We start from the raw sequence: 121,896 nt of genomic DNA, 5'->3' as shown, positions 1-121,896 counted from the left end.
CATCAAAATTATTTGATGATGATGTGTTTACAGGGGGTGGGGGAACTCATCTGAGAGAATATATTATAAAGTTTCTCATTCTCCTTTATACTCACATGCACACACACAAACAAACAAACAAAGTCTATTGAATTTGATTAAGGTTGTGAAATTTATGCAGGCTAATAACTGTAGTACCTTTCCCACGTGTTGTTGTCTCACAGGATCACCGGTTTGATCTCCAGATGTGAGAGGGCAGTTTGGGTGCTTCACATAGTCTGCGGGGAGTTTCCAAATTACTCTGCCTGCTCAGCTGCATCTTTCTGCGGTTATGATTCTCCCGAGAGCCTGCCTCCTCCCAACTTAAAAGTTTCTGGTCACAAACCAATAAAAGTTTGAGTGTGTCCAAACTACACAAATTCAATGCAGAATTTCAATGAATCAATCTAAATCTCTGAGTTACAAAGCAGTCTAAGTTGCACAGGAACAGTCTAACAGCTAGCATATAGATGAATAAACAAAGAAAACATTTCTACAGAGTAGTGTCAATGCCCTACTACCTCCATTTCCCATGGTAACAGTGAAGAAAGCTCAAGCCCCGCCCACAAGCAAAGTGAAAGTTAGAATGGACTCGGTCAAAATGGAATATAATATTCATAAGTATGTTTTAAGAATCGTGTTTTTGTTATCTTAGAATGGTTTTTATTGATGACTGAGACTCTTTCTGGGCAGACCTGCTTTATGAGAGATGGACTTCACCCAAATCATAATGGAACAGCACTCTTGGCAAAGATTATAGTAGACCGTCTGTTATGACAAGGTGACCATGCAATGTCAAATCAGTGGAGAAATTTTAGTTTAGTGGGACCCTCACTGCTGGGGGGGGTCTCGCAAATGGTCATGTAATGTCAATGCACTGAGATGAAGCCGCTAATGGAGTGCCTAATGTCCCTGGCGCTGTGTCTGTTGCCCTCGTTTGTAATCGTGCCTTTAATATTGAAACTGTTGTCTCCGTCAGAGATGTTATAGCTACAAGGTGGCAGAGGAGAGGGCCAGTTCTGGTTCCTCTTCCTCTCGTAGACTGCAGGCCAACACATACGCTGGCACAAGATAAAAGGTAAACATGGCTCTGTTTAACGTCTGTGCTCTCACTAATTAGACACTTTTTTATAAATGATCTTATTAGTGAAAACAAACTTGATTTTATTTTTCTCATGGAAACGTGGTTACAGTCAGATGGAGCATGCCTATTAATTGAAACATCACCTCCAAATTATAACTTTATTCACTCGACACTTGAAGGGAAGCAAGGAGGAGGGCAGGCTGCTATCTTCTCATATACTTTTAAATGTAAACACCTGAGCTTTGGTGATTTTTCTTCTTTTGAATATCAGGTCATTATATTTGAAAGTCAAACTCCGGTACTCCTGGTCACAATCTATCGACCACCAAAGTATTCAACCTCTTTTCTACCTGAAATCTTGGATCTACTCTCAGTCTGTGTTACAAACTATGACAGCATTCTCCTAACTGGTGACCTGAACTTGCTTATTGATAATACCCTTGCCTGCAGGGCTATGGATTTTATACAAGTTTTACATTCTTTACACACTTTAGATCTAGTGATTTCCAGATGGTTGAATACTGTGGTCGATAGGATTGTTGACTTAGCTGCGTCAGACTACTACTGTTTGTTTTTTAATGTTATTATCTCAGGGTTAGAAAGGAATGATAACAAGTGTCTTATTAAAACATGCTTTTTTGGTCCCTCCTCAGCCGCTATGTTCTCAAACCATTTTATTTTCAACCATTGACAGTCTCCTAAAACCCACCCACTTTAACAAGCATGTCCATCATCCCTCACAGTCAAAGTATGAGGAGTTTGCCTTGTTCTTTGAAAATAAGATTGTCAGCATCAGGACCAGTATCATGAACACTACTAATCAGAAATATGCCAGCCCTACTCAAGGAAATCTAAATTATTTTAGGATAATCAGTGAAGGGGAACTCTCGAATATCATCTCACCTGCTGAAATCCTCCACCTGCTCACTCAATGCCATCCCCACCTCCTTTTTTAAAGAGGTCTTAGATAGGTTTATTCTTGATGTCCTAGATATTGTAAACTGTTCCTTAAAGTCAGGTATCTTCCTGGATCCACTTAAAACTGCTGTAGTTAGGCCTCTGCTCAAGAAACACACACTGGATTCCTCTGTTCTGATTTACTACAGGCCCTTATCCAACCTGCCCTTTCTAGGTAAAATACTGGAAAGGGCAGTGTTGATACAGCAAGAGACTTTTTTACATGACAATGATATTTATGAAACATTTTAGTCTGGTTTCAGAGGTAGACATAGCAATGAGACTGCACTCACTAAAGTCATAAATGATCTTAGAATAAGCACAGAAAAGAAGAAAGTTTCTGTCCTTGTTCTTCTCAATTTGAGTGCTGCATTTGATACCATTGATCATGAGATACTTCTGAACAGACTTGAAAGCTGGATTGGTCTCTCAGGAACCACACTGAGCTGGTTTAATACATACCTCACAGACAGAAATTACTTTGTGAGTCTTGGTGACTATGTTTCCGAGAAGCAAAGCATTCTCTATGGTGTTCCTCGAGGTTCGATCCTTGGTCTGTTATTGTTTTCCCTGTAATGATCCTGCTTGGAGAAATTATCCGTGACCACGGGATTCATTTTCACTGTTATGTTGATGACACCCAGCTGTATTTATCTGTAGCACCTGACAATAAGGATGTCCTACGTCCTCTGCTAAACTGCTTCTCCAGTATTGTGCAGTGGGTGAATGGCAATTTTCTCAAATGAAACAAAGACAAAACTGAAGTCCTTATCATTGGCACAGATGCTCAAAGAGATGAACTAATAAATAGACTCGGAAATCTGGTTCCTACAGGTAAAACCAAAAGTGAAAAACCATTCTTAATCCTGACCTCAACTTTGAGAATCATATCAGCAACGTTACTAAAATAGCCTTTTATCATATGAGAAACATTGCAAGAGCCAGACCCTACCTCTCCCTAGAGGATGCTAAGAAACTGACTCATGCCTTTGTACTCTCACGCTTAGATTATTGCAACACACTGTATACTGGTTTGCTTAACTATCGATCGGCTGCAACTCATCCAAAACTCAGCAGCAAGAATTCTAACAAAAACCAGAAAAAGATGTCACAGTACTCCGTATTAGTGTCTTTGTACTGACTCCCAGTAATGTTTAGGATAGATTTTAAAATACTTTTACTTGTTTTTAAAGCTCTGAATGAGCTAGCACCTTCCTCCCTGTCAGATTGCCTGTTGGAGTATGTTCCAAATTGCTCCCTCAGATGGCATGGTACCAATCTGTTGAGGGTGCCACCGACAAATAGCAAGAGGTATGGCGATGCTGCCTTTAGTAGTTATGCACCGAGGATTTGGAACATGCTCCCTCCTGATATTAGACAAGCAACCTCAGTTTACAGTTTTAAGAGGCAGCTCAAAACCTACTTCTATGACTTTGCCTTTGATTGATTTTGTTTTACCTCTATGACTTTATCCCTTCTCCAGGATTTCACTGTCTTTTACTCTTTTATTATGTCTTAATTGGTATTTATCCCCTGTTTTTAATTATTTTTTTTAAATATTTCTTTTGTAAAACACTTTGAGATGCATTTTATGTCATGAAAGGTGCTCTATAAATAAAGTTTATTATTATTTGTTATTATATCTACATAGGGAGCTTCTTCATGGATGTATTATAAGAGCTGGATACCGGACTAAAAATGACACCCATTTAGTCCAGTAAGAATTGCTCGGCCGGTGCATACGCCAAAAAAAGCTTCTAGCCTCTGGGTTGCTTCCACATTGTGTGGCCCACTGCAGTAGTGTTTCTCCCACTGGCCCCGCTCGGCCCTTAAACTTTACATTGTGATGACGTTGCAGATTTTTAAATTGCTTTTCTCAGCTCAAGGAAAATTTTACAAATATAAAACCTCCATGGGTCAAAAAATCATAAAAAAAAGAGTCATAATTGACATGGTTTGCAGTTAGTGGTGTCCTGTCAACAGTTTTACAGATGTCTCTTTTACCATGATGGTCTATGGGGAAAATGCTTTTTAGGCCACAGTGATATTTTTTGCAGCAATACTACAAGTGACCACTGGGAAAAAATGGCTGCAAGGCTGAGTGGTGGAGCCCCATCCAGCTCTTATAATACATTCATGGTCCTCTTCGACGGAGCCCGCCATGTTGCACCACCATGTTTTTACAGTAGCCTAGAATGGGCAAACCAAACACTGGCTCTGGAGAGGGTGTTTTGTGTTTTTCTTGGCCACCGTAGGTTCTCCTACACGCTTGGAAGGGGAGGGGGAGCGAAAGGGGTATTGAATTGGTTGCAATCTGCAACTTCACTGCGAGATGCCACTAAATCTTACACACTGGTCCTTTAAAAGACAGATTCATAATTTTTCAAGTCTGTCTGAAAGTAGGGAAAAACAAGGTAAGCATCTGATTTGTATCAATTTTTGTTATATTATTTACTTTAAGGGATGATAAGTTTCCCTCTGCATATTCTTTTCATTTTTATCTCAAATTTCTATTACTGGAGGCATTGTCCAAGCTGTCACTAAAGCAAAATACATCATGATGCATTATAAAAAATAATTTTGACTACAATTGGCTTTAGATAAACTAAGCAAAAGATAATCAAAAATGTAATCAAGTTGACACTCACATATTTGAGAAAAACTGATGCAATTCAAAATAATTTGCTCCAAAAAAGATAATAATATATTATATATTATATACAATATAAAAATATATTCCTCCAAATATCATCTTCAAAGCTCACAACTTTGACAAATTACATCTTCACCTCAGCCTCCCAAGCTACTTTTAAAGTCTAGCATGAACACCTTTAGTGCGCCGTGACCATATGTGCCTTCAATGTGAACAGGATGGAAGTCTCTGATGATGGTTGTAACAGAGGAACCAATTTTTCAGGCGACTCCAGCAGCAGCAGAGAATCCCAATTTAACCTCTCACAGCGTAACCTACAGACAGAATCTGTGGGTGAGGCATCACACAAAGTGTCAGAAACATCTGCTCAATCTGTTTTGTGCTCCAATGGACAGTATGCCAAGATCTCAGGGCACATGGCTCTAAAAATGAAACACTGACAAGTCTGTCACACTTGATAAAAGAGGGAACAATAATAATCCTGTTGAAACTGCAGAGCAAAAGAAAAATGTAGTGGAAGGGAGCTTTGTACACTCAATACACACACATGCCACTGAAACGTTTCAGATAACACAAAAAAGAACATTTTGAGTCCTTCTCAGCCTCTAGCAGAGGTATTTCATGCTCCAAACAAATCACTGCCACTGTGTGTCCTTTGAGGGGTGAAACAGGGGGAAGAGAGTATCACTGGCTCATGACAAGACTGAGGAGGCCAGTCACCGCTGACAGAATAGAGTTCACTGAGATGTGAGAAGAACAGTCTTCAGGCAACAGATGCAACAGTTCAAACACAAACCAGCCTTAGCCAAGTGCTCGCTATTTGCCATCACGCCCTTAAAAGTTATAAATACGACTAATTAGTCTGCCGCCTTCTTCAGGCCAGCGAGAGGTAACAGCCTCCCTCAACGCCCATCACCCCATGCCTACACACCCTTCTCATGGGATCGGCATGAGTGCTTAATAAGTGCTAAAACAGACAGGAACACTATATAAAGCCCCTCAGAGATATCTCCATCTCACCACACTTAGCTTTGGTCAATCTTTCTTTTATCATTCCCTCACTCATTAAATAGATTTTAATTGCTGAGATTTCACAGAGTCAACCCCAAGAGTCCAAAAGTTATTCGCTGACTGTCATCAAAAGAGGGCTGCCATTTTTTAATCTGTGTAATTTTATTTCTGGAAGCATGAGCGAACAGGCCAAAACAGAGTCGTCATGTGGGGAGTACGGCAGGGGTGCCCCCTGGTACCCCCTGAGAAAATGGTGGCAGTCCAGCCGGCTTTTCAATCAGGATGTTGGCCTGCCGCCTTTCCTGGAGTCAGGGGACCCTCGGTGGATGGATGTGGACCGGCTCCAGAGGAGTCTGGCAGTCTGCTCCTGGCCAGGGTACATACCCACTCCCCTGTTTGTGCCCTACATCTCTCGGTCGATGCATCATACCAGCCAGGAGATTAGCAAGGAGGAGTACAAGTGGAGGGTCAGTCTGGATGTGGCTCACTTCACCCCCTCAGAGATTTCTCTCAGCGTCAAAGACGGATTCCTGGAGGTTGGAGGTACAGAACATTTGCATACAGCTCTGTTAATTAAACAGCTCCAAAGTTAAACTAATTACTTTTACACACAGGATAGTTTCTACTCTTGATAAAGTATTAATAATCTAATCTATCTAATATTATTATCTCAGAGTTATCTAAATAGAGTTCTCTCACAGTCCACTGAATAAAACCCTTAAAACTAAACACTGATGAGAAGGAAGCTGAATGTAACAAAATTAGAGCGCTGCTTAAATAATGTGCTTGGGGAAATTAAAATCACAGCTCTGTGGCAGAAATTAATTTCTGTGTTGAGTGGTTTCTCTGTGTTGCCTGATTCCTCTGTGTGTCCTCACATTCTTCCCCATAAATGGTAATCCATCCCCAGGGAAACACGAGGAGAGGCCAGACGAGCATGGATTTATTGCCAGATGTTTTACACGGAAATACAGGTATGTAAAGTAAACACTGATATTATTCTGCAGACGATGAAATATCCACAGTTTAAGCTATTCTAAACATCAGTCAACAGTCAGAGTGTCTCACTGAGGGTGTGTTTTTGATAGTATCCAATCTCTAAAATGCTCACTGGGCTGAGAAATTAGATATTATGTACATGAGTTTCAGTATCTGCAACATTGGCACACTGTATGTAGTGATACTCTAAACACGGCTGTGTCTTTTTCAGGCTCCCAGCTGAGATCGATGCTACTAAAATTGTATCCACGCTTTCTGTGGATGGTATCCTGACTGTGGAAGCTCCAGTTCCTGAAACCTCCGTTCCTGCTGCCATCACCATACCTATAAAGGTAATTACAACCGGGAAGTTTATTGACATTTAAACTGGAGATTTTCAAGAAAAGCTTTAAACAATATCCCCCAACTGTATCCAATTCATTATTTCTCTTGAGCTTCCACTTCCACTGAAAGGGCCTGGTGTAGAAATTCAGTACTGAGGTGGGCTGTGGAAGCTGAGTCAGCTGACCTTTAATCAAAACCACTCACTAAATTTCACTGCTGACATTTTCTACATATTTATCCACAAATGCAGATGGAGATGGAGGTTACTGAAGAGCGGGAAGAAATCACCCTTGATACAAACCCAGAGATTCCGTCTGCACATGAGGATCATGGGGAAGAGTCTCCACTAGAGGTCCATGGTGATCAAGCCCACCCTGGCAGCTCCACAGCTGGGCTTCAGGAGCATGACGAGAGGAGGGAACAGGAGGAGGAGACCCATGAAGAGCCAGCTGGTGAGTCCCTCCCTTCAGCGCCTGCAGATGGCGAAGGCACAGAGAGTCTTCCCGATTCTTCTAAGCACCATGAAGCCCTGGAAAGCCAAGAAAGCCCAGACACAGACATGTCCCAACAGCCGGAGCACAAAGAACCAGCCGTGGATGTAGAGATCCAGGTAATGGCAGGCTCAGAAGCCCTGGAAAGCCAAGAAAGCCCAGACAAAGACATGTCCCAACAGCCAGAGCATGAAGAACCAGCCGTGGATGTAGAGATCCAGGTAATGGCAGGCTCAGAGGAGGCTGCTGAGGAGATCACCCAGCCTGAGGTGCCAGAGCTGGGCCAAAGTCCAATGAGTGAGGTCCCAAGCCAGGAGCTGGAGGCTCCTGAACAACAACACACCAAGTAGACGGACACACAGATATCGCCAAAATGTTGTTCACACCACATGTAATGCATCAGCCTGCATATGCTTGCCTTGCATCAGTTCAACAGATGAATTTTAGTCGATACCTTTATAATAGCCATATAACCATGCTGTGTTTTGAGCTCCAATAAAGCAATAGCATGTGAAAATGTTAATTATTGTACTGGCGTTACTCATCATGTCTACATGTTTTTACATCCTCTCAATCTTAACCTGAATAGTGCTGTCTTTGTCTGAATTTGCAACTGTTTATGAATATGTGATCACATTCATGAGCATCATGCTCACAGCTAACTCCAAAAATACGTGAGTGCAAAATTTAAAAAGTGATTAATCATCATGCGGTTTCAGCTAAGAGGTTTTGACATTAATCAGATACTATACATTTGCACAGCTGTGCATTAGTCACTTCTACATGAGTAACTTGCTCAAGGAGAAACTGGCATGGTTCCAGTTATGCTGTTGCCATGGCAGCACAAGTCCACACATATCATCCGATACCAATAAATATAACGGTTTATGTGAGCTGCACATCACAGAAAGCAGTGCTTTTGTACAGCCAAAACTGTGGGGGCCTTTTGTTTTTTTGTTGTTTCCACAATGTGACTCCAGTTTGAAAACTTTAAAAATTCAAACTGATCATCCCTCTTGAGTCCAACATACAGAGAAGATTATATTATTTTGCATCACACAACATGCAATGGAATTGCCCCAATTTTTGCACTCACATTCAAAAGCTCTGGCATTGCTGCCTCCATGAGTTCGGCCCATTCTGCAACACACAGCGGTGCCAATCTCACCCAGCACTAAGCCCTCTGCAAATCTGCTGCCCAATTCCTTCTGTTATCCAACAATAACACCACAGGCTCCCTGGATCCCTGGAACCAGGCTGGTGAGTGGCACGGTTCTCAATAAAAGACACAGATGTTAAGACACACTGGGAGACTGGCTGGACATTTTTATTGCATCAGCCAATACAAAGACATCAACAGAAAAGAAGGCAGGAAACAAACGTCTTTGGCAAAGAAGTCAGTCTGTCCGCACCAAAATCATGCAGCCATCTTCCTGAATGCTCAAATAGAAAAGAAAATGCAAACCATATTGCAAAACCTGGAACACTTCAGATCAACGTTTATAATGAATTGTCACATATTAAAGTATATTTACAATACACTTTGGTAGAATACAGTATTAATGCACACAGTTCACCCTCTAGTGAAGCCACAGGAGGTGACTTACTTGCGTTTCTTGTCAGTTTAAGTGACATTCATTAACTTAAAAGATAACAGTCGAACTGAAGGAAGACACTCAAGTAAATAAAGGCACATTTGTCAAAATTGCTAAAATACTTATTTTTTTAACCAAAGAAATCATATACAATAGATTTTATGCAACTGTACCACAAAATTAGATGTTAATATAAATACAAACATAAATGTGATTCTTGAAAAGTTCACATATGGTGTCATCTTAACTTACTGGTTGGTTGAAAATGCTATGACTTATAATGCATTAGTGGCCCAACAGCTCTAGCATAACCTCAGGATACATCCACATGTAATATTAAAGCTGCACTAGGCAAGTTCACACACTGAGGGCTCCGTGAGCTGTTTGGGTAACACTTTTTTTTATTTTAGGTAACACTTTCACAACTTTTGCATTCAAATAGAGGTAAATAATCAATCAATAAATTATTTATTAAACATTTAAACACACTATAATGTAGTTATATTAAGATTTAAGGACTTTTTAGCAACTATAGTATAACTCCTTCAAAGCATTGGTTATTGTGTAACAGTTAACGAATACTTGGTATCATAATGTAACACACATTAATTGCAATCTTATATATTGATATGTCTTCATTAATAAAACATTTTATAACACACTGTGAGGATTTGTTTGTGTGTTATCATTCATCATTATATATTATTACATCTATGTGATACTAATGTAAATGTAATTAACGGTGTATAAACAAGTTATGGATGCTTCACAAAAGGATTTATAATTGTTGATGCAATAATTATAGAGTCCTGCCTCCTCTGGACATGTGTCATTTGTTTTTCAGGTTAAAATGAGAGAGAAGTGAACAAGAATTTCATTAAGGCAAACTATTGCAGCTTGTAAAAAGGTGTATTTTTAGATAAAAAACCTTGCCTGGTGTAGCTTTAATATGGACGTCAAAGAAGATCTCCCTACCATATTTTACACATTTTAATTCTAGATGTTTAACAACATGAAGCTGAAGGCCACACATTTCATATCAAACTTCAAATCAACTGTGCTGTTTGAACTGTTATGTCAGTGGGAAGGTTGGGGGTTTAGACCATGGTGGCCTCCTGGGGCTTGGGGACCTCTGCCTCCTGAATGTTGCCACCCTGCGAGCCATCGTTGCTGAAGAGGTAATACGGAGGCGTCTGCCGGGCTTCGATGATGAGGACGCCCTCGGGGGACAAGGAGGCGAAGACTGTCAGAGGGTCCACATCTATCGGGATCCTGGTGAAACGGAAGAGAAGAGGGGATGTAATTCAGGTGTTTTTTTATGCAAGGATACAAGTTTAGATGTAAGAGTAGCAGAAGTTTACTTGGTTGAGACTCTGTAAGCTGCTGTGTGCGTTCGGCATGTTTAACCCTCATCATGCCTACAAGTTTAACATACAAGGACTACCAACTGGGGTCCTTGGAGACCCCAAGAATAAACTACTGTAAGAAACAAGCATCATAGCAAAATGTTAACTTATTTCTTCTCAAAACATTATGAGTTATGTAATTAATGTAATCTGAAAAAAACAAGATTATTATTATTTTAGGAAAGTCACAGTTAGTTTAGTCAAAATTGCAGCTTTTATCCAAAGTACAATCTTTCCACAAAGCCTTCAAAATGACTGACAGAGTGCCCCCCCCCCCCCGATAGTGTGTGATACTTAAATTAGGACCCATGAAAAACATGAATTCAATAAATAGCTCCATCTATTAAAATTGCATGGGCATAATTGGGTCCTTTAGACGGGGGTCCCCCAGGACCCAAATACATTGGTATTTTTAAAAAGCAATGATTAAAACAGAAACAGAAAACAATGATGTGAAGTCATTAGGAACAGATTGATTGACAAAGTAATGAAAAATTGGAATGATAGAATAAAGCACCCGTGAGATATGACAAAAAGTATACCACTGGGGTCTGCTAGTACCCCAGTCGGTAGGATTAAGGTTAAAGGCACAAGTGAGGGGAACAAAATAAGGAGAGCGGTGAGGAAAAACAGTCTAGAGAAACAGTAGTTAGTTCCTGCTAGAGGTCATGCAAAACTATGTGACATTTTCCGCTATAGGAGCCGCTGTGCTAACATTGTTAAATGCATGGATTTTTTATTAACACTTTGTCAATACCCGTAAACAGCTTCCAGTCGGATGAGTTTACCACTATATGTCCAGGGGGGGAAAAAAAATGACTTGGCTCAGGATTGTGGCTGTTATTAAAAATGTTCACCCTGTCCTCCTCGGCTAGCACTCATTCTACACTCACAAAAACTATCTCACACCAAGGAGATGAAGTGAAAGCCATCCTCAGTTTTCATTATAAAAAATCCTCCTGCTCTGCGACAAAGACGAGGGAGAGAAAACACACAGTTGACCCAGGTGTGAGGTTTGCAAAAATGAAGCCTGAATCCAATTAAAGCGAGTATCTGCTTGCAGAAGTTTAACACTTATAAATTTCCATCGATGTATACTTTCCTAATCGGCTGCTCTCATCTGTCATATAGGCAACTGCTAATTTGTGTCAAGTATATAAATTTTTTTTCCCTGTTTGCTTCATTTTTTGACACTTCTCATGGTGAAATATTATAGTATTTATTTCCAGAGCAGAGCAGGATAATTGGCTTCCAAAACTTGCAGCAAGATCGGCCAGAGCTGCAGCATGTGACAGCTTCATGTTATACAAATGTATAGAGACTTTAGGAACAATGATATCTTGTCATCTTTAAATGTCAAGCTGATAAGTATTTAGTTCCAGCTCTTCGAAATAACGCATATATCACTTAATAGAAGCCCTCCAAAGTCTACTGTAGTGGTGCTAAAGTTCAACACATCCAGGCAAACTCTGCTCGTTGTCAGACAGCATAGCCAAATATGGGTATTCTAGGTTTTCTGTGCGAGCAGCCAAGTGTCTTTGGGAGTTAATATAAACATCAGGCTCTGTTGTTAAGAGGAGACTGTAGGTCTGCCCTCCATTTAATTAGAGAAGTCTCTCCACTGGCTTCCCACTCCACTGAGAAATACAAGTCAGAGGGGACAGAGGAGTGAAGACAGAAAGAAAAGGACCTCACCTCACAGAGGCAGACAGACATAGAGGTCGAGTATAGCAACAGTACGTCAAGCCTATTTGTGTAACCAAATACCACATATAATGTCTCATTGAGCTTTACAGGTTAACTTTAATAACAAGTTCCATACGTAGTCCAAGATCTCTAAAGGGACAAGACAAGGAAAAACTCCCTACAAAAAAATGAAGGAACACAAGGAGGAAACTAAAATTAGATTAAACAAAAAAAAGACCATGGTGACAGGACAACAGGCTGTAATAGGAGCTGTAGGTGGGGGAAAAGCAATTACAAAAAATAAAAAGAAAGGTGTGACAAAAATAGAAATACAGATTACAAAAATAGTCATGACGCAATTATTAGACGAGTTAAAATTTTGACTTGATGATGGCCCTAGATGAAAAGTCAAGGGATCATATAAGTTGTTAAAATTCATTCCTAGGGGCGCCCCGGTGGCTTAATGGTTAAGACGCATAACACATAACCAGAATGTTCATGGCTTGACTCCTGGCTGGATGACCCTTGTCGCATGTCATACCCCTCTCTCTCTATATATCCTGAAGTTTCCAGTCAATTCCCAACAATGTCTGTCAAATAAAGGCATAAATAGCCAGAAAAAATAACCATTCTGAGAGGAACATCAATGTCTATGCCAAGTTTCAAAGCAATTTATGAGACATTTCAATCAAAATCATAATGTCAATCTCATGATGACGCTAGAAGAAATGTCAGCAGGTCACTTAAGTCAGCAGGCTTCATCCTCCAGGGACCATGACTGTTGGTACTAAATTTCATGGCAATCCATCCAACAGTTGTTCGACAACAATCCGACGTTGTCGTCCCTGGATTCATGCTGCTAAGTCCCCCTGTTTAACACTTATAAGTATAATATAAACAATTAATAAATGGTTTATAACACACTACAATATAGTTATAAGCAGAAATAAGGACATTTTAAGTGTTTATTAGTACTTCCTCTATGAAGGCATATTTTATATTATCACAATTGTGATTTATTATATTGTCATCATTATCTGTTTATCATTATCTGTTTATACACCAGCTTTCAGTTATGGGTGCCCACAGGAAGAGCTATACTGCAGTTGTTAACAAATATATAAAAAAAATACTTATATCTGCTTATAGTGTCTCATAAATGATTTATTAAATGTTTATGTACTGCTTACAAGTGCAAAATAGGGGGACTCAAAGTAAAGTGTTACCAAAGCCAGTATTTAAAGTTTGTGGAAGCCAGTATTAATATTGAATATTTTTTATCAGTTCCCTGCTCCAGCCACAAACACACATAAACACACAAACACATACTGTACCTACACATGTTTCAGTATCTATCTCCCTCCACCTTCCTTCAAGGAGCCAATTGCTGTGAAGCAAAGTTGCCCCTTCTGACAAAGTCAAATCACTCAGTCGGCCCATTACTTGGGACTCCGGCAGAAACCTTATCTGTGCAGCTCGGTGAGTTTATTTACCTCTGGCAAGCGCACATTTTATCTCAGACATTGATTTTGTACAACTGCCAAAAAATTGTCCAATATACTTTCCCCCTGCACAGATGCTGAGACAGAGACAGACAAGACAGTGAGACCTGACAGGGTGTGTGTGTGTGTGTGTGTTAAACATATAACCCATATGTTCTTTCCAACTGATACAGTGCACATATGGACTAAGTACTATAATGTGTCTCATGAGGATAGATACAGAGGAAGAACAAACAGAGATTCCTGAATAACAAGCTGATCTCACTGCAGACTTTCACATACAGTACAAAACATATAGGGGTTACTGTGTTGCTGCTGGGCCACATGACCTCAAGTTTCAATGCTACCTTTGCTCTCAGAACTGATTTTACAACAACATATTTGGTTAATAACTGACATATTTCTCACTCGTTTGGAAAAACAGAAAAATTAACCCTTGGTCTCTGTTGTACCCTTAAACTTATACTTTTGATCAATTGCATAACAAGGGTTATCGCCTTCAAACTGTTTGTTTTGTCTGACCAATAGTCCAAAAAACAAAGATATTCAGTTTATTATCACATAAGATGAAGAACTGCCATAAAAATGCTATATTTCTGATAGATTAAAGGTTTTTACATTTTGCTGTCTTTATCTTGTTTTTACATGTGGCAGGTAATTGATAAATGTGATAATTTGTATAAATCTTTAAGGGATAATGCTGGTGATTTTCCATATTTCTCTTGTTGTCAACAAGCCAACAAGGGAACCATGCGTCACTGCACAAACGTGGGAACGTGGTTCCGTTTACTTCGCTTGTTTACTTAGCTTGTTGTGCTGCATATCACAACCTCTTGACTTTGTACTACGTTGCACATTGTTAAGATGATTAAAGTCAACAGGTTGTGATATATAGAACAACAAGTTAATGAAGCTCTATAAACTGAAAAGTGTTCTGGTGTATGCACAATGGTGTCTGCCTTACACAAAACTACTCTCCAGAGACTGAAAATGTGATTGCTTTTATTACTCTTTTGAGTTTTCTTTAAAGAAACTACCATCATCATAATCTTCATGAAGAAACATGTCACCCAGTGCAACAGTGTGGTTCATTGACATGTTTTTAATAGTTTTTTGGACAACAACAGAGCTGTGTATTCAAAGTCTGATATATATTATTCCTGAGAGCTCTAGGGCTCTTAGGAATAACATATATCAGACTAACATACATCAGACTTTGGATACACACACAATACTTGTAAATAGATTAATTCATTGTCAAATTTGTTGACTATAAGAAAAGTATAGAAAATCACCAGCCATATCCTAAATATTTTGCCTTTTTAAAAACTGTAGTACAAATAAAGTTTATTGATATTATTATAATTTAATCCAGAATAAAAAAACATAGTTGTGCTTCAATTAAAAGTACATTCACAGTCATACAAACTATCCGAAGGAATAACATGTCTGCCCTATGCTCTCTCTTTCTCTCTGTCTCTCATATAACCAGCGTATTTGTGTATCGAGGGCAGTTATTTATATGTGTGCCCTATCCCCCCTCCACCACCACCACCACCACCACCACCCCACCACCCTTGCTCTATATATTCTATGTCATTCACTTTAGGTTTTGCCCAGCGGAAGAGCACAGGCCTGATCTCAGAGCTTTCCAATTAAAAGGATTGTGATATGAACAGTGCAGGGCTAGCACAACTGCTTACTAATTAGCCAACAGGAAATTAACAGAACTGGAGTGACGCGCCAGTGAGACGGCGATTCGCACCAGCGATTAGCACTGCTGTTTGAAGTCTTCCCGCTGCCCAATTAAATAGGCAGAGGCGGAGAGCCAGGCAGGTTGTGGAAACTTCTGTGGCCTGTTTGGCTTGGATGACTTACAATATGAAAAGTCTCCTCCTCCTCCTTCTGCTCTACAATACTTATTACAATACTTATCCATGTAGTGGATGCTTTAATATTCTAGTGTTAGTAAAGGTTGTTTTTTATCAGTGACAGCTATTTGGAGTTGACAAGTTTTGATTGGAGAGTTGCGTGTCCACTCGGAGCTGATATGACTCTGGAGCAGCTGTTCGAAACTATTTTAAGTGAGAGGGGTGGAATGACATAGTATTGACTTTTACACACTTACGAGATAAATAAACATCAATGATACTAGAGCTTCAACGATCAGTCGATAAAACGATTAATCGACAGAGAATTAATCTGCAACTATTTTGATAATTAAATAATCGTTTTAGACATTTTCGAAGTGAAAATGCAAAATATTCACGTGTTGCAGCGTCTCAAATGTGATGATTTGAAGCTTTTCTGTGTCATACTTGGTATCAAACTGAGTATCTTTGTATTTAGGACTGTTAATTGAACAAAGCAAGACATTAGAAGACATCACCTTGGGCTGTAAGAAATTATAAGGTGCAATTTTGACTATTTTCTGACATTTTATGGACAAACAATTAATCAATTAACTGACAAAATAATCAAGAAATTACTCGATAATGAAGATAATCATTAGTTGCAGCCCTAATAAACACTCAGTGGTTTGCTTTAAGCAATAAATTGAGATTTCTGATTTTTGAGTCATCTCTAAAATGTAATACGTTGCATTCAGAGATTGTTAGCAGAAAGTAGTGTACATGATATGGACACTACTTCAAAATGCCACCACTTCTTTTATTCCATTGTGGGAATTTATGAGGGCACTATAAAGAGAATAAATTTTACAGAGTACTCTGACACCCGGATTAAATAGTGAACAATAAATATAGTGCACTATGTAATAAATAGGGAGTGATTTAAGACACACAGTCTTGCCCCACTTCCAGCTTCTGATACATATATATATAGTTGGATATAACTTTTAGCTCTCAGTGTATCATCTGTTTTTTGTCTGTATTCTAAAGTAAACTGGTATCTATCACTGTAGTGGACAGTTTATTTTGAACACATTGTTGTGTATGTACATTTTTGTATTCAGAAAGGAAGCAAACTTTATATGCGTAGTTACAAACAGTATACAAAGTGATTTGCAGAGGGCAGAAAAAAAGAGGGACTGAAAGAGGCAAAGAAAACAGTATGTATAAGAATATAAAAAATATAAAGTTTGAAATATTATGTGATAAAGTCCAGAAAAAATGACTACAGCTTCCATGAGCCTTTGCCACAGGTACGATATTAAAACCTTATTGGATGTCATTTGTTGGATGCTAACAAAACAATTTTGTTTAAAGTCAGTATGTGCAAATTTTTATGTGATTATAACATATTTAAGATACTTCTGATAGCAACAGTTTCTGATTAACAACCGCAGTGAAGATTGATACAATCTATGTGTTGCTTTCAGCTCGTTTATCTTTGAATCCCCTGGTTAGAATCATGAATGGAGGCTGGATGTTTGTGTCTTTTTTCATACAACAAACTACTGAGACACATCACTGTGAAACATGTTTAAATCCTACATATGGTGGCTTTAAACTAAAGGTGTGCTCACATTTTACTGTCAAGTTTTGTAGTACATTTATCTTAGCACATGGACAGTATAATGTTTCAGCTTTTTAGAAAGATGAAGATGAAAGAGGCTCTTGATGGGAAAACACACTGTCTGGCTAAAACCATTAAAACAGATGTCAGCAGGAAAATTTGGGCTCACTGTGGCAGTGGTTCCCAATCTTTTTCTTCTTTTGGCTCATTAATATGAAGCCATATCTGCTTGTAGAGAGTCATGTAATCGAAAAATGATTTTCCTCTCAACAGACCATTTTATTTAATAATTTTAGAGGTTTGAAAATATAAAACTGCTCAATATGTAATCAGGCAAAAGGCTGAGCAGCCTTTTCTCAGCAGCAGATTCTAGCAGAGTTTTGTTTCTTATTACTTTTTCTTGGTAATCATGTCTCGGCCCTTTTCAGGCGCCCCAACCATCAACCACAGCTCTGTAGCATTCGTATTGTATGTGCAATGGCTTAAGCAAACAAGATTTAAGTATATAATGGTAGATATGTAATTTAATTACACGGTAAACGGTCAGTTTAATTTAACACTGCCACCATAAAAATCAAAATGTTGGTAATATTTCTATCAGTCTTCAGCCATTAGGGATAATTTAACGGTTTTCATGGCTCTGAGAAGCCACTTCACGGTCCTATCAGCTCAATGTGTGGACAAACAACTCTCCATTAAACACTTCTATGTTCCATAATGATAAATTATTAGCTCTTGAATATGCGGCATGCGTCATAAATATGATGAAAACTGAAGCTGTTTGTGTCCATAATGAGCAGAAAGCCAGTGAGGAAAACAAGAAGGAGGAGTGAAATTACTCACTGTATCTTCTTTGTGAAATTCTTTGTCACTATGCCTCCTTCTTCTTGCTTCTCTTCATGTTTCCCTGTTTGGAAAAAAAACAATGAGTGAGCCATGCAACCTTAAATAACTTCAGGGATGAGCGTTACACAATAGTTTAGCAAGGTCATGGATCATAAATGGATGTCCTCATCACCAGTTCAATAGGACACTAATCATAAATACCTGTCATGACTCTTACAAACTTTAAATTTATCCGTGGTATTGGAAAGAAATTAAAAAGGTGATGATGACACTAGAATAAAAACAGATTTCATTTGGTGCACAAAGTTTCCATTGCTCAATCCAAATGTGTTTTTGTAATGTGACATTGGGTGGAGTGCAATGAACATGTTGAAATGATGAAACACCCTTTCATTCTCTCAGACATGTTGAACTTGGGGGAGAACAGCTCAGCCTGGAAAGCCCCCTCCTAAACCCCCCCTTCCTTCCAGAGCAACAAGCCTGGTCTCTTCCCCGCACTGTTTATGGCCGTTCTATCTCTCGGGCCTGCTAGCAGCTGCTCTGGGGCTGCTAAATGTCAACGCCGCCGCCAGCAGTGTGGCCTGCCCCACCCCTCAACCCCCATCCAGCTCGACTATGCGCTACCCTATACCCCCCCAGTGACGTCTCTGCCTGCCGAAAGTACTGGACTCCACCAGAGATCCAGACTGGAATATGTAAAGCTCCAGAGAGGACTGAGCTACAATCACCGGTGAAGTCATGGGATTATTATATAAACCTCACCATGACTTAAGAAGTCAAACTGCTCCCCTGATTATCTCTATAAGATTTTTCATGAATAACGGAGGTTTGGGCAGAGAGTATCCTCTCCTTGTTTTCAAGGCTTTTTATGACAGAGATACCAAATTCCAGATGCTCTGTGTAATATGTTCTGGGAGGAGTGATGACAGACAGTGTGTTATCGTAACGGATAACGCACTAAAAAGGTTTTCTGCCTGTACAAATATCAAGGACAGGGCTGTAGCTTTCACATTTGCAGACGCAGGATGATGCTTTTTGATACAACTTTTGTTGCGGGGAAAGAAGGAGGTTTATGTGTTTCCTTCTGTCTATTTTGCAAGACTTGGATAGAGGTAGAAATCAAGGATAGAACATGCTTCTGAAGGCTACATATGCTGCAACTAACAATTGATTATTCTGCCAATTATTTTCTTGATTTGTCTATAAAACACCAGAAAACAGTGTACAATGTCTATCACAATATCCTCAAATGTTAAAATGCCAAAAATATTCAATTAATTATAATGTAAAACCAAGAAAAGCAGTAAATTCTCAAATTTAAGAACCTTGAACCATCAAATATTTGGCATTTTTGTTTAAAAAAATGACTTAAATGATTATTTGATAATCAAAATCCTTGTCAATTAATTGTATTTGTTAATTTGTAATTGTTAATTGTAATTATTCAATTGATGGTTGTATCTCTCATGCGAATGTATATTTCTTTTCCATTTAAAACTCGACTCATGACACTAAATTTAACCAATCAGTCACACAAGTTGTTGTTTGGGATTAAGCCTGTTTGACTAACCCATGAGGTCCTTTCCTGCGTAGATCCACAGAAACATTTACACAACCTCCAGCCTTATGAGTCACTTTGCTGACTGGAATTGTTCGATTTAACTCAAAGATTTGTAGTCACTTAAGTAGACTTTGACCTGATGTTTGAATACATAGTATAAGGACAGCTGTCCAATCAAAGGTTTACTTCAGTGATTTAGTACTGTTGGGGGACTTACAAGAGTAAGATTAACAAAACAATGACGAACATTGAGGCAGGAGAGGACGAGGTATGCTGATGTTTAGTCTCCGGTATGGGTCACTTGATCCTACATTTCCTATAATGCAACTTGATGCTCTTTCAAGACCCACATCTCCAGTTTTAACACAGACTTTCTGTTATGAATTTTGTTTAGGGCTGCAACTAAAGATTATCTCCATTATTGATTAATCTGTTGATTATTTTCTTGATTAATTGATTAGTTGTTTGGTCTACAAGATGTCAGAAAATGGTAAAAATGGTTAAAAAATGGTTGATCGTTGTTTCCCAAAGCCTAAGGCAACGTCCTCAAATGTCTTGTTTTTTCTGACCAACAGTCCACAACCCAAAGATATTCAGTTTAATGTCCTGGAAGACTAAAGAAACCAAAAAATATTCACAACTGAGAAGCTAGAATCAAAGACTTCTGGCATCTTAAAAAATGTGATCACAGTGATTATCAAAATAGTTGCTGAATAGTTTTCTGTCAATCGACTAATCGTTGCAGCTCTAATTTTGAGTCTAAAGCCCAAGCCAATATAACTCTGATGATATCATTAGTGTTATTCTCTTCTTACTTTGGAAAGCTTCATCCAGAGCCACAGAGGAAATCAAAAAATCAATTTTTGTGACATGTAAACTGAACATAAGTAAGTATAATTGGTGGATGGTCCTTCTAAGAGCCTAAAATTAAAGATTGCCAAGAAGATTCTTAAAAATCGAGAAGTTGTATCACTCTTGATGATGTTTATGTTGGTTGGTTATTGGTTTGAACTTTAGGGTCTTTCAATTGGAACTTTTGGCCATGCTGAGCCAAATCATGCCACATTGATTTGCGTTTCCATTACCAGTTTGTTGCCAAGTTGTGCCGAGTCACGCCAGAGATGGACTATCTCTGGAGTCGGGCCAAGTTGAATTCAGTACAAAACCTCTAAAAGTGCTGATTAAAAGCTCAGCAACCACCATTATGAAACCAGATTTTTACGTTAAAAGTTTGTTAATTTACCCATTAATAAAGATGGAATTATGGTATTTATTAATGGGGGTTTTGGGTGGATGCATTGAAATAAATTAAGGTATTTTTAATGGATTAATTTATACCTTAAAATGCCTTAATTTTCTAATTAAGGTGAGTAATTGGTGGTATTTTAAGGGATTCTTGTTCCATCGTGCGCCTACTGTATGTGCAACAGAGTTTCCACATCATGACTGTTTTCTGTGATTTATCAGTGCAAGTCACTACGCAAAAAAAGCAACTGATTTGGTCAGTGACAACAATCAGCTGGACGGTTCCGTGTTAGGAAATTGTTGGTTCACGTAGTGAGCACCGCTAGCCTCAAACATTCATGTATCACACTCCCCAGTCACACGTTTAAAACGGGGTCGAGTCACCATGGCAGGCAGGCCCAACATGGCGCTGATTGAATGACCCAACTGGCATACCAACAATGTGTTTATAAAAAACTCAGAGTTAGGGGGCCTGCTCTCCTCTGTGCTCCCTTCAGTGCGGGGTATCCCTGGAATTTGTCTGTCTTTTGAAGCACGGACATGAGGAAGCAAATTTCTACAAGATTTAGTGACCAAGCTTGAACGTGATACCAGCGGAGACAGAAGCTGCACAAGGCCTTCTGGGTAAAAGTCTGGTCCTATTTCCAGAACATTCTCTCCCGTGTTTAATGGCAGCGAGTGGCTTGTCTTATTGTAAACAGAGACTGTTGTCACGGGCCTTGCCTTAAATCTAAATCGAGCTCATGTGTGACTGCGGGAGTGATTCTCCAGGAATCTGAAACAGGTGTCTAAGCTTGAGGATCTGCCTGCCAGCGTGCAAGTCCCAGTCCCCAAAATCTGTCCAGCTCACTCCATATCAAGACTCATTAACGATGAGACCATGTTACACTGCCGAGGCTTTCATTGTGCTGCTTCGAATCTGCTGCCAAACTAAAAGAGATGATCTTTCTTGGCCAGATTTGAACGAGAATCCTCAGAGATGCTCAGTAAGATGTTGTTTATGCTTTGTTTCAATAAAATCTGCTTGGCTCTGGCACTTTGATTTGGCTGCACTCCTGTTATTTAAACAATTAATTTTAGACTTCAATAGAGCTGCGAAGATTAGTCAATTGATTGGTTGTTTGACAGAAAATGAATTGTCAACTATTTTCATAATTGATTAATCTTTTAGGGGCACTTTTCATGAAAAAAATGCCTTAAATGTGTATATTTTCTGGTTTTATTACTTCTGTGATAGTAAACTGAACATCTTTGGGTTGTGGACTGACAAGTCGAGATATTTTAGGTTGCATCTTGTTCTTTGAGAAACAGTGATCCACATTTTTCACCATTTTCTGACATTTTATAGACCAAACGATTAATCAAGAAAATAATCAACAGATTAATTGATAATGAAAATAATCGTTAGTTGCAACCCTCAGACTATTTTGTGATTTTAAATGTATTTTACTTGTACATGTGGACGTCTGTCTTGTATGTTTAAGACGTTTTGTCTAAATGTGACTAACTGGTGAACGTTAACTACAAATAAAAATACATTAAACAAGATTGTTGTTGAGACTTTTGAAATATCGAGGTCAGAAGTCTGAACTCCCTCTGCATAATCCCACCCCCTTAGGTCGGTTTTGACTTGCCACCCAAAACAATCTTGTAAGATTTCCTAATTCTTTATTATTTTAAATATGCCGTAACTGTTTAATTATATTTTCTGTCAATTTATAATCACTTTAAACTGCTTTTCCACTTATTTGTGGTGGAAAAATAAGAAATGATTTTGCCTTAAAATGTGTAATTTCTATGTAATTATATAAAGTAAATCCCCCAAATTATGCTGGGTATATACTGAGGGCATGACCTCCATGTCCTCAATGGCAGCTACAGTCCAGCAGATAATGTTTTTCACAACACAATGCAGGCCTATCTGTGTACCTGTCCTGTTTATAATCTATTTAAAGCGGTTTCTGTGCAACTTTTCAATGTAATTTTTCATTCTGATTATTTAATTGTTGTCTGTAAAAGCACTTTGGACAGTATGTGTTGTTTTTAGATGCACACTATAAATAAAACTCATTCGTATTCTGCACTGATGTTTGTCACAGTGGCAAGTTGTCTTGAGGCTCACTTTGACCTCGAGTCACAGCAGTCAAAATTGCCTTTTCTTCCATTTATCCATACAGGTTTACCCATCAAAACAACCTCACAACTCACCTGACACTTCTACAAATCCATCTCTCGTTTTGACGTTTAATTCCTCTGGTTTAAAGCTGTGGACGTTCACACAAACTTTCCAGGGCTCGCCCCCGGTGGTGATGGGGGAGCTCCGGGAGGAGGGCTCGTTGTACCTGCTGGTGTACAGCGTGGGGCCTCCCTGGGACTGGCGCGGGGGGAAACCTGTGCGTAAACTGCTGCTGAAGGGCGAAGAACTGAGGCGTGTGCCTAACCGGCCCGGCCGAGCCCAGCCCGGCCAGTCCATTGCGAGATCATCGGGGAAAGGTGGCATCCCAAACTCATCTTCCATAAACCGAGGTCCGAGCTGATCCCTGAATGGAGACTGCTCTCTGAACGGCGATTCTCCAAACGGATCCCTGGGAAACCTCTGTCGGTTTCCCATCGTGTAGAAGTCTCCCTCTGCCATGTCCAGCTGAGGTCTAAACCTGAGAAAGTTCAGCTGTTTACGCGAAAACAACCCTAACACAAAATCTTTTCCTTTTTCAAACAGGACCACCCAAATCTATGTGTAGCAAAACTTTTATCTCTTTCGGATTACGTGCATCACCGTTACGCAATCGGTCACCTGTTGATCCAACAACAAACACTTAAGAGGACTCACTTTCTAACGCCTTCAAAGGAACTGATCTAATTCCTTCTGGCTGTGGGTTTTATACTGGGTAGCGATTTCCCAGACGATGAGTCGGCACAGGGCAAGTGTCTGGAAAGTGCTGGGAGGATCTGGAGATCATGCACACTGCAAAAAAAATACCAATTTGCGAAGTAATATCGTAACTTAAACACTTAAAAGTCCTTAAAACAAGAGGAAACTGTTCCTGTTATGATTCACATCAGCGTTTTCAGCTGTTTATTAGAGTCAAATTACATGTCAAGACTTTAATAAGGATTACATGACTTGCTACGGTGGATATTTTTTGCAGTGCATGCGCAACAGCTGACCAAAAGACCAGCCTTCCTTTTACCAAATTAAGTCGCTCTCCACATGTCACTCACACAGAGTTGGAGCTCCCTCCTCTTTGTGACTCACTGGCTTTTTAATAGAAAATAACGCAGAGCTTCAGGTCAAACACACTGATGTCACTGTACGGATAAAACAAAACCACTAAGAAGTCAACTTTGTGAGGTTAAATCATCTGTTTGTTTGAACACAAGAGAAAACTGCGATTGCGTTTTTTTTATTCAGAACATGATTTTATATACTAGCTTATTCTGAACACGCAGTGAAAGGGAAGGGAAAGTTGATTTCATGGAGGTTTATGGCGGGGACAATTCAATTTCCAGGTGACACATTATTACAACGCGAGTTCACACTGACACAAGAATAAATGTGACAGTATGAAAAACATGTGTTTTTGCAATATGCTGGTCCATATGGGAAACGGGAGAGTAGCCTATGCATAATTTTAACACCAAAACACTGGATCACTATTGCTATATGAGCTTCTTATTGGAATTTTTCAAGATAACAAAAGACATGATCAGAGGGATCTTCAGCACAAAGACATCTAGAGTCCATTGATTGATGCGTAACTGGCATCTTTTCCTCTTCCACATCAACACCATTTTAACACATCCAAGGCCCAAATATCACATTCTGTAAATGAAATCATCACATCCTTTGAATAATTTATACAATGCAGATGCATATTTACACCACAGTAATTACATATTCGACATTATTTTGCACAAGAACTAATGTAAACTTTACATTGTTAGATGGGGAGAGGTGCCCATCCATAAAGTTTATCAACATGACTGCACAAATCTTCCGCTAGCACATAGTCAACACTGGTTGAACTCATCATCCTCTTATACTTTATGACTTTATGACTTTTGTGCCAGGTTCCTTCCTATTCCAGCGTTATATTTCCCTCATTCGTTCATTTTACTTGACATTCAGGGAAATAAGCTGCAAGTATTGAGTGCATAGAGAGCAGTCTGTCAGGCTTGGAGCAGTTACACAGACAGGATGACGGATACAAAATCAGAGAAATATGACTCTTAATTATGTGGAAAGGCAGTTTCAGACTTCTGCAGATTCAAACTCTGCAGTCAAAGCAGCCGCAAAATTAACTTTAAAGGAATAGTTGGAGATTTGGGGTAATAATCACTTTCTTGCTGAGAGTTAGCTGAAAAAATTGATACCGCTTTCATGTTTGTTTCATAATATGAAGTTATCATCATTAGCTGCTTGGCTTAGCTTATTAAAAAGACCGGAAACAGAGGGAAACAGCTAATTTGGCTCAGTCCGCATGTAAGAAAATCAACCTACCTCTAAAACTATCTTTTTTTTGTTTAATTTGTACAAAAACCAAAGTGTATAGAACAAGTTATGGTTTTACAAAACATCATGTGTTAGACTGTCTGCTAGCACATAACACAACTGCACTTGAAAAATGAGGAAAACTTTCTACAAAGCAAAGAATACAAAGCAGCAACCTTCTGCCTTTCTTTATTCTTTGACCTCTATTGAGTTTTAACAAATATTTAAAAAAAAAAAATCCCAAAAACTTGGATTGCCAGAGAAATAGTCTTGTAGCAAGCTAACCTCCCTACAAAATAGGACCTTATATCCATTATGATTAAACAAACATGAGTCTTGAAGTTCTGTTACGGCAGAATCTTCTCTCAAATTCTTGTCGCCGGGCTAAACATTTTCAGCTCTGTTCAGAATATCTAGAGAAATATCAGATGATGAAGAGGACGCAGCTCAGTGCCGTTAATGTATTAGACAACAAACGTAATATTAAACAACCAGTTTTCAGATTAAACCTTACAAAACAACATTGTCAAACCCACAGCCAACAGTAAACCTGCCAGTAGATTAGCTCAAGAGTCTCTCATTTCCATCTTTATGCTAAGTTTAGTGAACCGGCTCCTGGCTGTTGCTTCATATTTAGCAGACGACTATAAGAGTGGTGCTATTCTTATCTACCTCTCTGCAAGAAAGCAAATGCACATATTTTCCAAAATGTCAAACTATTCCTTTTTCTGTTGTTGTGTTTTTTTTTAAGCACCCAAAACAAAAGGTCAGACAGGAAGGAGCTTTTCTGCAATTCCAGTTTGTGCTCCTTCTTTATTTGAAAACACTGCCTTCTAATTTGAGGTTTATGTGTGAGTCAGGTGGCAAAACCAAAAGGAATTATTTACAACATACCAAAAATAAATTACAGCAGTGTCATAACTATAAATTGACAGTGTTGCATAGAAAGATTGACCACTACTGATAGGGACAACAAACCAATAAATATTAAATAAGTAATAAATATGTATGCTTCTGCACAATTCAAAACTTGACCTTCTGTGTTCATGTAACACTGGAAAAAAAAAAAAAAATCAGTGGCTATATGTGTTTGGTTCTAGTCTTGTAGCAGGAAAACATTACTCAAGTATATTAAGATTCAATGTTATTCATAAGTTCTGACTTATTTTCAGTTTGTTGCAACCAAGTGAGGTGCAGTTTTTTCTTCCTGTGCTCGCTTTTTAATCTAATGTATCAAATAAACAAAACTCTGAGACTAACACATGCAGTATAATAACTACAGACAATCTAAGATGAAAAATTAAGCATTGAAGTCGATAAAAATGTCTATTACTTTTATCTTTAAAGTATCTTTTTTGCAATTGTTTTCATTTTGAGATGTCAAGGAAATACCTCTGCAGACACTGAGGATTTTGTCAGAACAAATCCTCCTCCCTGTCCCTGCGCAATATTTCAATCGCTCTCTGTTGTATTACATGGACTGACATTTCAATTGTTTTCCACTTGATCAGAGGATAAATTAATTTGACATTTGAGCTGACAGGCTGTTTGCTCGCTGTCAGGCCACCCTCACCGTTTCATTTTTCAGAGAAAACACGTCTGTTCCCCACCTTGTGAAATGCTGAGATCAGAGCAATAAACCGTTTCCTTATTCCTGATAACGATCCCTCTGAAGCCATTTGTAAACACTCGGATCAAATGGCCGAAATGTTACCTCGATTCTTCACTTCATGGTGCAAAACCTAGAACATGCTGTCCTGTGAAACTCTGCCTTTCAAGAGTTCAGTGTTCACCCAGTGCATCTGCACCTGCATATGGCCAAAACATATATTGCAAGATAAAACAATTATGGGAATTAAGTAGTTTCAACCCATTTAAAAATAAATATTAAATTTACAGTTTTAAAGCATTTAAAGTAATAATTTAATGGGAAGTGCACAGGCATAAAAATAAGGATCTTAGTTGACCAAATACAATAAATGTGTTTCCCTCTATGTGATATTGTAAATATCTAAGAGATGAACAGTCTCAGGCCATTGTGAGTGCTGATGCAAGAGGATGCTGTACATGAACAAAACAAACAAAGACATTCGGTCTCCAGTAGTCTCTGTGGGCAGAGTGAACAAGACTGCCTCAATGAAAGACATGGTTGGACCCCTGCTGGGACATTTCCACTCAAGCGTCAAAGACGAGCACGGAGACGCACACAGTCGATTGTTCCAACATCCGCCGTCCTCGCTCTCAACTGGAAACACGGCAGATGTTTCTGTCCCGTAATGTTCTCTGGGAAACCTAATGCCTGGTTTTGTTGCGTTTGTTCAGCGAACTGCGGCTCCGGCTGCGACTGCGGGTCCCAAAGATTGAGTTCCAGGATGAACTACGACTGTAGCTCCTGTAGGAGGAGTAACTGTGGCTCCGGCTCCTGCTCCGGCTCATGCTGTGGATCGGGCTGCGACTGCGGCTACGCGTGAAGAGGCTGCTCCAGGATGACACGCTGGTCGATCGGCTGCTGGAAGAAGGACTGGGTCTGAAGTATGGGATGGGGCGCTTCCTGGCACTGTGAGGAGCCACATAGATATAGATTTTTATATATGAACAATGGGTCGAATGACTATGTTTAATGTGAAAGAACCCACAAAGAATTTTCCACCCAACTGCAATTCACTTCAGCTCTATGGAGCGTTTTAGTGTCTTTCAGCTCATTGGTCTGAGTTTACAGACCGCAACATTACTGTTTTGGCTCACTCTCACTCCCCTCATTGTCATTTTCAGTCGCAGCAGGCAACTGTTTCAGTGAAAAAGTTCTTAAAAACCACTGTACTTTACCTGCTCAGCACCCAACAGCAAACAGACACAGTTAGAGACTAGCTGGTGAACATAACGTGACATTTAGCATCTAAAGAGACAGATACTTTCCTCAGGAGGCAAAAACAGCTAAAAAGAGAGTGAATATGAGATTTACAGTTGTCAGGTGGACATAAACATGACTCCAAATGAATAATAATATTGCTGCGTATCTAACGGATAGGTAAGTAAGCAACTGTTTGCCATATCAACTTAGAAGGTGATAAAAAGTCAGGGTGTCGTGGCCAAGTGGCCAAAAGAATCAATTAATGGAGGTTTAAAGCTAATAGATTTTTTTGGTCACTCACAAATTTTATAGCATTATAAAGATGTTATAGCTCATTTTTTACCAAAAAAGTGCCTATTTACACATCCAGCAGATGACATTTTGGACATTTGTAAAAAAGACTTTTGCTTTAAGAAATACTGGCTGGGATAGATAAATAAGCTTATCGAGTTGTTCTACTATGTCCAGTGGACTTAAAGGAGACCATGGCCCTGTCTGGAGCTGCGCCGGAGAGGAAATGTCGAAAGCGGTGCGACAGGATCCGGAAACAGGGTAAGCGTGGAGGAGAGCAAGCTAGGCTAACTGCTAACCCCTACAAACTGGCAGTTCCAACAATCATGCTGGTTAATGTTCATTCTCTGGACAGCAAAATGGATTATATAACCCCCCTATCAGTGCTGGTCACTCGTTGACATGCATGACATGCCAGTTTTCTTTTTCTCTTGGGATTTATAGGTTTGTTATTATTTTTAAGGGAATCTTTAGATATATATCTTTTCTGTTGTTGCACTGTTGTGGGCCAGGAGGAACAGCATTTTGTTTTTTGTGTATGCAAATACACAAGAAATTGACAATAAACTGGAACTTGCATCTTGAATCTTGAATTAACATGTCATGCTTCTGGCCACCTGATGAATGTAAGTCCAGCATTCACTCCTCTTCCAGCTCAGTTTTGTTCTCCACATAACCAGGAAAATATCTGTCTTTTTAACGTACTGGATACTCCACTGTGTTCGCTAGCCAACATACACAAACTAATATAAGCTAAATTTATCTGTCTGCCATATAATGCTGGGCAGGTAGCGGTTGATGGGGATGATGGGAAAAGTTGTAGGCTGTAAAACCAAAAAAATGTAGCTGAGTTTGTCACTACAAATGACCAATTTGATCCATGTTTTTTTTTATTAAATTAATTTTTAAAGTATTGATTAGAAGAGTTTTAAAATAGAATTACAAGTACACAGCTCATCAACATGAGGGAAAGATTTCAGGTTGGGGACTTGTCCAACTGAGGGGGCGGAGGGTGGGACCAGCAGTATGTTTTCGCTGCTTTTGTGCATAAAAATGTATGTTGTGGCTATAAAAAAACCACAATAGAGAAGCTGTACCTCGTGATTCTGCGTGCTTCCAGATGGCTTGGTGAGTCTCTCCTCCTCTTCTTCATGGGAGAGTAGGATTTGCGTCTTCGTCTCTTCCTGCTAACCTTATGCTTCGCATCCGTCCCTCTGGAGCTAGGTGTTCTCTTTCTGTCCCGTAGTCTGAGAAGCAGACATAATAATGTGAAAATTTCAGCACCAACAATGTAAATACAGTATGTATTTGTTGTACGTCACTAATGAAGAGTCGTTAGCGGCTGAAACATTTAGTAAAATTCACCTGTCAGCGCTGTATCTCGAGTAGCTTCCTCTGGAGCTCATGCTAGCCACGCTGCCTCGTCGCCTCAGATCAGCTGAATAACTTGGTGAGCGTGAGTACGAGCTGCAACCAGAAAATGACCATTAACCCCTCGAATCGAGCAAAGCACCAGTAGTTATGTCTCTATAGAATATTACACAAATTTTCATGCAAATTTCTGAAATTTCAGCAAAATAAAATGAGGAAGTCACTGCCCCCTGCCAAGAAATAGGCACTATATTTTACTGTCCACTACTTTGACAGTGAAATTCATACACAACGAAAAAAGTTGTTTCTACTAATAACCCCACAATGCAATGTGTTGCATTTTATAGATGCAAAGATGACCGTTTTATGACTCTACACCTGTTAGGGATGATGTAAAATGATGATAATACATCATTTATTGCTCCCTACACTGTAGAGTAAACTACTGAGTGGTATACAGGGAGTATGTGGATGAGTAAATGAGGAACATAAGCACATAAGCCCCAGTAGTTTTTACACATTACATTTGTTTTGTACAAATTAAACAAACAAGATATAAAGTGTTAATCAGTGAGCTTTACAGGTGCTGGATGTTCCTCTCTGTTTCCAGTAAACCAACCTGCAGGATGACAGCGACGGGCTTCGAGAGTAGTGTCCGGAGTATCTGGAACTCCCCGATGATCTGCTCCTGCTCCTTCTGCTGGATGAGCGGTGTTTCCGACGCCTTCGAGACGACTCTCTCATCCTCTGCGAACAACTGGAGGTCTTTGGAGATCTCACAACCTCTACCTGACACCCCAAGGTTATCTGCTCTCTGCAAAGCAAACACATAAAGACATTTCAGCGCTTTGACTGATAAAGCTTAAAACATATCCTGGGTTGTTTTTTAAAGAAATGCTCTTCCTCATTGTAGCACATAAGATGAATATTTCAAAAGGCAATGGAGCGTGGGAACAGAAGATAAACAGCTTGAAATTTCCCTGAGAAGAGTTCGCTCAGATGCACTATTTATTTATTACGAACACAACCTTACCTCTTGCCATTTCCACTGAAAAACGTGGCAGACAGGCCGTCCTCCCCGTAAGGTTTGCACAAGGAAGCGTAGCTCGTCACAGAGTTCCCTGAGTCAGAGGCATTGTCTCTGTCAGTGAACTTCAGCTTCTCTGGTGAGGCCAGACGTTGACAGTGTTCCCGCTTGCTGACAGTGACACTCGCCCGAGAAACACCAGTTTTGCTTGACGGCGGCGAGGACGTGTCATTCCCAGAATCGTAATCGTGTGGAGCGTCGGTCTGGCTCAATAAATGGTGAGACCCTTTTCCTTGTAAGAGCTCGCTTCCAGGTTTTGACGACAAAATCTGTAAACAGACAAATAGGCTACAGCTTAAAACCGAGCGTGTGTTGAAATATGGAACCTGCTACCTGTTTTGATGCACTGTGAATACTCTAGCACAAACGCACATATTCCCTTGAAAACACAGAGAAGAGATTTCTTTTTTTTTTTTTTTTTTTTTCTCGGGACAGAAAACTTTGAAAGATAAAGACATCATGCAAATTTGAAGCATGCGATTAACCTCAAAAGAAAGTCTGAACTCAACTAAAGTCAAAGAAGTCAACAAAAAAACAAACTTAGAAGAAGTTAAGTCTAAACTAATACAATTATATGAAAGGAACAACAAAAGAGCAGAGAAGAAAGAAAAAAACTATGCGTTGAAAGATCTACCGGCTCTAACTGGAGTGAAGAGAAAAAGAGTAAACAATAGCCCCCATTGAAAAGCCTCATTTAAAGAACATTGAACAAACATCACAAAAATGGGTATTATGTAAAAATGAAAAGGATTGCAGACAAAGAGAGATCCCATCAGTCTAACTAAGAAAGCCCTCAGAACAGGACAGATGACTGTGCTCTTTCTCCTGTAAGAAGTAAATAATTAGCCTGCACCGACCTACAAGTACATCCCTAAATCTGCGGATAGCATCGACTTACCAATCAAGATTTCCTCCTTAAGTAGGTAAGGTGTAAGAAAAAGGGAAGAGCGGGCAACATAAGTGCATCATTAGAGTCGTAAATTGCAAGAAAAAGACAATAACCCTCTCTTCAAACCCAGAGCCAGATAGACTATTATTGGCATGTTCCTTTTTCTTTCCTTGATGGTGCATTGTTTTAGAGTTTTTTTACCGGAGCGAGAAGTCCTTTACTTTACATGTGTGCTTGTATGTGAGTTCAAGGACTGCACACCGAATTTAGAAATGTTTTTTTTTCTGTTTTTTTTTTTCTGTAAACATCCACAGATGGAAAAAAAGATACTGGCCCTCCAAGGACCACAGTTGACTGATCTTATTAAAAATTATGATCTCTCTTTACTTATTGATTACGAGAAACTCAAACTTTAATCCAGTCTGTCCTCCCGAAGGTTTTCCTATTATCTAGTCTAAAAGTCGACACAACAGACCAGCCCTGAGGGAAATTTAAACAAATCTTTACCAGTCACATCTGCACACAATCTGTGCATACACAGGAGTAAAAGATTTCACTATCAGAAAGACAAATCTTAAACAGACACATTCTTCAATGTCACCTCGAGATATTTTGACAAGGCTGCCTGCTTCAAATAAACATTTCATCATCTTCATGTCTTGGTATTTTTGCAAATGTTTTTTTTTTTTGTGTGTGTGTGTGTGTGTGTGTGTGCTGTCTTTCTGTCTTTTGTTGCCGCATCGATTTTTTATGCTTCCACTACAAAACAAATTCAACAATTCACCACTTCTATGTATACAAGAGGTTGACATATTTTATAATCAACCACATTCATGTAGATTATTCATATTTATGAGGGTTTTTCTGTTCAGTTACTGTATGACATACCTACCTTTCCCTTTATGGATTGCTTTTTTAAGGAAAGAAATATTAAGCAAAGGAAAATACTGCATTACTTTTGAAATTATGTTCTTTTATTAAAATCAAATCAAAGCCCATAAATAAATGCAAACACCAATGAATAACACTGATACAGTAGGTCTACCCCTCAGTAACCAACTGTGAAGTCCTCCTGAAATACTTTGGGATATTGAATGCCAGGCATGATTCAATCTATGGATTAATTTATTGAAATTCAATTAAAACCCTGTGGTGTGTAATTAAAAACACCCGTCTGTGCAATTAGCATAATTTAATGATTGCTGGAGAGAAATTCAATATATTTTATGCTCCAATAAGCATGAGACAATGAGTTTAAGGACATAGCTGCATTTATGAGGCTCTTTGGGGAAAATATGCCTTAAAAAAAAAAAATCAACCTGTAATAAACAGCACAATTTTAAAATTCAAAGTCAGCCTTCTGGAAGTTGCCAATCACACTTTTAAGATGTTTGTTTTCTCTCTTGGTTTCATTTCGGTTTCAAGTCACGTCTGCGATGTGAACAATTGAAACTGTCTGCTGGAAATATAACATAAAACAGATGCAATGACTGGAGGGGACTGAGGAGGGCCAAAGTGAAAAGGCAATTTTTTTTTTTTTTTGTCGCTTCAGTGTCATATGAAGGCTCCAGGCTCCTGGGAGAATGCTAGTATGCAAGTATTTAGAGGTCAGACACAAAAGAAGTTATTTTTAAAAAAAACATACTCTGTATGCACAGCAGGACAAGATATACCTCAGTCTTATTCACTGTTTTAACCACAAAGGTTTCATTAGGTCAGTCTATTAAAGTAAATACAATCAACTTGGCATAAACTAAAATCTTGTCACCTGCTTTTGTGGTTTTGTTTAGGTCCAAAGGGGAATGCAAATGCTAATAATTTCTATTTATAAAATTATTTTATGTGTTAACTGTTCCATCTACGTCTCCTGCTTCAACCCAGACTACGTATTGCTTATGTTGATACTAGACAAGCAAATGATATGCATCCACACTGTTTGCCACAACAGAAAGCAGTTTGCCATTTGTGTAGCATGGCATAAACTAATGGTGTATGTCCCATCTCAGACTGTCTCTAACCTTTAAAGCACTATGTGGTAACTTGGCTCAACTGCAGTCATTAGACAATAAACAAGTATGTGCTGCCTGCTGCTGGCAGATCAAAGTTTAAGAAACAGTTTTTGTAATTTCTGTTCATTATAAACAAAAAATGTTTCACTTCTTGTCGCAGCGCTACAGGTTTGCACCAGTGTATTATCCAGTACAGTAGGAGTCCTACAAAACTAGTAAAACTAACAAAACTAGACTAAAAGACGAAATTTAAAAGTGAAGACGTCTAGTGTGTCAAGTGTTTAACTTGCCTAACAGTTAAGCGTAACTGTCTAATAAACTGCCTTGTCCTGTCAACTAGTGGTGACAACATGTCTTTTCCTCCCCCCTGAACAGCAGTGACATCTGTATGTACTGTGATGTTGAGTGTGGTCAGAGGTTAAAGAGACTTATACCTTACAAACCTATACATGCCAGTACAACTACACTTTACCTCTTTCAGAAATCTAGTTAACTAATCTAAACTAGTAGGATAATTTAACGTACTATACTATAGTTTCTTATTTTGTAGAAATAATTCATTAAAAAACTGCTCATTCATTCACATCATCAGTGAAAATAATCTGGGAATTTAGGGCTGGTATAATGTACTGTACATACAATAAGACAATACACATGGATACTGAGAAATAGTGCTAGGGCTGTTCGAAGTCATTCTAATATTTGCATTTAAATATGACCCGTTATATATCTTGACAAAAGGAAAAATAGGCTGAAAAATCTCTACTGACATTGCTGTAATTTTTTTCAAAATTGTTGTTGTTTGGAGTTCTTTCTACCAAGCATGTTACATACTTAACGTTGTGGGTTTTTAAAACAGAAAAACAAGAACAAAATGAGGAATTACAAAACTGAGCTCAGAGTCAGGCCATGTACAATTTATTTAATATTAAAAAATTCACTCCTTACAGGATAGCTAAGTGGGTTTAGACATAATTTCCAAAAAATATTCAATTTTGGCTGAATGTCAGTTGAGCTGGGATGTGAAACTTGCATCTTAATTATGAGTTGATGAAGAAATTAATAGAAGTCTTCATTGAAAAAAAAAAAATGTCCAAACCCAAGTGCCTCACTGCAGGTATTACTGTATATTTTGATTAATAAAAAGCTGTTTTACATGGCCATAACTGAGAAACCAAACTGAACCTTTGGCAGCATTGTTAGAGTCCCAAAGAGTACTTACGGTGCCAGTTGAGAGGATGGAGCGATATTTTGGAGCCGTTTTACACACTGATTTGGTTGCAGGTCTCCACTGCATGTCCGTGCGGTCCAGCACTCCATTTGTTTCCCCTCTTACAGCTGCCAGGTCTCCTAACGCCTGATGTACCACAGATTTCTGCAGATGGTGTCTGTGGGAAAATTCTGAATTTAGTTTTCATGACACAGCATCGTGACATAAAAGCTTCTGCTCTATTACACGCAACACAGCACTTCAGGGAATAATGCAAAAACTAGTATTCATGCATATTTGATGTCAGTGAGTCATTTGAATTTATATCAGCAACATAGAAAAATTTGTTAAGGGGATGGTTTCAAAGTGAGGTAAATATCACCTCCAATGTCAAAGTTCACTAACTGAGCTGTGACCCTGAATGCCATTCTGTCTCTAAATATAATATTCTGCATTCAATAGTGACTAATGAATGACCAGTGGAAGTGTCTAATTATTCCAATGCTCACAGAAATGCTATCATCCCCGTTCAGTGCAATCCATAAAAACTGTCAAAAACAACATCTTTCATATTATCACTTGGCCAAGATTTTGCAATATGTCATCATAATTTAGTGCATCGATCCGTGGAGTGAATTTGGGGGCATTTCCTGTGAAGCTGTGATAAGAGCTGGTCTTGCCTGAGATCAGGAAGTCACCTCTGCCTTATCAGTCATCGCTGTGATGTGACCAAGAACTCAGCAGACACCTCGGCCTGATAAGATAAACTGAGGATCAGGGGGCGGAGGGGGGATGGATGGGTTCCTACCTGTCCTCTGTGGAAGACTGGCAGGAAGAACTGTCTGACTCTGACCTCCGATAGCGTCGTCTCCGACGTGAGTGAGTCCGGGAACTGGAGGTGATGAGGAGAGCAGAAGAGGAAAACACTCAAGTGGATAAGGAGCCAAAAAGCACCAGTGCCACAACTATAACTTGATTTACAACCAGTCGATTGAGAGAAATTACTTAGGAGCAATTTTTTAAATTAAATATAGCCGCAAGCGGCAATTTGTGAGTTCAGGCCTTTTTCGCGTTTAACAGAAGGAAGCAGCTCAATCAGCCAAAATTAAAGCTGCAAGAAGCAACGAGCAGGTTTCAGGCCTCAAACGGTGAGCAAAGTCACTTCAGCTAGTTTAATTCTGTTTAAAGGAGTGAGACCAATCACATGTGTTTCCATCTGTTATCTGTTTTATTACTGTTGCAAATTGAATACTTTTGGGTTTTGGACTGTTAGTCTGTGAGAAGCATTTTTGACCATTTGTTTGTATTTAACAAATTAAAGGTTTGTTATTTTCATAATGTTGTAAAGTAATTAATGAGATCTGGTAATATGCCGATATTGCTACAACAAAGTTGTTTGGGGTAAGAAACAGTTATATGATCAGACAGGTTGTAAACAAGCCAACAGATTATCTGAAACAACTTTCATTTAATGGTAAAACCGAAAGTGAGCTCAACGATACTGCCTGTAATAAGCCTTCATTGTCCAGGAAAAACTGAGTGTGTACAACTACGGCAAGTATGATAGGTCAAAGTTGAACCAAGAAGTTGGTCTGTTTGCTGTTATGGGAGGATTCCAATGGACAGTTTAGATTATAATTTTACTGTTTACTTTGTTTTCTTCTCCAAATAAGTTTGGCCAACCTGGTGGTTTATTTAAAGCCCCTGGAAAAGCATTTCTCTATAACATTAAGTATCCATGACTAAGTAAGCAACAGCAAAACTCTTTAACAGATAACGGATACATTAATTGAAGATTAAAATAATCGTTAGTTTCAAAAGAGCACATACTGTATGTAATGCTGGTGACATCTCCAAGTACTTGGGTCTTGTTTTCTGATCATTATTCTTATTTGAGCTGAACTGTGTGAACAAGTAAGATTGTGTCTTTCTTTCCACTGTTGCATCTTCACCTCTCTCTGTTAAGGTGTTGCATCAATTATCTACATTTTGGCACTTTTTCCAAATACATTTACACAGATCAGATTACAGATTTGGATCATCTGATGGATATGAACCATGTTTGAACAAGCTTGACCATGTATGAAACACTAGAGGGCTTTTTATTTGAAACGATGGACACAGGAAGTGGCGACACTCGGACGACTGATGAAGCCAACGGAAGCCAAACTTCCTCGGTCAGGGACAGACTTTCTTGTTTATAGGGCTGGCCTGTTGCCGTCCAGCCAAAAATAGGAGAGCACATCAGAGAAGGTGAAAGTACAAAGGAACAGCAAAAACATGAAAGCGCGATGTGATCAGAACAAAGGAAGAGAGAGTTGTGGTGAGCCGGAAAGCAGAGGTTTCTGTTGAAGTAAGCAGCAACTGAACTTGGCTCTGTGATTACACACAACAGCCTGCTCATCCAAAGTCGAATTATAAAACGTTGCAAGATCACAGCATGAAATTGGTTTCTCTTACCCTCTTTCACCTCCTTTTTTTTTTCTCTTTGTGGCTCAAGCTTTCAATCTGCTTTCCTCTTTATGAGGGTTTTTTCACGCTTTGCCAAAAAAAAAAAAAAAAAAAAAAAAGCTGCACATTTGTGTATTCATCCATCGTACCCTACATGAGAGCGTTTTGGAGGATCCTCTTTCTTTCCTCCTCAGCAATGAGTGTTCTGAAAAAGGGTGGATGGGCTTATAGCATGGGGGAGGAAGAAGGGGTACTGTAGGGGGTTAAAAAAAAGTTGTGTAGGATTTGGGATGTACATGATTCTGATGCAACAATCACAGACTGACCTTTTCTTGTGCTTGCGCTCATCCTTCCTCTTATGTTTTAAACTTGAAGAGCTGGTGGGATGAAAGAGAATAGAATCATGAGCGAGGAGTATTAAGACTGACAAAGGCTGCACAGACACCCAGCTCTCTTGCTGATACATAAAGGGCATTGGCTTTTATGGTAGAAATTCAACAATCTTATGGAAAGCAGGCGTTAAATGTTACAGCACATTTATGACAGAAATGCATCCAGGTGAGAACTGTTTGCTTTTGAAGTTGCTTTGAACTTTTAATTAAATATTTGAACCTTTAGAAATTACAGATACACAGTCAGAAAACATGCTGAAATTATGCATGAAGTAATCACATACATACCTGTGTTTTGACTTTTTGGAAGTGTACCTGGAATGAAAAAAAAAAGAAAGTTGTATTTGGTAAATATAAATGTTATTCCATAAACAATGTCTCTATCATGTAAAGTAAGCAAGAACTACCTATGTCGCTTGCTTTTCTTGGAGCTCTTCTTCTTCTTCTTTTTCTTCTTCCTCAGTGGTGAGAGGCTACGGGAAGGAGACCTAAAGCGAGAGGACAAATAAATATGAGCTCTCGAGAGCGCTGAATGTCCTCCTGTACACATGCAAACATCGCCGAAGGTGTCCGGCAATATGCCTCCTCACAAGGAGTCATCTCATTTTGGGAACTGACCTTCTCCTTTTCCTCTTCCGTTCGGACTTTCTCTTCTTCTTCTTCCCCTTGGGCCTAGGAGAGAGTTCCTCATCAAAGGAGGACCTGCAAGCAGAGATAGAGCAGAGGGGACATTTCTGTATTCATTCCAGGGATGGGATGTGAAATGTCAAATCTCAGCAGTGAGGTAATAACATTTTTGGACGTGAGTTATAGTTTCTGACTCCCAATATTTGGACTTTTGGACTTACATATTGAATCTGCTCTTACTTAAAGTGTTACACCCTAGAGTTCATCTGAATATTTTTTTTCTGCCTGCTTACCTTACCTGCAGTGGTCTCTAGACATGTTTTGTTTTATTTGTCCAGGTTTTCAAAAAATCTTTCTAGCGCCATCCCAATACAATGGAAGTTAATGGAATTTCATCTGTTGTGCTCTAAATATTATTTCCCATTTGAACCATTTTATGCTGAAGAAATAGTACCTATGAAACCAGTTTATGGTGTATTATTTTTTAAATGGCTTTTTAATTGCTGTGAGCACCACAAAGGGAATTCTATTCATCTCCATTGTAGATACTTTTATATATGAGACACAATTCAAGTACGAAAATCTTCCAAGTCATTTCAGGTCTTATTTTGTAAGGAACTCAGATTCACTCGTACTCAACCAGACAGTCAACTAATCTTCATCAGATACAGGGGTCCTAACTTATGGAACTACTATTCTCATTTGGTTAAAATTTCCTCCTCCTTACAGTCCTTCAGGGCATTTTTTTTAAAAAAGGCTTTAATCTTGGTTTTATAATCCAGTTTTTAACTGTGTCAATTTGTTTTTCTTCATACATAGCATATATGAGCATACAGTATGTATATTATTGAGGTAGAGGTAATAAATACGCCCATCTGGGCTTTTTTCTTGTCCCTGCACATGAATTTTTAAAATGTTATTTGTGTGTCTTTGTTGGATTTTAACCTGTGCAAATAAACTGAAACTCAATTGGAGTCGAGGAAGATTCTGGAGAAATCAAATCCTGAGCAAATAAAACTTTGAGTTATTTAATGTAATCCCCGGTTCTTTGATAACAGAGTGAAGTGTTTCACTATGGGGAATCACCTGAGCTCAAATGACACCATGTCTGTCCGTGACAGACAGGTTGAAGTGTGCAATATGACCCCCTCATATTGCACAGTTTCAAAATGGTGAGTGAGCACTCCAAATGATCACAGCAGTGCAAAGAACTCCAACAGACTGTATTAATAGCTACATTAATACATTATTCTAATGTGTCAGAACTTGCTCAGAAACACTTATGATATAACGAAACTGTTGCTTACAGTTTTCTCTGTGAATTTCATACCAAGTAAGTGTGAAACTCGCTCTACAAAAGTCTGCACAGCTTGTGAAAATCCACATCAAATATTTGTGGAATTGGTTCCAAAAGTTCAGACATTTACAAGGTCAAACCGAGACAAGTTCAAATGTACAATTATTTTTATAGAACCTAATGGGTTGGAGATCCTACCTGCTCAGAAAGCTACAAAATACTACAAAAAATATATTCTTTGGGAGTTTGCTGTAATTTATTTTACTAAATTCTTTGCAGACAAATACCCCCCAAACAAAATGGGTGGGGTAAAATAATCCTCATGACTCATCATTGGCATCACATAACTGCACATAAATACTTCTTGATTCCCTCTCACAACAATCATAAACAAGATTATCTGCGAGCTGAATGTCCCATATGAGATGATCCCATCACAACAAGATGATGAAATCCTCTCCAGACTGGTATAAAGCAGAAGACTGATCGAATGCCAGTGTGCTTCACTGAAGTCAAGACCGATGGCGACACGGCTGCACTCAGAAGGGGAGATAGATGTTTGTTGCATGCCGTGGACTGTCAGTGCCTATAGCCGACTTCACAGCAGTCTTCTATGTTTGATGGGCCCTTATCCTTTGTTCTCCCTTTCTTACTGTTTCACACTCTAACATACACAACACAGCAGGATACATAGTTTAACATTTCAGCAAAGTAAAGGCTTTCGTATAATGTGATGAACATTAGTTCTTGAACAGCAATGCCTGGTGCCTGATAAATGTGTAATTTAGTTTTTATAGCAGAACTGAATAGACATTTTAAATGAATTTTTTTATTTATGCTCTTGATATTGCAGCATATAACTTATCACCAAGGTACATGTTGGAGAGTAGAATTCTTAATCAAAGTTATTCTTAAAAGTGTACTCCAGTGATGTAGTATCGCATCTTCATAAAGCAAAAGGAGAGACAGTTATCCAGACTTTAAGTACCTGGTATGGGTTAAACTCCCAAAACACTGAATCCTATACTTCCCATAATCCAACTAAATTGCACCTTTCATTATGCTGTGCTCATGTTATGTTGTATACCACAATTACCCATTTGTTAATACCGTTCTTATTAACATCCATGTCATAATCACAACTGGGAAATTCAAAAGCTCTCATATATCCAATTTGGCGGTCTCTCGTCAGCCAAACTCTGTGTTTAAGGTAGTTTGTATATAATGCTATATAACCTGATATATAACAACTCTGACATTGAGTGGTCCAATGACATGATCGCTCAGAAGTCGTAAACATGAAAATCTTTCTGATCTCTACCACCTATCCATTATGTAGTTTAAGTGGCATCAAACCCTCACTGCAATGCAAATGAGTCTTTCAAACATCAGGCAAACAAGTTGCAATGCAGGGTTTCAGTCAAAAATTCCTATTCATGGGGCGCCTCCATGGGTTTGGGACTCTGACCATGAACAGCAATGTCCTCAGTTTGGTTCAGTCCAAAGACATCTCATCATCCCCCCCCCCCCCCAACTGCTTTCACAGTCTGAGAAGTGCTCTTCATGATCAATAAAACTATCAAGGAGTAGTGCTCCCTATGTAGTAACTGGTAAATTGAGTTTCCTCTGGTGCAGTTTAAACAGTTAAAATACATTATCATGATGACACTTGCTTATTCAACAGACCTCCTCCAAATCAAACTCAAAGCCCTTATGGGTTAGGAATGCCAAACCAGCGACTGTAAATAGTTGCAGTCTAGAACTCTGATTTTAAGACTGATCACATCAACTTAGGTGTAGACCTTTGTACCTTCCACCATTTTCTGTCCCCAAGCTGGTACATCTGATTTGTAGTCCTTAGCTTATCTAGTAGAAGCTAATGCTATGGCTGTGAGGGCATCTTAACATAAACACGGGTTTCTTTACTGATTCTACTAGCAAACAATGACAAAAATCTGTTTTATTTAGACTCTACTTGCTCTCAAATAGACCTTTGTGCTCAACAAACACAGCATGTCTGCACACTTTTTCATATGTACTGACACACATACTCATGGCTAGCCTGAAATATTCCTGTATATTCCAACCATTCTTCTCAGAAAGTGTGAATTTGTCATTATAAAAAAAAGGGAAAGTGTCAGATTCCATCTGTTGACCAGCTTGATTGCTGTCCAGAGGTTCACTTCATTTGCTTGCTGAAAATGACTGATGTGGAAATGGAGATGAAGGCCTTTGAAGCACCACAAGCTCATTGAATGTGCCTTTCATGTACAGACCGACTGAAATTCATAAGAAGCAAAGGCAGGAGGGCGTGAGCGTGCATGTAGGGCGATACAGACTAAAGCAGAGATGTGCAAGAAGATGCTGTTGACTACAATTCATTCGGGCAGCTTTACCGTGGCTTTGATAATGATGTGGAAAATAAGCTTTTTTGCAAAAACTGGAAAGTGAAGTGAATTGATGTGAATTTTATGGAGGAGAGATGGAGTATTTACATCATTAATGGCAGGCTAGTAAATAAAGGAGAGGAGTGAGCTGGTATGGAGACATGAGGCACTTTCTTATTACACCAACATGTCCCTTTACTCTTGCACAGACAGAGAAATGTATGGGCACATGCAGACACACTGACCTGTTATATGAATCAACAGATGCAGCTGATGATGACTGATGACTGTTTCTGTCCACATCATATCATTTTCAGTCAACACAAAGGATGTATTTAAAGCAGCTAGGAGTAGTTATCTTGGGGTTTATCATTACAATCAAAGTAAGATGTTACTTATGATATGTAAAGCTATGCTCATTTAAATGTTATTTTTATTTTATTGATGTTGTGCACCCCATACTGCTGTCAAGGCGATCCTCCATCAAGGGAGACACAACTAATCATTGGATCTTCTTTACCCATTTCCCCAAATTTTGGGGGCATTTGGGCTCTGGTACTGTTAGTTGACCTTACTGTACCTACAGAAGCTCCAGTTCAGGGCTGTATCTACCAATTACTGTCATTATCAATTACTCTGATTATTATTTTCTTAATGATTTGATTAATCATTTAGTCTAGAAAAAAACTAGTAAAATCACAAGTTCCTAGAGCCCAAGGTGATGTTGTCATATTTCTTGTTTTATCTGACTAAGAGTCCAAATCTCAAAGACATTCAGTTTACGATCATAGAAAACTAAGACAGTTAGCAAGTATTCACATTTGAGAAGCTGTAACCACTGAATTTGTGGTGTTTTTGCGTATGAATGACCTAAAAAACAACAATCAATTCCACTCTAATTCCAACCATGGAAACAACCATATAAAAGAGCAACACTAGTCTTTGGAGTCGTTGGGCAAAATTTGAGATTCAAAGGTCTGGGGCTACAACAAAGGCACTTTGAAGAGGAATGGATAAAAACAGATAAATCATTTTTGCCATTTGAGATAAAAAATAAAACCAAAAAAGTTTTAGAATAATACAAAACAGTAAGTGAAAGATAATGAATTTTGCACCTTACATGCTTTTGCAGGGCTTTCCATAAGGATATGGAGTAGCCAGCCAATGGGAAAATGTAGCCAGCTAGAGGGTTCTCAGGGCATGCTTCCTTGGAGAAAAATTTTATCCATAAAAACCAAAATTTGGTGGTCTCTGGCACATTGTAATGCCTCTATTCCATCATATAGACTGATCTTACATGTTTTAATGAGTTTGTCTACCTGATTTTAAACATGTGGTGAATTATTGTAAAGGAGAATTAGGCTTCTTGTGTGTTTTAGTGCACATAGTCTGTAAATAGCTATTAACATTTAAAACTATTCATAACTGATCAAAACTTTGACATTAAGAATCATTAGACCTTATTTATTATTTTTTATTTATATATTGACACCTTCACTTTAAGGTTTATCAAGAAATGCTACAATGATGGTTAATGTATTGTTTTACTAGAAACATAAATGCACTCATATTCAATGAAAATAAACAAGGTTATTTTAAGGGGGGACATGTTTTTAATGTTTTATCTAGCCTGTGCATTGGTTTTAAATTAAATTATTTATAAAAATAAACCTATGCCAAAAATAACTCTAAAATAACAAAACATTTGAATCACTGGACTCAAATCATATGAATCTACTGGATAAAATCAACTTCTACTCATCTTTATTTTCATCTTCACTGTCATCCTGAGTGTGAGGCTAAGGCTACATTTTCCTCACATGACACAGGCCTGTTACTTTGACAGTGTTGCCTGTTTTATTGTGTGTTTGCAATGCATCTTAGAGATGGCTCTGCTGTAAAAAGTACAATGTAAATAAAGATAATCCATTCATTTGTCCATTCACTAAGCCCGTAAACGTACAGTGCTTTCAGTGGACTTTTTAATACTTACTGACCAATCGTCAAGTTGCTGCCACCGGTGTTTTCCGAAGCAGCCCGTCTAATGAGGATGTCCCCTGTCTGTGCAATAAATGCGATACTTAATGTGTTTTTTTGTCATCAATTATTTTGCTAATATTTGTCTGAAGGCAACTCTTCGCTCTCTACTCGGCAGGACACAACCTCTCAACTGTGCACAGCTGAGAGGTGGTGGGACTGATACAGACAGTTAGGCACTTTTCTCTATCATCATGCTTGCATTGTTTTGAAGCGGAGGCTAGTGGCCGTAAATGTACATGCATTGAGAATTGCAACTTGTTAATCAAAACTATTTTATTAGAATCAAAACTTAATATAATAAAGTAGCCGGCTGGACTTCGCCTGTTTGGCCGGCAGCCGGTGTTTATGGAAAGTTCTGCTTTTGTCAGCTAATCTTCTGGAAAACATTACCAATATCCAGATTATATTTGAATAGCACAGACTTAAGCTTATTTTAGCTCTGGTTGGAACATATCAAAATATCTACAAGTAGTAGCTGCATAAGACACATTGTTAAACACTTTCATGCTTATTTCAGGGTAATCCTTTCATTTATGCATCAAATTCAATGAAATGTACCTCCATGTTACACAAACAGCAGGTCATGCACATAGGTGAGTGTTCAGGACTCATCCAGACATTGACAAACTGCACTCCTTCTTGATATATGCGACCACAGAGCTCTGGAGACTATGTGCCTGTTTCATTGGATGCAGAAGACTGTCTTGCTATAATAAATGGCCTTGCTTGGTGTAGTCGGCAGTTTGGGAGCATTAGGAACTGAAATGCATTAGGGCTGATTAGACAGACCAAGCCCAAGTACCCTCTCCTGGTAATGAGAACGCTTTGTCACTCATTAACACCTCTACTATTCTGGCTTTGTAGTAAGAGAGCACAAGGCAAGCATTTGCAGGCATTATTTTTTTTTAATTTTTTATTTTTTGACAGAAGAAACAGTTTCTTTTGATGAAGTGGAGAGAATAAAAGGGAGAATGAGAGAGCAGTCAATTGCCAGCTACACTGGGAATGGTGATTGTGCGAAACAATAGTGTATGAAAAAAGGGATTTGGGGACATCTGATGAGAATATGCTCAATGCTGAATGCAGCCTGTTTTCCTGAAGAGCGTTCTGCTTTTTTTCCAGGCTGCAATCATGTATGAATACCATAAATGAATACATGTAACTACATCCTAGATATGTCATTATATTAAAAAATATATATCACTTGCTTGGTGATAAAATTGTCAGGCACTGTATTGTGCTGTATTTCGTTTATATGTATCTATAGGCAGTGTATTGTGTTTAGTACAGTTGTGATCAGGTGGACTTTGTCTGTTTCTAGGTTTTTAGGTTTTCCGATTCAACAGAATTTAATGGAAATGATTTATTTCTGTGCTCTTTATAGACAGAGGCTTTTTCTAGTGAACCAGGTTTGGTTTACTTTCTCAAACTCACTGTCGCTAACTTACTGGTTCTACAGAAAGTCAGCATCAGTGGCTTGTGGTTTCATGTTATAATTAACATTGGTTGCTCTGCTAAATTGGGCTGCCGCTGGCCAATTAGCAAGATAACAATCTGCAGAACAAATGTCTCTCTCAATGGAGGTAACTGTTCTCAGGCAGCAGCTTGCGGTGCAGCCCGTCCTCACAAGAAAAACAACAGTATAGATCTAAAATTCAGCTGACAAAAATGACAAAAATTTAGCGGACATAGTATTTATGACGTGGAGAAGTGACACAGTTCAGATGACGTCAATATAAGGAGACCTGATAAGATGATTTGAAGGAAGCAGGTTGAGTGGGTGGCTAGATGGTTAGATGACAGAAAGTGGATTTTGCTGCAGGAGACCACCGTTTTCCTCCTGTTACCAACCACGAGTTGGGATATTTTTAAAAAAAACGTAATGTTGAGGTGTTTACTTTTGCCATGATGACAAAGGTTGCATAACTTTAAGGAAGTATAAACCACGTTTCAAGTGATCCTTTTAATCATCATCTCTCTAACAGTAAGTGTTTTTGTGCCTAAACCTAACCAGACCTTAACCACAGAGTTGTCACACCATAAAACATCATTATTAACAGTGATTTGTACCAGAGTGCATTACTATGGCTACTAGAATTTGGAAATCAATCTACCTCATTAGCCCTTTTACTTTTATTGTAAAATAGAGACAAATAAACAAAAACTCAATATTTATCAAGCATCTCTTTAATTCTTGGTTGCATTTGTGAACCTGGATATTGCTGGTGTGTCCTCTCAGATCCTCCTCTTCTCTGCTGATGTTGTGGTCAAAGGTAATGACAAACAGGTATCTGGTGGTGATTGTTTCTTATGACTATCAGATACTCAAAGTGTCTTAGACCAACTTCTTCAATGTGATTCTCTTAGTGAATAATATATGAGGGTGGATCCAAAAATTCCCGGAAGTCATTGATAGCACAGGAGTAGGGTGTGGTTATCGGATTTGCTGCTAGTGTATGTCAACAACTTGGTTGAAACTAAAATTGGGACTGAAAGGGAGAAGATTCGCCACTGTGGAATAAATCTAGGAAGAATCGCAGGAGACATGGTGACAAAAGACGACTACGGGGAATGTTTCCAGGAGAAGCACCGAGACAAGTGTATTGCATCTCAAGGAGAGTACTTTGAAGGGGATTAGACAGGTATTACTGAAAAAAACTACTGATTTATAATGACAAGTAACAATATTTAACATTTCCAAGAATTTTGGGACCCCACTCTTAAACCTGTAATTCAGAAAGCCTTCAGTATTTCTCAATATGTAGTCAATGATATTTTATTTTGTCCACTTGGATGGTAGTTTGGATTTATCATTTTTTAGCAATAGTCTGCATAAAATATATAATTTCCTCATTGATTTTAATGAGAACACTGCACTGGCACAGTGGGCTATTTGGTGACAAAGTTGAACCAGTTCAACATTATCCTGGTTGGACAATCGAATTAGTTCAAGGACACATTATTAGTAAATTAATTTCTAGTGTGAACAATGTAATTGTATTGTTTACCACCCAATCACAATCATGGAGATGGCAGACAAAGATTGGTACCATGAAAAGAGCTATAAAGTCCTGTGTCATAGCATTATAAACTGCTGCACAGTGTTTTGGCATCTGTTAGGCCTTCAGACTTATGGATGTATTACCCAAACTGGACATCATGGGTTGCACCTCACTGTCTCATAATTACATGACGCAAAACTTTCCCCCTGTGTCTCTGCCAAAATTAGAAGAGATAAATACACTTTAATGAAAAATAATATTAAACGAGCTGAGTTGCAACATAGTGAAACAGCAAAGCCTGGATATAAATGATTAAGGTGATCATTTAAACTGTCATCTAGTAAATAAATTGATAAAGAGACGTGATACGTTGTCACATTTTGGCATCCTTGCTTAGGAATAAAAGCTGGTAAACATAAGCGCGCTGTGTCCACTTTACTGACGTCAACTCCCGTGACTCCTCAGTACTTGTGTTTTGATAACGACTTTATATATCTATGAGTCATTTGGAGCTACTGAAAAGAGAAGTCCTCTAGTGTAGATTCCACTCGAGGAAAAAGCTCTCAGTTCCAAGGATAAAAAAACACATAAATCTTTCTCACCTTGCTGTTTCTATCAGATGTTTCTTTGCACAAACAAACCCGAAAAATGATTATCACAGGCCTGCATGATTCCTGTGAGCTCGCTGCTGAATTAAAAAAAAACAAAGTGAAGCAGCCGTTGGGTAATGTTCATCCAAAGAGATGTGATTCATGTTTATGATCCTCTCGAACACCTCAGATGTGCCTTCAGTCGTGTTTTACATATCACTGGCTGCTTTCCTGCTGTGTAACTGCAAAAGCTTTGAAGGTGTCAGATTAATTAAGTTTTCTTCAAAAACAACAACAACAAAAAAATCTGCTTGAAATGCTTTTTTTTCCCCACCTCAGAATAAGAAGAAGAAAACATTGTTCTCAGTGTGCGAAGGAGAGTTTTGGCCCAAGGTGTTGGTGAAAGAGAGGATCTGAATGACACAATGTGGAATTCCTTGATTTGATTCTGTAATTCATTCTTTATTTTCATTGTAAATTGTCGTGTTTTTTTATTTTTTTATTTCTGCAACCCTGTTAATGCTGCTGCCTGTCTTGGCCAAGACACTCTTGTAAAAGAGGTTTTTAATCTCAATGAGACTTTTCCTGGTTAAAGAAAGGTTAAATAAAATAAAATAAATCTTTGTATTTCCCCACTGGGTCTGACCTGATAAGACTGTTTACATCCTCTCCAACAGAATATAGAGATTAACTCTCTTTTCTCACTGAGAGTCAAGCCCTGAAGGAGTTTTGGTGTACTGTTAAAAGGCTTTATCATCCGCACAGTAGTCTATAGAAATCACCTCCAAAAACATAACAAAACAAAACAAAAAAAAACCTGATTCATCATCAGAAACGTTTCACTCTCTGATCTACAATCTTAAAGGACGTCGATTTCTTGACTTTCTCTTTGTAAGCTCTCCTTCTTTGAACTCAGAAAATCTGCTTGATGGTTTTCAAGCGTTGCTGCCGGGCATTTGTGAAGTCATAAAGACTCACTCACCTCCTGACCCTGCGATGACTGTGCCGTTTGCGTCCCTTTCCTTTGATGCAACCATTTCTGTCTGCGACGTCCAACCGGGTGTCCGCGTCCACCCCTTTCCTCTCATCAGTCTTGAGCGGCAGGCAGGCTGTTGTCTCTGAGCTGTGAGGAAAGAAAAAAAAAAAGAGAAAAAACAGGATTAAGTTTTTGCTCTTGTGCCTTCTCATGAGAACTTTTCCAAGTGATTTTTCTTGTTGTCCGCACATTTAACGCTTCCATCATACAATAGCGAGGAGGATTTAGCATGCTTGGTTAGCCTTATTCCCTCTGGTCTACTGGGTATGTGTTTTATTCCCCTCCATTTCTCCCTGCCAGCAATTCTCTGGGAAAATTGGAGGTCAGCCATTTACCATTCAAATCGAGGTGTCAATTGAAATGTAGTTATTTACATGCTTCAGTTGCCCTGACATTTTAGGAAATGGAGTTTTCTATCTCGTGCTGGGCACATGCGGCCACAGGAGATGCATGGTCATAAGAATAGTTCTCCTTGAATTCCTGATAAACATACATTTTTCATTATTTGCTGTCAATAAAAGTAAAATAAAAGATACAAAAATGGTCTAGAATACACACACTGAGTCTCATATTTGAGCATATTCCCTGCAGTTTTAAAATTGTGCCAGATTATTTTTGGCTCTCTAATAATGTTGCTATAAGTCAGGTGTTTAGTACTTCATCCACTTCCACCTGAACCTCCCAAAAATCTCCACTGACAGACAAATGCGGCTGCAGAACGAATGACTAAATAAACTGAATGATTAGATGTGAGCACACAGTTCTAGCCCTGCTTATTATCCTCTATTTTAGTCATGGGAGATTTGAGCGTAATTACACATTCTCCTCTTCTTCGAGTGGTTCCCGTCTGATTGTAATGAGAAGATAATCAGAGCCAGAGATTAGGCCGTCAACGCCGCCTCCTCCTCTTCCCCCAGCGACGAGCAGGCAGGAGCCGTCGCTTTCTATCTTCCTCACCTTCGCTTTCCTCTGCTTCTCTACATAAGAGGGATTGCCCCCGGCAGGGACCCAATAAAATTTTTAAAAAAAAAACGGCGTACTGGATGCTCCGACATGACCGAGTATTTGAAAGGTGATAGGAGAGATAAAGTCAGCCACTGGTAGGATGATTAGTCTGATAAAGGAGGCTAGGAAGAGGAACCTTTGAATATCTTGGTGATGTGGCTAATGTTCTCCTACTGTTGTTGGAGATGCAAATGAAACTCTGCTTATAATGTTTGCTGGATTGCTGCATGATATTGAAGATGTTTGACAAAGTGACAAATGAGTCATTTCATTAAATTTAATTAAAGCTGAATTCTGAACAGAAGGACCATCAGTAGTGTTGTGCCTCTATATCGTCTGTCTTCATTTTATATAATTATTGATGGTATTCATTTATGTTGCAGAGTGAAATGTCGCCTAGTCTGGTTGCAGACCTTTGAATCATCGCACAAATCTGTTGTGTTGTCCCATTTGTTCAGTGATTCATATAAGTTTGGTGTGATGCTCATTGACGGCTGTTTTCTCTGGTTGGAGAGACAATCAGAGCTTTGTAGGCGGGATTAAAAACGGGAACGTCATCTTCATCATTCGTCATTTTCATCATTGGTCATATTCATCATTGGTCATATTCATTTGTTGAATAAGTCAGACTAGTCATGTGCACATCTCAGTGGGGTCAGTGCGCAATACAAAAATCTATTAAATTGCAATACAAGGAGTGTCGGCACACTAAATCAAAGCTCCCTTTAATTCTGTTAGCGACATTTCAAACAACTACAGATGACAGGAGTCATCGCTTTCTATCTTCTTCACCTTCATTTACTGGTCTTTCTTCTGTAGTCGGTCGAAACGTCCCTTATAAAATTAAAAGGAGTTTTGATTTAGTGTGTGGGCACTCCTTGTATTGCAAACATTTTCATTTCTTGCCAAGCTTCAAGAGGGTGCATCTTACGTAATATGAGCCTGTCTGAGGGAAGACGCAAGGAGAGATATGGATGTCTGAGAGTGGCTCGCTGCAGATGAATGCACAGAGCAACTCTTTTATTTAGACCGAGATGAACAATGAATGATATCCCTCATCCTTGAAGTATTTTTGATTTTGTTTCTGTCTGTGTCTATTTGTTAACCTAAATGAACTAAAACCAAGGTCAAGCTCAATGCACGGCTGTCCAATCGAGAAGAGGATGAGTGCAACGATGACGGGAAGCTAGCTAGTAATTCAAGTAAGACCTGCATTCTTTTCTTGGTGATTGGCAACCAAGACATTGACTGTATGTAATGGACTGTTAGTAGTTGGTATTACCATAAGTCCTAGTTGTAATGAAATCCCCCTAAACCTAACAACAAACTCATTTACCAGTGTTACCTGTGTTGTGACACTAGCCACATTCATGGAGAAAAAAAAACAGAAACATGGAAATGGAAATGGAAATGGTGACAAGCGTTGCTGAGATTGATTCAGCTTGATGTAGTGCGTTACTTGTTACTGATTTGTTAAGGTGGATTGTCAGGCTATAAATACCACAGACCTACCAAGCAACCTTTTTATTAATTTATTTTCAATACACAAAAATGGACACATAAGAAGTCATCAGGGAGCACACAAGCAATTTAACTCTCTGCACCTCCCCTGTCTCCTCCTGCAATGTATTAGCATTTAGATTTACTGTGATTTTGAATGTTTCTTTCAATATGTGTTCATGTTCAGTACATGTGTACTTCAGGCTCTGACACAAATGTAAAAAAAAAAAAAAACCCAGACAAAATGAAATAAAACAAAATAGTCAAATCAAAAAGGTAACTTGATTGTGAATATATTACGTTTTCTGTCTCTGTCAGACAGGACAAGAGTAATCTGACAACACAAACAAATTAATCAATTAGTCAAATGTATAGTCAGAAGAACAATCTCTATTTTTGTATTATTATTTTGATCATTGAATATTAATTTTAGTCATTTTCCAAGCTTTGTACAAAGACTTGTCTTGTTTTTGTGTTATGTGATGTTTAAATGAAAATATTTGGGTTTGAGACTGCTAGTCAGAAAAAAAACTTGCTTTTATGACATCACATTGGGGTTTAGGAGATTGTGATGGATATTTTTCATCATTACCTGACATATCACTGACCAAATCAATAAATCTAGAAAGTAATTGGAATATTATTCAAATATCAAAATAATTAGTTTCAGCCCTGAAGAACTACGCAGTCAAGTATAACGGGTCTCCGTTTTAAGGGCCATCCCTCTCTTGGACGGACATACTGGAGTTTCATGCCTTTAGTGGATATTATGGATTCCTAAAACACATCACATTACATCCTGATTTGTGCATGCAACAAAAATACTCTTACAAAACTTGTTTCATAAATAATCCAATTTAACACAAGGATTTAGCTAAATCTCAGTCAATTCACACCCACAGTATGAAGCAGGTTTTTCAGCTCATTATATAAAGGACACATTGCACAGTAAAACAGTACAACTATTGTAAGAACTATTTTCTAGTTTGCTGTTGAACCTCCCTGCTTCTAATAGTAATTTATTTAACCTTAATTGTCCATGGAGATCTTTGGCTGCTGAACTCGTTCAGTCTGACAAAAGATATTGATGTTCCAGCCAGTGGTAATACAAGTGTCGTACTTCCTGCAGAGATCTGAACAATATACACAATTTACTCGACACAAGAGAACAAAAAACATTTGTGCCGTTGAACGCTCCGTTCCTGTGTCCCTGAATGAAGCAGGAGTGGAAAGTGGCCCAAAGCTCCTTTTACTGGCCCCCTCTCTGCTTCTTTGTTATTTGCTGTCACTCTAAGAGCTGCGTTTGATGAGTTCTAAATGAAATCGATTTCACCATCACAGATGCACATTCCCTTGATCCGGCCCTGCAATTTATGGCTGAAACTTTCCAAGCTATAAGCACCTGGATTTATCGCTGGCCGTTTGTATCTGTCAAACAACACCCCTCGCTCACTCCACACACACACACACACACACACACACAAACACATACACGCAAACTCTCAAGCATGGACAATCCTTTTTGTAGCTGTAATTCATAACCAGGCAGCGGTTGAAAGTACTTTTAAAGGGACAATTCAAAGTAAACCAAACTGGCAAAAAGCTTTAAATGAATGCAAATACTGAGCGGATTAAGTGAGAGTACTTTGATAATGAAGAATTACGTGGACAGTAATCCTCCAAAATCCTGACTGGATTTGTTTACCATAAAACAGGTAAAATGGAGTCATAGGCTGGGATGAGCTCCATTAAAATCCCCCCCTGGAATATGGTAGGATGGGAACGCCGCTGATTGAAACCATTGCCTGAATATAGCAACGCTGCAGATACAGCCAACATCCCACCTCTTGACTTTTTGACCTCTCCCTTTCATCATGTGTGTCATACTTTACATGTATGCACTTTTATTGCTCCCTTGCTGACAAGTAATGCTGTCATCGGAGGCAGAGAGAAGTGACTGTGCTGTGACTAGCTCCTGTTTCAGTCTTTGTCACAGAGGGAGAGTCTCACTCCTCTCAGCGTGGGGCTTCTCTGCTCATCATACATCGCTGCTGTTCATCGTCACGTGGATGGGTAACAAATACTGACAGATGGTGTAAAAAAAAAAAAAAAAAAACATGCAGCAAACAGGAAGACAAAGCTTTGTTTAAGAGGGTGTGGATGTGATTATCACCGTTATGTGTTTCCAAATTCGGATGGGTGCATTGCAGGCATGTGTGTGTTCCATCCCTTTGTTTTATGCTAATTTTAGCATTAACGATTTTGCCAATCGAGGAAGTGTGGCGGTCTTACAATGCACAAATCATAGGAAGGAGTTTGGGGGTTGATGGTTGGGGGCACTATACATGTGACTTTGACACCAGAGTCCAGCATTTGCACCCTGTGTCCAACATGTTGTTAGCCTTAGACTGCTAAAACACTTGTTTAAAGGAGACGTCTTGTGATATTTCTTTCTTATTGTCTACAAATCCCATGAAAAAGATCACAACAAATACACATAAACATACATACACAAATGGATTTTCTATGCAATTTGTTGACAAATACAAAAAATATAAAATATCATCAGACTTATTATTTAAGGTTAGCAGATAATGGTTTTACTGAAATAGAGGACGCATCCTTTATCATGCATCAAGCCACCTTGGACTTTCCCTGACCTTAACCAAGTGTTTTAGTTTTCTAAACCTAACTGGAGCTTCAACGATTAGTCATTTAATTGATTAGTCATTCGACAGAAAATTAATTGGCAACTATTTTAATAATCAAATAATTGTTTTAGTCATTTTTTTAAGCAAAAATAGCTTCTGAGAGTTTGGGGATTATCTGTCTTGTAGATGATAGTAAACTGAATATCTTTTGATTTTGGACTGATGATCAGAGAAACCAAGACTCTTAAACATTACAACAGGCATTTTTCGAGAGATATTTTAGAGAGAAAACAACTAAATAACAAGAAAATAATCAGCAGATTAATCATTAGTGAGAATAATTATTAGTTGTAGCCCTAAACCTAACCTTAAAAATGGATACTAATGCTTTGGGTGCCACAAGAGAATATTGTTTAGAAAACAAATAAAATACAGGTTTGTTCAGTATGAATATTTAATGTAGTTTGCAGATATGTTCAGTATGGACCCATCTTTGTTATGTTGATAGAAAACAATCTGGGGGCAATTATATTTTTAATGCAAATTAGTTTATGAATGACATTCTCAGGAGATGGTTTGTGCATGTGTATGTAGGATCATAGTTTTCCTATTGGGGCCCTAATGAAAAATGTGTAACATTGTCAACAGAGAAAAGGAAAGGCAAAACATGTCTAACCTTTTCATTTTTTTTTCCTTGCTAACCATCTGCTTGTTTGTTGAACTTCCAGCTCTGTGCGGAGATATTCATGAAACATCATCAACTGCCAAAGCCACAGGAGGATCATCATAGTTTGTGTACAGTTTCATTGTCCACACCCCATTGACGATGTAAAATTGAGATAAAGTGCCACGCTATCTGCCAGGAGCTGCTCAGTAATCTGCCAGCTGCTTTACACAACACCGGCTCGCTGTCGGAGGGCTCAAACTCACAACATCAGCTGACATTGTACAGGTGTGCGAGAGGCATGCAGGCAGCCATTAAACTAACCAGCAAAACAGTGCTACACAGCTACGGTGTTTGCATTAAAAAATGTGTCAAAATCACAACGGCGATTAACACAAATTGCATTCTCAGCTGCCCCAATTACATTTTGCAAGTTATGTTTTCATCTGCTCTCTTCTATTTCAAATCAAGTTTTTACTCGAAGCATGAGAAAAAAAAACACTTGACAGTTTGCTTCAGCAACCCTTCTGGGGTGTTCCAGTATGCTGGATGAGTCTGGGGGATCTACGGGGACACAACAAAACACAAAGCACTCGAATTCGGCCTTTTCCCTCTGACCCCTGTGTCTGTAGAAACCCTGCTGTGACATGAATGAGATCTTACAAGATACAATTAAGAGACACTCAAAGGGCATTTGTACATTTTCCATTCTGTGATCTCATCTATTCTTGAAAGCACAAACAGACAAATGTACTGCCTTATAGTTTTGTTTTGTCAGCATAAATCTGTGTATCCTCACAACCTTTGCTTCTAAAGTCCATTTAGTTCAATTAATTTTCTTTAATTACCCATGTGTTCAGCACCTGCACACACCGCATTATCCTTGTGCTCTTGATGCAAATTTGGGAAAAGTATTCCTCATTTAAAAGTGGTCTTGTAGTATCCCTTGACTATTGAACTGGTTAATGGTTCCACATACAGTACTTATGACCCCACGTTACAGGCTATGGTCTTAGAGTGGACATAAGTTATCATTTCCCTTTTCTGATAGTCTCATCTAAGGGACTTTTAGAGGCCTGAAGAGGTAAAAGTATCCAGTATTTCAAAAGAAGAAGAAGGAAAAGAAAACTATAAAAAATCATTGAAAAGTAAACATGATTTTGTGTAACAGAAATCTTTTTTGTTGTCTTTTTGATCCCTTTAATAATCATTCCAAGCCCAGATTGGGAACCAGTAGAATAGGTGACCTGCTAATTGTAAAGGTTTCGTGTCTCATCATGATCTTAATGGTGTTTTAGTGGCTTTTCCACTGTGCCAAGAACTAATTTCTGATATTTGGCGTGCAGAAGTAGACGCCAGCTTTCAAAAATCCATACCAATCGACCCTCCGTCATTTTGGTTACCATGCCACCCTCATAGTTGCTCTGACCTGCTGAGTTCTGTGAAGATTCACGGCTAATGGAGCAAGTGAATAACCAAGTGTGGCAAACAAGTTAGGGGATGTGCACGGAGGATCAATACAGCTACCCCTAAAGCAAAACAGGAAAACAACATCAGCCGATCGATGTATGACGCGTCACCTGAAGAGGTCCTAACAAGAGGGAGAATTTCAAACTGAAGTAAAATTACCATTCAGTATTTTTCTTTTCCTTCTAGATTAGTGAAGCATGCATACTTTCAGACTCAGTTAAGAAATCATATTGAAGATAAAGGTTGACTTTTACTGCAGAACTCCTACAAGATACATAACTTCCAAATAAATGAAAAAGGAAAAGAAAAAATTCCTGAGCTAAATGCAAAATGTCATTACTGTGCACAATGGAGTGGTCCTCAGTCTAACAATCCAAACATCCTGATTATACAGAGTGGAGGGTTGCCAAATTCTCCAAATTAGCACTTAATTAAGGAGCTCTGTTCTGAGTTACAATCTTGTAAACATGTCGAGCCTATCGGAGCTGATAATGGAGACTGAGGAAGGACTTGCATGGCCTTCATCCTCTCAGGGATCAGGAGAAATTTGTTGAAGTGACAGGAAAGTGTGTGGAAATAGGGATGTTTATATTTTGTCTCCCCAGTCCCACAGATGATTTAAGAGTTCCCCACTCACTCTTGAGGTTCAGAGAGGCTAATAAACTTTTCATTATCCCTGTCAAAACAGCCAGCAACAATTGATTATCATTATTATAGGAGTGATGATAGTTAAGATAATTACCAGGGAAAGAGATGATCTACTACCACAATTAAAACCCAAACAGGGTGGTCCAGAGGCACTTTAATTTACACTGAGAGTGTTTACGCCAGTTTCAGACTCGAGTCAAGAACAACTTTATCATCACCCAAAGGACACAAGCAAGCAATTAAATCCAAGCAAAGTGAATCAAACACATCCCTCACCAGGCGAACTCTTAAGTCTCTTAAAACCTGTTAAAACCTGTTCAAACTTTTCAATGCAAAGTGGACACTTTGGGTGAAGTGTTAATGATTAAATGTTAAGAGATCTTGAGGCAATCATTCAGCTGAAGACCCACATAAAGACGAGCATGTAATCAAGCAGTTTCAATCAATTAGACACATAAGCAAAAGACCCCACCACTTGATCACTAAAGCCGCCTTCAAACGTTGAGATTTCTGCACTAAAAGCTTCAAACGCATGGAGAGACATTCAAAAAAATCAGGAAGTATTTACATTTAAATGAGCTTCTGAATGAGCTGGCATTTATTGTATAAGTATATTCTCAGATATCTGACTATTGAACACATATGCTGCCATGTGATTAATTGCTGCTCTTGTGGAAAGCAGTCTGGGGATTGTCATGTCCCCTGGAACAAGTATATTCATGTGAAAGTGCTGTTTCTTTTCTTACGGGTAAGAAAACCACCTCATGTATTCCCTTCCCGGTGGAGGTAATTTTTCTCAGAACATCCCAAACGTGCGCAGATGGGTAATAGATTTTTGGTGACATTCCTCCTGCCAGAATAAATTGCAAGGACAGATGCAAATCCTTCTGGGTGGCTGAGATCTGCCCCAAATTGGCAGCCTCTTCCTTACAATGCATGACAGGAAGTCAGAATGATAGAAGTGACCATCAAAGATTTAGTTGTTCAGCCCCTGTTAGGAGGCATCAGTTGCTCTGGGCTATTTTCCTTCTTTGCTAGTTTGTTCCATCCAACTCCAGCATTAAGCTCTGACAGAGAATTAGGCTGTAATTATGTAATGATGGGTGTGTGTTTTCTGTTTTCTATTTTAATTGACGGTTCATGATGTATCAATAATTAATTCTTTCAACAATTTTCACTGAGCTTCATTCATTGCCTATTTGTTGAAAACAAAGTGGATTATTTGGTCCTACCCCCGATGTATAGTTGATAATGTGGCTTTGTGATTAAATTTGAACAACAACGGATCCTGATTATTCCTGACTATTCTTATTCTTATTATTAATCAAAGAGACTACATTGTCTTTGAATATGAAATAAACTGAACATCCTCACCTCACTATTCGCCACTCAGCAATAGCGAACCCTTTACCTTTCCAGCGGGTATGTACGCTGCAAGCCAGAGTGACTTTGAAGACAAGTAAGGTTGGTTTATTCAATTATTGTGTCCTGATGATAAAATGGGAGCAACATAATGGCTTGATTAATTTCCTTATCACGGTGAGCACAAAGAGTAATTACAACCAAATCCACCGCTTGGTGAACCACACATCAATCAAATTAAAGCAGTCTCCACTCGGCAGCAATCACTTTCAAACTGAACAAATGAGTCGATTGGTTCAGACCTGCGCCTCCAGCCAGGGAAGTGTTTACCTAAGAACTGTAACTCCAAGCAAAGGTTACTCAGGGTGATTAGAATACTCTGAACATGTCAGAAACCTTAATAGAAATAATGTTTGCACAATTATAATGCCAGTGTGACTGAGGCAGTTCAGTTCAGAATGTATTTGCCTAAAGCAATCATCAAGCTCACGACAATCTTGACGACTGACCGCTTCAAACTAGCAGAATTGTGTAAATGTGAGGCTCCGTTCAAATGTCAATGCATAATAATGCACAAGTAACTCCATGACCTCCAATCTCGTCCACCAAAGAAATACCCAAAATGCTCATTTTCTAAGATATTGGTGTAGTTACACGAGTGTCCAATTGAAGACTTTGCCTTTATAATGTGTGCAGTGGTGGAAGAAGTATTAAGTATTAGTATATAAAAGTACCAATACAGCAATTTAAAAATACTCCATTACAAGTAAGACCAGCATGAAAAATCCTATTTAAGTAAAACTATAGTAAAGTATTAGCAGCAATTAGTACTTAAAAATAGTAGTGTAAAAGTACTAATTTTGTCCCTCTGACTGATATATTATTATAAGTGACATTGTTAGATTGTTAAACATCATTGCATCAGCAGCATTTAACTGTTGTAGCTGCTGGAGGTGGAGCTAGTTTGAATTACTTCATATACAGTTAGCCAGTTTGGTTCCCAACCTAGGGGTCGGTCCCCTCCAAAGGGTCAGCAGATAAATCTGAGGGGTCGTGAGATGATTAATGGGAGAAGAATGGACTTTTTCTCGAATCTTTGCTTTTTGGTGAATTATTGGAGCATTTACTGAAACCATCTGAGAAGTTGAGAGGGAAAAATCACTATTTGATGGAGCTGTTAACAACTCATAGACATCTGAAATGTGACCCTGACTACAAACTGCTTTTTGTAAGACATCAAAAGCCAAAAAGGTTGGAAACCACTGGTTTCATATTTAACAATGTGTTGTATTTTAAAAGCTTGTTATATTATCCATTGTGTCAAATCATCATCTGAAAAGTAACTAAAGCTGTCAAATAAATGAAGTGGAGTAGAAAGTACAATATTTCCCTCTGAAATGTAGTGGAGTGAAATATAAAGTAGCATAAAATGGAAATTCTCAAGTACAGTACGAGTACCTCAAAATTGTTCTTAAGTGCAGTACTTGAGTAAATAGTTGCTTCCCACCACTGAATGTGTGAGGACAGAATTGCTTGGCAGAGACTAAGCGAAGCTGTCTGACAGGTGAAGTTGGAGCGGGATCGATAGAGGAAGAACACTATGACCTCTGACCTCAACACTCGGTCCTAACATGGCTGCTCATTAGGGCAATGGCACAACTCAGCCTCTTTCAGCCTCCAGTGTGTAATTTGTCATAAGCCTTAATGACTTAATGCTCTATACCCAAGTCAAATAAAAACTAAAAAGTAGGATATAAGAAATCACTGCTTGATAATTTTACATGTTATGAAGCTACAGGTGCAAATTTACAAGCCATACATGACTAAAATACTCAAAACAACTTTTGAAGTCACAAAATTACTCTGTACTCATAAGAAAAGGAGAACTCCTGACAGTCCTTTTAAGATACTTGCTCTCAAAAAACAGTGAATATACATGCAATACAGTATAAAATACAGCAAACATACTGTTTTTCAGAAAAACAAAAATTTTACTGCATCAACACTGATATAATCTCCTCACTGCCTGCTCTGGCAGCTAGAAATAAGTTTTTTTTTCTTTCTTGCTACTCTGAAAACAGCCAGAAGGTATTTCTCCAGCTAATTAGCTGTTATGTCTTAAAATACTGCACATTAAAGAATTAATCCACTTTGAGGAAAAAAAATATAACTAATGTTGGTTTGACAAAGTAATAACTTACATATAACGGAGAAAGTAAATATTACCACAAAAATGATCATTGTGTCAGTAAAATCAGGCCACTCTTTCCCCAACACTCGTCTCCGAGCCATAGAACTAAAGTCAGAACATCTCATTAAAATTAAAATATCTCTAGATGTTCCTCTCCAGACAAATGTAAATGAGGAATGTAACATCAACTGGAGAATGAACATTTTTGTGTGCATCGTAGCTTAAAGGCTTCATTTGACTTGGGAAAACCTGCTGGTTTCCATTGGCAGCTCTTTTCTGTTTGCCGTCTCTCTGTAGAGCTAAAATCAAATCAAATCACAGCGCTAACACTCACATTCACAAGAGCTGTTTGTGCTGTGGTTCATTACAGGAGCCACTACAGGCCAAGAGGAGGAGAGAACTTGTAGGAAGGAATGTTGAGGAATGTTAACATTTGAATAACGTCTTCGTACGCTGCTGCTGCTGCTGCTGCACAGATGAGTAGGAAATGTCTTATTGGACAGTGACAAGTCAAATATGGTCACATGTATGCGTCAGTGCATGTAAATATTTTAACAGAGTGAGCTCATGGCTGAGTTCAGGCAGCAGCACTTTCCTGTGAATTAGAGGCTGAAGCTCTGAAGCTCTGAAAAAGATGGCACCATTCCCTGTAGCAACTGCTTTACATTTCATTCCTGTTACAAGCCGCTTTTGGCATGGGAAGCGAAGTTTATTCCAGTGGGGAGCACGGAGCCAAAGGCCAACGGAGTAATCAGCACCAGTTCAGTTCCAATAGGAGAACAAAGGGATTTTAACACAGGCATAAAGACTGTGCCCCCAGCAACAGAAACATGCACAACAAAGCTCGCCTGACTCTTGATTAGCCCACAACCTCATATGAATGCCAACACTGTGGCACTGCCATCATCATCCTGCTGCCGTCATCATCACCGTTGCCATCGTCCTTATGCCCTTTGTGGTCAAAATCCTCGTTATTTTAGAGACAAGACGAATAACTCTGGCGTCACATGTTCCTCTTAGCTCAGACTGTTAACATCTAAACTGGTAGTATTTCTCCTCTTTCACGCATCATAAACCTTGCATGTACATCAATTACTTGTTTCCAAATCGAGTTAGAAGTGATTAGAGGGTTCTTTGTGTGAAGGCGGAGGGAGGGAAGCAGGCATAGTTGGGTTTAATTAGCAGCTTGTGAGGCACACTTCCTCATTGCACTTCTTCCTGTGTGAAGGAGATTACTGAAGAGCCTTCTGCAGATGCTAATGTATGTGGAGTGCAGCGAGCAATAATCATTGTGCACCCTGTGTTTAATTAGCACAACTATGACACCAGAGATGAACAAGGCGCCAGGAGGAAGCTGCTAAGGAAAATAAAAAAGCCTCTGGGTGATTGACAGAAGGTGTTCCTGCAGAGTTTGACCAAAGAAGAAGACAAAGAGTCAAGTCTTTCAAGAAAAGTCAGATCCGGAAATGGGCCTGCCAGTCTATGCCGTGAAAGTAGACTTATTTTTCTAAGTGAGGTCTAATTTCACCACTCAAACAGCAGCTGACAGATGGGTTCAGGATTGGACATTTCAGTTGCTCTGATTCAAATGTGACTTTTGGGCTTTTGAGAAGAAACTATCTTTGTGAGAAACTAAACAACTGTTTTAACTTTTGCAGCACACCTCTCCCATTTAATTGAGAGCATAAATAGGGAATAAAACTGCCATCTGGCTGAAACTTAATCAGCCAATTAAACAAGTATTATTTACCAGCAACTGCAAAGGAAACCGTAAATAACTTTTTCCATGACACTGAAGCTAATTTAAAATCTGCTTGACAGACCATCAGCCATAGCTCTGTGCATTAAGGACCCTGTGAGTTGCCTTTTCCCATTTCTGCCTCCAATTATCCACCATCACGTCTAGTAGTTGCTCTGTGGGAATAATTCCTAGCATTAACTTATGGGTTTCTCCACACACCTGTCTAGATGCACAACCCTCCATGGGCGAACAGATTGGGGCCCTACACTCTGCTATTTCAATCTCCCCTCTGCCTTAATGAGCTGCTCAGGTTCCACACTAATTTGTGTCAGTAAACATATCAGGTTTGCAGCCGGCCATGACAAGCAGAATGAAACTCAATGGGGCAATCGACACCTTGGTGTGGGAGAGAGAGTGAAGGAACTCCTGACAAGATCTAGATCTACGCTGGTAATTAGCGGGTTTAGAATGGACCAACATGTTCCATTAATCTCAACTTTCCATCTCCCTTTCTTTTCCTTCAACCTCATCCTTTGCTGTGACGCCCTTTACAATGCAAAATAGCCCATGTGAATTATTCATGATGGCCCTCTTATGACCACATTTCACAGTTTCTGTTGCCTCATTAGATAAATAATGTCAGTGGAATAGAAAATGTAATATAATTCTGAAGAAAGAGCCCCCCCCCCCCCCCCTTTATTCTGTCCTGTGTATTGATAAGTCCTCATGGAGCAGTGAGCAATCTGGTTTAAAATTATGTCACAAGTAACATCTGGATGCCTGGATAATGGTGTGTTTTCACTCTTCCTTCTCAGGCAGTCAGTCCACACTGTCCCATATAAATGACAAATTAAACATATGTATAGTAAATTACCTCTTAGCCGCAAAGCTGATGATTTGATGCACAAAATTCAATTTATTCTAAATCTAAAACTGCCTGCATAGAGAAAACAGATGTAAAGACTAAGCTTCCTTTTTAAACTACAAAAACCATGTTAAATTTGCAGGACCATGACTGAGATAAGTGCACAGCATAAACATAGACACAAATAGCATCATAAAACTAGCAGGATTATTTTGGGCTCAAAACCATCTTGAATTACCTGACACCTTCACCTGTGCTATTAGTTTTCCCATTATGCATTGTCTTATCATGCTGGTTTTGCTGTGAAGACATGAACATGTGAACTATACTCATGATCCTTCCTTCCTCCTGTTCTCATCACAGCTCCTTCTTCGCCACCTACCAGGTGTGGCGCACAGGCAGATGGAGGCACAGCATCTTAACAGATCCAGCAGACCTAACACCATTTTTGATGCTATAAATGTACCTTAGTGGATGGCATCATTCTCTGTCTCCAGCCAAATAACTCACCCACTTTACTCATATGCTTGTATCAGACCTCCAGGCTTCTTCGTCTTCGTTTCTGTGCTGCTTTAACCTTCTGTCTCTGTCTATTTGAGTCTTGTCTAAGAAGCTGAGTCCCAGTTTTGCAAGTAGTTGCTCTACAGTCCCATAACACCCGCTGTCTGTGGTGTATCAAAGTCAGGACCTCCTCCCACGCCTGCTGCTACACCCTGTGGGCTGTTACACGGGCCACGGGTGTCATATCCTCAGCGTAATCTCTCTCCTTCAACATCTCTGTCTGCTTTTTTCTGCTTTTTTTCTGTTCACTTGGCTGCATTCTTTGTCCCTTGCATTGTCTCCATCTCTGTCATATATCTCTACTCATGTCTCTTTCCAGCATCCTTAGAGAGGCAATTTTAGACATTGTTGCTCTCAGCACTCTTTCTTACACCCACCATGTCTACTACTCACACACAACAGCATTTGAAGGTAGTAGTCCACTGCTGACTGGAATTTGTGGAACCAGTATTATCATGCTACCCTTTATACATACATGTATGTACCGCATATCTACGTAGGAGTGTGTGCAGGCGTCGGTAGAAGTGTGTCTCATAAATGTTGGCTCTTAAAGAGACTTGAATTAGCTATGCTAAAATAATCATCTTAGGGTTGGAGCAGGGCATGCAGTATGCGACGACTACAGAGAGTAATCAAGACACCCGTTGATTTCCCCTTCCTCCACCCATCTTTCCCCCCCGATGCTAATCAGCGTGGCTGCTCCTGGCTGCCTGACGGACATGATCTGATTTTGAGACGGAAATGCTGTTAGCCTGCACAGGATAAGAGGGGAAACCGACACAATATGGTATAATCAGAAGTGGCACGGTGGTCCAGTCATCTAAGTGTCTATGAGGGAGAAACTGAATGCTTATCAGCTGCAAGGGTGCTGTCCTCTGACCCCTCCTTTGGGGTTAAGTACTCATTTTACTTTTCTGTGCTTCAAAGCGCAGAACAGAGTAGTTTTGCCATTGACTGAGTACTTATGCATCTCTTTTGGATTGTTTATCTACAATAAAGTTTTTGTGTATCTGAACTGACTTATAAAGTTCGACTCTTGAATGACCTGCTGGATAGAAACCATGTTCTATTGAAATGTCTTTTAAAATCACATTATTTTAGCCTTAGTCTTGTCTTAAATTGTTTTATAATTTGTGTCTCTTTGTGCTCTCACTTTCAATTTTATCTGCTAATATTTCATTTTATTATTACTTTGTTCTTTTGTTTTTAACTCCTGTATTTGCAGGTTATGGAAATGCATGAAAAGTTGCATTAAATTTATAATGTCTCATAAAACATAATATGAGTGGGGTTTTTTTTTTTCTTTTTCTTGAAGCTGTACCAGCAGACACAGATGGAAGTTTTATTACCTGTCTATCCTTTGAATTAATTGGGAGGTTTATGTTGCAGCCCAACATCATGATTTAGACTGGTAAGACTGGGTTTGCAACAAATTTGTTTAGAGCAGGTTTTGCACGACAAATTGTACATTTGAAATCCCCCCTTTTTACATTTTGGATATGCAGAATGAATAAATAAATAAAATGTTTCCTTATCAACACACACACACACACACACACACACACAGTGTTTCTGTACATTTTATATCCCTCTTCTACACTGCATGCATGTCCATAGGCTCTCTATATTGCAGGCTACAGAGCACAAATGGAAACTTGCTTATTATAAACCGACCGAATGTGAAACCATTAGCATTGAAAAATTATACAGTAGAGAAATGTCTATAATTAAAATCTCGACCTTTTCTTTCTTGCACCACATAGAGATGATATTCAAGAGACTGTACTTTGTGGAATACGCATCTTTAGTTAAAAAGCGTAGAAATAACCCTGATGATGTCACCAGAGTAATCTCAGGTTGGGTTTAGAAACTACAATTTTTTATCAGAAAGTCTGCACTACAAACTGGAGGTGAAGTTCAGGTGAAGTTCAAATATGTGGGTATTTAGTAGACAAGGAGGGTCTAAAGACAGACGCAATCAAGTTGAATTAACGGAAGTGTAGGATCCAGCATTTTCTGGACGTCTGCTGCATCATTTTTGATCATTGTTTTTCTAATCTGCCTTCTGAGAATCTGCTCTTTGTGGAAGTACAGCACTAAATCACTGGATTACCCCTTTAATTGTGCCACATTTGACTTATTTTGGTGAGATACATTTTTACAACTGAACTTTTTGGCAGAAAAGTAACAATTGTTCTATTTGAGTAGAATATTTCTTACCCTCTCCACCCATGCCATCATATCATGTGTGCAATAAATTCTGTACATTTAACGCAGTTGTTCATGAAGACGGATTTCCTCTAATCACCATGAAACCACACAAATTCAGTGACACATGCCAGTTTTGATCTGCGCTAAAACAACAATGTTCCACAACACAGCTTTACATACTTCCTCTCTGGAGGTTTTCTAACCTGTTCCTGGGGATGGCTGGAGGTGACCTCAGCCCATGTTGGTACACATAATTATCATTTCCCTGAGGGGGAACCTGTGATCAATGAGAGAGTGACCTTCCCCTCCATACGCACCTTCCTCAAAGTCGGATAATAAATTGGTTCATCTCACCTCACCTACCGTCCATGTTATTTAGAGGGCTATGTGAGGGAGTCCATTACCTTTTTATGGAAAGGAGGTTCATTCAATTTGCTAGAGATCCAATAAGAAGTTCTGTATGGATGCACGGCGAGGGGCTCAAGGGCAAGTGAATTATTCCATTATCTTTAATGTGTGGGAAGGCAAAAGCCATCAAGGTCCTGAGGGGATTTATTTAGATATGTAACCTGTGTTCCTCAAGAGGGAAATGACGAGAGTAAATAAAAAGGACAAATAGGCTCCTTTATGCTTATTCTGTCAGTTTTAATTGATTTGGAGAAGCAAAGGTAACTTCTCTGCTTATTGTTATTATTATTTATTTCATTTTATATGCTCATCACTTATTTTGTTAATGATGTAACTTTATAGTGCTGAAACAACTAGCTGATTAATCGATTGACAAAAAATTAATTGGCAACTATTTGATAATTGATTTTGTTTTTAGCTTCCTTGTTGCAATGATTTGCTGTTTTTCTTTGTCACACATGGTTGTAAACTCAACATCTTTGGGTTTTAGACTGTTCCTCACCCTAGGCTTAAGGAAATTGTGAGATTTTTCACTATTTCTTGACATTTTGTAAATTAAAAGATGAATTATTTAATTGACAAAATAATCTACAGATTAATTAATAATAAAAAATAATCATTAGCCCTACAGCCGTAGTTTTATAATTTACCTTTAGGTTGATAATGAGTTTAATATTTTTTTTTTTTTTTTAATTTTCTGCTCTTCTACATGTGTATTTGTTGTATTGAACATAAAAATTAAAAACCAGGCCGCATCAGCACCCTGCCTTGATTTTCTCTTCATTCCAGGTTGGATCCTGATGTGACAAACAGGAAACTCTAATGACATTTAATTGAAAAGCATCACAGCCATATGGCTTGAAATGATTGGCTTAATTAAAGAGTCTTCTTAAATTTGGCTTAAACCTTATTAAGGGATAATCCCCCTCAAAGTCAAAGGTGGTGTTTAAAGGATTCACCATGTGGCGTATAGTCAGGCTGCACATACTGTACTGTATTAATGTGGATATAATGAATGGCATACACGGTAAAGCGACATGCACATATGGTGTTGTATTGTTGCTTGTTACTTGTAGTTTGTAGAGAACTTGTTTTGTAGGCATCACAGCTGTCTGGCTATTTTGATTATAGAACAAACTTCACCCACTGTGATAAAGACAGATAGAGAAGGTTTAATAACTGAAAATAAAAATCTATCCTTCCTTGAACACTGTTATGCTGTTTAAACAACTCCTTTTTTTGATGGTGTATTTTTCTTGTTTTCCAGGTTTCCCCCAAATTATTGTGTAGTTGTGGTGGTAAGCCTCCCGGGTCTCAGAGCATCTTGTTTTGTGACCAGTTTAGTAAGTAGATGACAACCTAAATGTAACTTAAACACTCTTTAAATATATGGTACTTGCTGTGTGAAATAACTCCTCTGCACTTTTCTCCCTAAGTTTAATACTTTATTTCATAAAGTATATGATGATGATGATGATTAATGATGCTACTGGAGATTTTTTTCTTTGTTTTCAGGGAATAGCCGAATCCTCCACTATAACACACTGTGGGAAGCCAAGTTTAGATGCAAAATAAGCAGTAGGGGGGTAAAATAGCCTTCAAGATTGTAGATGATGCGTCCTCTCCACTAACAGGAGCTTCTAAGGAGTATTTTGACATTTTGGAAAACGTGTGTACTTGCTTTCTTGCCGTGAGTTGATGAGAAGATTGATAGCATTCTCATATTTGTCGTTTAATTATGAAGCTACATGTAGAGCAACCAGCTGATTAGCTTAGCTTAGCACAAATACTGGAAAAGACTAGCGTGGCTCTGTACAAAGGTAATAAAATCCGGTACCTCTAAAGCACACCAATTAACACGTTGTAGCTATTTTGGTTAATAAGCACAAAAACCAAATTGTGACTTTTTTGGATTATTGTCATCATTACTCCTGGCAAAGAAATAGTCCTTCTCAATGTTTGTTTTGTTGTGTTGTGTGTTTGGGTGTAGTCTCAACCAGGCAACAGTCACAAACTAGTTAGCTCTGTCTAGTTAGCTTTAAGTCTTCACCTGTTGTTTGGGTCATTCTGGGAAATGTAGGAACACTACATACTCTATAAACTGAGCAGAAATATAAAGACGGCCGTTTCCTTGTTTTTTTTGCTTTTATTTGACCAAGTGGTAAAACATCCTGACAACTGAGGTATAATATTTCTCCTTTTCTAATGCAATAAATCTCAAGGTGGAAATATTGTGGATTCCATCAATGCAACAGGACACGCAATGTGTGGGCATACTGAGCATATTGAATTCTGATCTATTTTGAGAGCTCTCTGAAATGCATCATTGCTTCATAACATAGGTAAACAGGCGTAATATTATAAATTCCGTATTTCATATCATTTTCCACATATTGGGAAATAAGATATGTTGAAAAATAATCTCTTAAGGCATGTATGAGGCATTTGGCACACAGCCTGTCAGCTGCTTCAAACATCGTCAGCGTCTTGACAGCATGTTTTTTGTCACCTTGTTGGCAAACGCAGCCGTTCTCTGAGTGAACTGAAGAGCAGCGGTGCCTGAGAAGGATGTAAACTTGAATCTCTTCCCTTTGTCACAGAAATCCTCTAAGCGTATTTTCCAGAGAGGAAATAATTGCCAGGGAAGGGCGAAATAAAAGTGACTCAGGAGTGAAGAGTCCACTTTGTGTTCTCGGGGGAAATGGAGGAGAGTTTAAAAGAAGGTGAGTCTCATCCTGCAGTGTTTCGAGCGGAAGCAGATTATGAAAAAGAGGAGAGGCCTGATGGAAAATGACTTAAGCCTTATTCACATGGGTCCATTACCATACAGTATGTTGGGCACTTCTTGCAATTAATGAATAAACATGATAACCTCTTCATCCCTGACTACAAAAATCTAAATTTATAAGTTGTCACTTTGTAATTTAATGTAGCAAATGTCATAGTTCATTTAAACCCTTATATTTTCTGTTTGCTCACAAGAAATCAGATGTCTGGGAAGGTTACTATAAATGTGCATGTTTACATACAACAGGTCAGTAATCAGATTTCTCTAAGACATTGTTTCCTGATTTTGTTTTGTCTATTTTTTGGCAGAACCTGGCAGCACAGTGAGGACAGTCTCTAATGTCTACAGTCTTTAATGACAGAGCACACACTTCTTCCTTACAATGGGAATGTGAATTTTACAAATAACTGTAGAAAACCGACTTATTTAGACTTCTACAAGACGACATTTTTCAAGTTTTAGTGTCGCTTCCAGTTCGGTGGTGAGACTCGGATAGAATTATTTTGGATAGAAGGATGTGCCGCTCTTAAGATGCTTTCTATCATCCTGCCACACTGCTGCCACAACGATACCTTCCCTGCCTCAAGTCTTTGTCATGCACATGTGCTCTTGAAAACACCCTGTTAGGGAAGCTGGTTATACGTATACATGGCCTAGAAATCGGATTTCTCCAGCAGATATCCTGCTGTGCTAACCAGGTTTCTCTAATTCCTTAACCCGATTACAGAAACCGGGTTTCTCGTTAACATGACATTTAAGATATGATGTATTACAGACAGCTGACAGCTCAAGTACATGCTCAGTAAATAACTGCTTGCACCTCTGTCTCCATTTTTCATGACAGCAGTAATGAAGCAATAGTACATTTAAAAAAGGGAAAAATATTGCAGTTTAATTTAGTTTTATCAGGGGACCTCTGTCTTCATCTAAATCATTTAACAGTTAGAAATTTGCCCTCAAACCTTAACTTAACAAACTGTAGACATAGTAGATTTGCACAGAATTCAAATCACCATCAATCTTTGAAATTATTGCCAAACCATCTCACGTCCCCAAGCAATATTGCTCCTGTGGGAATGGGGAACAGGGCTTTAGGTCAGGATTAGAGCTGATAGCACAGGCGGTCATCCACAATGATGACTTGAGGCTTAGTGTTACGTTGCTAACTGGCTTTTAAACTCGACTCCGCCATTCTGACGTACCCTCACCTTGGCGGCTGTCATTCATTCAGCGAGCCGGTCTGTCAGTCAGGCTGGAGGACTGTCCTCTCGCCTGAGAATTTATGAGAAAAGATAGGGTGTCTGCGAGATTATTCCTCCTTTCCAATACCATATTAGCTCCTAATCTCCTGCCTCTCTCGGCCCATTCTCAACAGGATGAGGTGTCGTTAAGGGCAGCGACAGATGGAGAGAGGGATGGTGGAGGACTTTGCGGAAGACGGAGTAAATATGTCAGTCACTTGAGGCGTTTGAGAGGTTTTCTTGAAGAGGAGAAGCAAAGTCAACAAGCCAAATGCCTTTCTTCCTCCCCCAAGTCTCTACATCCGAAGCATTCAGACATATTACTACACCAGAACACACGTCTCCCGGATAGTTATTATGCAGAACGAGTTTTAGTAAAATGTTTCCTTATCAACACCCACACACACTGTGGTTTTGATTCATGTGCACCACCTGTATTTCAAAAGCGTTGCATTTCAAAAGCATTTTTCATCAGGATGAATAACGAGGCAAATGTGCAGAAAATCAAGGACTCAGATAAGTGGATTAAAAATAGACTCCATTCTGCTCTTTGACTTTGACGTTGATATCTCAGTGCATTAAGTTTGCCCTTTGGCCATCGTGAGAAGGATTATGCCACCAGTCAGGATCTATTTGTTTACGCAAATCATCACTTCCCCCCCACCCCCACCCCGGTTGAATATATCAAACAAGATGAGGGCATCCTAAAGTCAAATTGTAGCCGGCAGCTCAATGTCCATCATATGATATGATGTATTGTGCTGTATTCTACTGCACTAAGTTCTGAAACACTATCTAGATATAGACAACGTAGGTTAATTTGGAAGGTGATTAGATTAAGCAGATGTTTCTGCAACTCCAGTCTATGAGACATCATAATTATTGCAAACTTAGCTTGAATTCTTTCATTATCATAAACCTATAGGATTATTTGCCAAAGGTTCCCTCGGTATAAGTCAAGGAAAGAAAAATCAAAAAGTCAAAAAACTTCTAGCACAGCCTTAATAATTTAGCAGCCTTCTCCAGAACTAGGAACTCATTTAGATGAGGACAAAAGGCACTCGTGCATCGCCCTGGTCGGATCAAAGGCAAATCATTAATTCCAAGGCTCCCTTGTAGTCAGATCTGGTGTTTTATTGCGACTAGATTTCCTTAAACTGTCTTCAGAGTCAAAGAGAGTGCTGAGACAAAGCAATTCTATTTCTCCTACAAGGGCACTGCTGAGCCCAAGTTTAAATTGAATGCCCCAAAATAACCGTTTAATTATGTGGCTATCGGAGAGGCTTTCATGTTTTCCAAATGAATCAGGGTGAGTGCGATAACCAATTCTTTCATTGATGCAAAACTGAGGGGGGAAAAAAAAAAAGTCCTCCCCGCTCCTATCAAAACTGATAGAAAGCCAGTGAAATTAGCTCATATTCCAGAGACATTAATTATATTTCTTATAATTAGGTAGAATATCCCCAGATCACCCCGATCCCTGCCAGATAAATTTAATTAGTGGACAAATTCACCGGCACATGCAGTGTCCGTATCTTTATATGACAGTCCTCCTGAAGTTTGTAGCTGTCTTAGTTTTTCATGTTTTACTATCAAGCTGTGGTCAAAGTCTCATTTCCACCACAGCAGGCAATAAAGCTATATTGTACTGTAGATTCAAGCACAATGTTGTAATAACCAATTCTCTATGAAGGGCTTTTTTTAAACTGAGGCATTTTATCTGAGTCAAAATATGGATCAATAGCATTTCACAGACATGCAAACTCAATAACAAATTCTCAAATATTTTCATTTTGACTTCTACTTCAATTATACTTGTCAGAGCAAATCTGTTATCGAGTGAATAAGCCTGTGATTCATTTCATGAAGGCTGCCTATAGCTAATGAATTACTGGCATTGAATATATAACAGATCACCACTCCAGGGTGAGGAATAAAGCTGAATCTGAAGGCTGAAAAGTTTATTAAAGATGGATTGTGGAGGACTTTAGTGGTGGAAAACTGTTCTTCTATGAATAGGCCAGTAATTGTGCAAAGAAAACATTTACATCTTTAGTAGATAGTTTCTATGGGAATACAGAAGAGGAAACTCAGCAATGTCATATTTTAATCTTCTGTGTGTGATGGGCGAAGGCCGCTGGGCCCTCTGTATTGTGAGAAATATGGAAGATGGCAAGTACAACTGATACACGTTAGAGAAGTCTGAAACACTGTTGTTTTCTGTAGCCGAGTCATGTCTGGATTATTACCAAAGTGTTAAGATCAAGCAAGGTGGGGTTTAGCAAGTAAGCGCCACATTAGGAGGGGTTATGAGAGGTTTATAATTTAATGTTTTATGATTTTTCATTAGGTTCTTTCCCGGGATCAAGGCCTCGGTTTGCTTTGTATTGCTCTTTGTGAAGAGTAAACCTATTCACATTGAACTCTACCGGCTTCCAGTGTATTTCTTTGAGTCTTTCTCTTATAAGTTTTGAGTTTAATACTAAGTTGTGGGTGACCTGAAGATTTATTGGCCCATCTGAAGATTTCCCACGACACTTACCTTGCTATTGACACAAAATTTGATTGATAAATTGATTATTTATGGATTTACAAGACAACATGTTACAGTAAAATGAGTGCACTTATTTCCAACATGGTCTCAAGACGTTGAAAAATCAAGAGGAGAGAAACAGAAAAACATGGGAAAAGGGATCATTTATATCTTTGGAACTCAAATCAACATTTGCCTATCTTAAAAAAAATAAATCCCCATAATACTGAATATAACAATAACAGAAACTATAATAATAATTCATATAACTTTTATTTTACTAATATTCCTGACTGACTAGTTCATCATTAAACCCTTAAAAAAACTCCAACAAAGTCCAACTAAACAAACTGCTCACTGAGTGAATGACTCAGCAATGTGTTCTTAAATTGCATCTGCAATGTCATCTCTGCATTCACAACATCCTTAGCTACCGAATCGCTTAAACCAGCCACGTTTAACATATGTCTAATGACTGAGCAGTTCACAAGGCTGTTACTAAACTTAATTAAGGAAACGAATGAGCCATTTCTAAAGACCACAGCAACAGCAACAACATTCTTATGGTATGCAGTATGCTGATGTCATATAAAAGTGATAACTTTCTGTAATGATTTTCTGCTGTCTGCAAATATGAAATTGCATGGTGGACCTATACTTTACTGAAGTCATTATAATTTGAGAGATAATACTTATCAATGACATAGAAGAAAGAAAGATGTGTTTGTCCTCCGGGGTTAGTTTAAGGATCAGGGTTGATAAGTTGGTGATGACGATAAAAAGAAAAAGTATCAAATAGTGTGAAAGAAGTGATTCAAGTTCGCTAAAAGGATCATATCATCTATTTTCTCTCGGTGTGATTTGGCCTGACAAAACAGGAGATTTCCACTCGACTTCCTAGCATGTCTCTCTCGCTCGGAGAACAGCGACAAACCTGTCAGCTCCATTTGTCCTAATCAGTTCTCAGTGGGACTTGCTGGCTGCTGGAATGTCAGTGGGAATAACACTCACACTGGGAAGTAGCACACACTGGGAAGAGGAGCTTTTGCACAACAAGTCTGCACCCTCTTGCACAGCTCTCTACCTGCCATACTGACACTCTTTGACCTTGAAGTCGACCTTCGCATGGCAACATCTTCCGCTGCTCAGGATCAGCTTGTTGCTCGGCATACCCGATCTATCATCATTTGATGTGGCATTAGCAAGTGAAATTTGACTTGAAGCTCTACAAGGTATACATTTGATTTTGGTGCGATATCGTCCCTTTTTAAATGTTTGCGCGACCGACGCTGCGCAGACCACACCGAAAAGAAACTAAACTCATATTAATTTATTTATTATCGCTCATACTCGAACTTGCTCGCTCACGTTTATCTGAAGGTGAAACAGAAGTGAAACTATCTTCCCATCCTGTCAGGTCATAATCAATTTCCTCTCAGCCCATCACAGTAACTTTCTTCTTTGCCGATGCTGTCCCATCCTGATGTCGTTCTCATTTCATCCCATTTCAATCCCAAGTAATTGAGTATAACAGAGCGTCTACCCATTGAATAACAGGCAAGATTTTAAAGTGATAACGTTGAGGCTCCCTACATTTACCTTTACTAATCCAGTTCAAATTCGTGACAACAGGCTGATGTTTAACAGATTTTCTGATCAGACAGCCAACAGACTGAACCAGGATCATTCACATATCTCTTCTTCTCTTCTCTTCTCTGTGATAGTGCTTAACTGTGAAGGGTGCCTCACAGTCTGTGACACTGTCCTTGTTACATTAAAATCTTCCCTAGAGCGACTATAACTGCACTAATGAGTAGTTGTTATATGCTGGGAGTGTCTTGAATTTGGGAGTCACTGGTATTGATCAACAACCCTGTCAGCCCCTCAGATATAATATAGTTATTTTATTGCTAAAAGGCAATAAAAATTATATTATCGCTTTTAAAAAAGCATGCAGCAAAAATGAAACCTGGCCAGTGGGTATACTTTTATGCTCATATAAAAACGGTAAAGCACGAGGCAACAAAATTGATTCATTATTTATGACTGAATATTGTAAACAGGAATAATAACATAATGAGGCTAAAGTGTTAAGACTAGTTAACTGGGATCATAAGAGGCCTGGTGGCATAAATTGTTAATGTAGACATTTTGTGGGCATTTGAAATGTTCTCTTTCATTGATTGAAAAGAGCCAAAGCAGGTAAAAACAAACATTTCAGACTCTCAACAAAGCGACTGCTCCATGATGCAACTTTCCCAGAAAGTTTCCGCACAGTATGAAATGTAAAGCAATCTTTGTTTTTCACCCGGCATGAACTGTAAATGTGTCATAGCTTTGGAATCGCCTGTCATTGCGTGACATTTCGTGTCAAGGAGCGACGGCAGAGGTGAGAAAGAGGCAGAGGGAAGGAAGTAATGCGGCGGGCTAATTAATTCCTCCGCTCCCATCTCTGATTGCATTTGTGACATCAACACCACCACAGTTTGCACCCTTACCCCTGCGTCAGTTATGCAAATGGTGGCAATTTCACATGAATGGCAGATCGTCTTCCCGAAATGAGGATGGGCAAGAAGCGAAAATGAAAAATGGAGGACGAGGCTGAGATGTGGGAGCCAGTCAGCCTTGAAATGATTTAATTTATGTGATGAGGAGTTGACTTTGATAAGTTTGCATTTTAATAATGAATACTATGACCGCTTCAGGGGTCCAGTTACAAAAAAAAGTAGCATACTCGGCAAGCAGAAAAGAAAAAAAATCATTTAAAGACAAAACTGAGGCTGAAGCTCACTGTCTGAATGTCCTCTCTGTGTGTGTGTGTGTGTGTGTGTGTGTGTTGGACCTATTGTAAATAAGATGCGTCTGGGAGTTTTTCAACTCCAGAGTTAAATTTGCTGCCAGGGGAAAAAGGCTTCAGCCTATTATGTAGGATTTTTCAGATTTTCCAATATGCCAACTCTGGGGTGTGTATGCATATTTAATGAGGTCTTTGCCTCAGTGCGATTTTAGACTGAGAAGGATTTCAGCCCTCTGTCATTATGAGTGATTGTACCACCTCATGGCACATTGCAGTTGGATGTGGCAATAACTATCTGTCTATCCCCCAAAGCATCACTGATCTTATTATGATTATGACATTTTCAGCCGCTGTATATTCAAAACCTGTCGTATTATATAATTTACGTTGGGGTTCCTACAAACTTGGGAGTTTATTATTAGATTAGATTAGACAGTTTTATTAATCCCCAATGGGGAAACTCATTTGCCACCGAATCAACTCATACAGACAACAAACAATATAGACATTGCATTCACAGTACACAACAAATAAATAACACCACAAAAAGCCATTTCGGACATGAATAACAGCTGACAGGTGCTATGGATCCACAGACCACATATAGAAGTGTTCATTAAAAAAATCTGACCCCTGCTGGAACAAAAGACCTCCTGTTTCGTTCAGTCGAAGACTGAGGCATCACTAGTCGATCCCTGAATGAGCTTCTGAGTCCGTTAAAACACTGTGTAATGGATCGCCTTCAAAATACAGAACCGTTTTTTAGTTTGGTCCTCTTTTTTAGTGACCTCAAGTGAGCCTCAGCCTTTGTGATCATCTTATCGATCTGGTTTTTATCATCCACAGATTAATATTCCCTAATAAAAACCATGAAGAAACTTCTTACTGATATCAAAGGATCTACACTTCCTCCAGACTGACCTTAGTGTCCTTTTTCCACTTTAATTTACTGTCCAGGTAGACGCCAAGATATTTGTGAGACTGGACAATTTCTATCTGCTGATCCGCTGGGAAGACTTCCTCCTTCTTCCTTCTGAAGTCAATAATTAACTCTAAAAATTGCATCACACCAGCTGGCAAATGACTAAACCTTTCTTTTGTAGGCCAGGTTATTGCCTCGGTTAAGTAGACCCACTTGGGCAGTGTCATCCGAAAACTTTTGGATTTGACAAGACACCTGACTATAGTCGATGATAGTGTGAATAAAAAGGGGGATAAAACCGATAAAACACAGAGTTTTGTTATCAAACCTGACAAACTGAGGTCGAGACAAGAGATAATCTAAGACCCAAGAGATATATCATTCATCTGTAAACAAAGAGGTGTGGTTGAATTGTATTAAAAGCACTAGGAAAAAAAAAAAAAAAACATAATCCTAACAGAGATGGCAGTTGTTTGAAGGTGGCTGTAAATGCCGTGAAGCATAAAAAGCAGTGCATCATCTACTCCCACACCGTTCCTATACACAAGTTGCAAGAGATGTTGAAAGACTGAGACCTATCTACTCAGATGACCCAGGACAACCCTTTCAAAACATTTCATTTTGTGTGACAGCAGGGCTCCAGGTCTAAGATTAGTAAGACTACTACTCACGTTGTTTTTTTGGGGGGGGGGAACTGGAACAAGACAAGATGTTTTCCACGTTACTGGAATATTTGATGAAGAAAAAATTGAACTCGACTGAGGACTGAGCACAACTGGTCAGCGCAGACTTTCAGGGTGCGTGGATGGACATCATCAAGGCCTGCTGCTCTGTTAGCCTCAAGGTGCCTTAACTGCTGTCGAACCTCATCAGCATTAACAACAACAGCTGGGCTACAGTCCTCAGGACTTATGTAGGACTCTAAGCTTAGTGTGTGATGTAAGTTCTTTTTAGTGAATGAAAGACCAATTCAAGTAACAGTCTGACAACCATTTTCACTCCTTCAGTGAGTCAAAGCTTATTTTTTGACAGTTAGCAGTAGGTGATGTGTCAGCGAGAAGTACGTGCTGTAAAGATGTTAAAAGTTGAATAAGTTAAAGGCACAAACACGATCAACTTTAAAACAGACTGCCCGATAAGCAAAAATGTCAAATTTTGTCACTGCCTTCCAAAATGGCACATGTCACTTCTCCAAAAGGCAAGAAATGCAGCTCAAAGTGCTTTACAGTAAAGAAATTACATGCATCAATAGATGTAAAATGAACATAAAAACAGGGATAAAATGCCTTAATTAATGTGACATAAGATGGAAAATAAGATCCTCCCCCTAAACAAAAACATAAATCTGAATATTGTACAGCACCTATGCAAGTCAAACATATTATTAGCACATATTGGAAAATCCTCGATTCTGAACCAAGTTTGAATCATATATCATGCTCCAGACCTCCTTTTTGCTTCAAGAGAGGCAGAAATGTCAGAGATATTGATGTCAGTTCTATGTATAAGGAACCTACACAAACTAATTGGCTTTCTCAACAAGTGTATATAAACTATAGATGTGGAAAATGTTCACACTGTCCAAACACATTTGATAACAAGACATTTAATCACTCTCATACAGGGAAGAAATATGATATAAAATAATGATTTAATTCCCTCTCTACACGTCGTTTACATCTTGAAACGCCCATGTGGCTTAATGTATGTATGCCAAACAAAGCGCCATCTCAAATCGAGAGCCGCTGAGCCATAAGGCTGCCATTAGAAATGGAAATATGGATTATGCCATCGCTAGGCACTACGAGGAGAAAAAACCATGTCAAATTTTTTCGGCGTTGAAAAAGTGCGACCCAATCCGAGAGGTGGTAATTTGATTAAGCAGCTCTTAAGAAGGGAGGCGTTTTGGATTTATGAATTGAATACAAATTGAACCTTATAGACTTAATGAAACACAGGATTTAAGTTCTCCTTTGTGATATGAAAATAGTAATTATATCTCTCTCCAGGTAATTTGGACCCTCAGGGAGAGATGAGCCACTATGTCCCCTGACACTCACCCTTCCCTGGTGTAGAGGGACAACTGTAGGACTGATAGTCTAGTCTTCTAAGGAAATTTAGCTCATCTTCTTCATTTGTTTACAGGGGTTAGTTTTTTAAATTAAGTCTGTGTAATATTAGCCATGCCATGCTTTTTGAAAAATGTAATTTTGTGTAATATTATTGTTCTTCATGTTCCTCGTAAAATGCTCACCTTTGAAATACTGAAGACTGTGATAATTAGTCATGTGACCCAGATGTATTTATCACACCTGTGAGTGTTCATGAGCGAACCTGAGGAAGCTACAGGCGAAACGTGTTGTTCACTCCTAATAAAGTCACAGTAAAAGTCATTTCATTGCGCGGTGGTTAATTTTGATCTTCACCTAAGATGTTCCAGCGCCTGAACAGCACCTGATTGAAAATACTGGCTGTTTTGATTATAAGTTGGTATGTCATTTCACAAGATACATAAATTTTGTTTATTAACGGGAAAGTGTTGTGACAAGATGAAATGATATGTTGTAATGAAATGTTTCTTGTATGTAGTAATACCGATGTTATAATAACAAAAAATATCTTGTTATAACTTGAGAAAGATCTCGTTAAAATGAGAAAATGTTCATTGGGGTCATAGAGAAGAAAAAAAACAAACAATATGATCATATTTCACGTGCAAAAGCACATCATCTTTGGCTCGCTCACATTCAAACGTGTTTTTGTTTCTCCTCCAGCGTGATGCCTCTTCGCTGCAGGCCAGTCGGTTAGCAGTTAAAGTTGAAAGTTGGCTCATATCTTTTTCATGTCCGGGGACATCAATGGTTTGTGAAGATCTAATAGGACGTAATGAGTGAGCCGTCCCCTCTCTCAGCCACCACACTCATTGGTAATGAATCGCTCAAAGGAATAGGTCATCTCTTACTGTCTGTAAGATTTACTACCGTCCATTTCATGTAGAGGACAAAGGAGTGTTTCACCTTCTGTCACATCGTCTATTATGAGTTTATTCAATGCTGTACATTATGTGCCTACATATAATTCAATTCCCTTTGGCCAAGAGTCAAGAAAGGATTTCTATTCATGGGGCAAAAATATGATATTCAGTAAAATGTAATAACCTTGGCTGCTCCAATGTCCTGAAACGGACAATCTCCAAATCTCACTCGCAGAGCCTCCCCTCTCATTTCTTTATTTTCATTTGTGCTTCCCTTCTTTTTCCCCTCCCTTCTTTCTTTCTTTTCTTTCAGTTATTACAGTCATGCTTCACACTGCTCTCATATTGATTTCCATCCTACCTCTTTATTGAAAATAATATATATTTCTCCTTTTCATTTCTCATTTCCCTTTGCCTCTCTATCTCTCCCTGTTTTTTTTTTTTTTTTCACAAAATACAGAAGCCAATTACATAAAGCTGATTGCTGCCGGACATAACCCACAGTGTGTGTTTTTTCCACACAACCTAGTTCACATAGGACAAAATGTATGAAACTATTGCAAAGTCTGTGTTCTTTGTCTTTTTTTTTTTTTTTTTTTAGCCCCTTCAGTTGAGTCAGCTTTAACCTTGTTATGTTCTGGTTGTCAGTGTTTCAATGTCAAAAAAAAAAGTACACAAAATCTTATTTTAGACAAGGTTAAGCTATGCAGGAAGTACAAGAGACAAAGCTGAAAGTCCACTGAAGTATTTGAGGCAACATCTGTCTGTATGTGTTACTCGCAACTCCAAAAATAAAGCTGACTGGCCATAACATTATAGGGCCAAAGCTCATAGAGATAGGAAACCCTTAATGAGGTTTGAAAGACTAAAGCTAGTGATTCTTGACAGTTTCTGTAAAAACCACACACACACACACACACACACTGAATCAACGAAAAGCACAAAGAAAATATTACACTTTTTAAATAAGAAATCTGTATATTTACATTTGATTTACATTTGTCTCATCTGTATCTCCATCTGTTATATTTATTCTCGCCGAGGCTGCACTCAGCAGACTGACATCCTGCGAATAAGCAACACAATCTACTATGTTAATGGTCTTAAATGCCACGAGCCTTTTTTTTAATGTCACTGCACTCCATTTTACCATAAAGTAAGCGCAACCAGGTGCAGAATACATCCGTACTCCAGTTTCAGCTCAGCCTAGATTTATGTACATGAAGAGTTCAAATTCCAGTCAACATGACAGTTACTTTCAAACAGGGTTTTTATTTTCTGTTATGACTGTGGAAATAAACTAATTCAGGCGTAAAAACTCGAGCGCAAACAAAATCAGTTCCCCCCTTCTCTGCCATTGGAGCAGAAAATTTCTCTTTACAGCATGTCAGATTATATTCTTGCCTTATGTTTTACTGATGCTGATTGAACATCTACATCTCTGAACGCAGCGTTAATGAAACATTTTTTTTTGTCGTCGTCTTACCGTCAATGCTCCGAGTTGTATATTTAGTTAAGTACAATTTTGAAGCATGGGTACTTTGAATATTTCCATTTTGTGTGATTATTGTGTCTTTCACCTCAGAACACGTATTTAACTGTAGTTAATTTGCAGAGATATGAATACATTATATTGTTTGAGGTTAAATTAGTCAGTCTGACAGATGTGTTGGCTTCAATTTTTAATATATTTTCAGTCTCTCAGCCAAATGAAGTAGTGAGTAGTCTGTATAAGACATGCACTTTGTACTTCAGGTCTTTTTGCTGTACTTGATTTGAAGTGATTGTTCTGTATTAACTTCCTTTTTATGCCTAGAAATACTGATATTTTACTTTTGATACATTTTAAAACATACTTTTTAAATTCTGAATGCAGGATTTGAAAGTTTAATGTAGAGATTTTAGATATAATGTGGAAATCCTCCTCTGATGAGGATTTAAGTACATACAATAGGACATCATTAGTAAATATGTGAAACCAGGAAAGGTTATATTTTGTAATGCAGAGCTATGCAGATGTCAAATATATATACTGTGCATTTCTTTACACATTTCAATGCAGGGATATTCAAGGTTAAATGTGCACTCTAAGATGTATAAAGACATAAAAACTGAACAATAGTAGAAGTAAATATGTGGGATTGAAAAAAAACCTGATTGTGACATCTTTGGATAGAAATGAAAGACTGTCTGGAGGATGTGGAGGAGTCAAGGACGTGCTTGCACAGATGATAAGATATCTGGATGATGTTAGAATCACACAAGCATATGAATAACCAGGTTGCTTATGTTCCATGCAAACATCATAACCTGAAGATGAACAAGAATAAGATGCATTGCAGGAATTAATGTGAGTAAAGTGTAAAACTAAAATATTGTTAAGTTATTTGGTTATAAAAAGATCAGAAGTGCTGCTGGTCTGCCCCTAAAAAAAATGGTAAAAAAGGGGGAAGAAACAAGCCTGCACCCTATCAGATCACACTTGACCTTCAGATTTGTAAGCAAAGTTTTTTTTTTCCCCAAAAAACTAGAAAACTCTTTCCAAACTACATAAAATGTTGAACATGAAAATCTGCTCGACCTTACAGCAGCCAGGAGCTGCGGGAAGAAGGCTGTGTGTGGCATTTTCTTCACAGAGGTGGACCACAGGCTGAGAACTGTGATCCCCGAGGGGGAATTTCACAGCAGCTTTGTGCTGATGTTTGAAGGAAAGGGTTAACTCTCAGCTCTTTGCTTTCATCTTCGAAAATGCTGCTGCTGCTGCTGTTGCTGTTGCTGTTGCTGCTGCTGCTGCTGCTGCTGCTGTTCAGCTCTGGAGGATTTATCATGTTGAACCCACTATATGGTGCAATGTCAGTCACCATATGTACTGTATGTATATTCCCATATATGTACATGCAAGCAGTTTAAGTGCATGTATTCTTCTGTATGAGCTTCTATAGCGACCAAATATCCGCACAAGAAGAGACATTAGAAGAAAATCCAGAGTGGAGTCCTCACTTTCTCAAGGCTTGTTATTATTATTATTATTATTATTATCTTTATTATTATATCAGATTATATTGGGATGAGGGTCAAGATTCGGGTTAAAGCAACAATATACTTGCTGCCAAAACAAATGTAAATATTTACCAGCTTGTAAAGACAGAGGAAGAAAATTGCTGCAATGACTCCAAAGTCTTTGCAGCATCAATAATCTTCCCTTTTGACAAAGTGTCTCTGTTTACTTCTTAAACCATTGCTTTTGTTTCTGCACTAGTATTTCATAATCAATTTTTCAAAATGTCTTGCTGAACAAATTAAAGGTTGTCTGTGTCTTTATGATGGATTCAAACTGCTTCTAAATTCTCGCATTTATCTAAGCTGTCTTTGCCGCCGTTTCACAGCAGCCGTTGATGTTTTGCTCAGAGCTTATGTCATTTCTATTTATGTTTTTTCTAGGTTACAGCCACCTCTCTATATTGTCATATGTTTGCTTGTCTGGCATGGAGAGTAAAACAATGAGTAATACAAAACTGCAACGATTGCACATATATTTGAATGAGTTTGTGTGCGTGAAGAGTGGATTTAGACATGTTCCTCTTAATTCCCAGCATATTGATGCCTTTGGGGGTTTCGATGTACTCAACCACTGTACACAGTAATAATAAGGAATTTATAATATGTGTGTGTACATCTGTGTACACTGCCCAGAAGGATTCAGAACAGCTCTCATTCTCTGATTCATAACCACAAACGAGCTCACAACCTGACACCTTCTTATGAAGTGTATATATGAGAACAAATAAGAAAGAGATTGGCTGCATTCAAATATCAAAGACTCTCTTGAGCTCTCTATTCACAGAGACTTGCTGCTTTCAGGCACATTCATTGTTACCCATCATGCTTTGGCTATATTAAACATCTATCACAAGTTAGCGCTGAAGTGCAGCATTTCGTCTTGCAGAATCTATAGGTGTGTCATTAAAGCTGAACTCATTTCTCACCAGTGCCAGGTTGAGCCTGTGTGGCGCAGAGGCAAGAGTGAAATTTGGAAATGTCAAAGTGAGTTTTAAAAGCCAGAAATATCACCACTTGAAGTAATTGTTGAGTCATTGGCATTTATCGATAACACGTTCAAACCCCATGATAAATTACAGTCATTTTGTGCTGTGGTCCAGTGAATGTCTTTCTTATTCTTTAACGTGCAGCCGTCAGCTTTTTGGCCCTGTTTATAAAATGAACAAACCCTTTCACTGAATCTACCACTAAATGACACACATCTGTGACAGACAAAGACAAAATAAGATCAAAACAACACAGTGACCTCTAAATTTTTCAAACTCTCTGCTGGTAAAAAGAAATGTGAATGTTCAAAGTGTTGCTAATTTGGAGCTGCAGAAGCAATTTGACTAGTTGGCCTCTGCAGGTTGCCTTCACCATGGCCTACATGAAAGCAACACTTTAATTTCCACTCAAAACCAGCTCCAAGTATTTATGAAAGTCTGTTTTGCCATTTTAAGCAATGAACAAAAAAGTTATGTTGCCAAAATGTAACTCATTAAAGGTGCACTATGTGAGATTTGGCCAGTTTTAAACATTCAAAAATTAACAAAAATGATCAACAGAATGTAAAGAGATAACAGTTTTGACATTATGTCAAAGACGTATATATATATATATATATATATATATATATATATATATATATATATATATATATATATATATATATTGTTTTGCAGAGATACCTACTGAAGTTAGCATGCTAACCAGCTAGCCCCAGCCTGTTCTGTCTCATAATACCACTTTGTACCTCAAGGGCAATAGAAAGTCACTGTAGCATCCAGTCTGCCCTCAATTCAACATGAGAGGAAGAAGAAGTAGCGCTGCCCCGAGCAACCAGCCAGCAATGGCGGAGAATCCGGGGGGCGGCGACTGTGCTTTCTGGTGATATGCAGCCCCCCAGCAGGAGGCCAAATCTTACATATTACATCTTTTAATCTATGTGAGAATAAAATTGCAGTTACATTAACAGCCCTCAAAAAAGCCCCCCATCCTGAAACTATTTAGCAATAATTCCCTCAACTAATATAGCAATAACCACTGCAGGTTATTATTTTCCTGCAGATATTATAGATGCAGTAGCACCAAAATGAATTATTGCAACAACAAATAATTGCTGCTACTTTCTAAAACAGTCTTGTACTTTATAATGATTGAAAATATGACAAATTTAGAATTTATTGAATAATTCCTCTACGATATAGCAAGCAAGGAGTAACATTTTGATTTTCTAAAACTACATTTGGAATGTTTTGGTGAGATGGTCTAAAGTAGTGCATCATCACTTTCTACACTGATGTTAAAATTATCCTTTGGTTAGCTCTTGTTGGGTAGAAGGCTTTGAAATTCATTCAAAGTGGAGTGAAATTTTGTTTTTTGGGGGTGTTAGTTCTTTAAAAACCCCAGTGATAAACTAAAAAATGTTTGATCTTTAAACTATAAACAACTCTTCCTTAGTGAATGAAAAGCTCATATTTTCTTAAGAGGTCCTCATCCAAAAGTAACTATCTATCTTGGTTTCTTTAAAGGTGCCATGTGTAGGATTTAATGGTAATTTCCCCCCCCCCCCCCCCCCCCCTTCTAAGTGTGTAGGAGAACCTACGGTAACTGTGAAACTTGCAAAAAATGTGAAAGGACCTCTCTAAAGGCAGTGTTTGGTTTGTCCTTTCTGGGCTACTGTAGAAACATGGCAGTGCAACATGGCAGGCTCCTTGGAAGAGGACCCGCTCCTTATTAGTCTAGTAGGAAGGGGGGGTCCCCATGCACCCGACTGATATATTTTTCTAACTTAGTTTTTTGTAATCCTCAAGGTGTCTAGTAAACAAATTTTCATGTTCCCAACTCGAAATATTGTCCCATGGGTCCGTTTGGCGGCCATTTTTGCGGCCATCTTGGATTTCTGGCGGAAATTGAAAATTGACATAACTTTTGAACAAGACATCATACAGAGACAAATGACCCCATTTTTCTAAAAAATTTTGGCATGAGGAATTGATTGAGATGGTTATTGTAGTGATTTTATCAAGTTTGTTATATTAAAACTGGAAAAATAAGAAAGAAGTTTGTATAATTTACACTCAAAATCTTGCAAAATGACTGTCTACATATGGGTGTACATATGACACTTGATAAATATATACACAGTGTTATTACACATCTTGACATAAAGAATAATTACTAAATAATGTGATTTAATAAAATTTATGAAGCATTTTATGGGTCCAAATACCACTTTTGTTCATGTTCCACAACTGTGGTCTTTATGTTGAGATACATAAAAATGAGCTAATTCAATTACAATATGACATTATTTCAAATGAAATATTTTCATATAAATATCACTTTAAACCATATTAAAATTCTTTCTTTTTGTTTAATGATTATTTATATGATTTTTTCACCCTCACTTCTGAGTCTTTACAGCAACGCTGAACAAATGACATAGTAAAAGTTCTCACACAGGCTCCGCCCTCTACTGGACTCTATAGGTAATACTCCTCCCCAATCACACACACACAATTGCTCACTGAAATTTGCATGTACGTAGTCAGCCAATCAGGACGCGCCTACCGATTCAAATATCCTGCACCCTATATAAGCAGTGTCTAGCTACCGCTCTTCTACTAGCTCTTCTTTTCTTCAGCAATGGCGAATCAGCTCACTTATCTCTCTTCTCCAGGGATGGAGTCGCCGGTACATGCTCGTTCCTTCCGTCATACCTTGGTAAATGGTAAATGGACTGTACTTGTATAGCGCCTTTCTAGTCTTCCGACCACTCAAAGCGCTTTTTACACTACGAATCACATTCACCCATTCACACACATTCATACGCTGAATGGGTACAGGGGCTACCATGCAAGGTCCCAACCTACCCATCAGAGGAAGCTAACCATTCACACACATTCATACACTGATGGCACAGCCATCAGGGGCAATTTGGGGTTAAGTGTCTTGCCCAAGGACACATTGGCATGTGGACTAGAGGAGCCGGGAATCGAACCGCCAATCTTCCAATTAGTGGACGACCCGCTCTACCTCCTGAGCCACAGCCTCCTGAGCCACAGCCGCCCCTTGGTCTCATCTCCGCCGGGCATCACTTCCCACTTTGAGTACCTCGGGTGGGACTACGCAGAGAGTGGCATGATACAGCCACCGCCCTGCGTATTCTGCTGAGCACTTCCTCCAGATCTATGCCAGAAACGTTGGGACATTTTCGATGATGTGGGGTCCCATTCCGCTGTGACGAGAAATGGCATCACAGCTGCGTGTTATCGGAGTGGATGGACAAAACACTGAGACTGGGTTATTCTCTCTAGTTCTGCTGTGTTCCTCCTCCATATTTGGGCATCAAGGAAATAAATCTATTCTCTCAAGAGGAAATAGATTTGCTCTTCGATGAGATCCAGCACCTGTTATCAAAACAAGGTCGGTCATTCCCACTCATGACAGACAGAAGGGGTTTTACTCTGCGTATTTCCTTTGTTCCCAAGAAGATGGGATGTTTCAAACCCATTTTGGATATCCGCATTCTGAACCAATACATTAGCAAAGACGTTCCACATGCTGACCATGAGGAGATTGCTGGAACTGATTCAATCAGGCAGCTGGTTCACCACCATCAACCTGAAAGGTGTTTATTTTCATGTCAAGGTGGCACCGAAACACAGGAAGTTCCTGTGTTTTGCCTTCCAGGGGATAGCCTACGACTACAACAGGCTGCTGTTCAACTACTCCCCATCTCCCTGCACGTTCAGCAAGTGTGTGGACACAGCGCTGCAACTGCTCTGCAACTGTGGTGAGAGCGTCGTCTTCTATTTAGATAACCTCATTGTCATGGCCAGGTCCAGAGGATGGGCCATTTTCCACACAGCCAGATTAGTGTTGCACCTAACTCAGTTAGGCTTTGCCATCAACTGGAAGAAGAGTGCCAGATTCGGCCAGGCTGCGGGCTGTTCTGTCAGAACCCAGATGGACGGCACTGCAGTGGCAGTTCAGACTGTGGCGGTGACAGCTTTGACTGTCATGCAGGCATTGGGGCTCATGGCAGCGGGCCATCGAGTCGTTCCACTGGGGCTCCTGCACATATGCTGCCTGCAATGGTGGTTCAGGGTAGACTGTGAGAACAGACAACTGCGCCACAGTTGACTACATCAACAGGCAGGGTGGGGTCCAGTCCGCAGCCCTGTTGAAGATAGTGGAGAACCTGTTGGTGTGGGGCTCAGAACACCTTCTGTCTCTGAGAGCCCTCCACGTTCCGCATCTGGTGAACAGGGGCACTGACGTCATGTTGAGGGGCAGCTCTCTGCTGGACGAGGTGGTGCAGCAGATTTGGAACTGGTTTTCGAGAGTGGAAGTGGACCTGTTCGCCAGTGGAAACAACACCTGCTGTCTGCTCTGGTTTTTCCTGACACCGCAGGATGAACCACCCTTGGGGGTTGACAGGGGCACCGTGGTATGCAGAGATGACCCAGATGTTGGCGGCCCAGCCCTGGTCTATTCCCCAGGTGTGGGGGGCTTCGGCCCAGGAGGTGGGCTCAATAGGCGTGCTGCCCATGTTAGGCCAACCTCTCCGGGCTTGGCTCCTGAGAGGGATAGGCTGATGAGGGCTGGACTTTAAAGAGTATGGTCTAGACTTGCTCCATGTGAAAGGTGCCCTGAGATGACTTTTGTTGTGATTTGGCGCTATATAAATAAATTGAATTGAAAGTGAATTGTCTGTCTGCACAGGTTGTGCAGACTATCCAGGCAGCGAGAGCAGAATCCACTATTGCTTGCTACAAGGCAAAATGGTTGGGATTCCAACGCTGGTGCGAGGAGAGGAGGCTGGACCCCCTGACGTGCAGTGGAAGAGGTCCTTTCCTTTCTACAATATCTGGGTGATAAGGGGCTGTCTCATGCCACTGTTGAAATGTATGCAGCAGCTGTTTCCTCCTCATGAGGGGTTGGGCAACAGACCTGTCTTCGCCCAACTCCTCATGAAGCGTTTCATGCAAGGAGTCAGGAGACATTGGCCAGTGAGGCGTGTCTCCACTCCTCAGTGGGAACTGCCGGTGTTGCTCGAAGCCTAGTGAGTGATCCCTGTGAGCCTCTGGAGTGCTCCTCTTTAAAGGTGTGGTCATTCAAGACAGCTTTGCTGCTTGCACTGACTTCAAGTGAGTGAGTGAGTTGTGCACCCTGTCGGTTCACCTTAGCTGTTTGCTGTCTGCTTCTTTGCCTGACTACCGGATATGTATATGCAAATTTCAGTGAGCGACTGTGTGCCTGTGATTGGCGAGGAGTATTACCCATGGAGTCCAGTAGAGGCCTGTGCATTGCATTTATCTGCAATATATATATAATATATATTCATTTCTTTGTGGTGGCCCGCCACAATATCAACATTGACCACCACATATTGATTTTCTATTTTTTTTTTTTTTAACCATTTAAAATGGGTAAAATCTTATTTCATAGTAGAGCTGCATTAGGGGTGTGCCCGAATACAAATACAACCTATCCCAACCTATCCCATCCCAACCCTCATGATCCTGGACAAGGCTGGGAGAAGACTGAAGAGGGTAGTTTGGAACCAGTGTGGTCTTGTGGCCCTATCCTCCCCTCTTCCCTCATTGACTTACTAGAGAAAACTGCTGAGGAGGTAGAGGAGAGTGAAGAAGAGGAAGAGGAGCAAGAGATTGACTATGAAGAGCTTCTTAATGATGACGACTAAATATAGCACAGCACGATGAAAAAGTAGCATTGCTTAGCACCTCTGTCGCTTGTTCTGTCATGAAAGATTATACTAGGAGTAGAACACCTTCCTTTTATTTACTTGACTTATTTAACTCATATTGTGTTATTTTTCCCTACTCACTGTCAATTTTAGCTGACTCCAGAGTTTGTGTGGACCGTATACTTTGGTATACATGTAGACATTGTATTTTGCAAGATTTTGAGTGTAAATTATACAGAATTTTTTCTTATTTTTTGATTTTTAATGTACCAAACTTATTAAAATCATTGCAATAACCATCTCAATCAATTCCCCATGCCATAATTATATAGAAAAATGGGGTCATTTGTCTCTGCATGATATCTGGTTCAAAAGTTATGTCAATTTTCAATTTTTGTCGGAACTCCTATGTGGCCGCCAAGATGGCCGCCAAGATGGCCGCAAAACAGACCCATGGGACAATATTTCGAGTTGGGAACATGAAAATTTGTTTACTAGACACCTTGAGGATTACAAAAAACTAAGTTAGAAAAATATATCAGTCGGGTGCATGGGGACCCCCCCTTCCTACTAGACTATATGTAGATATAAAGAGCTCATTCTAAGGTGACAAAAACACAACAATTCTTATTTTCAGGTGATTATACACTAATTATGGTATATTTATGAATATTATATTCCATTTCTGCCAAGTCCGTTTCGCTAGATGTCACTAAATCCTACACACTGCACCTTTAAATGGCTTGTAATGCACAGCTACATGCTGTGACAGTGTATCAGGTGTTAATCATAAGACACTAGTTTGATTCAAATGGATTAGCCATGCAGAAATCAATGTCAAATATAAATCCACAGTACCAATTTGCATTTCTGCTATAGCTCCTATTCCCCTGACATACTCAATGCATCCTGCTGTAAAACACAGTGGAACGGTGCATCAAGTGTTAAGCCACAGACACTGGTTTGATTCACATGGATTGGCTATGCGGGAATCAATATCAAATGTGAATCCATTTTGGCGATAAGCCCTATTCCAGCCTGGGGAGTCGGCATCATCTCCTGCTCTGTTGTCAGCATGCCTCAGCACCCGCATCCTGTGTGCTCTGAGTAATGTGACACAGACACAGAGAGGGCGAGTTAACGCGCACTGAAAAGATACTGAGAGAAGGAAGGAGAGAGATACTGATGTGAGTCGGGTAAAGATACTCAGCGATGAAGAGAGCAGAAGCACAGACAGAGAGATGTATAACGGCAGACAAACCCCTCGTCCGTCACTAAATCACGTCTGTCATTCTCACAGAGAGAGAAAGAGAGATGCTTTGTCCCGAGGGGGGGGGGGGCTCCTTGATGTTTTTGAGACTCTATATCTTATATTAATTTATTCCAATTTTTTATGCTTTTATTCTGTGTGCATCAGCACAAAGATGGCCACTAGGTATTACGGTATAACGGGATACAACGGTATTCAGAAATTCCAACAAAAAAACATGCACTCCTTTTTTATTAAACTGATACAGAAACGCTCTGTTAACATAATATACTGTAGTGCACAACATGTTCCACCAGAGGTCAATTAGTCACGATATGATATACTGGTGGAACAGGCTCAGCTGATAAAGATGGGGAGTGCCAGTGGATGTACAGGACTTGTAAAAAATAAAAACATTTTGGAATATTTTGGGTTCAGGTCCGATGATCTAGGCAAGTCATCTGACATGGACGAAGCTGTGTGCACTATTACAAGAACAAGAAAGTTGTGGCGAAAGAACGATCGCTTCATGCTCAATCAGAATTTGTTCATATAAAGTGTTTATAGTTGTTTCGAATGGCACCGCTGCAGTGCAGAATGAAAAGCCAGGAAGCTATTCGAGCCTCCAACAAGCAGTTCTAAAAGAGTATACAGGCCCAAACCTCCATTCGCACCTCAAAGAGCATCATCCATTAGCTGTTGCAAATGTGAAATGTCGGGAAGGTATTAAGGTATGAAAAAATAATTACTGCCTGAGCCTAATGGCCACCGTAGATTTGGCCAATTTTGCAATGCTAATGTTGGCCAGAAAAACACAGTGTCAAAGGATAATTCTGGTTCAGGAATGAACACAACAACTGTTGCTGTTGCTAGAAAGAATTTGGAAAAGGAAAGGACCCTGAGCAGTGACACAATCGTTCAGGCTTTACAGAAACCCTGAGCTTAGACAATCTTATTTGGGAGAGAAACAAGGGTGAACGATTTATAGTTTACAAACCTGGGTCAGCTTTGACCTACACTATACTTGCCATAGTTGTGCTCACACAGTTTTCCTGTTCAAATAAGGACCCACTCAGGCTTAAAGTGCCCAATTTAGAAACAGGTCTGTCGAAGAGAGGGGTACATTTAGCGAAGTTGCTCCTTAAGAAGGAGGCGTTCCAGATTTCTAAATTGAGAACTTTAAGCCCAAGAGGGCTAAATGAGGAACTAGACTTAAGCCATTTTGAGGGCTCTACTGGTTTTTGTATTTGTCCTAAAAGAAACAAGATTTTTTTTGAAAACAGTTGATAGTTTAGTACAAGGATGGTCAAGGTCAACTGTATTTTTTTTTAAATTTATTATCAGTAAATATTAAAAGATGGAAGAGATTTGAGTGTATTGGGTTTTGAAAAGTGAGGTTGAAAGAGTCTTGAAAAAACTGAAATTCAAGCCATTTTACCTCGGTGGACTGATCAATGGAGTGTATATAAGGACACCAGAAACAACCTCAGAAACAGAATTCATGACAAACAATAAATAAAAAACCTAATCTAATGTAATTGAGTACAACACCCCTGCAATGACTAACAATCCAATTTTAATGATCCGATTTTGATCAGACCACTTTGAAGATGTTGTTGATGTGACTCCTTGGTTGTTTTTGAGGCTGTAGTGTGACTGCACTGCATCGTAGTGTAAGGTGTTCCTGTTATTTTGTCTACCCTGCTGAATATTCCCCATGGTGCTGTCAGTGTACAAGCCCCTCCAAACCCTTTTCCTCTCTTCCTCGTTAAACCAGCATCTGCTAAGAGGCCTGAACCCCCCCTCCCCACCACCACACACACACACAAACACACGCTTTCTCCCCACCCTCGCCTTGCACTCCCGAGCCTGCCATCTGCCACAGAGTTGGACAAGACCCCACTAACACAGCAGCAACACACACACACAAACACACACAAACACACACACACGTAAGCACGCAGGCACACGCTCTCATTTCAAACCCTTGCAATTGCTGGAAAACATCGCCAGTACAGATGCACATGGATGCACACAAACCCTCTCAAACACACACACACACACACACACACACACACACACACACACACACACAATCACATAACCCAAAGTTAGCCAAGCTGCATTTTTAATGAGAAGCCCCCCCATGAACAAAACAGCTTGCAGGGTCATAATGGTTTCGAGTAAAGCCCCACCCGGCTACACAGAGCCAGTGAACTCCTCCCCTCTTCTCTGTGACTGGCCTGAAGAGGAGGAGACAGGGAGGACAGAGGGAGAACAACAAACTCTAATTACTCCTCTGTGGCTCTCGGGCCCCTCCAGCATTTTTTATTTCAGGAGTAAAGACAGGAGGAGGAGAACGGAAAGGAAAGGAAAGGAAAGGCGAGGACAAACAGAGATTGCTGATTGAACATGAAACATCTCATCGTGGCTCTCCTTCTGTCTTCTCTCTTCGTTCCCTCACTGCTTGTTGTACATAATGACCCCCTCACTTCCACTGCCTTTTGTTCATCACCCCTCAGTTATCCACAGTGAATAATGATGTTTCCTCTTGGAGAGAAAGAGGCAGAGGAGCAGGCCTAAGGCCATGCATTCTGATGGTCTAAGCATTCCCCAGTCACACTCTGCTCGGGAAAAATCAACAGTGCAGTATGGAGGGAGGGAAGACGCCCGAGCCTCCTCCTGCATCCACATTCTCTGGGTGTTGTGTTTGTTTGTTGTGTTTTACTCATTATTTACAATATGTATCACCCAAAAGTCCCTCTGCGTTTTCTCCCTCCTGCAAATACACACAAGGCTCGAGCGAGAGAGGGACGTAAGACGACGGGGAGGCTGCCGTCGTCTTACACAAACAGACCCGAGCGAATTAGCGACATTATGTCTGCTCTCTGGGGACGTTCGCTCTCGTCTGCCCCTGCCATGCTGCCATCATCGTCACTGTCACCCGGACGGAGCCCGTGGAGGGGCAAAGCCACTTGAGGAGAGCTTCCTTCCTAGTGAAGCTAAAGCTGAAGAGACAGCTGGGCCCTGCTTCAGAGTCTCCGGCTATTTCAGAAAGGCTGCTCAGTTCATGGCAGCCAGCCATATCACATTTCTTTTTTTTCTTTTTTTTGTGGGTTCATTTGCTTTGTTTCTAATGTTTTTTCCCCAGTTTGCGCAAATAGATTAAACTCTTGCTGGCTGATTGACAGGAAAATTAGGACTTCAGTTTTTGCTTGGATCACTGAGCTGGGGCACAATGAAGTCAAAGCATACTTGGTCATATTCTTGCCATAAAAAGTGTTTTTTGGTCATATACTACAAGCTAATAAAATCCTTTATAACCAGGCCATGTGCAGCATTATGGTCCTGCTGTAATAGAAGCCATTAAAGACACATTATCTGGTTCAGTGTGTCTTTCCGCAGCCTGTGCCGATGTAGGATGAAATGGGCCATTCTAATCCTCATTAACATAGCTAATTTCACATAAGAGAAAGTTGATAGTGGGTGTCAAAACCATTCAAAGGTCACCCAAGCAAGCTACATCATTTAGTATGCGAATACGCATGCGCTTGTGTGTGTTTGTAAGGTTGTATAAATGTTCTGCGTGTATGAACATTTATTATGTGAGCTGTTGCATGTATAGTAAGCCTTCGTCAAAGTCAAAGCACTGTAGTTGCTTCTGATGTGTAGAGCAGTGCATAATAAAACAGATAAAGTCATCAAAAGTCAGAAGATGATGGTCGATTGTGCAGACAGGAGCTAAGATGGGATAAAAAGAAGAGAAGAGGAATAAGGAGGAGAAAGGGCAAAAGACTTTCATCCTTCCCTCTCCTTCCTCCCAGGCTGAGCGTGCAACTAACCTTTGGTCGGAGGGATGAAAGTGCAGGAACAGACACGTGACATGTTGCTCCTTCAGCAGTGACTCTGGCACAAAGCCATGTCACAAGGGGAAGATGGGACAAGTCTGACATTAGAGGCATGGCGATGCTGCCACATGACCTTTAAAGGGGACAATTAACTGAACATCACACCCTTCATGCCGGCTGTGTTTGGCTGTATGTCACATGTGTCCTGCTGCATATAGAAGCAGATACTCATGTAGATGTATGTTTGATGATAGATCAACACCAAAGACAAATCTGGAGTTCTTTACCTCTTAAAAGGTTAAGTAATTGCTGGTTTTGGGGTCAAGAGATGTCTTGGCGTCTGTGGTCACATTTTGTTTGAAAGTTTTTAGGTGTCTAGGTTACACAGTATAACCATTGTTTCGTCAACATTTAATTGACTATATTTCAAGCGAGCAGCAGGTTTTAACAACACGTTATTCATCCCAGTTTCAACAAGAAAACTAGCCAACTTTAGACCTGTAAAAAAGCATGATCTATGGGGGGGAGAATGACTTTGGGAGAATTGATCAACTTGCTCTTTATGTCACAAGATCGTCAGCAGAAAAAAAATCCAACCAAATCTGGATTTCTCAAACTTACATCTTAAATTAGATATTAGAATCTTTAAAACTGACCGTCCTCTATGCTAATGTCTTAGCTTGAGTACACAACAAGGATACCTATGTGACACAAAAGATATTGTTTGTTGTGTTGTTTCTGGCATCGGCAAATCTAGAACATTGTTAAACAACAATTATCAGGGTCCAAAAACTTGCTGATGTTTTGTATGAACAAGCATGTGTTGCAGTTGAGGGTTACTTGCTCAAAAAGCAAAAGCTTGACAATCTTTGACAACACTCATTAGGGTAACTGAGTAGCAAATATCTTTCAAAAGGGAAAGAAAGAACACAATGTATGCGTGTTTTTTGACTGCAATTACAAAGTAGAGAACTCACTCAGTCACCCTCCTGCGGGCGGTGATGCTGGCCATGATGACGCTCTCCGGTCTCGGGGTTGCCACAGCCTTGAAAGTCCCCTTCCAAAACTTCTCAAAGAGCTGCTTCTCTTCCAGCTGCTGGAGGCTGGCGGTGCTGCCCTGCGATCCTAAGGACGGAGCGGGGCCACAGGGGCCGAGCTGGAGCGAACAAGGGGGCTGCATTGGTGGTTCTCGGTCTCCAAACCAAGCCTGTGCTGTTGTACCTCACCAGATAAAGTCAGTCATGGAAACACACACTCACACTGGTTGTCGCTCAGGAGCTGTCCAAGTACTGAATCAAACTGTGTCGAGCGCAGCGACTGTTTTGCACCGTCTTCTCCTCTCACAGCAGCAGGTCAGTGTGTCAGCGCGTCCGTCTGCTCTTCGCTCTTGAGTGGGAGCATGGGGAGAGGGACAAAAGCTGACCCTCTCCAACTGGAGGCTGGGTATTGTTCTCCCAGATGAGGGAAGGAGGCGTGGGGGAGATTGTGTTTCTCTCTCCGCCTCTCTTTTTCTGTCACATCTGCTGCTTTGTGGGATGGGGTCTGGGTCGGGATTGGGAGTCGGAGCGCTTCTTTCCCCCCCCCCCCTCGTGTGCGCTCCCGTCGGCAGTTTCACACAGAATTAGGCATCACTTACGAGAAATGAAGCATGTTTCAGTCCTTCTGCTGGAGTGAGGAGTGACAGACAGAGTGGCTTTCTTGTTGCTTGAGTGCAGTGTTTTGGTTTAGAGTTGATTGGACGCCTACGCACAGCGGCTGAAGGCTGAGCGGGTGTCGAGACAAGTGTTGCGGCGTGTCTGAGGGCAAGCATGAATGTGCGCTGGAGAGTGTGTGAGTGGAAATCGAGTGAGGAGCTCAGCGGAGAGCGGCTTGTTTTGTGTCTTTCAGCCTGTGACGTCAAAGTTAGGGGCTGGACACAAGGGAGAGGGACACCTTCTGTCATCCTCTCTCTCTCTCTCTCTCTCTCTGTGTCTCACTTGTCTCGCTCTACTATATCCATAATTAGATTCATCCTGACTCATGGAAGCATCACTTTCTTTCTTTCAATTTCTTGCTGTCTTTCTTTCTTTGTGTCTCCCTCCTGTCGTTCCTTCCTTCATTTTCCTTCCTTCCTTTCATCATTTCTTTCTTTCAGTAAATAGTAGAGCTGGAACAATTAGTCCTTTAATCAATTAGTTCATCAACAGAGGATTAATTGGCAGATAATCTCATAATCAATGTTCAAGTTAGTCACTTTTTAAACAGATACTCTTGCTTTTCAAATGTGAGATTTGCTGCTTTCACTGTTTTATATCATTTTCAGCTGAATCTCTTTGGGTTTTGGACTGTTGGTCAGACAAAACGAGACATTTGTAGATGTCATCTCAGGCTCTGGAAAACTGTGATGGGCATTATTTAATTAGGCCAAAGGATGAATTGATAAAATAATTAGAAGATTAATCAATACTGAAAATAATCACTAGTTGCATTAGTTGCACAAACAAAGGTTGACTGTTTATGTATTCTTAACAAATTAGAGTCCCTTAAATTTTCGACATTTTCTTTACATGTATAGTATGAGTATACAGAAGACTGTTGAAATAATGTAGAAATCTAAATAAACAAAATAATCATAAATCCATAGTGTTGATTTGTCACCATTCTTGTAATATGTATTCTATTGTATCTCTAAGAATTATTGTAGAGTCGTGTTGGAAACTTTGTCACATAATCTTTCTGAGTACTTTCAACTTCACTTATTACATAGCAGTGTGTAATAAGTGATATGTCTACTGTATGTATAGTCTGCAATATGCAGTAAACTCTATGAGTCTCTTTCTTTCTTGTCCTTTTCCCTCACACACACACGCACACACACACACACACACACACTCCATCAGTGTCTTGGACAAAAGGCAGAGTAAATCAGCATAACAAAAAGGCCTGGCTCTGTGAGGACCAGCCGGAGCATGTGGCTGACACAAACCTCCCCCGGGGGTTTCAGCTTTTCCCTGCCGTTGGATACCTCCTCCTCTCCTCTCCACTCTGCTTCTACACGACACATAACACACAGCAACAGCTCAACCCCCCCCCGACCCCCCCCCCCCCTCTCCAAAACCTCCCTCCCTCCCTCCTCCTCTGTTCCTTTCTTCTCTGCTTGCCACTGCTGTAACGTATGAAACTCTGCTTGGAAATCTTGGTAGGGATTATTGATGTGGGACAAACTGCTACAGGGATATTACAGGGTTTAAGCTATATACAAGTCTGTGTAATACTTTAAAGGACAAATACTATTTATAGACTTTTGGAATTGGTTACAAGCTGTAATATGAGACAGCAAATTGAGCTGATATACTGAGAGCTTAAATGTAGAACTTCACTTTTCTTACTATATCATGGAGAGGCACTTGTATACCACTGAAACTGTGCACTCTCAAATGTTTTAAGCAATTTATTTTAGCTTTTTAAAGTACTAATCTGTGATATTTCACATGCATACTCTTAGGGATGCAGATTTTAAGCAATTTCCTTCATCGATAGTCGGCCATGTTGACAATCAATAGTAGATTAATCATTAACAATCCATAAAATGGATGTTTTTGCATAATAAAACCATCTTTTAGCCACTTACATGACCTATGTTTGATGCAAAATCAGAAATTGCGGAGCTCCAGTCTGTCGCTATTTAACGATTGGCTCGACAAAATTGAAAGTATTAAACACAGCAAACAATGCTGCACAACTTCCAGCTTCATTAGAGGACATAAATTAAGTAAGACTAGATGTGTTGGACGTATCTAACAATTAAAAATAAATTCCGACCCATTTTGTTTGAATCAAAAGTGCTGTAGCCTTCAACAGTAAGCATTCTGTAAGATTATCGATTAAATATAAATCAGGTTAAACCAATCTCCCAACAACGGACCTCAGTCTGACTGGTTTTATATAAAATAATACGCATACCTGATTTACAGCTGCTTAGCTGCATAGATGTCACGTGGGCACACAAATACTGTCGCTCCAAATTAATCAGTCCAGGAAATCTTTCACCATTTAGCCACAGCAAAAATACATTTATGCTCAAAGCAAGGTAGTGTCACTTACACAGTTCATCACTTCACTTTTGATTTTTCTTCAAAACGTGTAACTAGATTTTTGCTTGTCTGGGCAGTCGCTCGCTGCCTCTGCTGAAGATGCAAGTTTGGCATTAGCATTAGCCTCAGATAGCTAGCTAAACCGGACAGCCACCAGACCACAACTCTGTGGATTTCTTACAACTTCCTAACATGTTCATCCACATGACTGTCACAGTGACACAAACTTTTCATCCTTGGATAAATTATCAGTTAATATATATTTAATTGATTAGATTATTAATGGCAATCAATCGATAATAGATTAATATCTGATATCATCTGTTTTGCCTCTATATCTCTGACTCAGAAAAGTCCTCCAAATTATACAAACAAAATATGTTGTTTGTCCATGCACTCCACAACAACACATGGAAAAGTTCTGTCATCTGATGAATTAGGAACCGACAGCCAAGGGAGAGAAAGGTCCCAGGACAGCCGGTGGTCCTTTCAACTGTTCTGCCTCATTGTAAATACTGATTGCTGATTGTAAATACATCTGCTCTGGATGACTTTGACTAATTTCTACTGTATATATGATCACATCCACAGAGCTCCCTAGCAATGTGTGTGGACAAGGTGTCAAACAGGTTTTCACACACTGAACTGACAATATCGTCATGTGAACTTCACTTTCCCCTAATGAGGGGTTGTGGGCGTGGGTGGGAATTAATATCTCTCCGCTAATAGGTATGCATAAAGACATAGCCCGGTATCTCGCCTGGATTAATAATGCATATATTAGCTGATAACATGGAACCTTGATGTATAACAACACCAGCCACTTAATGATAAGTGGCTGCTTCATCTGTGTGCTTTGCATAAAGACAGAGCTGAGGCGCTCTCAAATCAAACCAGAGGGCAGAGTCGAGCCGGTCCAGCGAAAAACACAGAATATGTTTCATTTATGGTGGGGAATATCAAACAGCCGTTTCTGCCGTGAGATGAAGTCAAGGTTATATTGGAGGGCTGCGCTGAGGGCAATGGGGTGGACTTCCTCCTGCTGAGTGTTTTTATGAAGTGCTTTTGCTAGCTGTGGTTTTTATATGGAAAGTTGAGCTGAAGGACACAAAGCTGTTGTGGAAAAAAGTCATTAAACGACGAGAGAGACAATCACTTCATGTGTTAGCCTTCGTGTTTTCATGGAGAGAGTTGCACCTGGTGACGGTAATTGGTTTTGAAGTGTTACATGACATCACATACATATAGGAGACTTTATCACATTCTTCATGATGGTACTATTAATGTAAAGAAAGCACATAACATCCGACGCTGATATCGTTTCTGATTGAGCTTGTTTTCACGTAACAGTACATCAACAACTTTAAGCCAATTAACAAGACAACTGAACAGTCATCTGTAATTTTCTGGGTAAGCTGATACACAGCCAACGTGAAGAGCATCCATTCAAAGTAAATCACAAATTAGTTGATTTTTTTTTTTTTAAAAAGACATAGCAGGAATGTATAAAAAGTTATTGAAGGGGCTCTATTACGTTGAACTGTCAGATCTCAAGCTGACAGTAATTGCAGTTGTTAGAGCAGATGGATTCATCTCTATGGATTTTTTTTTTTTTTTTACATCACAGATCTATTCGACAAGAAAGGGAAAAGACAAATTGTTCAGAAATGTAATGTTCCTTTCTCTTTACCGATGAGAATTCAAGTCGATAACGTTTCTTTTTGTGCTACTTTTGCCACTGATGCATAATTTCAAAGTTATTTTTGTTCTAGTGAAACTCACATGAAAAAAAAAAACAAACATTTTTTTTCCCCTTTTATCACATTGTTCTTTTCTTTTTCATTTTCTCTTTTCAGAATGCACACCTCCACAAAACTTCAAGAGAAATCAATTGCTGGTATTATCTGGGGATAAGCTGTCACCACAGCATTCAGGACAGCCGAGCTTACTTTCAAAAAAGTTTTGAAGAGATATGACAGTAATAACGTTTCTTGGCTCTACTTTTTTTACTGTTGTGTTATTGAATTTTTAGTTTTTATGTTTAGGGCAGAGTGGTAAACTTTGTATTTCAGCTAATGAGCCCTGAAAACGAGAAATATGAAAAATGTGAAGTCTCCATATTTGACAATTCTTGGTTTCCAAACATTTGTGATTCATGTTTTTGTCACACAATGATTAATCTTATGCTTCTGTGCTTTTTCCACAGGTGTACATCTGTCCAAGTTGTCGGCTGCCTTAGGAAGTTTAATACAAAGCTGCATAAAGTTGTACTTTGCATTACTTGTCTCATCATGCTTGCACAAAATAGACAAATGATGCCATAAAAATACTAGCAGGGAAATAAATACCAGTGCCTGGAGGGGTAAAGCAGCCTCCAGATCAAGATAGGAGCAAGAGAAAGATTTATTAGATTTAGAATAGAGAATTTCAAGAAACTGCATATTTGGTGTATTTGAGTTGATCAACAACAAATGCAATGTAAATGTTATATTATAGACTGAAGTAAGACTGAGTTAAGAAGTTATGCTGTACCTTAGAGGGCTTTGAGTTTAGGAGGTGCATGCCTCCTCAAAAATGTAACCACATGTCAGGGCTGCGACTTGATGTGTGTTTTCAGTCAATACACCATATTACACTGCAGACCTTCAGTTCAACTCAATAGCTGCTCTATGAATGGATAAATGCAGCACCTGCACAGCTGTAATCTCCTGTTCAGTGATAAGACATGATGGTTAGTTGGATGTAACTCCAGTTCTAGTATGTGTGTAGTCCACCGTCACTCTGTATCACAAAGCATATAAAAGTATGTAAACACAGCAACTCTGTCGCCTGCAATGGCAAATATGTTGTAGGAAAGGTAATTCTGGTCAAATTACATTTTCTCACAACATCATGAAAAATATTGTTAATGTATTAGGCAAGTTGCAAAAATTTGACAAATGTTTTTCTTTTTTTCCGGCCAAAATAACTGATCTTGCAGTTCAATATCTTCTGGTACTAACAACAGCATTATTAAACTTTTTAATGGTTATGTTTAGGCATTGGCAGAACTTGGTTAATGTTAGGGAAAGAGGTTGTGGCTTAATGCAGAAAAAAAGTCTGCATCACTTGAACCACAACGTGATATAACATTTGACCAAAACCACGATCTTTCACTAACCTTAACCAAAGTGCTTTTGTTGCCTGTACTGAACCACACAAGGAACTCAAGTCTGAATCCTGTGTCTTCTACACCCAACATCCATCCTGACCTCCTCCCTCTGACTTCAGTGTGATATTTAAATGTAGTGCTTTATCCAGTTGAAATAATATATGTGAACATAATCCAGGTAGAAATGACTTCGGTCAACATAACATAGTTAGGAAAACAATTAAGTATTATATAAAAGTAATTTCTAGGAGAACAGACAGTTACTGTGGGGAACGGCCTGATCATGTACATTATAATGTGTTTAACATTGTGTTGGTAAAATCAGATGCTCAACTAGGATTCCCATTAATCCCTTGCGTCAATTATAAATCCACTTTAAGTGTGCATGCTCAAGAATCAGGTTGCAGCTGTTTAAACATTGTGTTAGCCTTTAGTACATGGTTTGAGACAAGTTGCATTTAAAAAGTGTTACACCGATTCAATGGGAAGAGAATCAATGATATGACCTTGCAAACTCAAAAAGCTTTGATTAAAAAGCTCATTCATGTTTACACTGTCACACAATTTTGACCGAGAAGAATAAATAAGCTACATAATTCTACTACACATCAATATATTCTCAGAGGGACTGTGTATTGGAGAATATTCATACAGAACACAAAACATCTATTCTCTAAGCAGCGTCTGAAATTTGTATTCCTGTAGCCTCTCAAAAAATGTTTTACACAGCCAAAGAGCTTTGCAGAGCTTTGATCAATCGCTTGTCCGTTTTGTACATGCCAGGCAGAGCTGTTGTTCATAAAGTGGTTTACATTAATGAAAAGTTTGTCTGTTGCCCATTTTTCTCTCATCAGCCAACTCTCTGCAGTAGCTCTGCTTCATTCATAAAAAAAGAGAGTGCTTCATTGTTAATAGCACTGTTAGCAATGTAACTACATTAAATTTGAGTAGTGTCGGCTGCAGATCCCTATCCGGGGCTTGATCACACCTGGACAGAAAATGGCTGATGGTGAAAATGTCTGAATTCTGAGTGTCAAATTTATACACTATCCTACAATAAAATGTTGCATTTTATGGATACAGAAATTATTGTTGTTTTGTCAGTGATGCCAGCGATGGTTTATAAGGGTCCAAAGCCTCAATTTACTGGTCACTACAACTAAACGAAGGGTTTATTATATAGGGAGTAGTGAATGAACAAACGACTCATTTAAGATACAGCCTATAGGTGACCCACTGCTTTACGTCAATAATGATGTAACTATGCAGACATTTATGCAAAAACACAAGTTTTGAAATGTTCGACATGACTAAAATAAATCTCCCTCTAGTAAAACTTTGAGGCTCCTCTTTCAATTATAAACTATAAATTACTTTAAAAGTAGTACCAACACATTACAGGATAAAACCCAGCTCTCACTGTTACTGGGTTGCAATATGACTGCCAACAAAGACACAAGCTCTTCGATTGGTTTAATGGTTTACCCAGAATCCCCTCATTAACATGTAAACCCCAAATTCTTGGTGCCTTGGCTCAGGCTGCTCAAACCAGATAAGATATTTAATTTTCAGGCTATAGCAATTTTGAAATGACTTCCATGAAAATGGCATTTTGATCATCCCCCCCAGCACCTGAAGGTAAATAGACCTGGTTTCACTCTATTGTGTGATGTTGCACTGGGGTGCCAAGGTGTAAGGAGGTTTTCAGATAAAAGTAGAATTAACAAAGAGGAGAGTTAGAAACGCTGCAAAATGAATGCAGCAGCTTGGGGAACTAATACTGTTGGTATGTTTGAAAAATGTACTGTAGCATCCAAACACAGACAAATAACAGCGCTTCAATCAAGAAGACTGATTTAGCCTTATAGAAAAACCACAGTACGATGCAAAATGAAATGTGGTGAGATATGTTGCTTTACTGAATCTTTCTATTAGCATATTATACAGAATACAAATTAATTTTCCAGTTGTATCTATCCCCACTGTCACAGAGATGGGTGGATACCTGCAGAAAAGTGTCTCAGCTTTAGAAACGTTGGATAAAACCATGAGCAGTCAATCTCACATTGTAATTACCCATCATGCTGTAGCTCATGGCTCTTCTTCCTCCCTGTAGGTAGAGAGATAAAATAAAGATTATGCCTCACAACCCAGCTGACTACATTGCAGTGCACGTTGTCACCATAGAAACTTGGGGCTTAATGCATTTTCAGGATAATAAAAATGTGAAAATTGCCCAATTTAATATGTGCTTTAACCAAAGAGCAAATAACAAATAGGTGGAAATCACACAGAGAGTGAAATGTTGAAAGGTTGTTCTTTGTTTATGATGGCAGACTTGTATTATGTATACAGCATACATTACCAGTCAAAAGTCTGGACACACTTTCTCTTTCAAGTGAATGGGAAGGTGTGTCCAGACTTTTGATTGGTACTGTACATATGTATGTACATGTTGAATGAGAAAAAAAAGGTATATAAAATAAGCACAGAGGTACCACAGCATGAGCAATATTGCTCCACATTTCACATCATGTGAAAGTGCAGCCTTTTTCAAAAAAAAAAGAGCAGTTTAATAAAACTCCTCATCCTCCGTCATGATTGACACCTTCACATATGTCATCAGGAATCAATAGGCTCCATCTTATTGTCCTGATAAGAAGTAAACAAAGCCAATCAAATAAAATGATTGTAGGAAAATCTTTAAAAGAAAATCTCAGTGTCGATGAAAACGAGTGCATGACTTTGGAATTAATTTCTCATAATGTGCATCTGATAATCACAAGCAGAAAGACAGGAAACCATTACTAAGAATGAAAAAGGTGATCTTTTCTTAACCAAACACATTTGCAGTGGTAATATTTTAGTAAGTTTGTCATGGGGTGGCATTTCAACTCTGATGAGAGCAAATAACTCCACAGAGATGCTTGAAAACATGATACTTATGCAGAATTCAGAATTTCATTTCATTTCAAAATCTGATTTCATGCGAACAGACAAATTACAGAATTGGTTGTTGTTTTTTTTTAAAGCAGATTAAAACAATCTATGCATACACTTGACTAACAGCCCCTTGTGGTCATGGTTACAGGTACTGTATAATGACTGCCCTTCTATAAAGCAGAGGAAGAAGTAGTGAGACATTATTATGGTGCAAATCCTCTTAGGAAAAGAGCTGAGTGGATGGCTGGCTTTTATAAAGTGTCATCAGTTGACATCAGAGATAACCTTTCACATCTTGTCTTGATTGTGGTTTCTTTCAACCATAACCACAATCTTTTCCTAAACCTTCAGGGATAAGGCTGTCAATTTTCTATATTTTTTTATTGTCAACAAATCTCATGTGCAGAGCCGAAACAAACAATGAACTCAACCCACTTACAAGTGTTGTGTGTGTATCCAAAGCCTGATATATCTTATTCCTCTGTATTGTAGATCTCCATTGTTATCCAAAAATGAGCCACACCGGGTGATATGTTCTTCATTACAAAGACTTTGGACGCTTTAGTTTATTTAGAAATGGCTCCAAAGACTAATAACAGTGATCACATTTTCAGTCTCAGGAGAGTAGTTCCATATAAGGCAGAGGCCACTGAGCATGTGCAGGAATGCTGTTCTGTTTACAGTGCAGGTTTACTTACTACTAGCAAAAATGTGAAACCTTGATATTCTTGGTTATTTATATCACAAACATCACATCAAACTGTATGTAAGTTTTTCATATAAGCAAATGTTTCCCAAAAAGCTTGTTCAGCCAAGTTGCACAATGATTAATGTTTATATAATGCAGTCAAAGGTATAAAAATAGATACTTTTATAAAACCATCCACGTTTTCTTCCACAGCATTGTTTTGTCCTGTGCTTGCCAAATTAATGACTTTGCCCTTCTTCTTGAGATGAACACAAGTGCGTCTGTTCTGAAATAATTGTACAGACTTCCAAAATTAAAAACATGAGCATGCAATTTTAACTTTCCTGATGAGTTTTCTGGGTTGAAGTTCAAATATTTCCTCTAACAGGCATTTGTAGCTACTTTTATTATGAATCAAAGCTCTCAGAAGTTGTCAAAAACTACCTTTTTTTCCTTTACATTTTAAAAAGGTAAGAAAAAGATAAACAAAATTTATACTAAGAAGTCGGGCTGGGCAATATATCTATATTATATTGATATTGTGATATGAGATTAGATATCGTAATATCGTGATATTGCATAAGTGTTGTCTTTCCCTGGTTTTAAAGGATGCATTACAGTAAAGTGATGTCATTTTCTGAACTTACCAGACTGTTCTAGCTGTTATATTATTTGTCTTTACCCACTTAGTCATTATATCCACATTACTGTTGATTATTTATCAAAAATCTCATTGTGTAAATATTTTGTGAAAGCACAAATATTCAACCCTGAAATATTGTTGCAATATCGATATTGAGGTATTGTGTCAAAAAGAAGAAAAAGTAGTAAAAATATGCGATCTCAGTCATATGTATAGATCTCATAGTGAATGAACAGAGAACAAAACAAGGCTAACAACCATCTGCATGTCCCTCCCTGGCTCTCATTTTTCATAACAGACATGCAGACTCTGAAATACTTTATTCCGTGATTCAGCACAGTGTAAGCAGCGGGTGAAGAGGCGGTCAGGGAGGGGCGTGTGAAGGAGAGACCCAGCTGCACAGGGCAAGGGTAAGAGGACACTCCCATCTTGCTAAATTAAATCATGAGTCTCCATCAGGGTAAATAAACCGGAGGGTTAGGGGATGACTCTGTGTAGTGAATCTGCTTTTCCTGAGCCCAGAGGATACAGAATAACGCTCATCCATGGTGATTGTCACGCCAGGCCGTGGTACGTTACGCACAGTCCCTAAAGTCAAGCTAAGGGTCACCTCATGAACTGTCATCTGACAGGACAGCAGTCATGTTGTAAGGCTCACCCAGAATTTAAACACTTCTGGCACAAATGGGGGGGAAATTATTTGCCTCTATGAGGTAAGAATTGAAATTTTGAAGTTTGAACAGATGTTTTTTAACAGATGTTTAAATTTTTTTATTGTTCTAGTTGATTGCATGCAGTTATATTTTATTACAGGATGCTTGCATGTTATGAATGGGAATGAGAATTGATGGTTTCTTTACTTTTAAGTACACAAACAACACAGCATGGCTAAAACAAATGCATCTTTGAAAACTAACCCACTCGACAGATGGCAAAGGTCCAACTGATGCAATTGTTGCTCCACTCGATGTGCAGCGCTGCCCTCCATCACCTTGTGACAGAGTCCTTTATCTATAAATACAGTTGGCAATTAAGAGAAGGTGGTAGGTGATGCCACACGTCTGATCTTCATTTGCAGAGCGAAACTTTCTGCTGCCCCAAGAGGACCTGCTGTGACACAGGCCAGGCCTCTGTCACTCTCGGTGTCGCTGTTTCCATTATGCACTGTTGGCAAGGCTTTCAGTGTAAAAGCTGTTTTTGCAGACAAAATCAGGCCTGAGTTGAATAGGTTTAATGTTGTATTTTACACTTAAATGCTAAAATACATTAATTTCCTCTGTTTCATTTAATGAAATACACAAGAAAGGTTCAATCAACCTTTTTCAGGGAAAGTAATTGTTATCTCAGAGTCTTTTGTTCAAATGTAACAAGAAGGAATAGTGGATAGGTAGCCAATTTGTGTGTGTGTGTGTGTGTGTGTGTGAATTTTCTTCTGTGGTGTACTGTACTTAAGTGCAATTTTTAGGTGCTTGTACTTTATTTGAGTATTGAGCTGCAACTATTAGTGGATCTACAGAAAATAATTGCCAACTACTTTTAAAATCAATTAATAATTTTGAGTCTTTTTAATTGTAATTAGAAATACTGCCTTGCGGTTATATGCCTCCACTAAGTAGTCATAGATACAATTTACATCCATGTCTGTCCAGACTCATATAATATTAGTAGTGAAGACTTTGAAGGAATTTAATAAAAGGTATTAAGTGTATTTTCCTTGTATGTGTTCATGTGCGTTGCCAATAAAGCTGATTCTGAAGGTTGTAGCCTTGACAGTAGACAATACTTCAGAAAGAAACTATAAACTATAAATTCTAAAACGTGGCTGCTTCACACACATCTTCAACCCGGCAGCACAGAAGATCTATACAATCACTACAGTTTCAAGGTGGATACCCAAGATTAGTGACACCATTTCAGTATCTGACCAGATGTGAAATATGGTCACAATCTCCTCTTCTGTTCCTGAGTTATGGTGTCGAATAACAGCCAGAAAAGTGTTTTTGAAGAACATTATGATATCACAGTGAAGCTGACTTTTGACCTTTTGGATATAAAATGTCATCACTTCATCATTTCATCCTATCAGTCATATATGTGACACTTTGTCACAGTTAGCGTATGAATTCCAATAAGTTATGGACAAAAACATCACAATGACCTTGACTTTTGACCACCAAATTCTGGTCAGTTCATCCTTGAGTCCAAGTGGATGTTTGTGCCAAATTTGAGAATTACGTTCATGAGAAAACGGCTATGGTTGTCGCCAGTGCAGAGGCATAAAAATCCTAAAATTCTCTCATTCCAACTTCTTCAGTATGAATATTTTTTGGGTTCTTTGGTCCTCTGTGATAGTAACTGAATATCTTTGGGATGTGGACTGCTGGTCGAGACAAAACAAGACCAATACTGTAAAAGTAATGCTTATGTAAAGTGAGATTTTGTAAGACTTTTGCTTGTTATGGAGTAATCTTCCATTGTGGTATTGCTACTTTTATTTTAGCACTAGCATGAGACTGGAAAGTACAGTCCTCTCCCCGCTCCGTTGATATCTGTCTCTTCACCTGCATCCTTGTGATTGCGTACACCCGATGTATTTATATCTCCCCTGAGACTCGAAGTAAGCAGCTCTTTGATTTTTTTAAAGCAGGTATTTGGAGCTTGTGAGAAAACCATAGCGACATTTTCCAACAGCTAATGCTAGCTTGGAGCTTCAGTATTAGAGGAGTAAAAAGTGCGTTCAATATCTCTGTGCTGCTGCCAGTCTGTTCAATGTTCAACACCTCCACATTAAGCTTTGGAGAATTTTTTTTTTTGGTGGAGGCAAAGGAGTTGTATCTATGCTAACCTCACCTCCTTTCACATCAGTGACTGAAACATACACTGCACAACACATGCAATAATTCATACACTGCCTATAACACTCAGGAATTCACCAAACAAAACACACATTCCTTAAAAAAGACTCAAAGGGAGTTTTTGTTACAAAAATTTAATGAGCTTTAGCCGTGAATAAATAATCCCTGTTCTGCAGCATGCAACCCATTTAATTGCATTACTTATCAACTTGTCAGAGAAATCCATAGCTGGACGGGAGAGAATCCCACAACAAACACCGTCTCTTATGGAGCTCAGTTTCATAACAGCTGTGTTCGTCAGAAAGTCATAATTCTTTTTTATCTTATTTAAAATTAGTCATCCATGTAGAGAAGAATATGTGCATGGCAGATAAAGAGAGAGGCAGACAGACAGAAGAATGACGGTGATGGTTAAGAAACACGGAGAGAGGCAGAGAGAGTAAAATGCATTCAAGGTAAAGAGAGAGGAAGAAACCGAGAAAAAGCAAAATACCTCCAGGCAATGCCTTTTTCAAGTCGCTCCTGTTGGCATTCAGAGTCTGCCCTGTTTGCCACTGTCTTTATAAACAGCAAAATCGATATGGCTGCTGCTCTGACCCCAAAGCAGGAGCAGCCCATCAGTGGATTCACTTACAAAACAGGCTGTTCAGGAAGGGCACAGCTCAGCACAGGACAAAGAAAGTTTTCAGAGGGGATACGTTCTGCTTTAGAGCTCTGAAAAAAAAAAAAAGAAACTATTTACTTAATGTTCTGACCTGATGTAGAAGAAAAATGGTCTTACTGTTAGCCGAAAAATGGATGTCATGCAGTTGAATACAAGCTGTTTTCAAAATTTTGCAAGTTAAAAGAGTGGTTCAACATTTGCGGAGTCTTTTTCATCTCACTCTTCTTAGTGAATATCAACACCAGTCTCATGTCTGAAGAAATATAGTCACTTTTATGTTTGTGCGCAGATTAATCAAACAGGATACGACATGTTAATGCGTGAGCTTCAGAGGTGTTGGTAGTTTTTTTCTTAAACTTTGGACAGAGCCAGTGTTTCTATCTGCCTTCAGTCACTATGGTGAGCTACACTAATCACATCTGGGCTTCGGCTCCATACTTAATTTCACTCTCGGAAAGAAAATGATTAAGTGTATTTCCCAAAATGTTACCCAAAACTATTCCTTTAATGGCTCCAAATGGCATAAAAACATTTCATGATTGAATATAGGCATACTTAATTTCAATTCATGTATAGTATATGAATGTAAATGGAATAAACAGCAGTCTCACAATACAAGTTCATTATGAGGTGTGGCCTCAAAAATCAGTTCAATCAACACTTCTCTGATATTATCAACAAAACTGAGTATTTTAAGCTTCACAAAGGAAAAATCTATCGCAGGGCTGTTGTTTTCAACTACATTAGATTGTACAGGCATAGCTAATGAATTGTTAACTCAGTGTATAAAATGGCATCAACAAGCAGCACGCAGCCCACTCTTTATAGTTCCCTCTAGGGTTTCTTTGCAGTAAAAAAAACAATAAACTGCGGAGGCCTAATAGTTAAGATGCATGCCATATACTGTGAAGTCCCTGGTTCAAGTCCCGGCTGGGAGCCCTTGTTGCATGTCATTACCCCTTTCTCTCTCCCCTCATTTCCTGTCATCTCTCTACTATCCACCTTTAGATAAAGGAAAGACAAAAAAAAATACTCTTTTCTCCAATCAGTGAATATACCTTTACATGCTAAGAAAAGATGATAAGACAAATGCCTTTTTACTTTAAATTTTTTTTAAAAAACCACGCACATCATAGTGGTACATAAGCTTATAAACAATGAACAGGACTTGAAATCAAAGACAGCTGTGAGAGGGTTGAGTATATGTGTATGTGTGTGCCCGACGTCTTCCTGAGATGACACCTGACAGCACAAGGTATATGTAGCTCCCTGACGAGCACAACAGCCTTCGTCTCCAGGACAGGGAACAGCAGCGGTACAAAGCAAAAAAGAAACCAGCAGACAAACACGATCTGATGGCCTCAGCTTCATTCTGCCAATCTTTCCTCCCCAAAATACCTGACTTTCACACCTCCTTGACATAAAACAAGATCCACTCCCAATACCCCGACGGAATCTGGGATTTATTTTTTGCGTACGTGCCTATAAAATAGACTCTTATGCAAGTGCTCCAGTTTTGAAGTGCTCAGAGGGGTTGAGAGTCCATATTGTGCCAGTTCTGTGCACTGAGGGAGAAAAAAAAAAAAGAAAAGAGGAAGATGATGATGACTTGACTGAATCCACTCTAATTGATGGGTCCCTTGGCCTGAGGCCCGAGTGTGTTTGTGCTTGTATGTGTGTGTGTGTGTGTGTGTGTGTGTGTGCTCTCATTCAAGTGCACGCTCGTTCTGTGCACACTAAATCATTGTAATGGACCTCTTATGCCAGAAGAACTCAATGGGAGAGGACACTCACAGAAGACGGCCCCGTAACAAAAATCGTTTGAAGGCAAATCGCTTTTATGTGTGGGCTCTCATTGAAATGCATCATGGGCAACGAGGTGTTTTGCGGACTTTACCCACTAGACATCACTAATCACCGGACTGCGTGACAGATAGTATGGTTTGGTCATCACTTTATCTTGGGGAAAATCTGATGCGGGATCTCACTGGTGTTCTGAAGAAGAATTAAGTTGGTTTTCTGCTTAATAACATCTGATTTTGAAAAGGTTAATGAAGGACAATGTGTTTAATCTTGCTTCAAGCAACGCTTAAAAGGGAAAACTGATCACTTTGTGTATCAATAAGTATTTTACATAAAACTTTGTGATGTAAGCAACATAGAGAGATGTGACTGTTCACGACCACAGTTTGGCAATAATTTCATCCAGCTTGGGCTGTAAAACAGATAAAAATCATGAGGAGGAAAAGCAAAACATCTTTTTCATCTTTGCATCTTAAGCTGGGCTTAAAGCATGTTGCATGTTGCTTTAACTCACACTACATGTTTGAATCAGCCAAAACGTACAATTTCTATGTTCATACTGTATGGATCGATTGACGGGTCATAATGTGTTTGCTCACACAAAGGACACCCGATAGATTTTGTCTGTTGACATTTGCAATATAGTGTTATTCAAACATGATGGGCACATCCCCAAAAATGCTGACAAAAAGAGAGGAAGTGTTCTACTTAAAACAGAAGAAAGACTGGGGAATAAATGGAAAAAACTAAATGGAGGAAAGAACAGAACAGACCTACAGATGGTCTGCCTGTTTTGCAGAAAAGTTTGACTTTTATTTATATCACAGTAGTCTCAAGACTACAGTTAGCCCTGACATTTATTATCAAGAACAATAATAATAATAATATCAAAACAAGCACAGTAAAATTTCTAATGGATATTTTGACAGCAGCCATATGGGGAAGTGGATCATGGAACTGATCAAATTACAAGACAGCTGACCAAAATTTCTGACATGCCAGAAATCCATCCAATTAATCAGGAGTTGCCCTCAAACTTAACATAAAATGACTGCTGGCCTGATGCTAAAGATGTTAAAAGCTAGTGCGTGGACATTGAATTAAGATTTCTTGTCAAGCTTCTAAGCTATTTACAGTACAATAATGCAATATTATGGTATAAATTGATGCTTTGTGTCACATCGTTGCTTAATATAAAGAGAAACAGACTTAATATACTGCAGACAGTTGTATCATTAAAATACTGATCTGTTGAGATCTATAAAGGCAAAGTATTTCTCTGTTTTTGTTTTTTTTTGAGGGGACCAACATTATATTAATGGATGCAAACAATATCACCAAAATACAAGTGAATCACTTGTGCCTGCGCTCCGTGCTTTTAGCACATGCAAGTAGAGAGGTGATAGTTTCACAAGACACCCTGCCTCTTCTTGTGACTGTTAAGCTCATAAGAAATGTCACATCATCCTCAAATTTAAAAAACACATTTTTTTTTCATCGGACTTGTGGCTGTTTTCCTTCGACCTACAGTATTGGCTTTGATATAAAAAGCCTCTGGCATGGAAAAAGATTATGTACTGTATTGTGTGAGCATTGTCATTATAATCCCGCTGTAGATGCAAACTATTCTGAATGCATACATGAATAAATACATGAATACCGTATGCTTGATCATTCTAGTGACAAATGGTTGCAGTGTACGATTACAGATGGTGGAGATATCTGTATGCTCTTTTTGGATACTGTCTTGCACATCGAGAGCTGAGGTGTTAGAAGAGTCATTACGAACAGCGGGAAATTATTAAATGAGACACACAAATTATCATGAGAGAAGGAAAACAGACTCTATGCCACCAGTATTTCTCATTTGATCAGATGGCCAAATCAATTAAAGAAAACTCAATCTGTGTTTTATGCACATTGTATTATCTGATTATTCACTCACAGAGTTCTATTAATTCCACTTTTGTGATAGTTTATTTACGGTGTAAACAAACTTGAGGTAGACTGTAAAGCTGTATAATAACTCAACTGTGGGCAGCTTTGTTTTGCACACATATAGTACATCACATTAACTATGCACCGGTATCTATCTCCAGCATCGGTTTTGCACATATATTACTGTCAGTGTAACTGATATGAGGAGTTTCAACCCTAATGGAGTGAGATGTAGGAGCCGAAAGCCATGCTAGCAGCTCTGTGAGACTGTAATTAAGCACAGTGGTGCTTTAAGCAAAATGCTAACATCAGCATGCTATCATGATGATGCTGACATGCTGATGTTTTGCAGGTTCAGTATAATGTTGCATGTTCACCAACTTAGTTTTGTTTGTTAGTATGCTAACAGTAGCGTATCAGCAATAAACACAAAGTGCATCAGCCCTCTCTGCACTTTCTGAAGCTGAGGCTGATGGGAATGTCAATGGTTTTGCAATGACCTGGTGTTGAATGAAAGGTTAAGCAAACACTAACATTCTTACAGTTTAATCTGTGGGGGACATGAATATCTGAGCCAAATTTCACCGCAAGCATCCCAATAGTTGTTGAGACATTTCACAAAAAAACACAATCATGGTTGCACTAGCAGTAAAGTCAGGGGATCACTGAAGTTTAGAGGAGTCATCCTAATACAGTAGTTGCTGAGTATTTTTCATTCTTAACCAAAGTGGAGCCGCTAGCATGGCAAAAAAAAAAAGTAATGTATTAAAATATTATCTTACAAACTAGTTTGACATGGTGGATACAATCTCAACTGGGTGAATTCAGTTCAGTTTTTAAAAATGTTGAGCAATAAACTAAGTAGCAACATTTGTTGCTATTTAGCATTTGACCCTACTTAACATTTGAGCCTCTGAATAAAAGACCTACTTTTCCTGGTATTATCCAACACAATGTTAAGTCATATTTATTTAATAAAATACATAAATTCTGGGAGCAGCAAAACTGTCAGTGCTCAGAATTTATTATCACTTCTCACATGAAAATCACACAATTGGAAAATGTATATTTTCAACACACACATGCAGCTTGTGTGCCATTTCAATACAGTATTAGTTCCAACCACCCAGCCACCTACATATTCATGCAATATAATTTAATTTTAGGTTTATTACCTCCACCAAGGAGGTAATAAGATACAGAAGCAGATCAAAACTCCAAATACTTTCCATTATGAAAATAATAAAGGTGAGTGCTTTCTTGTAAATATGTTGCACTGACACTGATTCTGTTTTTACAGTTTAAAAAAATGACATGGCAACATACTGTATCTTTTCTAAAATTGTACCCTTCCTCACACTTAAAGTTTGGCTCCTATAATAATTGCTCATTTCTAGTTAAAAGCAAAGAAAACACTGAAGACTAAGTAACTAAGGGCATTTTGTAATTATGTGTTTACTTGGCCTCAGCATGCTTTGGCACAGCATGTTTTAAATTACTGTATGAAACTTTTATGATGTGAATTCCCTCACACTTGTAACAATTAGTAAAACCCTTTTCTACATTAGAGCTGCAACAATTAGTCAATCAAACAGAAAACTGTTATGATAATCAGTTAATTGTTTTAATTTTTACAAGAAAAAATGCTTGATTTTATGAAGAATTGACTGCTTTTTGGGGGGTTTGGAAAGAAAACAAAACAAGATATTTGATGACTTCACCTTGAGCTCTTGATTTTTTTTCTGTGTTTTTTGATGTTTTAGTAACTGATAATAATCATTAGTTGCAGCCCTAATTCCACACATAATACAGTAACACAAGGAGGACAAAATAATAGAAACAACTCACAATTGTAATGTAATTCAATATTACACCACCACAAACTACAGCTTCAAATTACCATACAGTGGAATCAGCACTTCTCTGATATTATTAGGCCTGATTCACTCTCATACTTGAGGCATTTGCCAGCTGGGGGAGACAAACAAACATACACAGTGATGATGAAGAGTTTTTATCCCTCATAATTACTTGAAGAAGTACAGTGTGGTTGCAATGCAGAAGGCTGGAGAAGGAAAGCGTGCAAGGGCAGTATGGCATGGGTAAATGTTTTATGTACCATGTGGATCCTTCAAATTCCCATGCTGCTCTTTTACAGCTGTGATAAATGAAAGCAATATAAGAAAAAGACATACAGTGTGTAGCAATTTTCTTTCTTCAAAATGTTATTTTATTAACATAGATAATGTCTGATTTTGAAGCGTGTTCCTAGAAATGTTATGAGTAATTTCAGTGGTTGATTTCATAGAAAACATTTTCTGTTACGTACCCAATAATAATGTGAATTGACAATTATAGTGACCTTCATGTAAGAGTAATGTGGCCAGTGTATTTGAATGAGTTGGTAAATAGTATAATGACAGAATCAAAACCAAGGTAATCTGCAGAATTAGTTTTTCAAAGTCTTTTTTAAGATACATGTAAATTTTTGTTAGTAAGTCTTACAGCACAGTGTCTTTAAAGTCAACACACTTCATGCAAGAACCGTTTCTTACTCTTATTCTGAGCTCCTTGCTTTTTTTATATGATACTTCTGTGTACAACTGTCTCAAGTCAGTTTCAGCAAACCCTCTTTCATTTCATTTCTTTTTTTTCATTCACAAAAATATCACCCAAGAGAATGAATAAAAGAAAAATAACTAGGGCAGCAACTAACAGTTATTACATCTATTATTGATTAATCTGCTGATAATTTCCTCGATTAATCATTTAGTCAATTAAATGTATTCTGTGCTTGCCTGAGGAGTCAGTGCCAAACTAGACTAATAGCCAACATAGCTGATCCAAAAAGGACTTGAGGCTTGAATAAGTTTAGGATCTTTACCAAGCAGCAACCTCCGAGGCTGGCAAGTGAAGCCAACACGGAGGAGCCAAAAACTACTCTTCCTCCAAATAGCCGTTTTAAGCTGGCCCCAAAGGAAGTCAATTCCAATAGACTCCCATGTTAAAATGCCCAACTTTACAGCAGAAATAAACAAATAAACAAATAAACACAGCCTGGTACAAAAAATGGTTTTGGTCTCTAGGCAAGCAGCTAGCTAGCTTTTCTCAGAGCCCATGATGATGTCTTCAATTTACTTGTTTGGTCTGATTAACAGTCCAAAACCTTACAGTATTTAATCAACTGTAAAAAAAAAATATGAAAAAGAAAAATAGGAAAATCGTCACATTTGAGAAGCTGGAATCAAATGATGTTTGGCATTTTTGCTTGAAAAATGACACTGAAAATGAAAATGAAACAATTCATAAATTGTCAAAATAGTTGCAGATTAATTTTTATTTTGATTGACTAATTGAGTAATTGTTGCAGCTCTGAAAAGAACTTCACACTATGAAGATGTAAGAAAACAAAAACATAACAAATGCAGCTGTGTCAGCAGTGGTATCTGGAAAATAAAGCAGCCTGACATGAAGTTACATACTAAAATACATCTTGCTAAAGCAAAGTGGTCCATGACTTAAACAGGAGGTAGTCAGGGGGATGACTACAGGTGATGTCAGATGCAACAGAGACAGTTTCCCCTGTACAGCAACATGTATGAGGTCGCTGTTGGAGTGTGAGCATTTTCCCTAAGTTGCCATACCAAAATACCCATGCCAATACAATCTAAAAATAAAAAACAGCAACAACTGCAACACAAGACTGTTGTCGAATCTCTTAGTAAATCAACAAGCCATGATACACATTACAGAGACGCAGTGAACATGATGCTAATTTTACCTTTTTTTATTTTATTTTTATTCAAGTGGTTTTCAGTATTTAAACCACAAATTCATTTAGAATAAGGTGTAGGCTATGTATCACGTAGGGCTGCATCTAACGATTGTTTTCATTATCAGTTAATCTGTTAATTATTTTCTCCTGTCAATCACTGTTTCCCAAGCCTCAAACGTCTTGTTTTGTCCATACCAACAGTCCACAACCCAAAGATATTCAGTTTATTGTCATAGAAAACAAAAGAAACAAGAAAATATTCACATTTTCTTCTTAAAAATGACTCAAAACAATGAATCAGTTATCAAAATAGTTGACAATTAAATTGATAGTTGGCAGCTAATCAATTAACTGCCTTATCGTTGCAGCTCTATTATCATGTTTCTCCCCTGTATAGAAAGACAGACTCTGTACATTACATGACTTATACAACCATTTGTGAATTTAGATTGTAGCTAAAAGGAAAATTAGTGAATGCAACCAGCTCCTTTACATCACTTCTTGCACGAGGCCCGATATTTTTAATATTTTCAAAGAGATTCATGCAGTGGTGTGCTGTATGTGTGAAGCCAAGTGTTGATATAACTATTCTTAAACTTGACCTTACTTGCTGGTTGTGCCACAAAGTGATACATCTGAGTTCAACTGTTCTGTGGTGATTGGTTCAGAGAAGTAAGTGGGGACCTGCTGAGCCACACGTCGACGCTGCAACGGTTGCCATGGGATTAATGATATGCTGTAGCTCCCTGAAAAAAAACACTCTAATGCCATTGTTGCACGCTGTTCATTATAATTAGCTTTAGATTGCCTCTCTGTTCTCTGAGGGCATGAAGGAATTGGAGTGTTTTTGAGCTGCTTTTTGAGTTTTTCTTCACTGATGGATACCTTTGTTGTTAACCGCTTTTCATGCTGGTGGAATTCAAAGCAATAAATACCAGTTCCTATATATAATGTATGCTAAGGTGTTGCAACAAACACACAATAAACAGTGGGTTTAATGTCACAAATATATCTCGACAGTGAGTCAGGATGACACAGAGGCCACTCTCTTTCAAGCAAAGTAATAACACAAATTATTAAAAAGCAAAGCCTATCTGCTCCTCACAGACTTCAGACTATGGTACATGATATGCTACACTGTCAGAGTAGCTGAGCTTGCACCGCTGTAAAAACATATTACAGTCAAGAATGTACAATGTAGGCAAGGCTATTGCTTGTCAAAGCATATCCATGACAGACTTTCTTCACAACCCCTCACGTTTGTTGTCTGTAATACATGATGTACAGCTCTTATTAGGTTGGATTTTAAAGAGCATGAATGGATTGTGAAAATGGGAAAAGACAGTCTGAAGGACTGTGTGAAGTACTGTTCACCTGAGAAGCGCCCCATGGACCCCCTCCTCCAGTCACCATTGGTCAGTGTGACCTATGACCCATGACATCAACAGGTAAATAAAAGGGCCAGCTCCCTGTCTGCGCCACACAAACAACAGCTTTATTTTGGGCACCAAACATTTTAAATTGGTGGCTATCAAGGACCACAGAGCCTCCAAATGCCACAAGGAGGTGATCTGCATTAAACAAGAAAAGTCAACACTGGAGAAAATGGCTGCAATGAGTGTACGTGTGTGTGTGTGTGTGTGTGTGTGTAATAATATGTGGTAGACTGCTGAAGTGATGTTAAAAGACTGTCAAAGTTCTGGCTTAAAATGGATACAATGCACCACTGTTTGGGTGTCTGTATTTTGTTTTTGTACATTTGAAGAGTCTGTGTGTGTGTGTGTGTGTGTGTGTGTGTGTGTGTGTGTGTGTGTGTGTGTGTGTGTGTGTGTGTCTGTGTCTGTGTATGAGAAAGAGAGAATTAAAAATGGATAACAAGTGAATAAATATTAAATTAATACATTTTATGAGAAAAATGTGTATTTTTTTTCTTCAAAGCAAGACAAACTTTACACAAAAGTTAGCTACACACAAAAGTGCGATTACACAATGGTGAAAAAAAAAAAAAATAGAATCCAGCCAGTTTGGTTAAAAAAAGATCTTCATTTCATTTAGAAGTCTGCTATATGAACACGGTCAAAGAAACAGATATAGGCAGGGAGAACTGGAATGGTTGAAACACTACTTGTACTGAGACTAAATGCTGACGAGGAACAGCTGTGCAAGCACATCACTGGGTCAGGTGCAATGGCAGCTAATAGACAGGTGAGAAATGGCAAATGTGCAATGACAAAGGCAGATGAAACTGCCACCAGATGCAGATTATGTTGATTTGTTTTCATCTGATTTGACCAAAAAACAGTACTAATGATATGCTATTTGTAGGCTATTAATAAGCTAATGTTTTGCAATTTTCCAAAAGTCACCAGGGACCAGATCTCTGAATCGTTAACCAATTTAGATAGTTAGCTTGCTACATCAATTAAAAACAGTGACAGAAAAATGTGTACATGAGATTGATGCAGCTATAAAGGTTATTTTGGTCAACTTGCAAAACAAACAACTCTTCAATCTACATAATTCTTCAATCATAATGGAAAACATTAAATTAAATGCTGCTAGCAACCACTTTTGGAGCTTTTGTGTTGCTTGAAAATGACATTAGTGGAACGGATAGGTCCCTGGGGCAAAACAAAACAAAATACCACCACTTCCCAACAATGAACAAAATGTTAGGCTGAATAATTAAGTGAAACAAAGCAGGAATCCAGTCTGATGGTCAGGCTACCAAATGTTAGCAACTAACAACATTTTATTAACTACATGTGAAATACTGTATGAGCCTAACACTTCACTGACCACAGAAACACCTCTACACAAGTAACATGATTTCACAAAGTGTACGACCTTTGGAGCTCTTGCACCCTCCTGAACTGTTACATCAGTTAAAGTCTGAAGGGTAGTAATTAATTAATTTAGTTTAGTTATTTAGTTAGTTACTGGTCAGCCAGTACTGGCATTTTTCTACCAATGATCCAACACCTTTCAAATAATTCCAGTGCAGAAATAATTTCCACCTCCCTTGGTGCCTTAGAAGCTTTTTTTTAAAAAAAGACTGATTTCCTGCCTGCTCGGCTCATTCTAATCTACATGGGTAATTGCGCGACTTGAGGTCTAAATACAGATACAGAAGTCCAGCGGGGTGCCTATTCTTCTGATATATAATAACAGTGTACATAAAAATGTTCTTGTCCTGAGTACAGCACATGTTTCACAGAGAATCGGCTAATGGAGAGGCAAAAGCACATATGACAAAAGCTATGGTGTTTGTTGTTGTAAATTTCACTCTACAGAGGAGAAGATTTATGTTGTAATTCATTCAGGGATAAAAGAGACATTAAAGCTAAAATATGTAACTATTCTGCATTAAAATGTCTAAAAACAACTTGACCTATGTTAAATATTTTGTTGAGTTGTGTACTTATATTATCCCAAATGTTTCCAACAATTTTCGAACCCAGAGAAATCACTAATTTTAATCAAGGTAACGGTCCGTTTCATTTGTTCACCTGTCAAATGAAAGGGGATTGGAGGGGAGGAGCCCTCTGCGGATAATTCAACTCATGGTAAAAACCTGCTGAACATCTGTCTCTTAAGTTATCAGAGAAACAAGCTAAGCAAAGATTAGCAGCAGCTCAGCTCGCAGCACCTATCGGACGTCCTGTGTCCGCCGAACAGTGTTGGAGAAACACGGATTTTTAACATGAAACTGCTTTATTCAGTGTTTTTACCTGTTTTAATCACTGAGTCTGTTTGTTTTGGAGAGGAGGAGACCTCTGCGGATAATTCAGCTCCCAATAAAAACATCCTGAACAATGAACACTGAAGTAATCCTATCCCGGAGAAGCTGGTTGTTTAACAATGAAGACAACAACTCCCATGATCCCATGCTACTTCACACTGTCATCACACCCCATCTTTTATTATTATTTTGATTGAGAGACCCCTAGCAGCAGAAATTACATATTGAGTGATCTATAACTCCTTTCCTGTTTATTGGCAACCTGTGGAAACTACAACAATATCTTCTCCCACTCTCCTGCCCTGTTTGATTTACAGCAGGTTATAATTTATATCAATTGAGTCCCATTTGACGCAAATAAATCACCAAAGATTCTACAAAAACTGCAATAAATGCAATATACTATTACTTTACCACTTCATAGATATAGTCATTTTATGCTACAGAGCAATTAGTAATCTCTACTTACTGCCCTGTGCTTAATGAATGAGTAAATGAAAACTTCATGCTTTTGTATTGTGAATCCTCAGACAGATGCATCAGCTTGTGAACATGTACAACTTTATCTTAAAAGCTAGCCTATTCCCTGCCTCTGCTGGCTTAGCTGTGGTTTGTCTGGCTGGCAACCAGAACCTTAACACTGCCATTAGACCCCTGCCAAACCTGGCAGGACCTGGACACAAGCAGCCACATCTCAAGACCTGGCTAATTAGGTTTGGAGAACACTGGCCACAAGATCAGGCTGGCATAATGATTACCAGCAAGTGACTGTAAACAATATTTTGTAAAAAAAAAAAAAAATGCAATAATCAACATGTAATACAAGTATTTTATTTATAACACCAACAAAATAAAAACCTTGCAGAAATGACAAATTGGCATTTGTGCTGCATGTATTCTGCATGTTTTCTCACTGGTGTATATTTTGTTTATGTTGGTCTGAGAAATCCAGGAGATTTGCTTTTTGTCCATTATCTATTCATATAACAAAAAATGAACAGAACATCAGTTGGTCACCAAATGAGGGAGGGGAGAGAAAGGGAGATGAGGGATGAGAGACAGACAGTGATGATCGGTAGATACAGATTAAAAGAGAACAAGCAGCTTTACATTACAGTACTGTATTGTCTCTTAACTTTTGGGATTGTACTAAAAACAATCCTTTCATCCCCATGTCTAAACTGTGTGAGTGTCAGCATGTGTGTATGTAATACTGTAGGTCAAGGCTGATGATTAGTGTGATTACTGCAAGCAATCAAACTATGGACAGTGGAGGATGATTTTTCACCCATCTTCATCCAGGAAATCAATAGGTGAGTTCCTTTGTGCTTTGCTTGGTAGCATAATGCATTACATTT

At 39.0% G+C, this 121,896-nt stretch overlaps 3 protein-coding genes across 3 annotated transcripts; 1 reads left to right on the top strand and 2 right to left on the bottom strand.

Annotated features, from left to right (window-relative positions):
• Nucleotides 1-5,802: 5,802 nt before the first annotated feature.
• Nucleotides 5,803-7,102, top strand: si:dkey-1k23.3 (heat shock protein beta-1). Its single transcript, XM_044338096.1, has 3 exons — nt 5,803-6,266; nt 6,634-6,697; nt 6,934-7,102. The coding sequence occupies exons 1-3, from the start codon at nt 5,900-5,902 to the stop codon at nt 7,085-7,087; spliced, it is 585 nt and encodes a 194-aa protein (XP_044194031.1). The 5' UTR covers nt 5,803-5,899; the 3' UTR covers nt 7,088-7,102.
• Nucleotides 7,103-8,848: 1,746 nt separating this feature from the next.
• On the bottom strand, nt 8,849-23,707 carry hspb8 (heat shock protein b8). Its single transcript, XM_044330591.1, has 3 exons — nt 23,064-23,707; nt 18,047-18,110; nt 8,849-10,404 (listed from the first exon to the last, which is right to left on the bottom strand). The coding sequence occupies exons 1-3, from the start codon at nt 23,488-23,490 to the stop codon at nt 10,230-10,232; spliced, it is 666 nt and encodes a 221-aa protein (XP_044186526.1). The 5' UTR covers nt 23,491-23,707; the 3' UTR covers nt 8,849-10,229.
• srrm4 (serine/arginine repetitive matrix 4) lies at nt 23,572-96,151 on the bottom strand. Its single transcript, XM_044330579.1, has 13 exons — nt 95,241-96,151; nt 48,824-48,964; nt 38,517-38,600; nt 38,306-38,386; nt 38,187-38,213; nt 37,833-37,883; nt 35,864-35,947; nt 35,068-35,233; nt 30,894-31,216; nt 30,480-30,674; nt 29,855-29,956; nt 29,587-29,736; nt 23,572-27,904 (listed from the first exon to the last, which is right to left on the bottom strand). Exons 1-13 carry the CDS (start codon nt 95,441-95,443, stop codon nt 27,640-27,642), a joined length of 1,872 nt encoding a protein of 623 aa, XP_044186514.1. The 5' UTR covers nt 95,444-96,151; the 3' UTR covers nt 23,572-27,639.
• Nucleotides 96,152-121,896: the final 25,745 nt, after the last annotated feature.

This window comes from Thunnus albacares, chromosome 2, assembly GCF_914725855.1.
Source record: "Thunnus albacares chromosome 2, fThuAlb1.1, whole genome shotgun sequence".
NCBI classification, from domain to species: Eukaryota; Metazoa; Chordata; class Actinopteri; order Scombriformes; family Scombridae; genus Thunnus; species Thunnus albacares.
The sequence above is the reverse complement of the archived record's forward strand: the minus strand, read 5'-3'. Positions and strand labels throughout refer to the sequence as shown.

Excerpts from the sequence above, each read along its gene's own strand:
- si:dkey-1k23.3 (XM_044338096.1), top strand. The coding sequence starts at position 5,900 with ATGAGCGAACAGGCCAAAACAGAGTCGTCATGTGGGGAGTACGGCAGG. Across the intron at positions 6,267-6,633 it reads CGGATTCCTGGAGGTTGGAG|GGAAACACGAGGAGAGGCCA; the intron begins GTACAGAACATT and ends ATCCATCCCCAG. Across the intron at positions 6,698-6,933 it reads TGTTTTACACGGAAATACAG|GCTCCCAGCTGAGATCGATG; the intron begins GTATGTAAAGTA and ends TGTCTTTTTCAG.
- hspb8 (XM_044330591.1), bottom strand. The coding sequence starts at position 23,490 with ATGGCAGAGGGAGACTTCTACACGATGGGAAACCGACAGAGGTTTCCC. Across the intron at positions 18,111-23,063 it reads TGGATTTGTAGAAGTGTCAG|GGAAACATGAAGAGAAGCAA; the intron begins GTGAGTTGTGAG and ends TTTTCCAAACAG. Across the intron at positions 10,405-18,046 it reads AATTTCACAAAGAAGATACA|GATCCCGATAGATGTGGACC; the intron begins GTGAGTAATTTC and ends CCGTTTCACCAG.
- srrm4 (XM_044330579.1), bottom strand. The coding sequence starts at position 95,443 with ATGCAGCCCCCTTGTTCGCTCCAGCTCGGCCCCTGTGGCCCCGCTCCG. Across the intron at positions 38,214-38,305 it reads AAGAAAAGCAAGCGACATAG|GTACACTTCCAAAAAGTCAA; the intron begins GTAGTTCTTGCT and ends TTTTCATTCCAG. Across the intron at positions 35,948-37,832 it reads GAGCGCAAGCACAAGAAAAG|TTCCCGGACTCACTCACGTC; the intron begins GTCAGTCTGTGA and ends CATCACCTCCAG.